Below are 111,642 nucleotides of genomic sequence, written 5' to 3' on the forward strand. Positions count from 1 at the left end.
AATTTGAGTAAAATGATTATTTAATGTTCCAACCTTCTTCTCTCAGAAACAAACATAAACTAAACAAGATAAATGCAAATAAAAATACTAACGATGAAATTGTTGATCCAAACATTTCAGTATTTAAAAATACGGCAATTATTGATATAATTTTTCATTCATCTTTGTCGGATTGTTTACTAAAAGATTAAAAACAAACTTTGACTATTTTTACAATCAGATTTTTGCAGGACTGGGTCCAGCCCAGTTTGTCAATTTTAGAATAAGAAGAAAACAACTTCCTTGGTTACTGTGTAATATATACCTTTCACAGCTTTGAATCTGGTATAAACCGAAATTAATTTTATGGAGCGTTAACATGGCTCAAAACAGTTCTTTTTATTCGCTCTCCAGATAAGGAAACCGTACACCGAGGATCTTGTTGTTGTTGTTAATTTCTTTATTTCCGGCAGCTTTAACCTTTCGGTCATTCGCTGCCCACAACCGAGGATCTTGGTATTTTATTGTTTGTTCAAGGTACCGTAAAACGGGGTGACTTTGATAGCCGGGGTGACTTTGATAGGTTTGCGATTTTTCCGCAAAATGAAGAATACAATTAAAATACGTACGGAATTGTTTAAAATCATTCTGACCGTGGTAGAAATTTTGTCAAAGAACCTCAAAAAGAACTTTTCATAAAATTTTGAAAAGTTAAAAATGTTAGTTAACTATAGTTAAGAAAATGGTGATGAAACTCATTAACTTAACTTCTTAAAGTGTCATGATTTTCTCAATGAACATGATTTCGAATCGGAAAACGGAATGCATTTTCGGATTATTTGGACAATTTTCCACTAGGAGAAGGTTAAATAAGTTTGTAAATAATAAATATTATGTGTTTTTGAAACACAATTAAAAAAAAAAGTCCATATTTATAGGCAATTTCAGTTGAACAAATTTCATGTAAAATGTGAAAACTTGCGATTAGTGCTTCGAATTCAGTATAAAATGCAATATAAATCGATAATTATGATAAAAAAACTAAATATAAACCATGATTATTTTTTTCTTAAAAAACAATATCAGCAACTTTAGTGATGGTACATTCAACGTACAAATAAAGTTTGAACATCTTAAATATGATTTTAACAAGAAAAACTATGACTATCAAAGTCACCCCGGAATTTAAACTAAGAATTTTTAACGTAACTATTTTTCTAAACACTTTTGAAAAAACTTTTTTTCCAAAATAGTGCATGGACTTTGTGTGACCTATCACAGTACATGTTTCAAATATAATAATCTTGAGTAAAACCTTACCTGTTGGAAAACATTCCAAAAATAAATTAAAATCCGATCAAAGTCACCCCGGTTTACGGTACCTCGAAAAGATACCCCAACAAAAATTATATACAATTTTGATAAAAATTGTAAAATTAAAAATAGTTATACTTTAAAATTTTAACAATTTTTCTAAATGTGTCATAATTATCTTTAAAAAAATGAATTTAAATCTGGAAATCAACTGTATTTTCGAATCTTCTGAACAATTTTCTGCTAAGAATTGAGTGTTTTTTTTAAATTAGGGATTTTATTTAATTGAAGCCAAGGTACAAAAATATCATATAATATTTTAAATAATAAACTTAATTAGCAAAATATATGATTATTTGTTAAAAAAATAATCAATCAAATTTTGCGCAAAATTTTCAACAAACTGTGACCATTTAAATTTATTTTTTTTTAAATTTTTTTCTGAACCATATAAAAACAAGTTTTTGTAAAAAAGTACGTAGAAATTGTGAGGCTTACCCAAGTCTGGGAGAGAGAGAGATCCCGATGAAATCTATGTTCACGACGAAGCTATGTTCATAAAAAAGACTGCAATTCTGAATTCTACAAGCTAAAATGACTTTTTAGTCTATGATTTTCAAATAAAAAAAAAACTATATGTTTGTTTTGTGCATATTTTATATGTAGTTGCAAGGAAATGTAACCTTTTATCAAGCTTTTATTGAAAATATTAAAACAATAATTTAACAATTCAAAATCAAGAGTGACTTAAATCTTCTAAACAAAAGCTTATTTCTCGCTAACTTTTCAAGCTTTGTTTGTTTTGAAAAAGATTAGATTTAAAAATTAAAAATATCGTCCAAAATTCTTAATTAGCAAACACACCTACCTTAAAAAGGGAAACGCCCACTCAACTCCGCCGGGGCTCTCTTGATTGGCCCATCGAGCGGACAAATCCCTGCCAAATGGGGAAAGTACGCTGCCACCGCACCAGCAGCGAACGCAAAAGCAGAGACATCAAATTATACACACAACTTGAAGTGAAGAACACAAAAATGGTGGCACTCACCTGCTCTGGTCTGTGGCCTGGGCGAAGTTAGTGGGCCACTCTAGCACAAATCAAATAAGTCTCATCCGTTATTGCATTAAAAATAGAAACTGTTTTTTTTTGTATTTGTATTGCACGAATTGGATTGATTTATGATATCAAAAAGGGTAAAGATTCAAATTTAATGTTTAATTTAAATGAAAAATTTGCAAAATAAAAAAACATTGCATTATGTAGAAAACTTCATTTCAATTATAACTATATACTAATTTTAATGGAACATTTAATTATATTTACCCTATCGTGCAAACTTAACCAAACAAAATATCGTTACCATGGTTTTAAACAACGTTCAAAAAGGACAATCCAGGAATATATCCTCGGAATTTCCCACGTTTGCCTCAGTTGTAACGTGCACGTGGTCGCGGCCGGTTCGGAAAATAAAAAAAAAAAGTTGTGCAAATCAAAGTGACCCCCGCTGGAATATTCAAAGTCTTAGTCAAAATTGAAAAACAAATCATCAAAGGTGGCGAACGAACGGCTCTCGAAACCCAAGTTGGATAAGTTGCTGTCGAAATGTGCGCCATTTTTGCAGTGGGCGCCGATCTTCATGCCGGCGGCAGCCCTCAATCACAGCCTGCTGCGAGCGGCGGCCCTCTATCCGATCATGCTGAACTCGACGCTGCCAGGGTGAGGATCTTTTTTTTGCGAAATTGTAGGAAAAAGCTAAAAAACGTGAAACCAAAAAAAAAGATCCACTCCAACAATATTTTGGTAAACTTTATTGGTTTTTATTATTCTTTTAGTTTAGAGTTATGAAATTGGTTTCAGAAAGAATAACTTTCAAAAATCTCTTCTGTCTTTTTTATGATTGAAAAAGGCTGTAAACGATTTTCTAAAATTTAAGAAAACTTAGTTTTCTGTAGAAATCATTTGAGTAATTCCATACAATATAGCCGGGACCGTGGTGTAGGGGTAAGCGTGATTGCCTCTCACCCAGTCGGCCTGGGTTCGATCCCAGACGGTCCCGGTGGCATTTTTCGAGACGAGATTTGTCTAATCACGCCTTCCGTCGGAAGGGAAGTAAATGTTGGCCCCGGTCTAACCTAGAGGTTTGGTCGTTAGCTCAGTCCAGGTGTAGGAGTCGTCTCCCTGGATCCTGTCTCGGTGGAGTCGCTGGTAGGCAGTTAGTTGGACTAACAATCCAAAGGTCGTCAGTTCGAATCCCGGGGTGGATGGAAGCTAGGGTGTAAAAAGAGGTTTGCAATTGCCTCAACAATCAAGCCTTCGAACACCTAGTTTCGAGTAGGAATCTCGCAATCGAGAACGCCAAGGCAATGCTGTAGAGCGAATAATTTGATTTTTGATTTTGATATTTTTTTAAGATTTTTGTTCTGGATTAAACTTTGTTCATGCATTTCCTTTGTCAAAAGAAGCCATTTTGCATAATTATTTAGCTCGAAGATGTATCTTGACAAAAATTCTAATCGATTTTTTGTCTTCGGCAAAGTTGTAGTTTATGATTTCTTGTTTCACTTTTTATTAGGTATAGTTTAATTCCAAAAAATACTAGTTTTGAATTTTAGAATTGTTTTCCTTCAAAAATTAGATCTTTCGCGCTTCGGTTAAGTGTAAAATCTGGAACCGATGGAATTTTTTTCTTCTTTTAATTGAAAACGAAATTGAAACTTTCATTCATTAGATGCAAAAAAAAATTATGGCAAAGACAATGTCTTGAAATCGTTTTATAGAGGGTATTGTTTTAACGTTAAAGGCATTCATATTCTTGAAAACCTGAACAAATTGCTTGTAGTTTTTCTTGAAGACTTGGTTGATATCCGATCTAGTTGCTTATATATAGCCTCTTACAATTTTAAATTTCTGTAATATAATTTGCTGGTCACCCTGTTAGACCTAACATTTAAATTTACGATGCTATTGGTTCGATTTTCAGTTCAGAGTTTCAAAAATAAAACTACAAAATTTCAGCATCAAGCCTAACATTAAAAATGGTTAATACAAGTGACAAGTGAGTGAAAATATAAATTAAAGTTGAAAAATGAGAGCTAATGAGGAAAACTAGGTTTTTAGGGTTTTACCAATTTTTTACTTTAAAAGTCTAATAAACTAAATCATAAAAGGAAAAATGTAGGAAATTTTTCCATCGAAAATATTTTTTTGAAGTTTCAAAATCTGCCCGAAAAATCTTTGGATAGAAATAATGTTTTCCAAAAACATCAAAACTTCAAATCCCATGCAATCAACTAAAAAAATGCATTTTCTGCGATGATATCGTTTCAAAATACTTTGATTTTTTGGTGAAAGTTAACTGTCCAGTATCGCGAGTATTTTTTCGTAAACAATATTGTTTCTGTCAAAGTTTTTTGATGTAAATGACATTTACCATAATTTTTCATTAAAATTGTGATTCCATGGCTTTTGCTTTTTCAATTGCAATTTTTATTATTCCAAATCACAAATTGTTATATTAAAGTTACAAAATATCTTCTTATACTATATTCTCTTTTATTCTTCAATCCACTATCAACCACTTTCGCCAATTTCATAGTGACTAATGAAAAATCTTTACAAAATTTCTTTATTCTTTTTAGTTACGTAAGATGATTTCAACCTGACATTATCTAACGAATAGAACTAATGCAAAAAATCAGAATGAAAAATTATTAAACTGATTGGCATTGCAAAACAATTTAAATCTTTTCAATGATTAATACGAAAACATAGTAAAAAATATAGTAAAAATGCTCGTTTAAAAATGAATCGCATAAAAGTTTTTTCTTATTTGTTTCTTATTAATATCTGTTGAAGTTTATTAAATTCAAAGTAAAAACAAAAATTTTCATTGATGTTCTCTCATAATTAATAATTTTCGATTAAATTTTCATAAGGTCCTACCTGCATAGGAAACCCATGAGGGATAGGTTGTTTTGAAAATTTAATCTAGAATTAATAATTTCCTCGACATTTTGTAGGACTTTCAAAGTGTAATTAAACATTTGTAAATGTTTTCGTCAAACTCCTCAAAATAATGTTCAAAAACTTAAGAAGCAAAAATAAAATCGTTAACAAAATCTTCAATTGTTAAACAAAAGTTCAAACACAAATTAGTAGACAAGTAAATAAAAGGCTTTTTAAATCATTGATTTATTGCATATTTTTGGCAAAAACATATATAAAATAATTATTCTTAGCAATTTTTCCCGATTAAATAATTTTTTGCGAGCACCATAAAAAAAATCAAACAACGTTTATTTTGTACGGGAAGAAAACATAAATATTATCAAAAGTCCTGATTTTTTAGATCAATCTGGAATACATCGTCTCCTTTTTTGTATTCTATCTTCAAAATAAAATGATAGTTTTAAATTGTTATAACATGGCATTAAAATATGATTTAATTAAATAATATCGACTCGATTCAGAAAGTTGACTGTATCTTCAGAATATTACCTTGTCAAGAATGTTTGCTATTATTCTATCATTTAATATAAATTAATGTTAGAGAAAAAAATTAAACAGTGTTGTCTCTTTTACAACCCGATATTGTTTTAAGTTCACTCCAAAAAGTTTTGAAATTAAAAAAAAACATAGAAACTATTGAAATAAAATACTCAAAACCAAAGTTTCCGGCAATTGATTTATTTATTAGTTAGTTCAATGATACTGAGCATTTATTTTGCCGAATCATCATTCTTACATAAGTTCCATAATTTTTGTAAATAACATTGTTGGAAAAATTATCCCACCATGGTCCTCCACTGTAGTTGGGTGCACTAAAATTTAATTAAAGAGACAAGATTTGAAAGAGAAATTTAGCAAAACTCGACTACGTCAGTTAATGTTTGGAAAACAAAATAAATTATAAGCAGAAAGTTGAAGAAAAGAACAAAAACCTACCTGCCACAATCGCTGTACCACCAGCCACCATTCGCAAAATTCTTTGCACAGTTTTCCTTCCAGCTATCGTTGTCACTGTCAAACGTAGTAAATCTACTATTATTCTGCCGGCTCAATCCATCGCCCAACGTTCCCAAATAACCGTCACCCAAGCAACACACTTTGTCAGATAAACGTATTTCCTAACTGGTTGTATAACCAATCCCCCTCGTTACCACAACTTGTTCTACAACTCCTGTGAACTGGAAAAAGCGCACTTTTTTCTGTTGTATAACTTGCCAAAAAAGATGCAAGTTATCAGAGTAAGTTGTACAAATGTATTTGACAACACTGTGCTATCTAACAAGAGTTTCAACGAAAAAAGGGGGCGTGGTTTACGGCTGTGCTGTCAAATCAAAGCGCACACTGGAAAGGTAAGTTAGATTGAAAACAGCTGTCTAACCGTCGTCTAACTTACATGTAAACAAACGTTTCTTATTAGAATTTCAATCAACGACGAAGCTAATAAAAAAGTACGCTTGTTTCTGCAAGATTTATTTAAAATAATTTGAAATTGAAATTAAAAAAAAAGAAAAACAATCATGGCGCGCTTGTGATTAGTGGGAAATTCCCTGCATGACGAACTTTTAGATTTTCCTTTTTTGGTAAACTTCCTCTTTCCCAAGATTCGATCCGATGACTTCGACGATTTGTTGTTATCTCCACGGCAGGTCCAGGCGCGCTTCCACATCTCTCCACGGGGCTTCATAGTAAACAAGCTGGCCCAAGCGTCAATAAGAAGGCTGCTGTCTGTTTTGATAGCCAAAGAACTTAACTCCAACGAAGGCTGTCATTGAAATTGAAGTTATATAAGTTTGTTTCAAGTCAGTTTTTATAACTCCACTATATAACTTTGTTATAACACACCGTTTCAACTGTCATTTCGATTACCGTACCACGGAGTAATATTGAAAATCAGTATGGTTTTGATTTGTTGTTTTCTCTATCATAAACTCAATAAGCTGATAATTTTTATAGCTTTTTCCAGCGATATGTTCACAAATTAATCAGTCAACAATCAAAACTATTGCAATCTTCAAAAAATAAACATTATTGAAACTCTAAATTCCTCATGTACAAATTTACACCACCTAACAACACGCAATGTCAAGTTGAATATATATGTTGAGCATCAGTCATATAATCTATTCTCCGATAACATTTGTGTAACAAAGCGAGAAAACCTAAGGTTATTTATAGAATGGTTGGCCGCGCCCATTTTTCAGCAGATGCCGTCACATGACAATGTTAGATAAGCAGTGAAACAAACAGTGCAATATTGTTTTTATTCAACAAACTGTTTTCGAGTTAACACTGCAGATGCGGGAACAGCATCTTGGCATATCAGCACTTTGACGTTCAATTACAGCTCATAAAAAGTGTTTTCAAGTAAAATAAAGTGATAAATAGCTCAATAGGAAGTGAGCAAGTAAGTTTCTATCAAAAGTGTTCCAAAATAAATTGTTTAAATAGTGGAAATAAGCAAATTGGATGTAGTTAGGAGCAAGTGCTTACCCTCCCTAACATATGAAAATATTCCCTATGTTGTGTGTTAAAGTTGGAAAAGAGTGAAGTTGACTGTGTTGTAACACTTGTGTGGCACAAATCTCAAGAGTTACATAAGACAGGTAAACAAGTAGTGAAACAAACTGTTATTTAACTAACGTTGAATTTTTTTCTCGTATGTTAATCCAAAACAGCTGTCTAACTATTATTCAACAGACGACAAGTTATTAGTGCTACTTGGGCAACCGTTAGCCTGTACTTGTCGTACGCCACCCCAACACGAAACTTCGAATACCGTGCATACCCGTACGTTCCGTTACTATCCCTAAACTCAACAGCCAGCTCGTACTCGCCACTGTGGGTGATTTGGTGCAGAGTCTCCAGGCCCAGCCAAAATTCGCCATCCCTCTCGACGGTGCCAAAGCCAGCTTGAAACTCTGTCCAGTAACGGTCAAAATTTAGCCGGAAACCGTCCTCCTTGCGCACTCGCTGCTGAATTACAAGCCAACCTCCGCCGAAGGTGTCCATTTCGCAGTAGACATTTTGATTAAATTGCTGAATTTTGAACACACCGGATGTGCGGGCCGTTTCGCAAGGATCTAGGACGTTTTCGGGAAGCTGCCTTGAGAGTAGCAAAATCTATCAGTATTTATCGATTATTTAAAAATGTGTTTTAAATTTACTTGTAATTATTGTTGTTCGAGTTGAAGCCATCGTTAATCGACTTTTGATTCTGCTGCAAGGCAGCTACATCTTTCTCCAGTTTGGTTAGTCGTTCCAGAAGCCTGTTAAATCATATGAAATTTAGAATAATAATGTTCTCATTCATGCACACTAATTCGCAGTTTAAGACGATTTATGAAGGTTTATGACTCCCAGAAAAACCTTCAATAAATTTGAAAAAAAAATAGCAATTTTCTGTTCCCGATTTTGACAGTTTTTTCATTTTCTGCCAATTTTAAACAACTTTTTGATTAAAATGAACAAATTTAAATAAAATTCGAAAAATTCAGTACATATAATTTTTTAACTAAAATTTTAATTCAACCCTTTGAGGTCGAAAATTCCATTAAACCATCTGAATTCTACTAACTTTTGAATTCATTCATATCCTCAATCCCTTTTTTGTTTCGACGACGACCAACGCTTTCAAAACTTTTTTTTCGTAAAATCGCGATAACTCGTAATGTTTATAAGCAAACCCCTTATTTATCAAACAAATTTGTAATTGTCTGCTCTACAACTTTGTACAGCATTGTTAAGCTTTAAAAAATAACCCTGCAAAGTTGAAAAAAACACGAAATTTAAAATGAAAAATTTTGTTGTCAAATTAAAACTTGAATCTCAATGTATTTACTTTTCATGAATTACTTCAGACATAAATTTGCCTGTTCCTTAAAATTTGATGATATTTTGCATTCATTCAATAAACCTAATTTTTATTCTCTTAGGTACCTATCTCATAAAATCCCTATATTTAATATTTTCTAAATAAAATTATTCGAAATTTCTCAAAACGTTCGAAATGTTTTGAAGGATATTTTTAAGTGGATATGTCACACTTGCTCAGACCCCCCTCCCCCTAGAGCGTGACATACTTTATGGATGACGCCTTATCGTGAATTTTTTACAAGTTATCACTATTTTAAGCAATAATTCATAACTCATTGTACAGAACCATGAAATCTGAAGACTTTTGAACTGACTATTTTTTCATCAATTAATTGCTTTTATGCCATTTGAAAAAAAAGTAGTTTCTGCCTGTTCTGGACCCTTTTATCCTATAGTGGACCCGGGTCCATAATCCGATTGAGCACCCAGATCCACTATAGGAAAACTCTTGTTTTTATATCAAATTTAACCGATATTTGATGTTTTGATGCATGGTTTGGGTATAATGATAGATAAAATTAATAAATAAAATGAAAATATCAATAAAACATCAATTATGATGTTTGAGTTAAGTATAATAATCAATAGTTTTGATATATTTTAAATTCTTATGATTTCAGAAACTTCGGTACTATCAACATAAATCAGTCATATTTATGTTCATTATTGAACAAAATTTGTATTTAATATGCATTTAAGTTGATTAATAAACGCTTTTACTGTATGTTTCAGAAAAGATATTGCTAAAATGCACAATTTTCTTCATTTTTGTTAGTTAAATTAACACGGGTCCACTTTTGGAAAATATAGTTTTTTCGTTGTCCTATATTAGATTTTGCTCGAAATTAAGAAGTTCCTGGTTATACTTATATAAAGTTCCTTAAATTAACATTATTTCGAATTACTAAAGCCATAAAACAGTTGAAAAAAGATTGGATAGTTAATTGAATCATAAAAAAGAAATGATATTTTGTTGTAAAAGTGCTAGTGGCAATGGTTGATTTTAGATGTCAAAACCAAAACGCTTATTTTTGCGTAAAGGACAAGTTGATGTCAGTCAACATCGTTTTGAATGATGCCGAACATGTCAAATAAAATATTTATATTAAAATACCCGCTTTAAAGTGTGATTTTATTGCATTTTTCATCAAAAAACCTTCAGAGGGTCCACTATAGGAAATGGGTCCACTAATGGATAATATACCCTATCATGCAGGTATTTTTCTAGAGTGTAAATATTTTTCCTGAATCTAATCAATACCAATGCTTCGCCAAAGACATCAAATCGATCAGATAACCCATTCTAAGAATACAATTTTCTGAATATTTTGATGGATTTTTTTACGACGGTACCGTAAACTGGGGTCAATCGGGACACATGGGGCGAATTGGGACAGCATTTTTAACCATGTTGGAGCACAATATTTTGATTTTTCTGGTTGGTTTCGGTTAGAACAGACTCAGGCCAACATAATGTGTACGTCCATTTCCAAATTTAAAAGCTTTAAGTGCTCTAAAAACTGCTGTCCCTATTCAGACTGTAGTCCCGATTCACCCCAGATTACGGTAGCCAAAATTGTGTGAAGATTTGTATGGACAAATAAATAATGCAAATCTATTCATAGTGAAAGCAGTCACAAAGCTTCAGACTAATAAAAAAAAGCTCAAAATAATCGCTGATTGATTTATTTTTTTCATAATTGCTTCCGCATGAATCGTCTTGAAGAGCAAACTTGTTTTTAGGAACCATAATTTTTCACAAATTTTGATCGTCCTTTATAAACTTACTCAGAGTTTTTAGCAGCCACGTTTGACGATGAATCGAGGTTACCATCAGCATTTTCTTCAGTTTTATTGTTGTTTAAATGAATGTTGAACGAGAGACTATTGAAGACAAAATTTTATATTTATTGCTGCAAATAATTGACAGTTATATTTTTTCAACAACTAACCTTTTAATTATGTTCCAGTAATGTTTCCCAGTTTTATTCGCTGTTTTAGTTCGATTCAAACTACGAGAATTTCCAAGGTGCTCAAGTATATTGAACAAGCTATTGAAATAAATTAGAAATAAATCTTTCCAAAATCTCTTGAAAATCTACGATGTTTTAAACTAACCTCTCTTGAACTTTTTGAAGTTGTTTTTCATTCTGGTGATTCTCAACAGTAGTTGTTTCATCGGATTGGGTTTCTTCATCGTTGAATTCACAAGTCACCGCCACCAAACTCATCACCAAAATCGTCAAAACATGCGCGTACTTCATCGTGCCCTTTACGAGATTACTCCACAACCTGCACTAGTTGGAATCACTGAACATCATCTGCTAGTTGCGGGCAAACTGCAGCGCGGTTTTATACTATGAGATAAGTTAGGGTGACCTTCACAGTAGAAAAAAAGTTGAATTTTGCTAGGATAAATATTTTGATGGTTGGATATGACCTCTTCATTAAAAAAAATTATCTAAAATAATTTGTAAACAATACTTTTAACAGTAACTGATAATAATTTAACCGGTTCTTGATGAAGAATTTCACTTTTTTAACTAACTTTTTAATGTAATATAATCATCTTTTTTTTAACGGTATATTCTCAACATTGAATTTTAAACGAAATCCGTAAAAAGTCAATTTCTGGAAATTTATTTTTCGGCCCATTGATTTTCAAACATTAAAAAAAATTGTAAATCTTCTGGAGTTGGTGATTCAATTGGTCACATCATTGGACAGTTTTATCACCATAAGATGTAAATTCATACAATCAAGTTCAAGGAATATCAGAGGAAATGTTCCTGATATACGCTGAGCAACTAGCATGATGAATTTAATCAAGTTGTTGAATTGTCACATTAGCATCGCTTTTGTTGTCCATGTGCCTCTATGGGATCGCTAGAACCTTATGAATCAGCTGGGATGAGGTCAAAAAAGCATTTTCGAAATCTTGATGATTGTAAGCAAATGTCGAAAATTGTTATTCAAAACCCCTTAAAATACTACGTGATTTGTGGATATTGGCTTAAAATAATGTTAAACTGCAGAACAAACCAAATTACCTCAAATTAGAAACAGAAACAAAAAAAATTAATACTTTTACAATATCTAGCCTGTTTCCAATTTTTGAAGATTAATCCTGATTATTTTTAATATTCTATAGGATCCTGGATAGCATGAAACTTCCTTCCGCCCAGCGATCCGGCTTCCACATCAGCGACATCCTTGAACTCAACAGTCACCACCATCACCACCAACACCAGCAGCACCAAAACTCCGTCCACAGCAAGGAATACTCGCATCTTCATCAACCGACCAGTGCCAGCAGTACTCCGTCCAACGTGGTCGATCCAACGGCTTCCAGAGTTGAGCCGGTCGAGTACGCCACAGACGCATCTCAAGATCAGCCGGACGCCCAACAACCGCATCAGTTGGGACAGTACAGCAGTGGTGGTGGTGGAGCGTCGTCCGGAAGTGGCTACATTCCGTTACAAACTGTGGTCAATCCACCGCCGGCTTATGGAGAGTTGCCTTCGTACTATCATCATCACGCGACGCATCATCTTTTTCACGGAGGAAGCGCAAGTTCTGCGGGGAGCGCAGGACCAGGTCATCCAACGACGTTGGGGTCCAGAACGTGGTACTACGACACTAATGGTACGGATTATGGTGAGTTTGAAGCAGGCATGCCAGATTTTGAAGATTTTCGGGCACATCACAAAAACGCAAATGAGTTTAACTTGATGGCAAAATAATATTTTACAAATCTGTTTTTGGCAAAAGAAGCAAAAAATTATCTTTTTCGTTAGTAATTCATTTAATTAAAAATCATCGAATAACATGGCAAAACAATTGCCGTTCAAGAGCCAAACGACATGCGACACCTAGTGTTGAGTAGCAGAACAGAGCGAAGAATGTCGATTGAAATTTCCGCCCTTTGAGGTTATGTATGCGAATTCTGTTTTGTTAAATTCCAGCGTTGAAAACAACTTTTAAGCAAAAATTTGAGCTGATACTTTGTTAACTTTTGATGCTCTATCATTTAAAACAATATTATTTTTTCAAAATTATTTTTCTTTTCAATTTTTTTTTTATTGCGTTTATTTATAGAGGGCAAAGAGTTAACAATCGTACTACTTGAATTTTTTCTCAAAAGTTGTTCTATGAGCTGTAAATTCAATTTTAAGTTTGCATTCCTATGTAACCGAACAGCGAAAATTAGAATCGTCATTCTTCGATGATTTGCGCCATCTGTCGGATTTTTTGAGCTTTTGATCGCGAATACGTTTGAGCATTGAGCCTGTGCTCGAAAATTTTCAAATGTGGCATCTCTGGTTTGAAGTAAGAGTTTCGCCTAGCATGTCATTATTGAAGTTAAACGAGGAGAAAAAGCAACTCGTGACAAATTTTTGAGGCTAGGAATTTTGACAGGTATGATTTTCATAAAGTATTCGCCTACTTTTAACTCCCACCTCAAAACTGGGGACAAGGTAGCTGTCAAACTAGGCCAAAATGTTAAAGTCACTCACAAAATGAACTTTGAGTGATTTGAGTTCATTTCTGACGTCACGATTTTCTCCACTCGTGAAATTTCGATAAAAATACTATCTAAATTTTTAAACCAAGACTGATATTTCAAAAGGGTCAAACATTCAGGGTGGCCACCCAAGTCGAGAAATCGGGAAAGTCGGGAAAAAGTCGGGAATTCGCCAAAATCCGCCAAAAATCGGGAAAAAGTCGGGAATTTATGATTTTTTTTTGTCAAAAAGTCGGGGAAAGTCGGGAATTCCAAACTTGTTTGAAAAATAATTTTAACTCTTGAATAATTTTGTAATATGTACAATTTCAAAATAAACTCACTCAATTCTGTTTTTGTAAATTACTTTAAATTTAAGGATCTTTTCACAATTTCAATATATTTGAGTATGGAAAAGCTGTTTAAGACATTCAAAATCTAAATAAATATTGGATGCAGTTGACACAGAATGTCATATTTTTTTAGATGAATCAAATGATCTCTATTCATTTTTGTTTATCAACAAGAGATAAAGTTGATGAAAAACTTATATAAAAATAGAGCCTGATGACCAGCTTAGAGTAATGATTCTATTTCATTTTGTCATTGAATATTTGAAAACTGATTCCAACTTGAGTTTGGCAATGGTATTTTTTTTGTGAATATTTTTAATTGTTTAACTGAATTCATTAAGTAATTCCAAATATATTTTTTTTCCAAATGTTGTTCTTGAACTTTTTTTTTGTAAATGATTTTAAGTAAATGATCTTCTATAGATAAAACTTCAGTTTTCGGAAAACTTAAATATCGAATAAAATCCAAAATTGAAAAACTTTTTTACGTTTTGAAAACATGAGGAAAATATTGAAATCTTCAAACATTTTGCTAAAAATAAGTAGGAGAAATAGGAATAAAATTTTAAATTCAGTTATCTTTAACTTTTTGCCATTTCCTGTTAAAACGAAGTATCAAAAACTATACGTTTGTCAATTTAAAAAAATAACATGAAATTTATAAGATTTTTTTTGAGGACTAATTGTTTGTGTTTCTACTCTGAATCATAATAATGAATTTCCATTTTTGAAGTATTTTTTTTTTCTTCAGTTTCTGTGTTTACAAAAATTGCCAATAGTTAGATGTTTTTAAATTAATTTAGATTTTTTTTCGATGGTTGATATTGACTTTTAAATCAATTTTTAGATAAGAAATGCCTACTATTTGAGCTTTCTGGAAAAATCGGAAAAAGTCTGGAAAAAAAAGTCGGGAAAAGTCGGGAATTTGAAAATGGGATTTGAGTGATCACCCTGGCCAAACATTCAATATTACGCCCTTTTAAAATGTTAGTCTTGGTTTAAAAATTTAGAAAGTATTTTTTTCGAAAAGATCGGAAAATTCCACGAATGTTTCATTTTAACATTGAAAATCGGACCATTAGTTGCTGAGACATCGACATTAGAAAATGGTGGGTTGGGTGGGTGAGACTTAGAAAACATCAATAGAGATATCCACGCGCGAGAGTGTGTTAGTTTGGAGTTTAGTTACACGCAGACACAGGAAAATCGAGTAGAATGATTCGTCTGTCAAAATCAGCTGTGTCCTTTGTTATACCACGAGCACGTGGTAAACAGCTGGTTTTTACAGGCGACTTGTCTACTCGATTTGCCTATGTCTGCGTAAAAATAGTGTAACAAAAATCAGCTGCTTGAAATTCAGCCAATCACAATCGAGCAAAACCAAAACAATACATTAAATACGAATACTAACACAGAATCATGGTGTGCGTGAGAGAAACCGTGGAGATCTCTATTTTCCTGCTTTTTTTTTTTTTTTTTTTTTTTTTTTTTTAAATTTATATTTATTCAGTTTTTCTTTTCCATGTACATTCATTCAGTTAAAATATTATTGAGTGTCCAATCACAATTGATGACTTTTCACCTCAATTTTAAATACTAGCAACTTTCATTTATTCATGAAATATTGTAGCTTTCGCTATTCAGTGATTTCAAATGTAGGAGGTCCTACATGTACAAAAGGGAAAAGGGATACCTTAAAACTAACTTATACACTATATAAAGAGCGGATCAATGCAGCTGAAGACTGCAATGATTTTTGTCGAAATGCATCAATTATCTTATTGGACATAACATCCAAAGTGTCAACTTCGGCTAATTGATGAAGTTCACTGGTACTGAACCAGGGAGGAAGTTTCAGAATCATTTTCAGAATTTTGTTCTGAATCCTCTGAAGTTTTTTCTTCCTGGTTAGGCAACAGCTTGTCCAGATCGGCACAGCATAAAGCATGGCAGGTCTGAAAATTTGTTTATAAATTAACAGTTTATTCTTGAGACAAAGTCTAGAATTCCTGTTTATAAGTGGATACAAACATTTAATATATTTGTTACATTTAACCTGGATACTTTCAATGTGATCCTTGTAAGTAAGGTTTTTGTCAAAAGCAAGTCCAAGATATTTCACTTGATCCTCCCACTTTAAATTTACCTCATTCATCTTTATAATGTGATGACTTTTTGGTTTCAGAAAATCAGCCCTTGGTTTGTGAGGGAAAATAATAAGTTGAGTTTTTGCAGCATTTGGAGTAATTTTCCATTCTTTCAAATAAGAATTGAAAATATCCAAGCTTTTTTGTAATCTTCTTGTGATGACACGAAGGCTTCTACCTTTAGCGGAGATGCTTGTATCATCAGCAAAAAGTGATTTCTGACATCCTGGGGGCAAATCAGGCAAGTCAGAAGTAAAAATATTGTATAAAATTGGACCCAAAATGCTTCCTTGAGGGACGCCGGCACGTACAGGTAGTTGATCAGATTTGCTGTTCTGATAACATACCTGTAGAGTACGATCCGTCAAATAATTTTGAATAATTTTCACGATATAAATCGGAGAATTAAACCTTTTCAATTTCGCAATCAAACCTTTATGCCAAACACTGTCAAATGCTTTTTCTATGTCTAGAAGAGCAGCGCCAGTAGAATAGCCCTCAGATTTGTTGCTTCGAATTAAATTTGAAACTCTCAACAACTGACGAGTAGTTGAATGCCCAAGGCGAAATCCAAACTGCTCATCAGCGAAAATTGAATTTTCATTAATGTGCGTCATCATTCTATTAAGAATTATTCTTTCGAATAATTTACTAATAGATGAAAGCAAACTAATGGGCCGATAGCTTGAAGCTTCAGCAGGATTTTTGTCCGGTTTCAAAATCGGAACTACTTTGGCATTTTTCCAACTACTGGGAAAATATGCCAAATCAAAACATTTGTTGCAAATTTTGACCAAGCTACTTAAAGTTGCTTCTGGTAATTTTTTAATTAAAATGTAAAAAATGCCATCCTCACCAGGGGCTTTCATATTTTTAAATTTTTTGATAATAGATTTTATTTCATTCAGATCTGTATTAAAAACTTCATCTGATGAAAATTCTTGATCAACAATATTCTGAAATTCTATTGAAATTTGATCTTCAATAGGACTCAAAACATTTAAGTTGAAATTATGAGCACTCTCAAACTGCTGAGCAAGTTTTTGAGCTTTCTCCCCATTAGTTAATAGAATATTATCACCATCTTTTAAAGAAGGGATTGGTTTTGAGGTTTCTTAAGAACCTTTGAAAGTTTCAAAAGGTTTGGAATAAGGTTTAATTTGTTCGACATCTCTTGCGAACTTTTCATTTCGCAGGAGAGTGAATCTGTGGTCAATAACCTTTTGCAAATCTTTTGAATTCGCTTCAGTGCAGGATCACGAGAACGTTGATACTGTCTTCGGCGAACATTTTTCAGACGAATCAGAAGCTGAAGATCGTCATCAATAATGGGAGAATCAAATTTGACTTGGACTTTAGGAATAGCAATATTCCTTGCATCCAAAATTGCATTAGTTAAAGATTCCAAGGCTGAATCAATATCAGCTTTGGTTTCTAAAACAAAATCATGATTTAAATTATTCTCAATATGATGCTGATACCTGTCCCAATTAGCTTTGTGGTAATTAAACACAGAACTATTGGGTCTGGTAACTGCTTCATGAGAAAGTGAAAAAGTTACTGGAAGATGATCAGAATCAAAATCAGCATGAGTCACTAAAGGACCACAATACTGACTTTGATTTGTCAAAACCAAATCAATTGTTGATGGATTTCTAACAGAAGAAAAGCAAGTTGGCCCATTCGGGTATAAAACCGAATAAAGACCAGAAGTGCAATCTCTGAATAGAATTTTACCATTGGAATTTACTTTTGAATTATTCCAAGATTGGTGTTTGGCATTAAAATCACCGATGATCAAAAATCGAGATCTATGCCGAGTAAGTTTATTCAAATCCCCTTTGAAATAATTTTTATTTTCCCCAGTGCATTGGAAAGGCAAATATGCAGCTGCAATCATAATTTTCCCAAAAGAAGTTTCAAGTTCAATGCCCAAACTTTCAATAACTTTTAACTTAAAGTCACGTAACGTGCTATAAGTCATACTACGGTGGATAACTATTGCAACTCCACCGCCATTTCGATTCATTCTGTTATTGGTTATAACTTTATAATCTGGATCACTTTTCAAATAAGTGCCAGTTTTTAAAAATGTTTCGGTTATAACAGCAACATGCACGTTATGAACTCGTAAAAGTTGAAAAATTCATTTTCTTTCGCTTTTAAAGAGCGAGCATTAAAATTCATAATATTGATGGAATTACTTAGATCCATGATTAAACTTCAGGGTAAGAACAACATCATTCGCAAATTTTAATCCAATCTGGATAGCTTCCATCATGGATGTAGCATTACTCATTGTTTGAATCAAACCAAACAGTGAGTTTTGCAAAAAAGTCATTTTTTCAAACGTAACATCGCCGAGATCAGAAGATCCCAAAGCGTTGCCAGAAGAAAAATTGCCAAATGAAATTTGAGGTACCTGCCCAATTTGAAGATTGGTAGAGGATTTAAAATTCGTGGATGAACCCGAACCCGAAACGATGTTGGCATAAGAAATACCATTGCTGTTACCTAACTTTTCCATGGTAGGGGTATTGTTCGAGTGAGACAGCACGAACGTTTGATTTAAAGATGCAGGTACAACCTGACTTTGAGAAAATTTCGGTTTGGTTTTCGGCTGATGCTTAGCACGAGAATCCAAAACCTTTTTTCTGATGGGGCAATCCCAGAAATTTGATTTGTGATTACCACCACAATTTGCACATTTAAATTGGGTGACTTCTTTCACGGGACAATTGTCCTTGTCGTGAGAAGAATCCCCGCAAACCATGCATTTTGGAATCATGGCGCAATGATCAGTACCGTGACCGAATGCCTGGCAACGCCGGCACTGGGTCAGATTCTGGCCATTACCGCCATGTTTCTTAAAATGCTCCCACTTTACCCGTACATGGAACAAAAACTGAACTTTGTCCAAAAGTTTCAAATTGTTGATTTCATTTCTGTTGAAATAAATCAGATAAAATTGTGAAGTCAAACCAAAGCGAGAAATATTCCCGTTTGATTTTTTCTTCATTGGTATCACTTGGGATGGGGCAAAGCCAAGCAACACCTTAAGTTCGTTTTTGATCTCATCCACCGACAAGTCGTTGGAGAGACCTTTCAGGACCGCCTTGAATGGACGAGCATTCTTGGTCTCATACGTGTAGAAATTGTGTTTGTGGTTTTTCAAATAACCAACAAAAGTTTGGTGATCTTGTAAAGTTTCCGTCAACAAGCGACATTCTCCTCTTCGACCAAGCTGGAACGAAACCTTCAAATTGCAAGTTTCCTTGCAATTCTTCAGTTGCGTTCGAAAGCTGGCCAAATCGGAGACGGAAGTCACTACAATTGGCGGAGCCTTTACTCGTTTCTCGACGGCAGAAGGCTCAGTACGAGGAGAAGGATCCTTGTCCACAGTTTCGGATAAAACACCGAAACCGTTTGCCAATGGAATTGGAGAATTGACCTCACTTTCAGAATCAGAATCAGACCTCGGATGAGGCTGTTTTCTTTTCTGTTTCCGTTAGCCGATTTAGCGTTCAAACGCTTCACCGACGTAACGACCAAATCTTCAGAAGATTTGCGTTTACCTTTGTTTTGACGCATTTTGCAAGCAAAGTTCTCTTTAAAAGATGGCTTCGTTTGTAAAATACAACAAAATTTCAGGTGGGGTTAGTCTTGAAAAGACTGTTTAGAATTTTGGAATGTAACTCAGGTAGTCTTTAAAAAGACTGTGAATTTTGTTTGAAATAACTCTGAGCTTAGGTAGTAAAAAATACCGCAGCCCTAGTGTCCGTTCACCACGAAGGTTCGCAAGACACTGTATTTTCCTGCTTTTTAAACCTTTGCATGGCAATATCTCAGCAACTAAGGGTCGTATCAACTAAGTTCAAAAAAACAAAATATACAGAATTTTCAAAAAAAAAAAAAATTTAAGGGTGGGCAAACATGTGCACTAATTGAAAAAAAGGAAAAACCGCGACTATTTTCAAAAAAGTTACCTTAACCTAACTGCCTCGGACACCACTTGATGAACAAGGAGTGGTCAGAAGTCGATGTATGACACTTGTTGAAGATTTATTGTTTCAACTAAGTCTGGTACAAATATTTTTAAAAGTTTTCGTCACCCCCTTCAAAATTGGCCCGAAAAATCAGGGGGCAAAAAAAATATTTTTACAATAAACTTCAAAATTTCAATGAAAATTGAAGTGCAACCAGCTGAAATCAAATTAAAATACATTCTCCTGCGTTTAAAATCATTTTTAGCATGTTTGGGTTTATAAAAAAATCTTAACATTTTTTGAAAATGTTCGATGCAAAATTTTTTTTTCGATACAAGTTTTGTTTTTGTCAGGTTTTAGATTTTTTGAAAACTAATAATTGCAAAACAACTGAACTAGTGTAAAATGCATTTTAAAACACTTTTTTTCATTTAAATGTGAAGACTATGGCTTGTTATTTAAATTTTTATATTTTTTTATTTTTTTGCCCCCCCGTTGATCTCGGCCAGGGCCGAGAGACAAAAACTTTTTTAAATATTTGCATCGGCCTAACGAACATTTGTTTTGATGGTGTGGGTTGGTAGCATTATTCTATCGATTTTGGCACTGATCCCTTAATACATTTTAAGGGAACGATTCACTCGATTTGAATTTTGAGTGAATTGGCTAGGCACTATGGCAGGGGTGCTCAAAGTTTTTGGATGTCGTGCCAATTTTGAAGCTCAAATGAGCTTGCGGGCCATGTGTATAAAATTGGTTATTTATATAATGAAATTACGATATATAAATGTAAAAAACTAAAAAACACAACTGTTACTTGAAGTTTTTCTTTACATTTCTGTTTTTTTTTACATTTTCGTTATTTAAAAGTAATAGAAAACGGAATAACAATAGTTTTCCATCATTTTTGTTGATATAATTGTTTTGGGTATTTGAAAAAAGGTATTTAGTTGAATGTACTTGTGTTTTCATTAAAATTTTAAGTATTGACTATATTTTGAAAATAAAAACATAAAATCAGAACAATTTATGTTACGGCATAATTTTATCTTTGAATTGTTACACTCATGAAAAATGGTTCAATTTTTTTTCCAACAATAAGGCCGATGCAAATATTTAAAAAAAGATTTTGTCCCTCAACTCTGGCCATGTTCGAGAGGAGGCAAAAAAAATTAAAAGAATTATGAAAATTGAAAATACAAGCCAGAATATTCAACATTTCAATGAAAAAATAGTTGGAAAATGTTAGAAAAACACACTTAGATTTGCAATAATAATTTTCAAAATATGTAAGATTTGACGAAAAAAATACATTTTTGCGAAAAACACTTTTTGTTGTTAATCGAAAGTTCACTAAAATTCAAATTATTTTTGAATAAACCCGAGCATGCCCAAAATGATTCTAAACGCAGAGGAATGCATTTTAAATGGATTTCAACTGATTGCACTTAAATAACAAAAGCTTTGAAAAATATTTGCAACCGCCTTATTCCTCCGATTTAAAAATTTTGTCTGTCTGAATCAGATGGTAGTCAATCAGTTTCGTTATCCAACTGTCATGAGTTCGAATCCCGAGGTGGAATGTTTCTAAGTGCAAAGTAAGTTTGAGGCTCAGTTTATTGAAATGGTCATAATGACTTTTAAATTAATATGTAATGCTTATATTTTTGCTATTATAACAGTTTTATAAACAAAAAAAAAAAGCAAAGCAATCAAAAAGGTTATGTGTGGTGAGTCACCCAAAACCTCTTTTACGCAACGCGCCACTAGGCCCTCCCAGTTTTATACCTTAGTCAAATTTTAACGCTACATTAACATTTCCAAAAATATTTGATGAATATTTTGACAATATTTACTAGTTTCACCACGAGTTTCACTCACATTCAAACGTGTGAAAAAAGTTTCAATTAGAAATATTTTTGAACAACATATTTGTATCGTAAAATAAGGAAAAAAAAAAGAATAAATCATGAGTTTAATACTAACAAAAAAACAAAAACAGATCAGCACTAAAAATTTGAAATAAAGTTTAATTTTGAAAAAGTTTAAAATCATTTTACAGATGGTCAACGGGCCATTTTACTTGATCATTCAAAATGGGTTCGCGGGCCACAAAATATCACCTCGCGGGCCACGTTTGGCCCGCGGGCCATACTTTGGTCACCCCTGCACTATGGGATTCCATTTTTTGTATGCGTTTCTGTCAATATAATGAAGACGCACGGTGCTTCAAACCACTATTTTCAATTAATTATCCAACTATACTCCCTCACTTCCAGTTCCCGCCGTGATCCAGCAGCACATCGAATCCGCCGGCGGTGCCCTCCACCAGCAGGTCAGCCCGGACAGCACATCCCCGGTGGCCGCCGGCACGGAACTATCCCCGTACACCACCACAACCATCGGCGGAACCAACTACAACATTCCAACGGCGGTCATCGAGCAATCGGACCGACTTGCGGCCGCCCTAGACGGTGGCCGCAGCACCGATAGCAACAACAACAACGGTCACGCCACGTGCGACGGAGAATCGCTGGACGATAGCATCGAGGTGGGGAATTCCGGGGACGATCGGCCTGGGAGCAATGGGGAAGGAGGTGTCGGCGGGGGAAGTGGCCAACCCGGACAGAAGAAGCGCAAGCGGAGGATTTTGTTCAACAAAACGCAGACTTACGAGCTGGAGCGACGGTTCAAGCAGACGCGGTACCTGTCGGCGCCGGAACGGGAACATCTGGCCAGCATGATCAATCTGTCGCCGACGCAGGTCAAAATCTGGTTCCAAAACCATCGGTACAAAACGAAGCGCGCCCAGACGGAAAAGATGCCGGGCTTTGCGGGTCATCACTTGCAGCAGCAGCAGCAGCACCAGGTTGGGACCTCCCCCAAGCGAATCAACGTTCCGGTGCTGGTCCGGGATGGGAAGCCATGTTTGGGATCGCAGACGATGGCCCAGCAGCAGCAGCAGCAGCATTTTCTTCCCGGAAGTTTGCACTCGCTGGTGGCGGCGACGGCGGCTGGAGCTGGAGGGCCGGAATCGGTTGGGATTGGGTACCATCATCAGCCGGCGGGAGGAGGGCAGGGGATTATGGGGAATGGAGCGAGGTGGTGGCCGTAGGAGGTGTGGTATAAATTTGTTTGTTTGTAGAATCACAAATAAGAGCAGAATTGGATTCTTGTCAATATTTTGTGATAAATTGTAAAGATGCAATAATAAATTATAAGTTGAAAATAAAATCTTAAAAATTTAATTGTTTCTTAGTTTTTTGACTGAAAACTGAACTGCCTGTCTTTTCCATTTTCGTCTACCAAAATATCACATTAGGGTGCACTGTTTGTAAATTGAATCACTTCCGGAATTCAAAATCTTCAAAACGCGATTTTTTTCAAATTTAAAAATGCTATTTCTATTTCTCAAATTAAATATTTGAAAATTGTACCACTTACGGAATTCAGAAAGATTTTAAACGCAATTTTTCTTTTCCATATTAAAAATTGTTATTCTGCCTTTTTGTATTTCTCTATTTCAATCTTTCTGGCTTTTTGTATTTTTTTGTTTTTTTTTATGAATATGTTTTTGTATTTTTTTTGCATTTTTTATGTATGTTTTTTGTATTTTTAGTAATTTTTGATTATTTTGTAGTTTTTACGTATTATTTTGTTGTTTTTTGTTTTTATTTGTTTTTTTTTTGTATTTAACAGTTTTTTTTGTATTGTTTGGTATTTTCATTGTATCTTTTTGTATTTTTTTTTGTTTTTTTTGTGTTTTTTTGTTTCTTTTTTTTTGTTTTTTGTGTTTTTTGTGTTTTTTTTTTTTTGAAGTTTTTTGTATGTTTTTTAATATATTTTTGTTTTTTATGTTTTTTTTGCATTTATATGCATTTTTTGAATTTTTATGATTTTTTGTTCTTTTTTTATATTTTAGATGTTTTTTATGTATTTTTTTCTCTTTTGCTTTTTTATGTATTTTTTTTTTGTATTTTTTTATTTTATTTTTTGCAGTTATTTTTTTGTATTTCTTTTTTTTTGCATTTTTTGTATTATTTTGGTTTTTTCTGTTGTTTTTTTTTGTCTTATAATTAAAAATACATGTATTTTTGTTTTTTTTGTGTTTTTGTATTTTTGTATTTTTTGTATTTTTGTATTTTTGTATTTTTGTATTTTTGTATTTTTGTATTTTTGTATTTTTGTATTTTTGTATTTTTGTATTTTTGTATTTTTGTATTTTTGTATTTTTGTATTTTTGTATTTTTGTATTTTTGTATTTTTGTATTTTTGTATTTTGTATTTTTGTATTTTTGTATTTTTGTATTTTTGTATTTTGTATTTTTGTATTTTGTATTTTTGTATTTTGTATTTTTGTATTTTTGTATTTTTGTATTTTTGTATTTTTGTATTTTTGTATTTTTGTATTTTTGTATTTTTGTATTTTTGTATTTTTGTATTTTTGTATTTTGTATTTTTGTATTTTTGTATTTTGTATTTTTGTATTTTTGTATTTTTGTATTTTGTATTTTTGTATTTTTGTATTTTTTTTTTGTATTTTGTATTTTTATTTTTGTATTTTGTATTTTTGTATTTTTGTATTTTTGTATTTTTGTATTTTGTATTTTTGTATTTTTGTATTTTTGTATTTTGTATTTTTGTATTTTTGTATTTTGTATTTTTGTATTTTTGTATTTTGTATTTTTGTATTTTGTATTTTTGTATTTTGTATTTTTGTATTTTTGTATTTTTGTATTTTGTATTTTGTATTTTTGTATTTTTGTATTTTTGTATTTTGTATTTTTGTATTTTTGTATTTTGTATTTTGTATTTTTGTATTTTTGTATTTTTGTATTTTTGTATTTTTGTATTTTTGTATTTTTGTATTTTGTATTTTTGTATTTTGTATTTTTGTATTTTGTATTTTTGTATTTTTGTATTTTTGTATTTTGTATTTTTGTATTTTTGTATTTTTGTATTTTTGTATTTTTGTATTTTTGTATTTTTGTATTTTGTATTTTGTATTTTGTATTTTGTATTTTTGTATTTTTGTATTTTGTATTTTTGTATTTTTGTATTTTGTATTTTTGTATTTTTGTATTTTTGTATTTTGTATTTTGTATTTTTATTTTTGTATTTTGTATTTTTGTATTTTGTATTTATTTTTGTATTTTTGTATTTTTGTATTTTTGTATTTTTGTATTTTGTATTTTTGTATTTTTGTATTTTTGTATTTTTGTATTTTGTATTTTTGTATTTTGTATTTTTGTATTTTGTATTTTTGTATTTTGTATTTTGTATTTTTGTATTTTGTATTTTTGTATTTTTGTATTTTTGTATTTTGTATTTTTGTATTTTGTATTTTTGTATTTTTGTATTTTTGTATTTTTGTATTTTTGTATTTTTGTATTTTTGTATTTTGTATTTTTGTATTTTTGTATTTTTGTATTTTTGTATTTTTGTATTTTGTATTTTGTATTTTTGTATTTTTGTATTTTTGTATTTTTGTATTTTTGTATTTTTGTATTTTTGTATTTTTGTATTTTTGTATTTTTGTATTTTTGTATTTTTGTATTTTGTATTTTTGTATTTTTGTATTTTGTATTTTTGTATTTTTGTATTTTTGTATTTTTGTATTTTTGTATTTTTGTATTTTTGTATTTTTGTATTTTGTATTTTTGTATTTTGTATTTTTGTATTTTTGTATTTTTGTATTTTTGTATTTTTGTATTTTTGTATTTTTGTATTTTTGTATTTTGTATTTTGTATTTTTGTATTTTTGTATTTTGTATTTTGTATTTTTGTATTTTTGTATTTTGTATTTTTGTATTTTTGTATTTTTGTATTTTTTGTATTTTTGTATTTTTGTATTTTTGTATTTTTGTATTTTTGTATTTTTGTATTTTTGTATTTTTGTATTTTTGTATTTTTGTATTTTTGTATTTTTGTATTTTTGTATTTTTGTATTTTTGTATTTTTGTATTTTTGTATTTTTGTATTTTTGTATTTTTGTATTTTTGTATTTTTATTTTTGTATTTTTGTATTTTTGTATTTTGTATTTTTGTATTTTTGTATTTTTGTATTTTTGTATTTTTGTATTTTGTATTTTTGTATTTTTGTATTTTTGTATTTTGTATTTTGTATTTTTGTATTTTTGTATTTTTATTTTTGTATTTTTGTATTTTTGTATTTTTGTATTTTGTATTTTTGTATTTTTGTATTTTTGTATTTTGTATTTTTGTATTTTGTATTTTTGTATTTTTGTATTTTTGTATTTTTGTATTTTTGTATTTTGTATTTTTGTATTTTTGTATTTTTGTATTTTTGTATTTTTGTATTTTTGTATTTTTGTATTTTTGTATTTTGTATTTTTGTATTTTTGTATTTTTGTATTTTTGTATTTTTGTATTTTTGTATTTTTGTATTTTTGTATTTTTGTATTTTTGTATTTTTGTATTTTTGTATTTTTGTATTTTTGTATTTTTGTATTTTTGTATTTTTGTATTTTGTATTTTTGTATTTTTGTATTTTTGTATTTTGTATTTTTGTATTTTTGTATTTTTGTATTTTTGTATTTTTGTATTTTTGTATTTTTGTATTTTTGTATTTTTGTATTTTTGTATTTTGTATTTTTGTATTTTTGTATTTTTGTATTTTTGTATTTTTGTATTTTTGTATTTTTGTATTTTTGTATTTTTGTATTTTTGTATTTTTGTATTTTTGTATTTTGTATTTTTGTATTTTTGTATTTTTGTATTTTTGTATTTTTGTATTTTTGTATTTTTGTATTTTTGTATTTTTGTATTTTTGTATTTTTGTATTTTTGTATTTTGTATTTTTGTATTTTTGTATTTTTGTATTTTGTATTTTTGTATTTTGTATTTTTGTATTTTTGTATTTTTGTATTTTTGTATTTTTGTATTTTGTATTTTTGTATTTTTGTATTTTTGTATTTTGTATTTTTGTATTTTTGTATTTTGTATTTTTGTATTTTTGTATTTTTGTATTTTGTATTTTTGTATTTTTGTATTTTTGTATTTTTGTATTTTTGTATTTTTGTATTTTTGTATTTTTGTATTTTTGTATTTTGTATTTTTGTATTTTTGTATTTTTGTATTTTTGTATTTTTGTATTTTTGTATTTTTGTATTTTGTATTTTTGTATTTTTGTATTTTTGTATTTTTGTATTTTTGTATTTTTGTATTTTGTATTTTTGTATTTTTGTATTTTTGTATTTTTGTATTTTTGTATTTTTGTATTTTTGTATTTTTGTATTTTTGTATTTTTGTATTTTTGTATTTTGTATTTTTGTATTTTTGTATTTTTGTATTTTTGTATTTTTGTATTTTTGTATTTTGTATTTTTGTATTTTTGTATTTTGTATTTTGTATTTTTGTATTTTTGTATTTTTGTATTTTGTATTTTTGTATTTTGTATTTTTGTATTTTTGTATTTTTGTATTTTTGTATTTTTGTATTTTGTATTTTTGTATTTTTGTATTTTTGTATTTTTGTATTTTTGTATTTTTGTATTTTTGTATTTTGTATTTTTGTATTTTTGTATTTTGTATTTTTGTATTTTTGTATTTTTGTATTTTTGTATTTTTGTATTTTTGTATTTTTGTATTTTGTATTTTTGTATTTTTGTATTTTTGTATTTTGTATTTTTGTATTTTTGTATTTTTGTATTTTGTATTTTTGTATTTTTGTATTTTTGTATTTTTGTATTTTGTATTTTTGTATTTTTGTATTTTTGTATTTTGTATTTTTGTATTTTTGTATTTTGTATTTTTGTATTTTTGTATTTTTGTATTTTTGTATTTTTGTATTTTGTATTTTTGTATTTTTGTATTTTTGTATTTTTGTATTTTTGTATTTTTGTATTTTTGTATTTTTGTATTTTTGTATTTTTGTATTTTTGTATTTTTGTATTTTTGTATTTTTGTATTTTTGTATTTTTGTATTTTTGTATTTTTGTATTTTTGTATTTTTGTATTTTGTATTTTTGTATTTTTGTATTTTTGTATTTTTGTATTTTGTATTTTTGTATTTTTGTATTTTTGTATTTTTGTATTTTTGTATTTTTGTATTTTTGTATTTTGTATTTTTGTATTTTTGTATTTTTGTATTTTTGTATTTTGTATTTTTGTATTTTTGTATTTTTGTATTTTTGTATTTTTGTATTTTTGTATTTTTGTATTTTTGTATTTTTGTATTTTTGTATTTTGTATTTTTGTATTTTTGTATTTTTGTATTTTGTATTTTTGTATTTTTGTATTTTTGTATTTTTGTATTTTTGTATTTTTGTATTTTTGTATTTTTGTATTTTGTATTTTTGTATTTTTGTATTTTGTATTTTTGTATTTTTGTATTTTTGTATTTTTGTATTTTTGTATTTTTGTATTTTTGTATTTTTGTATTTTTGTATTTTTGTATTTTTGTATTTTGTATTTTTGTATTTTTGTATTTTTGTATTTTTGTATTTTTGTATTTTTGTATTTTGTATTTTTGTATTTTGTATTTTTGTATTTTTGTATTTTTGTATTTTTGTATTTTTGTATTTTGTATTTTTGTATTTTTGTATTTTTGTATTTTTGTATTTTTGTATTTTTGTATTTTTGTATTTTTGTATTTTTGTATTTTTGTATTTTTGTATTTTTGTATTTTTGTATTTTTGTATTTTTGTATTTTTGTATTTTTGTATTTTTGTATTTTTGTATTTTTGTATTTTTGTATTTTTGTATTTTTGTATTTTTGTATTTTTGTATTTTTGTATTTTTGTATTTTTGTATTTTTGTATTTTTGTATTTTTGTATTTTTGTATTTTTGTATTTTTGTATTTTGTATTTTTGTATTTTTGTATTTTTGTATTTTTGTATTTTTGTATTTTTGTATTTTTGTATTTTTGTATTTTTGTATTTTTGTATTTTTGTATTTTTGTATTTTTGTATTTTTGTATTTTTGTATTTTTGTATTTTTGTATTTTTGTATTTTTGTATTTTTGTATTTTTGTATTTAAAAAACCCTTTTCTGGTTTCCAGATCGCAAATCAACAAAATTTAAGAAAAAAAGGTGTTAAAACAGGGAATTTTTCGGATTAATCAGCCAAGACTCTGTTTTCTTATTCCGCTTCATATCTGTTTGTTTTATTGTTCGTTAACTCGCCTCTAATCCGTGTTTTGTTACTTTTTGCATTTATTGTTTACATTTTTCTCCCGTGTGTGCGCGCGCACACACGCGCGCAATAATAGTAATAATAATTTAATAGTAAGTATTATTTTCAACGCTTCACACTACGGGTAAGTCTCGGAACATAAACATAAAACAACAACTTAAAACTTGACAAAAATATGTGATGAACGAAATTTGCATCTAGCTAACCATATTATCTACAAAAACTAAAAATTAAAATCAGCAAATTATCAACGAATATTTCACACGCGTTTGTGTGTTTTGCTGTTAACTAACCTGAGAGCTTTTTTAAACTTTTGGGCTTTCTTTTGTTGTTGTGTTGTTTGGGACTTGACTGTTTTGTTTTATTTTGCTTTTTGTTTGTTTTGCTTAAGAGGCTGTATTTGTAAATTCTGCTCGGTTTGTTCTAGAGGTCGTATCGAGGTGCTCCGATTTGGATGAAACTTTCAGCGTTTGTTTGTCTATGCATGAGATGAACTCATGTCAAATATGAGCCCTCTACGACAAAGGGAAGTGGGGTAAAACGGGCATTGAATTTTGAGGTTCAAAACACATGAAAAATCTTAAAATTGCTCGCATTTCCGTAAAACTTCATCCATTCCAACTCTCTTAGATGCATTCGAATGGTCTTTCGAAGCCCTTCAAAATGTGCTATAGACATCCAGGATTGGTTTAACTTTTTCTCATAGCTTTTGCAAATTACTGTTAAAAATGGATTTTTTTAAAACCTTAATAACTTTTTGCAACAGCCTCCAACACCCATACTCCCGTAGGTCAAAAGATAGGTAATTGCATGGTCTATAAGCTTACGGTATTAACTTTTTGGCCAATCGCAGTTTTTCTCATAGTTTTACGATTTTTCTAGAACAAACATTTTACAACGTTAGTTTTTGCCCTGTAGGCCAAGAAGACGGCACTTTTTGGTCTCAATTTTGTCATATTCGGAATCCTCGGACAATTTCACGTATGTTAGAAGTATTGGAGTTGTAATTTTGATTTGAAAAATAATTAAATAAAACATTTTTGAAAAAAGAAATAGATCTTATTAACCCTGTGATCAATACGTCAAATGCTGTATCAAGTAGGCGAAAACTTGATTTACCCCTAATCCGACAAAATTCTAAATAATATTTTAATTAATTCTAAATGGCATTTTTTCCAATCAAATTCAAAATTCCTACACCTCAATCTAATGTAAAATTTTCTGAGGATTCCGAATATGACTAAATTGAGACCAAAAAATGCCGTCTTCTTGGCCTACAGGGCAAAAACTAACGTTGTAAAATGTTTGTTCTAGAAAAATCGTAAAACTATGAGAAAAACTGCGATTGGCCAAAAAGTTAATACCGTAGGCTTATAGTCCATGAAATTCCCTAACTTTTGACCTATGGGAGTATGGGTGTTGGAGGCTGTTGGCAAAAGTTATTAAGGTTTTAAAAAAATCAATTTTTAACAGTAATTTGCAAAAACTATGAGAAAAAGTCAAACCAATCCTGGATGTCTATAGCACATTTTGAAGGGCTCCAAAAAACCTTTCGAATGCATCTAAGAGAGTTGGAATTGATGAAGTTTTACGGAAATGCGAGCAATTTTAAGATTTTTCATGTTTTTTGGACCTCAAACTTCAATGCCCGTTTTACCCCACTTCCCTTTGTCGTAGAGGGCTCATATTTGGCATGAGTTCATCTCATGTATAGACAAACAAACGCTGAAAGTTTCATCCAAATCGGAGCACCTCGATACGACCTGTTTCACATCGGTGAAAAACTCGCTCTTAAATAGGACCCTAGTTGCTTTCCGGCAGCACTGACTTAGGAGGGTGGTTACTTTCAATTGTTGGGACGAGGACTAGGGTGGTTGTTTTTTTTTTCTCTCTCTTTTTATTTGCGCAAAACAAATACAGCTCGCGGTTTCGCGCAATACAGGTTATTGTTTTGGTTAATAACTATTTTTATTATTTAACCTTTTTGTTAATAATAATATTCTCTCCCGCCACACTGCCCTTGTGTATAATATAAATGTACATATTTCTCTAGGCATAACGATGACCAATGTCTTTTGTTATTATACTTTTTGTGTTGTTCTTTTATATAATTTACAGATTATTACATCATAATAGTTTGGATCACTGTTTGCTTCCTGTCTTCCTCGGCTTTTGTTTCTTATTTTTGTTTTTTTTTTCTCCGAATCACACGCAACTTTGTGGTGACTTTCACCTTAATGCCATGCTTTGATATGGGTGTGTGAAGGTGATATTCCATTGCGGGAAACTTTGAAAAGCGTCAACAAAATTTTCCATAATGGAATACCACCTTGAGAGTGAGATAGAACGCGCGCGCGTTGTTTTTTTAAGGGAAGGAACAGGACGAAGAGGGAGTATGCACTTTAAATGTAATTTGCAGTATAAATTGCATGAAAGCGATGTATATTTTGTGGATGTTTTTTTCGTTATGTTTTGGTTGAGGTTAGAAATGCGTCAAAAGCCCACACTGGATAAAATGTGCACGTGTTGTTTTTGGCAAAACTGTATACGATGAATAACGCGTGATTATTTTTTGGTTTGGTTCTTCTGGTAAAAAGCACACATTCTTCTTCTTTTTTTTCTCTAGCACTGAGGACAGGTCCTTGTCGGGGCAGAGGGTATCGATTTTGAGGAAGGGGAGCAAGGACTATTTGTTGGTGGGTAGATTTTTATGAGTGTGTATTTGGTTAGAATATATATTTTTTTATTTGTTCCAGTCATAAGTCTAATTTAGGATTGCCTAACAACTCAGGAGACTTTTAAGGGAGTATAATTTGAGGATACGGATAAATTGCTTAACAATATTAGTTGTTTGTTTGGTTTTTGGCTAGTTGTAATTTGCTGTGCAGACGCCCAGTTAGTATAACAATGTAGGGCAACCTTTTTCAAATAAACTCTACTACCTTGAATGCTGTCAATGATTTGAGGGAGGTATTATATTGCTAGACGTTAATTTAATGTTGATTGGATATTAAACCTAACTGAAATCTATTATTATAAATAACATAAACTATTAAGAAACTTAAGGCAAACTAAAAAAAAAAGAACATAAAATTTATCTGTTGGAATCGCACTTTCAGTGCAAAAACTTTGACATTTATAATTTTCCGAGTAATTGCATCAGCGCAATAAAAAAAATCAGTTTAGCCTGTAGCCATAATGGAAAAAATAGCGTTTTCACTCGGTCCGTTCCCGGAAGAAAAATCAGAAATAACGCGATGTAGCCCATTCGATTCTTTCGAAAACATTTTCTTAGATTTGCTTTTATGGTCAAAATCGGTTAATTTGTGAACGCTTTTCAAAACATTGACAAAGTGAAAAAACTTTGACTAACCAGCAAATCCATCATTTTCCCAAATTCTAAAATTTAAAATTCTCGAATTCATTTTTTTATTCATACAATTGTTAAAAAAATTAAAATTCTAACGAGATTTAAAAATTCCTGAAATTCTTAAAATTCCCAAAAAAAATATTTCTATAAAAAATTTTAAATTCCTGAAATTTTTAAATTTCTTAAAATTCTTCAAATATTTTGAAATTCTTGAATTTCTAAAATTTTTGAAATTCCTGAAAATTTTTTAAAATTTTTAAAAATTTAAAAATTTTAAATTTTTGAAATTTTTAAAATTCTTGAAATTTTTTAAATTTTTTGAAACTCTTGAAGTTCTTAAAATTCTTAAAATTCTTGAAATTTTTGAAATTCTTAAAATTCTTCAAATTCTTGACATTCTTGAAATTCTTGAAATTCTTGAAATTCTTGAAATTCTTGAAATTCTTGAAATTCTTGAAATTCTTGAAATTCTTGAAATTCTTGAAATTCTTAAAATTCTTGAAATTCTTAAAATTCTTGAAATTCTTGAAATTTTTGAAATTCTTGAAATTCATGAAATTCTTGAAATTCATGAAATTCTTGAAATTCTTGAAATTCTTAGAATTTGGATATTTTTGAAATTTATTAAGCTCTTAAAATTCTTGAAATTTCCAAAACTTTAAAAATTCAAACACTTGAAATTCTCCAAATACTAAAAAAAAACTTCATTTTCTTATTTTTTTTATTTTTTCAGTAATTAATACAATTTTTCAAATGCTTGAAATTTTTGAATTTTTTAAACCTCTAAAAATTCTTAGGATTTTTATTTCTTTTAAATTCTTCAAATTAAAATAAATAAGTTCTAGAAATTTTAAAAATTCTTAAACTTTTTTAATTCCTTAAAAGTACCAAAAATTTAAAAATTCTTGAAATTCTTAATAAAAATCAAAATTTCTATAAAAAATCTTAAATTTTTTAAAATTATTTCTTTTAAATTCATAAAATTCCAGTAATTTATAAAATTCTTAAAATTATTGAAACTCTTAGAAATTTTTCAAATTCTCAAGATTCTTGAAATTTTTAAAATTCTTGAAATTTTTAAAATGATTGAGATTCTGAAATTAAAAATTTTAAACTTCTTGAATTCCTTAAAATTCCCAAAAAAAATTAAATTCTTGAAATTCTTAAAATTTCCAAAAGATCTTTAAAAGCTTAAAATCCTGAAATTTTCAAATTCCAGAATTCAAACATTCTTAAAGTTTTTGACATTCTTAAAATTCTTATAACATTTAAAATTCCTGAAATTCTTGAAATTCTTAAAGTTCTTAAGCTCTTAAAATGTTTGAAACCCAAAATTTTTTAAATTCTAAAATTTCTGAATTCGAAAATCCTTAAAAAATGATATTCTTCAAATTTTTCAAACACAAAGTTCTTGAAATTTATAAAATTCTTAAAATTGTAAAAAAAATCTTAAAATTCTTATTTTTTTAAATTCTCAAAATTCTTCAAGTTTTTAAAGCTCCAAAGCTTTGAAATTTTTTAATACTCTGAAATTCTAAAATTTCAGAATTCAACTTTTTTATTTTTTATTTCAAAATTTTAAAATTTCAAAACATTTATAAGTTTAAAAAAAATAAAATTCCTAAAATTTTCAAGTTCCCGAAATTTCAAAATTTAACAATTCTTTTGTCAAAATCTGGGAAAAAAAACAAATATCAGTTTTTTTCTAAATTAAAAAAAAAAAGGAACTGAAAATATTATTTGAAAATTCCAGAAAGAAAAAGAGAAAGAGCAGGAGAGTGAAAGAGTACTCAGTTGCGATTGGTAAACGTCAAGATTTATTTTTATCAGAGCAGGTTTGCATCGCAGCCGATTTTTGCTCGCAAGTGAAGAAGTCGATTTGCAGAAACCTGACCGTATGAATTAAAAAACTTTATTTTATTATATTTAAAACAAATGATTTTTTGAAAAGATTTAAACTTACACATGATTTTGAATTATTAGCAATTTTTTTATTGAACTTAAGACAATGGAATATCTTGAAATTTATCATAAGTTATGAGACACCTGATTTTTAAATTTTAATGTGCTTTTGAAATATTTTTTTATGTTGAAATTTTTGAAATGTTCGAGATTTGTTTTCTGATAAATATGTTCATGTTTTTTTTCACAGGAATGCAATATTTTTAGAGCAATTAAAATATTGATCGGCGCTATAAAAAATCGATCTCAGAAATTTTTGAAATTGCGATCCAGATATTACGATTGAAATCAAACAATCCCTTGCAGGGTGTGTAAATCCTGGTGCACAGCTTGCATGGGAAAGGTCTCAGTTGAAACTTGAACCGGAACAAATGCATGCAAATCAAAACCTAAGAACCAAATTAGTGGCGCCACCTACATGTGAAACTAAGACGAGTAGAAATTTTTGGTTAGGTTTAATTTTTAATATTTTTGGGTAATTTTCGATTTTTCATGGGTTTTATGATTTGAGTTAAATTTCCCGAGTCTCGAACAAGATTTTCATAAACGAATTCAGTAACAAATCTAGAATTATTTTGTTTTCTAAAAGTCCAATAAACAAAATTTTGATCTTTATACTTTTTGGGTGTTTTGAAATTTGACACAAGGCTCTTTTAAAAACTCCAGAAAAGTATAAATAATCTAAGAAACAAATTTACCAAGTTACCAACTAAACTAAAATTATTGTGTAAATAAAACAATTATATTTTGGACAATTACAAAATTGAGTCCGTTTTGCGATGCTTGTCCGTCGGGTCGCATGTTTTTTCGCGTCGTTCGTCGTCGGTGAGTTTGTCGGGTGAGTGCGCGCGTGTGTGTGTGAAAGTGCGGCTGGCTCTGGTTCAAAAAATGACAGTTGAGCCAGTCCGTTTTGCGATGCCTGTCCGTCGGGTCACATGTTTTTTCGCGTCGTTCGTCGTCGGTGAGTTTGTCGGGTGAGTGCGCGCGTGTGTGTGTAAAAGTGCGGCTGGCTCTGGTTCAAAAAATGACAGTTGAGCCAGTCCGTTTTGCGATGCCTGTCCGTCGGGTCGCATGTTTTTTCGCGTCGTTCGTCGTCGGTGAGTTTGTCGGGTGCGCGTGTGTGTGTGAAGGTTCGTCGACGGGGAGTGTGTAAAAGTGCGGCTGGCTCTGGTTCAAAAAATGACAGTTGAGCCAGTCCGTTTTGCGATGCCTGTCCGTCGGGTCGCATGTTTTTTCGCGTCGTTCGTCGTCGGTGAGTTTGTCGGGTGCGCGTGTGTGTGTGAAGGTGCGGCTGGCTCTGGTTCAAAAAATGACAGTTGAGCCAGTCCGTTTTGCGATGCCTGTCCGTCGGGTCGCATTTGTTTTTCGCGTCGTTCGTCGTCGGTGATTTTGTCGGGTGAGTGCGTGCGTGTGTGTGTGTGTGAATGTGCGGCTTGCTCTGGTTGTCACGATGACAGTTGAGGCAGTCCGTTTTGTGGTTACCTGTATGTTTGTCTATTCCTTTCTATTGACGTGGCTTTTTTTCTTCTTAGTTAGATTGTAAAGTTCAAATATCGCGATCGTCTTTTTCGTTAGTCAGTCGGGTTTCTTTGTTCTATGATTCGCGATTGTTTCATGGGAAGATTCGTTCTTAATTGCGTTAGCATAATATAAATTATATTTGACCTTTCGTTTCCCGCGAAATCACCTTTTAGCATTATAGCTCGTAAAGCACGGTGACAAATATTGTTTCAACGCGATTGTTCAAGTCCTTCAGATAACTCATAACTCATCAGTAATTAATTGGTCGCTCATCTTATAAAAACTTAAAAGTATAAATAGTCTCAGGTCAACTCTACGTAAATGTGTTACGCTGAGTATAATATTTCACCTTTTAATTACACACAATTATGATTCTATCTTTCCACAGCCGGCTGTCTAAGATTAAATCATTTGTTCTAAACTCAACACCAAATAACCGGGAATGGTCTCATCCGCATCATCCGATTGTTTGCCTTGAGAATACATAATACATCACCCTATCACTCAACGAAATTCATTGATTATTGGGCCACATCATCATCCTCTATGATGAATCCTGGCCATTACCCTTTCCCACTAACAAAATCCCAAGTAGAAGTAGTTTTCCGGCACACGCGGGGTGTGGATATCGTATAGAACCCACCCTTGGTAGCAGCCTGTGCTAACTAACATTCCCGTCCCGTTCCCTCGAGATCTACAAACTGACATGGCGGGCGCCGTTGGTGGCCAATGACTGTTTCCTATTAGCAACGGCTCTAGTTTTGATGATCGTGATGTTTTATCTTGTCAGCGCATTCATGCATGCTGTTGATAAGGGAAACATTATTTGATCGTTGAAGCGTATGACCGGTTGTGTTGATAGGATATTACGGTTCTGTTCAGCAACGGAGAAGGACAACCATGGGTGGTCTCTCATGCTCATGCTCATGCTCATGCTATATTTTGGACAATTACAAAATTATAGAGAAACATAATGATACAAAAAATATATATAAAAGTAATAAAGTAAGACAAAAAAGTGTGTAGATGTGGGATTATTTTTGTATGTTTCATTGAGGTTATGGTAATAAATATGGTGACCTTAACAAAAAAAGGGGGATTATTTCTTGCAGCTAATCTAGGTAAAAAATAAGAAAACTAAAAGATACATTGATAAATATGTTTAGAACGCTTTATTGCTACCATTTCTCAGAGGATTTTTTTTTTCTTCTTTTGTTTAATTCGTTGGTAAGATTTCTTCCAATTATGGCAAACAAGAACTGAAAAAGGGGATCAGAGATTTAAGTACTAACAAGTTTTGACATTTTTTTTCGATTCGTTAAAAGAAGACAAAGGAGCAATCATTGACAACATTGTTTTTCGCCCTCTCTTGAAAAAAAACTTTTTGCCCAAATAATCAATATTTTGGTGGTTTGCAAACTGTGCAGCTATATAACTCTTCGATTTTGTGTTTTTTTGTTTTCTGTTCCGCCATCCTATCCATATAGATATATGTTAATAGTGAGCAACGTATCGATATCGACTTGACTAATCTGTGGTTTTGCTTATTCTTCTCTCTGTCTTTGTAGTAATTTCCATTTTTAAAACGACTAAAAAGAAAAACAAAAATCTTTTTTTTCTGCTCTAAATAAAAACCGCGAAACCAACAACCAACAACAACGGCGCAACAGATGAAGTGAAGTGAACACACGTGTGTGTTGTTCGTGTCCCGAAAGGAACAACCTGCTTCGAATCGCTCGATTTGGTAAACGATAATCTTGGGGGAAGGAAGGGTGAAGTGTTGTTCTATCTTACCGGCAGGGCAGAAGCAACGACGACGGCGGCAACCTCGTGTCATCCTCCTCCGCCGTGGCCATTCCTCAAACCTTCCGGTGATGCTTCGTGGTCCGGCTCGGCTTCGGAATGGCACCCGTCTCCTTCCGCTTGACGTTCTTTTCCGGCTTGGCGGTGCCACCCTTGTTCGATTCCGTCGATTCTTCTTCTCGCTGTTCTTCCGGCTGAGCTTCCGCCAGTTTCGGCACCAGATCGTCCTCGTTGATGAAGAGGACGGTGCCGTCGTGGTCACCGTTCGTGGTGGCCGCCGACAGGTCCCCGTTCGGCAACGAGTTCCGCAAAAACGCCGACTTGGACTCGTAGCTGTCCAGCACTTGCGGCTTCTCCGGTTGTTTCGTGGCCGCACTCGCTGCTGGCTTCTTCCCTCCCGCGGGTTTCTTCTGACCCGCACCGCTGGCCGGTCCCTTTGGCCGCTTGACGTCGCCGAGCAGCGTAAAGAACAGGTCCCGCTCCTCATGCGCACCCGTCTGGCGCAGGTTCTTCTCGACGGTGCGCAGCGAGCTTTCGACCTTCATCAGCTTGAAGTAACTTTCGTCGTTGTACAGGAAGTGCCCGTCCAGGATGGTGAACGCGTGCCGGATCATGGACCGGGCCAGGTCGGTCGTGCGGTGCACCTGGCGCATGTCGCCGCCGAGGAACCTGTACGAGAGAATGCTGTCAACCCATCAATAGCTTCGTGCGGAATGTGATATCTTGCGAGCTTGTTTCCGTAAATTATTATACAGTAGGTACATGTTTGATAAGTGGACGTTGCTTCATTAGACGCTTGATTTTGTAAAACCACCTGAATCAGATTCTCAACACCATAAAACCCGTCCATTATTGGCTTCTCCCATCTCCACCACACACCAGAAAACTATACTTGGGATTTGGAAGACGGAAATTGTTGATGCACTTTTTAAGAGGATAAGGGAAATTCTCCACGATTAAGTAAGTTTCGCTCGCTTGCTTGACGGTTTTTGGAAAGATGAATGGTCTGAGGAGCCACCCTAGGCTATTCGGTTACTAAACAAACTTCGTAACCGCTCCTCAATTTATAGACAATTTTCTAAACTTTTCGAAAGAAACATTTGCAGACATGGACACTATTGAAAAAATTATAACCATTTGGCTATTTTAGAAAAAATCTAAACTGTACATGAAAAAATAACAATTTTCAGTATAGCGGTATGGCCACGCAAAAAAAAAAAATTTGCAATTAAAGTTAAAAAAAAAACAAATTAGTTTTTTAAAATACAGTCCAGACTTGATTATCCAAAGGTAATTTGGATAATCGAATCACGAAAAAAATATATTTTTTTTTGTTTTATTTTTGTATGACCTCTAAAATACTCTAAAATGATTTATAATTTTAAAATCTAAGATGGCGGCTACAATGGCGCCGATCAACTATTGAAAAAATATATATACATTTTGTAATTTAATAGGCAATCAACTATTCAAATTTTACTAAAATAGGGGGTTTTTTTAAATAGGGTCGCAGAACTCGATTTTTATGTTAAAATAAGAAAATAAAATAACACGAAACAGATTTTTTTTATTCGTGATTTGATAATCCAAAGTCCCATACAAACCTTCGGATAATCGAGTCTGGGCTATACTTAAAAATTGAACGACAAATATTTTTATTTAGAACAAAAATTTAAACAATCAGTCGGCAAAAAGAAACTTAATTTTCATGTTTAATTTGCTAAATTGCTTAGCAAAAAATAGCTTTACTTTATATTTTATTTTAATTATTTATTAAAAAAAGTTTTTATCAAGATTACAGTTATTATTCATTACAAAAAAAAAAGTAATATCCAAGTCATCAATGAGACACTTTTGGTTTTTAACTTTCAACGATTTGTGAGCTTTTTGTTGCATTTACTTTGTTTTAATGTGTGCTAACATTGACCAAAATATGAGATCGATCTGATGTCTACATCCAGAGTTATTCAACTGTCTCATTGTAGACGCACTTGGCAGAAACAATGAGACAGCTTGGGAACAATGAGACACTCTACAAAAATGAATACTTTTCTAGTAAAACATCATATTTTTGTATTGTTCCATTGCAGGTGACTTGCCTTGAACATTTTAAAGCAATTTTGCCAACTTGAAACTTTAATTAACAAAAGTTATACTAAAAAGTATTTAAATTTAGTAAAATCTATTTATTCAATTCAATTCAATTGTGTTTTTATTAGAATTTAACAGTTCTGCTCCAGGATGTTACATTTGCAATTCAGAGCTTTGCCCTTTTGAAATGACGAAAGAAATTTGCAGAAATATTAGTTTTTGTATTAATGGCAGCCTATGAGCGAAAATGTAATTTTCAGGCATAATACACTTTTACACCCCGAAGTCAGACATTTATGAATAACTTGGCAAGGGAGCGTCCATAACCAAAGCCACTATAATGGCAGATGTGTATCCAGTAGACACACCTTTCCCCAAAATATGAGCCTAATTGGTTTAAACTACGACTTGTGAGAGCCATTTTATCATTGTTCCCCGTGTCTAATTGATGACTACTCTGCCCACCATTGAAAAAACGGCTAATATCCACTTTTGGCAAAAACGAGATATTAGCACCAGGATGTAGAGGATGTTCCAACGCATCTCCTGGAACTTGAATTTCACTGAAATAGTGTTTAGACTTGGCTGCCGATGCGAAAAACCAAACGGCTAATATGCCACTCTTATGGGAAATTGCCTTGACGGAGATTTTGTGACAAACACTAAAACGCGTTTTTCTCGGAATACTTGATTTGGCATAATAGCCAAATTTTCAATTATGGGCAGTAACTCTACCCTACATAATATGATGATGATTTGACAATAAAGATTTTTCAAGTTGTCGATATTATGTTTTAATTTTTATTACAAAAGCCACTTTAATAAGAATGCATGTTTTACCTCTCATTTCATGAGACATTAATGATTAGTCTCTTCATTAATGTATCATGAAACATTTCATGAATTTATTTTGATTTTTTTTCCTAGAAATGGAAATCAAGCTTTATCTATTTTGTTACATACTCATGAAAATTTGGTAAAAAAAATAGTTTAACAAATTTAAATCGAATCCCAAATATGAGCTTGAATGGACGTACCAAGAGCTGGCTCTCCGTTCTTGATTTTGAAATGGGACTTAACCCATAATAAGAGGTCAATTTTGTTACATGTATATAAAATATCTTATTTAAAATTTTGTAAGCCACCCAGAGTCTCGGCCCGAAACTTCAAACACGAACAAAAGCAGCGAACCGAAGATTGGCAATGACGTTTTGGAATTTTGACAGTTTGGAACGCATGAATTACCCCATTATCGGTTTCCCGCATGGGTGATGTGGAAATTGATGCACATGGCTGAAGTTGGGAATTTTGCAACTTATTCTAATTTATGCTAAATTTCAAAATTTAAACACGAATCTACAGCGAATCGATGTGAAAACTAAAGATACACTAAAACAACGATGATTTGATGTGCAATCTTGATCAGAATCGCAATAAAAGAGGTTTAAATTGAAAAATAATAATAAAGCAAATTTTGGTCTAGAATTTAACGAAACTTTGTCTGTTTTGTAAGACTTAATGCTATTTCACAATTGTTATAGAATTTTTTACAAAAAAGTAATTTTTTCGGTCCGTCCACAAACAATCTCATGTTTGTAAACAAACGACGCCATATTGCCAATGTTGTTCGGTAGCTCATATCAGGCCATCGCCGGGGCCCTGAAGCCACCCCTCCAAAGTATCTTAAAAAGCATTACCAGTATAGTCAGACGTTTGATGATATTTTTGAATTAAAAAAAAAGGATTGGCAAATACACAAAAAAAATTGTTTTTAATCATTATACAATATTATGAACGTTTTTTTTTTAATTATATAATTTCTTAACATTTTATAGCAAAAGTGATAAATATTATCGATATCGAAGGTATGCTAAATTCAATAATCAAGTTTTGAGAAAAGAAAAGTCGAAGAGAGTTAAATAATTTATATTTACTAGAATTTTTTTCTGTTATAAACTTTGTGTAATTGTTAATCCATAGCCAATATTTTTCAAAGTTTATGTTTTTTTTAATTAACCCTTTCAGGCCTGGTGGGTCATATATGACCAAAAAATTAAAATTTTGAAGAGTAGCTTATAACTATTTTCGTATAATGCTTTCTAGTCAAAAATTTACCAACACATTCAAAGTATGTTTACATGGCATTTGGGTGTTTGTTTGCATCAGATTTGCTATCTCTTTCTAGCAACAGTTTTTTGTCAGGCGAATTTTAGCTGGTTTTTTTGACTGACCGCCCGATATGTCAGCCAACATATTTCGCAGGGATGTGACAGCACAAGCTCGGTCATTGTTTACATAAGGACACTGTGACGAGAATTCGTCATTTTTGGGTAAAATTTTATATTTTTTCACTGCCCGGAATATGAGACTTTTTTTCAAAACCTCGCTCCACAAGCTGAATATTATTCCTTGAGCTATTTTTGGATCTGGGTCAAATATGAGCAAAATCGGTCAATATTTCCATTGATACTCGAGGGTGAAGTTTGTATGGGAAATATCGAAAAAATGTATGATAAACTCAATTTTCTTACGTTTTTGTATGCAGGGCGCGCTGCTTCCATCCAAATATTCTCAAAAGTGAGATTCCCATTGGAAATTTAATGTTCTACAACTTTGTCGAACATGCCAAAGCTGTAAAACTCGATCCTGAAAAGTTATTAGCGATTTAAAAATGTCGTTTTTGTATGAAAAACATTGTTTCACAAACTTTGGGCTCGAGTATCAATTAGAGATCCTTAATAGGGAGACTGGTCGAAGTGAATTTGACGTACCCAAACAGACACGAGTTTGACGTATCCAAACGAGCATTTGCCTTTATGCCCAGCAAAACTTATCAGTGTTGCCAAGCTCAAAACATACGTTGCCAGATCGATTTAGCTAGCTTAGACCAGTCTCCCTATTTAGGGTCTCTAGTATCAATGGGTTAATCTTAACCAATTTTGCTCAAAATGCTCAGATGCTTAAAATAACCCAATAAACCGTTTTTCGATTGTGGAACAGGGGGTCATTTTTTCTGGAATAATTTTAAATCTTCAAATGGAAATATATTGAAAAATTTCGATCAGAAAAGGTTAAAGAATTTCAGTGACGACACAGCTTTTGGTACCCAAACTTGTAGGAGGTCATCGCCAGAATTTTTAAGTTATCGCAGTTTTAGTGAAAAAAGTTGTTTTTGCCGATTTCGTCATTTTTCGTTTTTGCGCGCGGCGCGTCGAAAAACAAGGTTTTTGTTTCAAACATGTTAATAAACTCCTCCCATTTTTGAGTATGCTACGTGAAATTTCACAAGTTCCCGAGGAATCCGACGAAAATATTTTCAGCAGAGGCGACGCGTGGCCAAAATGTTTACCTGTTCAAATAATCTTTTAAGTAATTTTCAAGTTTTTAGCTCAATTATATTTAAAAAATATCTTTTATTCATAATAAAGAGAAATTAGATGATGTTTGCAATATTGTTGTGAGGGAGAGAGCAAAGTTCAAAGAGAGAGAGAAAGCTCCATATTTTGCTCTCTCCCTGCTCGTGTCTCGGCTCGCGCGCTTTTATGTCGACTGTGCAAAAGCTTTCATGCACAAACTGAACTACCACATTCATACCGTCCAGCGTGTACAAATAGAGGGGCTTTCTGTGTATTTTTGGAAGCGTTGTATGGGAACTCGTGCATGGAGAAATCCGAACAGGTTGGCGGCGTGCGCGTTAGATTTTCATTGACGCTCTATGATACGAATGCGCTTGGCTATTTCATTATTCCAAGAAGAGTTGGCATGTTCGTTCAATTATTTTGATGAACATATTTTAATTCTTTCTTCAAAAAGAAATCAAAATGATCACCTGTCCTATGAACAGGTTGAACAGGTGGACGCGACGCCTCTGATTTTCAGACATATGCCCTTTGGTTCAGACACCGTCAAATCGGCATTTTAATGTTTCATACGACCTTTTCTAATGTTGGGCTAGTTTTTTATTGGTTTTTTTTTATAAATATTACTATTTTTCTTTGAAAGGCCAACTGCCGTTCTACGCATAATTGTCCCATGTTCAAAAAAGTGCAACTGAGAAAAACGCGATTGAAATTTTTCGACCGATTTCTGTGTTTCTACGCATAATTGTCCCGTGGGTTCCTATTCGCCCTATGTGTTTCTAATCGCCCCAGTTAGCAGTTGATCACACTTATTTGTGATTATCTTGCTATACAACTGGTAAACAAGACATGATGCTTAGTAAAACTGATAATTCCGTGTAAGAAAATACTTGGTGGGATAATTATGCGTAGAAGTTTAACGATGGGACAAACAGACTTGGTGTTGTTTTTAATGAGTTTGCAAACAAAGTACCAGAATTTAAGTGTTTTTCTTAAAGTACACATCAAACTAAACTTTAAAATGGCATAAAGTCAAAATCGTCAAAAACTGACATGGGACAATTATGTGTAGAACGGCAGCCAACTAATCAAATCGGTTGAAATGACGCGGTTTTGTGATTTTTTTTTAAATGTGGCTTTTGCGAAAATCAACGAAAATTGGAATTTTTTGGACCACCCTAACGGCTAAAATAATCCGATCCGAACACTTTTGTTTTCGTCCGTGTTGTTTTCGTGGGATAGCAATGTTATAGCAACCTTGAAACCCTGCAAAAGAGAAATTTTTAAACTGTTACTTACTTGGCCGGCAACATGTACTTGACGGTTCGGCGGACCACCAGCTCGTACTCGTTGGCCACCTGGACGCTCATATAGGGGAAGAGCGTGTCGATAATTTTTTTACAGCGCAGCAGCAGCTCGTACACGTCGTCGATGGCGTCTCGGATCGCTAAAATTATTAATCAGAGCGTCAAACTTGCTTCCTTCCGACCAACCCAACACAACTCACCCTCATTCGCGAAGCAGTCCAACTGTTCCTTCAGATTGTTAAACAGTGGCACGTTGTGCTGCGCATCCACAAACATCATCTGCCACAGCCGCTCGAAGAACTTGAGCATCTCCATCTTCCGCTTGCCGGTCGCCGTCGACATTTGCAGCCCGCCCGCGGTCCGGCCAATCGCCGCCAACGGAACCAGCTGCGGGATGTGCGCGCTCTTGCACATTTGCAGCTCAATGTCCTGCAGCTGGTGCATCAGCACGTCCATCTCCCACGGCAGTTCCTTGCTCTGCAAACACTCCGGACAGATGCCCGGCGCCGTCGGATTGAACAGACACTTTTCGCACCGGACGCGCTTGTGACGGATCTGTTGGATGTTGAGCAAAAATTAAGAACAATTGCTTCACTACAATCCCTTCTTCAACTCACCCAATGATCCTCGATCTGGCCGCACTCGATGCAATCACAGCTGATGTAGATCTTGCGCAGGTACTCGCGCCGGTCTTCCCGCGGGGCCTCCTTGTAGTGCGGGCCGTGGTTCAGCGTGAGCTCGTCGCCCTCGTGGATGTCGCAGCGGGCACGCGCCACGAACAGGCCGTTCGAGATCATGCTGAAGATTGGAAACAACAAAGATTATAGATTTTTAAATTTGAAGAATTTTAAAACTGATTAGAATTAAAAAAGGGATAGAATTTTTTAGTTTAAAAATTCTATCTCAAATTTGCTAAAAGGTCATAGGAAACCCATGGTGGATGTGGTGGATGGCAGATAGGACCTTCTGAAAAAGTGCTCCAGGATATTAGAATCTTAGAATTATATTTTTTTAGAATTGAGCAATTTTAAAAAAATTAGAAATCACCAGAATAATCAAATTACTTTTAAAAAAAAATCTAGTTAAAAAAGTTTTGGATTTCACAAGATAAGAATTTCTGAATTTTAGATTTTAAGAATGTAAGAAGATTAGAATTTAACTTTCTGAATCTCAGATTTTAAGATTTTTTTAAATTGTTTGATTCTTAGAATTTCCGATTTTTTGAAATTTAAGTAGTTTAACCAAAACCTTAAACTTCTTGAATTTCAAAAAATCGGAAATTCTAAGATTAAAATTTTAGAAGATAAGAGTTTTATAATTAGGATTTTTAGAAGTTTAGAACATTAGAATTTCCGAATTCTAGATTTTAAGAAAATGTTTAATCTGAAATTTTTTTAGTCCTGGAATTTAATAATTTTAGAATTATAGATTTTTGGATTTAAGATTTAAGAATTTTAGAATTCCTAAATTGAAAAAAATAAAATTATTTTTTTAACGGAATTTCAGATTTATTTGAATTTCTGAACTTTGTGATTTAGGCATTGTTTAATTTCTTTTTTTTATTTTAGAGGAATAGACTATTTTAAATTTTTGAATTTAAAATTTAAAAATTTTAGTTTTTTGATTTTTATTAATTTAGAAAATTTTAATTTTTAAATTTCAAATTTTTGATTTTTAAAAATCAAGAATTTTAGATTTTTTGAATTTTAAAAATTTAAAATTTTAGAAGCTTAGAATTTTAGATTTTCTGAATTATTAATCCTTAGACTTTGAGAATTCTATAATTTTGGCTTAAGAATTTTTGAATTTAAAAAAAAATTAACATAAGAAATTTAGAATTTCAGGAGACGAGAATTTCTTGATTTTAATTTTTTCAATAAGATATTTTTAAATTAAATGTTTTTTATGTTGAATGATAGAAGTTTAAAATATAGGAGCTTAGAATTTTAGAAGACTGGAATTATAGAATTAAGGATTTTTAGAAGCTTAAACAATAGAATTTCGGAATGTAAGATTATTAAATTTTTGAACTTTTAAACTTAAGAGGTATAGAATATAAGGATTAAATATTATCTGAATTTTTTAATTTTAAAATCGTTATTTTATTTAAAAAATTTGAATTCTATATTTTTTTAATCAGATTTCAGATTTTTTTTAAATTAGTATTTTAGAAAATTAATTTTATAATGTCTGAATCTAAGATTTTAGAAATTTAAAATTTTAGAAGATTAGAATTTGAGAAAATAAGATTTCCGGAAGTGAATTCTAGAACTTAAGAAATAGGAATTTTATGATTTAATATTTTCTAAATGTTTCAATTTAAACTTTTTAGATTTTTTGTCAATCTAGAAATTTTAATTCTTAAAATAATTCCCTATTCAGAATTTCTTGAACGTAGAATTTTGGAAATTAAAATTTTAGAATTTGTGATTTATAAATTTTTTAATGCAAAAATTGTTGCAAATTTTTCAGCTTTATAATATAAGAATTTCAAAACATTACAACTGAAGAATATTTGAACTTAATAATTTAAGAATTTAAGTTTTTCAGAAAAATTAAAAAAATTCAGATTTTAGAAACATAGAATTTTAAAAATTTTAAATTGTAGAAATTAGGAAGTCTGGAATCATAGAATTTTCGAATTTCCATATTTTTAAATTTTAGAATTTTAAAATATTATATTTTTTTAAATTCAATATTTTCAGAATTTTTGTATTATAAAATTTAAGAATTTCAGGTTTTTAGAATGTCAAAGTCTTAAAATTTTAGAAACATATAATTTTAGAAGTTTACAAGATTACAATTTAAGAATTTGAAAATTTTAGAAGTTGAGAATTTTAAATTTTCTAAAATTTAGATGTTTTAAATTTTTGAAATCAAGATTTTCTGAATTATAGATTTTGAGAATGTTTTGAAATCAAGAATTTCAGAATCTAAATTATTTTGAAACTCATTTCAAAAAAATGTTAGAATGTTAAAATTTTAGAAGGCTAGAGTTTTAGAATTTATGTTCTTTATAAGTTCCGAATATTTTTTTTTTTTTTTTTTTTTTTTTTTGGGAGGGTGGTCCAGCCGCACATCGTTGATGTTGAAACCTCTAAACTGGGCCCTCGTCCTGTCACGTCCGTCAGTAGTCTTGTCGTACATTACAACTAGAATCAGATCTGCCAATGAATTAGTACACTTCGACCAAATAAACACTGACGCTGTATGGATCTGACTCTAGAAGAAATGTACAGTTGTGTGTTATTCATAAGTCCAACTTATTCAATTATTCAATTAAGTCCAAATATTCATTTGCTAACTACTTTTAATCTAAAATCCTCTAAACTTAATGTTCAAAAGTAAACGTTCCTTTAACTGTTGTAGTACTACTTCTATCAAAAACAATACAAAATTATGAACTGATATACAAATAGGATAGAAATCGCGATTTGAAAAAGACATGACCATTTACGTCAAAAGATCCGTAGTTCCTCGATTCGCAACAATGGTCAATACAACCATAATCCGAAAACCGTTAGTTCAACAGATCAACGAAATTTTGTCCGATATCATTACATTATTGATTGATCGAGACTCTATGAACAATTTGACATAAACGAATGCCTAGTATTCTACATCAATCAAAGTTTAATGACAGCATTACTCTAACTTAACAATTGCAACTAAATTTATCATCAAATAGATTTGGAAAGCATACAGATTTATTTTAAATGCTAATGCTAAGCAACAAATCAATTGTACTATCCTAAAATCCCACCTAAATCCCACATTGTGATAGTGAAAAAGTCACAGAAGCAGCGGTGTCTTGTGCAATTGTGATATTTTCACTATCGGAGAACTACCTAGTTCACGAAGACAGCTTATCGGTCAACGCTTAAGCCCTGGGGCTGCGACAAAGCGAGTTCTCGTAGCATGAAGTGGTGTCCATAGTGCTTATAAAAAAAAAATGTATACCCAAATTTTAACTAATGCACTAGGATCAAATCATGCCCCTTGACTTTACAAGGCCCAGGGATGTTCTTTATAAGTTCCGAATATTTAAAGGAGATATTTTTAGAATTATAGAATTTTAGAATTATAGAGTTTTAGATTTTCAGAATCTTTAAATTCAAATCTTAATTTATTTTTTTTTTTAATTTTTGATATTTGAAATTTTTTTGAAATTTAAAATTTTATTTTTGAGTTTCAGATTTTAAGAATATTAGATTTAAAAAAATACAATTTTAGAAGTTAAATTTTATTTTTTTAGCTTCACTTTTTTTAATTACATATTTTTAAAATTTTGGAAAACTAGGGTTCAGAATTTGACGATCTTAGAATATTAGAAATTAGGAATTTAAGAAATTAAGAATTTTAGAAATTCAAAAGATTGAAATTTTAGAATTTCGAATTTCAATATTGAAAGAAATAAAGAATCTAGAATTTTAGAATCCTAGAATTTCAGATATTAAGAATTAAGAATTTCTAGAATTTCTGAATACAAGATTTTAGAAGTTTTTAAATTTAAAATTTTATGAATTAAAAATTTTAAATTTTGGTGAATTTTCTAATTTTAAAATGGTGGAATTATTTATTTTAAGCATTTTTGAATTTTATAATTTGAGAATTTTAGATTTTTAGAATGTTAGAAATCGACAATTTTATAAATTAAGAATGTTAGCAATCTATCTAGATATAGCCATAATAAAAAAAATAGATTTAGAATTTTAGAAGTTTTGAATTTATGTGAATTTCAGATTTTGAAAATTTCAGAATCTTTGGACACTATAGTTTTTCCGAATTTTAGAATTCGTAAATTTTTGAATTTAGGAATTCTAAAGTTTTTGATAATCAGAAATTAAGAAATTTTTAATTTGAATTCAAGAGTTTGGGAATTTGCAAATTTCAAAATTTTATATTTTCAAATTTTTTAATTTTATTTTTTTAAACTTGAAACTTTAAGTTTTAGAAAGAATATTAGAATTTTCTAAGTTTAGAATTTTTAACCCCAGAAGTGTGAGAGCCCTTTTCAAATTTTTACTCACGCAAAGAACAGATTCGGCCCGCACGAGTGCTTCAGCTTCATCGCCGTCGGGTAGAACGCCCGCATCGTGTTCGGGAAGGTGCGCGTCTTGCTGCACATCGGAATCTCGCCAAAGTGGTCAAAGTACCCGTCGAAGAAGTTGAGCAGCGCACTCGACACCATGTCTTCCGCCCGCTGACGCTGGTGATGGTTCATGATGACCGAGTCGTAGCTGGACATGCTGCGTGCCTCGGCGCACTCCAGCTGCTTCTGCCAGAGTCGCTTTACGTTGTCCCGCGTCCAAACCTGGTGGCTGAGGTCGTTTGCGTGGGAATCTGTGTTGCGGGTGTCTTCGTAGTCGGTTCGTAGCATTTCGAGGTGGCGCTGGACGCCCTCCCGCAGCCGGTCCGTGTCTATCACTCCGCGGCGACCTTTGGCATAGTTTTGACCGTACTGTTCGAGCGTCTCGAGGAGCGTTTGGCGAAGTGGTTGCTCTTCGTGGTTGCCGCCGAGTGTGATAAAGTCCTGGACACGCCCCAGGAAGTCGTCGGTGGCGGGGATTTGGTACGTCAGTCGGTTCACTTTGGTCATGGTTAAGGTACAAAAGTGCAGCAGCAGCCCGCCGAGAAACACGTCCAGCTGGCCCTCGTCCAGGTGTTTCCACTGGGAGAAGTAGTCCGACTTGATGCGTCCGTCCAGCTTGACGTAGCTGAGCAGCTTCTCCGTTTTGATCATCAACGCGTCAAAGTCCTCCGGCCGAAATCCTCCGTAGTCTAGCTTGATGAGCAGCGCGTTGTACAGTTCGGGGAAACGCTCCCGGCCCACGCCTCCATCTAGGAGGACCCGGTACAGATCTTCGGCCGTGCGGTGTGCTTTGAGCGCGAACACCGGCTTATCGACGGTGATCAAGCGCAGCGTGTCCAACGTACGCACCAACATCCGCAGCTCAAGATTTCCGTTAACGAGCGGGAAGAACAGCAGCTGATAGCCCCGGCACTCGAATCGGTGCAGACTGGCGTCCTTCCCTTGGCACTGGTAGGAACAGTAGAACACACCCTGGCAGTTGAAGCACGGAATCAGGTGCGGCTGAACGTCGTGGCAGGTGTAGCATTGCACTTTGGAGAACTCCACGTGGTTCACCAGCGGACGCTCGACCAGCACGATCGAACCTTCCGGGATGAACACGTCGGCGACCAGTTTGGGCGATTGACCTTCCACGTCCAGCCGGCAAGCGGCGGACGCACCGAGGATCTTACTGTCCCGAGTGTAACCCAGGTACGGCTCGAAGTCGATCTCCTCCTCGTAATCGTCCTGGGCGGCCGGCTCGTTGCGGAAGCTTTTGTCGATCACCATCTCCATCGGGATGCAGTTCGCGTGGATATCGAACTCCTTCTTCATCTCCTCCATGTGCGCGTCCGGTTGGTTCTTGAGCTGGGAGTCGTACCGCTGGAACTCGTCCTTCCACCGGTTGAAGAACGTCGCACACCGGGCCAGCGTCGTGCGCACCTTCCGCACATTCCCCATCGACTTGTAGCACCGCAGCAGACACAGGTACGTCCCGAACGAGAACCGTTCGCCCTCAATCCGGAGGCAGTGCTCCAGGTGCCGTATCGCGTCCTGGTAGCGTTCCTTCCGCCGCAGCAGCTCGCCCTTCTGGCACAGGATGGACTTCTCGAGCACCGGGTTCGGCGGACACCGGTACAGGGCCTGCGTGATGTTCATCATGGCCCGGTCCGGTTCGTCGTTTTCCGCCAACTGCACGGACAAATGCTGCAACCGGTCCGCCTCGCGCAGGTTAAATTTTCGCCGGATTTCCGCCTTGTCCTGCAGCAGCCGCAACCACTCCGTCGTCGGAATCGACGCAAACTTCGGCAGGTTCTGGTCGACGATCGTAAACTCCTGGAAGACGGACTCGCTGCTGCTGCTGGAGGGCGCGGCCTTGACTTCGCTGCTGCTGCTCCCGGTGGTCGTTCCGCTGCCGTCGATGCTCGTATCGCTGTGGTCCTCGTCGGGACAATCCGGCCGGATGAACGCCACCGGAGGAAAGTTGAAATTCTCCATTTTGAACCGTCGTCGCCGGAACCGAAACGAAATTACGAAACCCCCCGACTTCTTTTCTTGCTCGCCAAAAAAAAAGGGAAGGAGGAACCGTCCCCTACCTGCTGCTCATTACGGACGAATCAAAACATCGGCCGATCCCCGACACTTCCGGCGGAACCAAAAAAAAAACCCGTCGCAAACGAAAAACTGCGATTATTAGTATCTTTTTTCGCCACCGAGAGAAATAGATTGATGGTGACACACACGCGTTTTATGATGATTACGATATTTTCGATATGAACGGGGGGAAACAAAGCGATTTGCAGGATGAAACGCAATCGCGCAGGGAAAGAAGGAGGGAACTGAGCAGGCAAAAACTGACTGACAGCTTGACAGTGGTTTTTCTCGCAGAAACGAAAATAGCAACTTTGACAGATCGATGCAGTGTTGTCGCTTTGTCATAGAAGGTCTGCAATAACCTAACGACCTATTTAATAAATTCTTGAGTTTTTTTTGAATAGGTCCTATAAACATATGGAAGACAATAGTTTATAGGACCTTTTCAAAAAAAACTCTAGAATTGTAGGATTATTTGGGGAATGGAAAATGTACGGTTGCACCCTATTTGGTGTATTATCAAGATCATTTAGGAAAAATCATTCGACAAATGGTGACTGTATGGTTGTTGACTATGCGGGAAATGCTTATAAAAAAGACTGCATTCAGTTTTATGAACTTTTTTGCACTGTTAAGCATAAAATAATTTTAATGTTGAATGATTGCTCAGCTGATTTTTTTTTAACAATAAACATTCAAGAAAAATCTTTAATATAGATTGTTGGCATTTTTCCTCCTAAAAAGTCTGTTAAATATAGACATTTCAGGTATCTGGCATCACTGGATGGGCGCCAAGTTAGCCCCAGCACTAGTTCTGTGTTTTACAGACTTTTCATCCTCTTAAATCCCAAATATCTGTAATACAAACTTCATGCAGATTTGCTTTTATCTGCTTTTGCAAAGTTCTGACTGCACTGAGTTCAGAAACGCGCGCGAAAAAATCAACGGCGTGCGCGTCAAAAAGTTGCGTTTTTTTTTGTCCGGTCGATGTTGATCAAGTGTATCACAATCACGTGCGAATTCGCGCACAAACGACCGGAGTCAAAAATGGAGCAAGTTTGTGTTAATCTCGTGCTTGACTTCTTCCGAAATCATTGCCCTTGAAATTTTGAGTGTTTACAGTTTGCTTCTACGAAAGTAGCCAGGTTCCGCGAATAATCGAAGAGTTGATAAACAAAATTTTTAAGTCTTTCTTTGTAGAAAGAAGTGAGGTTAAAATGTATCCAAAAAGGTAACGTTTTGCAACATCATTAAAACACATGAAGAAATCGAGTGTGTTATGTGTTTGAAGTTCCCACCGGTTCCAACCTATGGTAAGTAACTCCCTCCCTCCTTGACTTGATACATAGTTTAACTAACAAGTTATCGTACCCAATAAAACAACAAATTACAAATTAAATTAAAAAAAAAACATTAAGGACTCTATCGTTGCAAACAGAGTGGGTTCTCTACGATTTCGCAAATAGAGTTATCTACGTGCGCATGTATTGCGTGTTTGTACACGAAGGATTTTTAGGTAAAAATTTGTACCCGCCAGCAAAAACAAATGGTAAGTTAGTGTGCGTGAGATCGGGCTTAGATAGCTCTATCGAGAAATTAAAAGTGAGAGTGTGTGCAACATGGAGTTAAACTTTCTATGCAGTTGCTGTGAAGGTTCCCATGGTACTTCGAAAAGTTTAACTCCATGTTGCACGCACACACTCTCACTTTTAATTTCTCGATAGAGCTTTATAACGTTTCGCGTACGCACACTAGCGCTCCATTTGATTTTGCTGGCTGACAAAATTTAACCTCACTTTATTTTCGTGTACGTACACGCAATACATACGCATGTAGAATGCTCTATGGACTCATCTTTGTATGTTTTGATTTCGATAAAACTTTGTCGAAAGAATTGGGTCCTAAAATAAAGCTTAGATTGCTGATATCATTGTTTACAGCGATAAAGCTAATTTTTGTGAGTACAATGACCCTTTGTACGACAACAAAGAGTTTAAAATGGATTTTTAAATCAATTTTAAAAAATAAAATCGCGGTCCTTCTTGACAGAAAAGCTCCTACTTGACAGCTCGTTCCAAGGGGACCATAGTTGATCCATCGAAAAAATGTTGTCTTGCCAATTTTTTTTTTTTGCATTGAAATGAAAAAAGTGATCAGAAAAGGTTTTTAATGGTGTTTTTTACCGTTGTACATAAAAAATTAGGGCTTTAGTACACTCAACCCCCGGTGGTTGGTCACTTTTTCGTTTGGCACTTTTTTAGTTTGTACCCCGTTGGTTGGTCAAAGTCAAACTAAAAAGTGACGAACTGTCACTTTTTACACAGTGCTCACGCACACTATCACAACAATCGTTTGGTAGTGTGTGTGAACTCCGTGTAAAAGGGGTGTCAAACTAAAAAGTGACCCCGTTCGTTTGACAACAGATGGTGTCAAACCATCGGGGTTTGAGTGTACCCAATTGGCAATTTTGCATTATTAGTTTTTCCAAACAAGGCTATAACATCTCGTGGACTTCGATCCTCAAAAAAGGCCATCACCATACCTTACAGGTTGTTCAAATATTACGTCCAAGGATTTTTGGGATTTCCGATCATTTTGGTCATTTTGATAATTTAGGTCATTTGGGTAATTTTGGACATTTTTGTCGATTTGATCGTTTGGGCATTTTTAGTCATTTTGACAATTTTGATCGTTTTGGTCGTTTTAGTCATTTTGATCATTTTGAACGTTCTGTTCATTTTGGTTTTTTGATCATTTTGGTAATTTTGATCGTTTTGATCATTAGGTCATTTTGATTATTTTGGTCTTTTTGATAATTTTGATCATTTTGGTCGTTTTGGTCATTTTGATCATTTTGGTAATTTGGGTTATTTTGGACTTTTTGATCATTTTGCTCATTTTGGACGTTTGGTTAATTTTGGTCGTTTTAGTCATTTTGATCATTTTGGTCGTTTTGGTATTTTGTTCATTTTGATCATTTTGGAGATTTTGATAATTTTAATCACTTTGGTCGTTTTGACCATTTTGGTCGTTTTGATCATTTTGGTCATTTTGATCATTTTGATAATTTTGATCATTTTGGTTATTTTGATCATTTTGGTCGTTTTCGTCATTTTGCTCGTTTTGGTCATTTTAGTCGTATTGTTCATTTTGATCTTTTTGGTCTTATTGGTCATTTTGGTCGTATTGGTCGTTTCGGTCATTTTGTTCTTTTTTATCATTTTGATAATTTTGAACATTTTGATCATTTTGATTATTTTGATCATTTTTATCATTTTGATCATTTTGGTCGTTTTGGTTATTTTGATCATTTTGATCATTTTGGTCGTATTGGTAGTTTCGGTCATTTTGATCATTTTTATCATTTTGATCTTTTTGATCATTTTGCTCATTTTGGACGTTTGGGTAATTGCAGGCCAAGGATTGATACCTAAGAGCATGCAATGGCACTGACCTTGTTGCGTGCTCGTCGGTTGACGTCCACGTAAGGAACATCCTGGAAGGAGCGTAACTAACTACATCCGTAGTTCTGTTAGATCATCCGAATTATCTTGATCAGAACAGTATAGCTCTGGTTCCTTGCGAGTGTCCTATTTTCTTACCTCCACGTTGGCTTGGTTTTCATGATGACCTAGCTGGTGGCCTGTGGAAACGGATCGTAAACCTTTGACCACCGCGGGTCAGAGTCGAGACGGCTAAAAGAAAGGGGCGCAACAATGTGGGAAAGGGAAGTAATTTGTGATTGTAGACGGTATTGTTTCGATTCGCAGTATGTTGAGTCAACTGCTGTGGATGTACCTGAAGCATCGCACAACGGGGTTTCTCTTCTTTTCATTCTCAGCTACCACCTATCTCCTATTTTTATTTTGCTCTACTGATTCTCACTTCTTCATTCATTCTTCTATATTAATCATTTGATTTTGATTTTACTAACTTTTGATTCTCTTATCTCTCAAAGCTTTTCCACTCTTTTTTACCAATTGATACTGCTGTAACAAACTTTGTTTTTTTTTTCCTTAAAAATATACTTTTCCTTAATGTACTAGTAATATCAAGTCTATTTATCATTCGCCTAATCTTTTTTGATTTTATTGCGAATTTATTTATTTGAATAATTCTTTATCTGTCCTTTAAATTATCATTACTATAATCTTAGCTTGTTTTGTATCTCTTTTTATTAACTATTGTCTAATTTTACATCTAATACATCTAGCTTCTAATTTTTATTCTTTAAAATACGATCATCATTCTCTTATAATTGATTCTTGATTTTTATAAAATAAATTCTATTTTACTGTCTATTGTTTTCAATCTTCACCTTTTTTTCAAACAAGTAAGGTTTGAGCCCTTACTCAATTTATGGAATGGTTAAAGGATTAACACAAATATTACTATTGTATTTTTGGTAAACTTTTATAACATGCTTAGGACCAAAAATTGTAACAAAACACCGCGACAAAAGAAATAGCAACATATAAACACGACTTAACACTAGGAAAGATTTCAGGAGAAAACAATACACAGTAAAATAACAAATAGTTTTTCAATTCAAACTAAAAATTAAACAGTTTTTGCTTTAATGAAAGTTGATAGGCACACAATGAATGGTTAGGCGCTTATACTTACATCAAACCCTACGTAATGTACCACCCCCGGCCGAGTTAAAATGCGTAACCGGAAAGAAGGTGTGCATGCCTGGCACGAACACTCAAAGCGTGTTCTAGCGTGCTGCTCGTACTGACTCAGAGCAAGGGTAAGATGTAGGTGTAAGGGCAGTGCGTGTTCGTCGGGAACCTGGTGCATAAGATCGGTCAAGGCCCGTTCTTACACTGAAAATTGCGAATTGCGAATTGCGAATTTGGACGTTTGGGTAATTTTGGTTGTTTTAGTCATTTTGATCATTTTGATATTTTGTTCATTTTGGAGATTTTGATAATTTTGATCACTTTGGTCATTTTGTCGTTTTTACCATATTGACCATTTTGGTCGTTTTGATCATTTTGGTCGTTTGGTCGTTTTGGTAATTTTGGTCGTTTTAGTCATTTTGATAATTTTGGTCGTTTTTGTATTTTGTTCATTTTAATCATTTTGGAGATTTTGATCACTTTGGACGATTTGATCATATTGATCATTCTGATAATTTTGATCGTTTTGATAATTTTGATCATTTTGGTTATTTTGATCATTTTGGTTATTTTGATCATTTTGGTTATTTTGATCATTTTGGTCGTTTTCGTCATTTTGCTCGTTTTGGTCATTTTGTCGTTTTGACCATTTTGACCATTTTGGTCGTTTTGATCATTTTGGTCGTATTGGTCGTTTCGGTCATTTGGATCATTTTTATCATTTTGATCATTTTGGTTATTTTGATCATTTTGGCCGTTTTCAATATTTTGCTCATTTTGGTGATTTTTATCATTTTGATCATTTTGGTCGTTTTGATCATTTTTTTATTTTGATCATTCTGGTTATTTTGATCATTTTGGTCGTTTTCGTCATTTTGCTCGTTTTGGTCATTTTGTCGTTTTGACCATTTTGACCATGTTGGTCGTTTTGAGCATTTTGGTCGTTTTGATAATTTTGATCATTTTAGTCGTATTGTTCATTTTGATCTTTTTGGTCTTATTGGTCATTTTGGTCGTATTGGTCGTTTCGGTCATTTTGTTCTTTTTTATCGTTTTGATAATTTTTATCATTTTTATCATTTTGACCATTTTGATCATTTTGGTTATTTTGATCATTTTGGTTATTTTGATAATTTTGGTCGAATTCGTCATTTTGCTCGTTTTGGTCATTTTGGTCATTTTGATCATTTTGATCATTTTGATCATTTTGATTATTTTGATTATTTTGATCATTTTGATCATTTTGGTCATTTTGATCGTTTGGTTGTTTTGGTAATTTTTATCATTTTGGCCGTTTTGATCAATTTGGTCATTTTGATATTTTTAGTTATTTCGACCTTTTTTGTTATTTTGATCATTTTGGTAATTTTGATTATTTGGTGGTTTTGGTCATTTTATTCTTTTTGTCTTTTCGATCATTTTGATCATTTTGGTCATTTTAATCCTTTTGATCGTTTTGACCATTTGGGTCATATTGGTTATTAGGTAACTTTGGTTATTCTGGTAATTGGGTACTAAAGCCCTATGTCAATTTTTATGTACAACGGTAAAAAACACGATTAAAAACCATTTCTGATCACTTTTTTTTAATTTTAATGCAAAAATTTTCTTTGACAAGACAACATTTTTTCGATGGATCCACTATGGTCCCTTTGGAACGAACTGTCAAGTAGGAGCTTTTCTGTCAAGAAGGATCGCGAGGGTAATTTTTCAAAATTGATTTAAAAATCCATTTTAAACTCTTTGTGGTCGTACAAAGGGTTATTGTCCTCAGAAAAATAAGCTTTATCGCTGTAAACAATAATATCAGCAATCTAAGCTTCATTTTAGGACCCAATTTGGAAGATGTGGGGATATTTTGATCATCTTGATCAACCATATCCAAACGCTTGCTTAGAGCGTATCCTAGACCTTATTCCTTCCCAAAAACTGTCCAACTTCAAGCGTGACTTGCTTGGGGATACCGTGGAGATTTTCCCTTATCCCCTTAAAAAAAAGTGGAGCAACAAACACTTCCCGCCTTCCAAATCCCTTTCCTAATCCTTGGTGCACGGTTGAGATGGGAGAATATTATGGGAAAGTCATGGGATAAGCAAATATAAATAAAAAGTCAACGATCATTTTTTTCTTAAATTAATTCATTTTATTCACAACAAAACGTTCGTTACATTTTAACATGTACACAATTGTTCTATACAATTAAATAAGTCTAAACAAAACATAGGCACTACTATTTTAACTAGCTAGAAGGTGTTTGTTTTGTAAGAGTTCTTCTATCATTCTTTAATAAATTTTGCTTCTGTTTACATCGGGGGAATGCGCATCCAACTTACTGAAGATGTCTTCACTAGAGGATGGCTTTTTCAATGCCTCGTGCGGGGGTAACTATTTTTTTCATTTCTGATGTGATGTGGTGTGGGTAATTGTATTTTTTTTGTGATTCGTTGTCTTTTAAATAGGTTACAAATTGCACTCACAGCTTTATGGCAAACGATGTTTCTTCTTCTTTTTTTTCTGTAGGGTTCGTTTTGTTTGATGGTTGATTTTTTGAGGTTATATAGTGGATATATTGAGCAGATATTTTTTTGGATAAGGGGATATCTTTTAAGCACACACACAATTTACTTAAGGAGCTATTACACTACCGCAAACAAACAAACAAACTCGCACTTTTTCGTGTTTGACAGTTTGCCAAACTCGCAAACAAGGCAAAATACAAAGAGTTATCTAAGCCCGATCTCACGCACACTAGCACGCCATTTGTTTTGCTGGAGGGTACAAAATTTAACCTCAATCTTTTTCGTGTACGTGCACGCAATACATGCGCACGTAGATAACTCTATGCAGGCTGACGTTTGTACAAACAAATCCAGGTAAACAAACAAAGCAGGCAAACTGTCAAAAAGTGCAAGTTTGTTTGTTTGCCGTAATGTAATAGCTCTTTTAGACAAAACAAAACTCGATAAGGATAATTTCAGGCAAGAGTATGTCTGGTGACTTGAAGGGGGTCAAAGAATACTTCAAACATCTGGGAGGGGGTTAGAACTAGGTGTGGCAGTTGGGGCCTTAAACTCGCTATAGCTTCAGTTCGGAGGGAGCTTATTTCTTAAAGTTGTGGAAGTAGTGGAACGAGTTGAGGCTGTTGTCGTACGACAGATCCTTCCACATGCTCAGATCGACTTCGGGGAGCTGCGTGCACGGCACGACCTGGTTGCGCGAGGACGGTCTCCAGAAGGCCTTGGGCTGCATGGACGTGACGTGGTTACCGTTGTCGCAGAACAGACGCGCGATGCTGGCCTTGCGGATTTCGGCGAGCTGTTCGCGGGTGAAGGCCACGTCCTTGTCGCCACGCTCGTAGAAGAACCGATCGGCCACTCGGGTGCGGTAGAACTGCTCGGTCAGGATGCACAGGAAGGTCGGTCCGGCCAGGGCACCGTTGACGTGGGCTTCCAGACCGGCTCCCACCGTGAGGTCCACATCGTCGATGCTCTGGTACAGCGACTGCAGCTTGGCAACGTCCTCGGCGGAGATCAGGTCCAGGAAGTCCTCCCAGGTGTTGGCGCGCTTGAAGCCGCAGAACTCGCGGTAGTCGTTGTAGCCGGCCAGACCGTGGTCACGGTTACGCTGGATGTCGAAGGCGCGCAGGTCCGATCCGAACGGACGTCCACGGCGGAACAGGAAGTGCTTGATCTCGGCGTCGAAGTTGCGGTCGGTCAGCTCCTCGGGCTGGGTGGCGAGACCACGGGTCAGGAAGTCGTAGTTGTCGCCGGCTTCGATGATCGAGGGACGGTTGAACCAGTCGCTCAGACGCAGCGATCCAGTGGGCTTGCGGACTTCCGACACGAGGCTAAATGGGGGAGAGAATGAGTTGGGGTTAGAGTGGGTCTATAGGGATCTTTGGTTGGGTTGACTTACTCCAGACGTCCTTCGATCTGCGAGTGGAAGTAACGGAAGGCGGAGGTAGCGTGGGCGTTCAGCACTGAGGGATCCTGCGATGGGTCGTAGTCGTTGATGTAGTCTCCTCCCTTGACGTTGTAGATCAGTCGGTTCTTGAGCATGTTCTCCTTGCCGAGGAAGATCGGCAGCCATTCCCAGTAGTTGATGTGCTGGTACTGGGCGGTGTTGATGCGGCGGGCTTCCTGGAACAGCAGCTCATCGTCCCAGTGGGGGTTGTACTTCTGCAGCTGGTCGGCGATGCGGTTGTGCTCACGCAGCAGGATGATCTGCATGATGGTCAGACCGGGGTTCTGGTTGACGCGGGAATCTCCGGCCAGGTAGCAGACTTCGTCGCGGGAGACCACGTCGCACTCGGTGGTGGCGTTGGGGTTATTCGGGGGCCACTCGTAGCCGTCACGCTCGACGGTAGCCATGCGACCTCCGGTGAAGGAACGAAGTCCGGCGTTCTGTTGATCCGAGTTGCCGTACACGAGCGAAAGGTCCAGCCACGAGGTGACGGTGGTGAGCTGCTCAGCGGGCGCCGACGGGTGGGTGGCACTGCACGGGTCTTCGCGGGTCGTAAGCGTACGGACAAAGTTGACGCACTCGGTTCCGGTCTGGCTGTGGGCGGGATCGTTCTCCGGCACGATGATCGGGTAGCAGGTGGAGTGCGCGCGCTCCTTTCCGATGAGCTTGCCATCGTCGGTACAACAACGGGTAGCGTGTTTCTCTGTTGAAATTGTGTAATTGTTAGTTTAAGAAGTGTGGAAATTCCCATAAATGCTTATCATTCGTTAAACGTGCAACTTTGACAGCCTTTAAATTAACAGCAAAACAATTTCAAATTAGTGTGTGATGATGACAGCTACCCATCAATAATTTGTCAGTTGCATTGGCATTGGCATTGGCCGATGCACGAAGTGATTTGTTTACATTTTTTTTTGTACACTCCGCAAACGTCAAACCATACAAAATTGCTGCCGGATCTTTTCCGGGAGAGATCCGGAAAAAAGATCCGGCAGCAATTTGTATTGATTTGACGTTTGCTGAGTGTGCCAAAAAGTTTGGTTATGTTAAATACTCACTGGACTGGGTACCGCCGGCCTGCAGACTCATGTCGTGCGTCATGATCTGTCCCCACTGCATGTTTCCGAGGGTGAACTGCGGATCGGGGACGTCCTCCTCGCCGAACACGACGAGCGACAGCAGACGCGAGTTGGGCAGGTCCTGGCCGGTGACGGAGGTGGTCGGGCTGGAGATGCCATCGCCGTACTTGGGCGTGAGCAGACGGCCGTACGGACGGTTCGGGGTTCCCCAGGCCGGGTTCTGCAGGTTGTTACAGGAGCCGTCAAAGGTGCGGTAGCGCGTCTTGGTGCAAACCGGCGGGGCCGGGCACTGGGTGGCGGCGTTGTACGCGCTCAGAAAGGGCACGGTGTACTTGGGCTTGGCCTGGATCAGAGGGCTGTGGGAAGGAACGTTTGAGAACTGGGTTCGGGGGGCGAAGTTTTTGAGGTTATGCTTACGCAAAGTGGGGGGCATTCGAGTGGACAATGTGCGAGGACGGGTGGTAGACCGTGGCCGAAGGTTTGTGCAGGACACGGGCCGACGGCGTCTCGTGATGGATCACACTGTACGAGGTGGCCACGTTGACGGCGTTGGACTGGCCCAGCGCCAGCAGTGCTGTTGCTACGACGAACAGCATCATCTGAGGGGGGAAGAAACGAAAGGGTGGGAAAGTGAGGTTAGTTTCATGTTCGAACTTGGGAAGTGATCGTGTAGTTGGTATGCATTATTCAATTTGCGCGATCGCAGCAATAAATTGCGCAAAGTTTACTTTTCCGCGAGCTACGCCATCAACTACCGTGAAATTAGTTGCTTTATTTGTTTTGCTACAAGGTACCTCAATTGTTGCCAGGCGCTGGCAAAATTTCAAGACCCTTGGTGACCCTTTCGCGGTTCGCTGAAGATCATCGAAGATCATCAAACAATGGGGAGCTTGCATGCTCACGTTGTGACCACCCCGCGCAGTTCCGTGAAGTGCGCTACTCGAACGGAGGCTGTCTGCATATTTATTGTAGATCATTGAATAGCGTGTAGCATTAGTACACCCAACGACACGGCAAGGGCGCGGGTCGTCGCGGCAAAGTCACACGATTTGCTCTTTTGCCTGGTTCTGCGGCGCTGAGAGCGACTATTTATGCACTTTTGCTACCGCGGCGAAGCCGCCGTGGAGTTTGTTTTGATTCATAACTCACTCGTGGGGACACGCGACTCAACAGGTCGGCGTTCATGTTTAATTCAAGTGGTGTTCTTGGTGGCAAGAATCGATTGGGGGACCCTTTTTGTTTCTTGCGGATTGAATTGCATTGAATTTCGATTGGATTTGCTGAATAGTTACAGTTTTCAGGTTGACTTTCAGCGCCTGAAATGCCGTGGTCATAAATCAGCGAAAAGGTCTGACAGATCTTCCGACTTAAGATCATTGGAATGCCCATTTTGCTGTGGATCACATTCCAACCCTGCAGCTTGAATGTTTGTGGATCAAATTCCAACCCTGCGTTTGACAGTTCGACAGGGCTGCGCTGCGATCCACAGCGTGTGGAGCGTTGCGAAACCACTGAAATGGCGTGGGTTTGCAAAAGGTCTTAGAACACGGCTCGCCGTCATCGTCCATAAAAGTAAACGCGACACCACGACCTCCTGGAATCTGCGCCGCTCCACGGTTTGATCTGATCCAAGAATGGCACCACGGAGCACGACTCCAATACCCGGAATTATGTAACGTGATCAGGCTTAGCTGTGTAAACACTCCACATTGAAACAAAAGAAGTCCATTACATTCTGAGCTGTAAAATTGCTTTATTATTGGAGGATCACGAATGGCCGATGAATGGTGGAGGTACAAATACGTGACCATAAATCTGCATAACACCTCTCGGCAGCTGCTGGTAGCACACGGACCCTTCACCACTCCGCGCGCGATCTACATGTTCTACCTCTGCACTTATTTTAATATATTTAAATTAATCTGCTTTTCCACCGGTTTTGCGGCAATCGATGCAAAATGAGTACGTGTGATCGCCGGATTACAATACTCGAGACCAACTACCGCTTATGATTTGTTTGAACAATGAGGTTGGAATTCCAAGTGCACTACACTGAAATGATCTAGTTCTAGGGTAATTAGATCAAACATCGCGTTGCGATTGTTCTCGGTGCGGTTTGACAGGTCCTGGGAACGCGCAAGCGCGTCGGTAATGAGATCACAATCTATGGACGAAACTCGTGATCTATCGGTTGATCGGGTGACCTCTCAAAGCGATCTTGAAGTGCTGTCATGTCGAGGGGCAGTAAAGTATTTTATTCCGGCTGGATCGCGGACAGCTGTGAAGTATGACGTCGTGTTTGTTTTTATCGAGTTGAGGTTATGGCTGATGAGAAAGTTGATCATGGCTGAACACTCCCAGTTGCAACCAATTTGTACCAGGTGGAGTCACTCATGTCAATCAAAGTCGACCACGTGGTCTCCACACATTCCTACGCGTCAATCAGTTTACAAACGGTTCCGATCCCGATCTGATCGCTGCTACCGTTGCTAATCTCTGAACCTAACCTCACTCATTAGTCATCGGCACGAGAGATCACCCCCGCCGAGATCCACACCTTCTGCCAGACGACGAATTGTAACCTTAAACCGATCGGCGATCGCGACTCGAAGATTTGCTCAGCTCAACTGTTCAGCAAGATCCGGGCGGGTAGCCGCCCCAGCGTGGATTCAAGATTACAATCTCAAATTGCTGTTTAATAGCGCCCATTTCGCACCACACGCGGGTTGGATTTCACGTGGTTACGGGCCGGGAATCGGCCGCCCAGATCGATCCCCGTGGTACCACAAACGGGCTAATTGGGCCCAAGGTTGGTGTACAATACGCGGCGCGGTCAGTTGATTGGTTTAGGTTCTGATTGAAAGTGAAAGATTAGTGTGTTTTAGGGGACGAGAGAACATGGGGGCTGGCGATCGTAACTAATATGACCGCAAGAAGTCACGGAATGTGTTGAAATGGTAGCTATTTAGTGGTTAATTCTTGAAGACCACAGGCTACACTGTCAGCACTGCCGTGGTATTGTTTGTAAGCAATGATTGGAGGCTTGTTGTTGCTCTCACAATTTGTTGAAATGTTTCAGCAATTTCGTAGGGATCAACTTCAAGTAGTTTTCCTTCCTGCAGCGGTTAGTGGATCACGTTTGAAATATTTCACTCGTTATTTCTGACAAGTCGACTAATGTTATGACAAAGTCATAAGGCTTTCTAGTCAGAAATTTATCAAAGTATGTTTACATGGCAGCTGCGGGTTTGTTTGCATCAGATTTGCTATCTCTTTCTAGGAAAAGTTTTTTGTCAGGCGGCTTCTAGCCGGTTTTATTTTACTGACCGCCCGATATGTCAGCCAACATATTTCCCAGGACTTTGACAGCTCAAGCTCGATCATTGTTTGCATCAGGACACTGTGACGAAAAGTTCGTCATTTTTGAGTTATATTACATTTTTTCACTGGGCTGGTAAAACATTCAATGCTTCAATGCCGAAATCCTTTCCGGAAGATAGGAAAAAATACATTGTTATTTTCATATCTTCAAGTGATGAGCTGTATTGTTGAAGTGATTTTGATTTACCACGGTGCATTTTCTTGAAATATTTCATTGGCGTCGAACTGTCAAAAATTGATTGCGGTAAATAACGGTAAATACTTTTCTACCACCGTTTTTGTGTGATCAATTTGATTGACAGTTCGATGCTAACGAATTATTTATAAATCTGTTTCTGACTGATATTGCTGATGATAGGAAAACAACTTTTCAATTGGGTACTAAAGCCCTATATAAATTTTTATGTACAACGGTAAAAACACGATTAAAAACCATTTCTGATCACTTTTTTTTCATTTTATTGCAGAAAAAAATTGACAAGACAACATTTTATCGATGGATCAACTCTGGTCCCCTTGGAACGAGCTGTCAAGTAGGAGCTTTTCTGTCAAGAAGGACCGCGAGGTTAATTTTTCAAAATTGATTTAAAAATCCATTTTAAACTCTTTGTGGTCGTACAAAGGGTCATTGTACTCAGAAAAATAAGCTTTATCGCTGTAAACAATAATATCAGCAATCTAAGCTTCATTTTAGGACCCAATTGCCAGAAATATTTCCAATGTCAAATCAGCAACATTTTTGTTTTAATTTTCTAGCTCAACAATCCATACAATTGGAAACAACTCCAGTCCGCCAGTGTCATGATCGCGATTTCGTGTAACCAAACAAACAAACAACGCTCAAGATCGATCGCTGCAGGCCACCATCCCAGAACTTGGAAGACGCGGTGACGACAGCCTCAAATCAATGCGTCACTCAAATTGAAAAGCTCCGTGCAGAGGTCTTCTCGTCCAAGACCTCCAACGATGCGCCACAGTTGACGAAACAGAACCTTGCGCAACCGCGCAACGGGGGCCTTCGACGATCATTCCCCCATTGACGGTCTACCGGATGATCGCCACCTCCACCGGTGGTGGTCGGTGTCGCAAGTCCCAAGTCGGCGATCCAAATCTGGCCACTGGTACACTTTTACGATCACGACACGACTGCGATCGCGCTGGAAGACCCGCGGTTCTTCTGGAAGCGTTACGACCTTGACCGGCGATCGGTATCACGATCCGATCAATGCCGCGCGCGTACCTTTCTCGCGTGAAAGTCGCGGTGCGACTGCCCAGCCAGTTTGGCGACTTCCCTTTTTTGCTCCAACTCCAACGATTATTGAATTTATTATTATTACCTCACTTGGCCAGCCGTTGAAGTCACTGTACTTTGCGCGCGCTGTTGACGTTCGTCGTGGTGCAGACGGAGGGAAAGCGCGCACACACTTGGAGGAGGGAAAACTCGTTTTTTGAAGTTCGTGTCGTGAACCGAACTGCATAAATCAGAGCACTAATGCGGACTACTGGTAAAGTGTGAGATTTATCCGGTTTATATCAAGGAGTTACGGCGAGCTGCACGTGAGTTGAGAGCTGAACGGTTCAGCGGGTATAGTGGGTTGATCTTGGGATAACAGTGCAAAGCACTTGCAAGCCTGAACGGGTTTTGCGGATCGAAAAAATCGACCCGAAACCTTGGATAACCGGAGGAACAATGTGCCGTTGGATCATTAAGGCATACTGAGCCGAGAGAACTGGTTAGGTTACAATCTGTTACAAGTTCGGTAATAAGCCTATTGCTGAACCAGTAGCAGTGCGTTCAGATCTTTAGTTCTTGTGCATCCTTCCATGACTGTACGCATTATTGCGTTACGCTACATTAGTATTTGACCAAACCAAAAAAGTGCGTAAAGCTTGTATCGTCTAACAAAGCTTTGCACATTATGATCATGATCAGTTGATCGCGTTCGCGCTTCTTGACCAATCTTAAAGTCTGATTTAAATTCTAAGCGAGCTGCCAGCTGCTAAACAAACAATTTGGATGAAATTCTGTGAATTGTTTCTTAATTTGACAAAAAATAGTCGTTTTTCTGTTTCAATCGCATAATGTTTGAAATATTTCATCAGTAAATTTTGACAGCAAATATAAGTTTTATTGTTGATTTGATTTTGGTTAACCGCGGGGGATTTTCTTGAAATAATTTGAACTGTCAAAAATCCACCAAAGCATCTACCACATTGTTCGAATTATTTCAAGAAAATCCACAGCGGTTAACCAAATTCAAATTAACAATACAACTATCGACCTCGACATCTGTCACAATTTCATCCATCACTAAATAATCTGAGTTGTATTACACAATTTTGGTGGATTTTCTGGAAACATTTCATCGCACAAATTTAATGGCACATATCAGACTGACGTTTGGCGAAAAAGTGTCGATCGCCGCCAAACTATTCACCGACATGACATGAGAAAACTTACCGATGAAACATTGCAAAGAAATCCACCAAGATTGTAGGTTTAACAATATAACTCTTAAGAAAGGAATACGAATAATGCCAATTGAAAGTTTGACGTTGATCTAAAGTAGCTGTCAAAATTACACGTTTCAATAAAATCAACCGAAATAGTCAGAAAAGTGACCTGTATGAAATATTTCAAGTGATCTGTGAAAAAGCGGATTATGTGCTTCATCACTCTCATGATTGATGTTCTACTAAGATCACCTAATCATTTTAAACGTCTTGTAACGATCTAAAACCACTCTTCACCGCCTCAACAACCAATATGCCACGCTCTCAGCCATCTTAATTGCCCGATCAAAACCGTCGGAGATGACATTTTATCGCGATCGCAACTACCATAAATAATACCCCATTGAATTGGTATTACCGATGATCATCCACCTGACAGCTTCAGGTGTCGACCCAAAGTCCGATCGTGCCACGGATATCACCGGAGCGATTATCGCGAGATCTCTAGAATCCTCATAAATCTGTCCACAAATCGATCGTCGGCCGGGTGTAATGAGCTCAGCTGCTACCGTTGCCTTGTCGTCACTTAATGAAGACATTAAGTCGCGTCTCCGTTACGGCTAGTTAATGACCGAGGATCGCGCGCGCGAAGTGCATCCATCGCAGCATCGTTTATGGTTTGTTAAACGGTGTAGCTAAACCTGTTTTTGTTGTGCGGCGCTACCTTTTAAATACTTCGTTTTTTTGTGACGACCTTTTTGGCAAACCTTTCAACTTCTTTGAATCGACGGCATCCGGTGATCGCTGCACACGACTCTTTCCAATAGCTGCTGTAGCGGCGAATAATTAGGTTAGTTGAATCTTTTTTGTTGAGTCAACATGTGGGTTAGCCGAACTGGAACGTGCAATATTTCGCGATCTGCATGTGGCCAAAAAGGAAAGGCGGTTTAGGGTCCATCAATCAGCGGCGCGACCATATGGAACACGTGACCGGTTGATGGACGTGGGAATCGATGGTGGTCCATGACCTACACTCGCGGTGAGAGTCGTGTGTTGGGTAATCGCGTTGAGTCATAAAACCCAGGACCGGTTCGATGTCCTCGCTGGTTCAAAACCTCGCAGGGACCTCTACAAATCTCTTGAACACCGAGTTATGTCACGTTCTTTAACCGTTTTCCCCGTTGATCCAGTTCATGAAGATATACGATCGGTCGAAATTATGAAATCGAAAAATAACCACCTTCAAACGGAACTCCAAAACGAACCTTTATATTTTTCCGTATGGAAATGAATCACTCGTAACGACCAGAACTTGCGGGGCTGGGTGTGAATCAAACGAGGCGCGAACGGCTACTACCGACAGCCGCCGCTGGAAAACCGGTGCCAAGCTGATTAGGGCCCCCCTAAGTCGGAGTCGGCCCGTTCGCTTTGGTGTAAAACACTGGCTTAATTATGCCGCAGGCATGCACGGAAAGCTGAAGGTGAATCGTTTGGAAAAGTAAAGGAAAATTCCAAAAAAATCATTCAAAAACGGTTTACGAACTGTCAATTTTGAAATATTTCAAATGTTGTTGCAAGACAGAAAATCAATGGGTCGTGAGTTCGAATCCTCAGATGTGAAATAAGTTGGATTTTCGGATGTTTTAAGAGTCGTGAAAAATCTGGCAACACTGCCGAAGACTGACATTTGAGTTGAATGTCACCTGAAACATTTCATTAATGTCACATGCCTTCAAATGTTTTTTGCAGTTGTTTTGTCACATTTTGATCTTTCCGTGTTCCCATAATTTTCCCATTTTTCATATTATATTTTCCGTGCCGGACACTAGGCCGCGACTTGACTATGCTGTTTTGTTGTAAACACAAGGCATGTGCTTTACTGGTACTTCTGGGGGCGCATTTTGTTGCACATGCAAACGTGAACACCTTTCAGCAGCAGTACTGCGGTGTTGATATGGGCTTATGAAGCCGATTTTCAATTGATTAAGCCGCCGCGGGGATGGTGAGAAGACACCGGCGCTCGAACTAACCCAATGATTATAGGGTGTTCACGTGGGGCTGATCCGCACAACATTATCAATCATTAAAATTAGATTTAACATAAGCGTCTTGGGGCTATTTTGACCCGATCAGACACGGTAGTTACATGGTTCAGTGAGCGACCTAATGAGCGGCTTCGAGGCGTTATTTGCTCACTCACCAGGGAAAAAGTGATTAATTGAGAACAAATAGAGAGGTTATGTCTTGGAGAGGTGCCGGAGGCGAAAGTTTGACGTTTGACGTTTGAAAAATAAGTTGATTTGACACTTTGAGGAATCTGCTAATTACAATCGCATAGACACTTAAAATGAAGTCATTCTAGTGATCGATGAAAAAGTATTGAAATGTTTCATCAACCTGCTATGACAAATCGTAATCGCTTTCGCCTTTTTTTTTGCTGAGCTGTTTACACGCACGTTTAAAACCACTCAGTTTTCGTCAAAACCGAACTTACTCAAAAATGAGTAAATGGGGCATCTGTCAGATTTGAGTGAAACCGGAATCCGGAATCAGTTTAACAATACGGCTCAGATTCCGAACCGATATAAAATGTCAAAATTGACTGTTGAAATATTTCATCCACTTTTAACCAAATAGTGAAGAAAGGAAAACGACTCGTGATTAAGCTGTCAAATGAAATGTTTCAAGCAATCGTTGAAACAATGGTGGCATTACATTCCAAAACTATGAATAAGTCCTAATTGGCGTGTATGCACTGACGTTGCATCTAATGTCAGCTGTACACGATTAGCTGCAGTTACACAATTTGATCTAATTGTACCTCACCGCTTGTATTGTTTACTTTTGTCACAACCTTTTCCACGACTCTCCTGCGTTATTTTGAAGGGCTATACGAACCTGTAAAGAAAGTAAGAGAAAAACAAACAACAATTAGTAAAATTAGTCCACAATGCTGAATCCAATCTGGGCACTAATTGCCGCTTTCAACTTGAAAAAAAAAGCTATACGTCTCAATCATAGAAAGTCTTTTGTTTTCCGCGATCATTACGAAGGGATTATGAGGGCCCAACCAGCATCTTAATTTCTTATTAAAAAAGCAAGTGCTGTCGTAAATTTTAACTACCGTGGGTGGGCGCAACGCGCGGTCTTAATTGCCGTAGCAATTTAGATGCCATCCGATTAGAATCACTACTGTTACGTTCGTTTGAGCATAAATCAAATCCATTTTGATCAGCTGTTGAAACGGCGAAGAGGTGGGCGTTCCCTAGGTGACGACCTGCGCAGATCAATCTGCTCACCCCTCGAGGGGTCCACCAACTGCGCAGACTCCCGCCTGATGGGAAGCCATTGTGGCGTCTTGAATCACGTGGAAAAGCGATTTTACCCGGTCGCTGATTGGTTTGTATGGCGCGAAGAAAGATTCAATGGAACAAACGATACCTGTGTGATCGATCAAAACCGTGGCGCCAAGATTACGTGAGGTGGTTCCGTAAATTTGCCATCGGTTAATAGTTTAAACTACTGTGGGATAGTGTGTTACTAGGTGGAATTTCTTGGAGAAAATTCGTGCAATCAGCTATTTTAGGTGTGTTTCTAACCCAAAAAATACAAATTTAATTTAGAGTGTTAGATTTTGACAGCTATCCGTTAATCACAACACTGTTACACTCTAAAGGAAAAACTGATCAGATTGCGAAAAAATCTCGCTGCCAGAGTGAGAGTGCAATGCAAAATTGTACCACGCTTGATTGAAGATTTTGATCGCGGGAGTGTTATGTCGCACACGATCCAGTTCAGCAAGAGGTAGGGTAATGTGGGACGCAAACAAATCAATTTTTCATCCGCCTGTCAAACCAGCGCGCGCGCGCTCTCGTGAAAGCAAAACAAAAACGTGACAGTTAACGCTGGCAGCGTTAGTAATTCGCTAAACCTATGACGTAACGCAAAGTTCAGGGTGTTCATTAACGGCGGTTTATTGCCCCAATCGCGCTTACACGCTGCAGGAAGTAATTTGCAGAAATTTGTATCACCGCGGATCACGCGTCAGTTGTGGGAATCATGGCCTCCTCCGCAGACGGTGGATTAGCTGAAAATCTCTCACACGTCAAATTGATTACGCTCACATGCGCGCGCGCCCCCTTGTTTACATTTGTACACTGTTAACATATTCCGTCTGAGTGTGTACTGTCACGGCATGCGAAACAATCAAGTTCAAATTACGGGTTTTCGCACAAACATAAAATACACACTTCACTTTTTTATGATCTGAGGCCTCTTTTGTGCACCACCTAAACCAAACGAAACAATTTCTCACCGCACCCGCGTACCCTTTCACCTTAAGACCTACCCAAAGTTGGGTCGCACCGTTTACAAACAATGATTGCGCGCGCGGAGGACCTCACCGGTGACGGAACGAGTTGTTTGCAAACAAATCCGTGCCGCACGCGAGAGAGGTGTTGTTTTGTGTGCGGAATTATGACATGTGGCATTGTTGTTAAATGAGCCATGTGGGTTGTCGTTAGGTGGTGGCCCAACCGGTGGTCAAATCAGCGGGGGGTTCCGGGTCAGCAAGCGGCATGATCAAGGCAGTGCCGTGGAATTAATCGCGAGTTGGTTTAATTGAATGTGGAAATTAAAAGCGTTTAATTTCATGGTTAGAAAATTACCAGGAATTTAGTTGAGAACTGGGTGGGTTTTCATAAGCGTGCACGGCTTTGTTTTGCTAATTTGACAGCTTGCCGTTTAACCAAAATTGTTGAATGCTCAGAACTTTATGTTGGTATCTTTGCGTAACCGTGTATAACTGAGCTGTCAAAGTTCAAAACTGGGTTGCCAAAAACCTTTAAAACAAGTTTGACCAACTAAAGTCATCATTAAAATGCAACAAAAAGCAGGTGATTTTAATTTATCACCACCACTCGTTAATCAGTGAGCTGATTGGTCGTAAAACTTGACCCTTGGCAACACTGTGGTGTAACAACTCGACCTTGCCCGGTTTAACTGCGGTATTTTTCGAGATCGTTAAGCCTAATGAAATGGTCGTAAAATCGGTGACATTTAATCAATCGGTTGTTTTTTTTGAAGATTTGTGCAACGAGTTAACCCAAATTTGAGTGCTAATGGCAATCTGTCAAAATAATTAAAAAGTACACGCTAACAGAAAAGAGGCCACTTTGAATTTTCATTAAATTGCTGTAAAAGCTCAGCAGATTTCCTAAGCGGGCCAATTCAAACCACATCTAATCATACGGCAGCACTTCATTAGACAACTCAACTCGGTTGACCTGCAAAACAGAGCTTTGGCGACACTAGGGGGGAGACAATTATCCAAACTGTACACCATACTAAAAGGGTTACAAATTCTGAGCGTCGCGACGATTGGCGCAATAACCATAATAGGATAGTCAACCTGCTACTTAGAACATAATTACTACACTGCGGCCAAGCTGTTCACCATCGGGTAATTGTTCCACACTTTGTTGATCAACGGTAGCCGGCTGCTGACTGATGATGGTTTCGTGCTAATGACCAAGAATTCTTGAGCAACGGTATGGATTACTCTACGTCGCCGTCAAAGTTTGACAGCGCAAGCGCAAGGTAGCGCAGAGCAAAGGTGGCGATCGTGACGTTCTGGGCTGACATTTTGAGGGGCTTTTGATCGACTGCCAACTTCTTCGGTATTTCGCAATCCTTTGAGGCCCCCAAGTTCAAGGTTGCTTCGCTAGAGGCGCAACCAGTAATTCACCAACCAACGATAACGATCTGGCCGCCGTTGGCGGTGTAGAATTAACGACCGGTTGACGAGTGAACAAGTGTCACCTGACAGTTGCGGCGGCAAAGGCGATCGACACCTGCCGTTAATGGTTTCCGGAAATCAACGCGGGATTTTATCGCACTTTCAAAAAACGATACTATATTTAGGTTCTCCATTAAGAGGCAAGGTGTGTCCAAGATTCGCTTTCGAATGGCTGATTTATGGTTCGCCGGATAGAAGCCATTAATCAGTGGCTCACCTTCTAATTCGGTGCACAAACAGACAGGCAAACAGGCAGCCGCGGTAATTGAGGGTACTCTCTTAATAGACTCACGAAAAAAGCGGTCAGCACGCTGTAATTATGAATTTTAGTCGTTCTTATAACCAGTCTTGCTATTAATTGACGCGATTTTTTCACGACCAACGCACAAAATTAATCCGGTTTCAGCACGATCCGTTCTGACAGGTGAGGAATTTCAGCGTTCTCAGGAGCCGATATTGTTCCGAACGCTGGTCACATTCGAGCTAATTGACCTCGCTGATCCGGCTCTGGCCGGTACCTTCTACGGAATGTCGCAAGCGACCCATGGGACAGCGCTTAGAGACGCTAAACGCCTCAATTCTCGGCGAGTTATGCCGACGCCGAGGAGGCTTGTCGCATACAGAAGCTGATGTTGCTACAAAGTTGCATTCTAATTGATTGGAGTCGTGGCTTGCAAGCGCTTCGAGTTTAATCGACTTTAGGGTTGAAACTGGAGCGGATTCAAGCATCGCGGAGACGACGGAGGTTGATGATTTACTGCGCTGTCTGGGCGATGTCTGTGCGAAGTTATTGACTTGTAGCCTCTACAAACTCTACGTGTTCTACGAAGTATTACGATATGTAGATTGGGAACAGAATCTGTACTTTTGTAACAAGGATTCTGTCAATTTGATCTTCGCTAGATCACGCTCAGGAATAATCCTCAAGCTAAAAATAAAATTCTTGTTAGTTTGTAAACAAGCTACTTCGAGTGCTCAGCTGTCAAACCAAACTCAGGAATAATCCTCAAGCTAAAAATAAAATTCTTGTTAGTTTGTAAACAAGCTACTTCGAGTGCTCAGCTGTCAAACCAAACTGGTGAATTTTACTCATTTTCGTTGAATTATGAGTGAAATTCACTCAAATCTGACAGATACCTCATTTACTCATTTCCGAGTAAGTTCGGTTTTGGCGAAAACTGAGTGATTTTGAACGTGCGTGTAGAAACTGACAGCGCACCTCGTGCTTCTCATTTTGACAGCTTCCGTTAGCAACCGAGGGGTATGACACTACAAATGATTCTATCCGTTTTGGAAAAAAACATTTTCCAATCATGGAACCGCTTTTTTTTCGCAAAATTGCAATGCCTCCACCGCCATAGTGTCGGAATTTCAACCAATTTTCTGCGGATAAAGCGCGAACCGATTTTGGTGTAAAAATGTTCAAGCTCACAATGCTCTGAAAATCAGCTAATAGGCTGATCAATTAAGTCACTTATCAAATGCCGGCGATGCATTCCGACGCGGAGGTGACGGCCTTGCATTACGCAACGCTGTCGGAGCATTTCAACCAAGATGAAAGAGAAGAACTTGGAAAATGGAACTTTAATTAGCGCTGGGAAATGACAGTCGAGTCTACTTCTTTTTGCCCTTCTTTTCGCCCTTCTTGTCACCCTTCTTGCCGCCCTTTTTGCCCTTCTTTCCCTTTTCCTCCGCCGGCGGCGCCGGCTTCTTCAGATCTTCAAACTCCTCCTCGATGACCTGCACGCCGCGCGTCTCCTTGGGGCGCTTCTCGACCATCGGTCCTTTCGGCGTCCTCAGCTCCAGCTCGATCTGATTGGTAGCGTCCGCATCGCGGGAGGTCTTGTTCTTGCCCAGCTTCAGCACGAACACGTCCACGTTCGGATCGTGGTAGCCCTTGCGGCAGATCTCGATACCGCACGGGGTCGAGGTGACGGGAAGTTCCGGGTCGCGGGTTTGCATGCAAACCGAGCGGGTGGGGTCGGGGCGTTTGCGCAGGTCTTCCGCTCGGATCGGTTGCTTGCGCTTGCACATCATAAAGTCGGACTGCCACTGCTCGGCGGGGTACTTGAGGTTACCGCGGATCACCGGAAGACGGCAGGCGTTTTCCTGCCGCTGGACGTAGCGCTCCTCGAGGGCGTAGACGCCCTCCGGAAGGGTGAGGGAGGTCTACGTGGGGGAAGGGAGGGTCGTGAATTGGTTGACGTCTAATGGGAAGTGACTTACCCAACACCCTTGGGTGCAACCTCCATTCTGCTCTCCGTCCAACCTAACCTTGATGTCGGAGTTCTTCTCAACGCGCACGCAGATCGCGTTCCCGTTCAGCTCCGCCGTGTACTCGTCGTACGGCGAGCACGGGATCTTCTCCAGGCTGCAGACCGACGCCGGCGGGTTCGGAGGTAGCTTGTCCTCGCAGGGTCCACAAATGACCGGATGTGGATGGTTGACGGCGTCGTACGCGACGCACTTCATGAAGCGCTCCTCTTGGTCATCCTGGACGACCGACTTGAAGCAGGTGATGGCCGTTTGGGACTCCTTCGCGCCGAACATGACCTTCTGGGTTATGCGTGGTCCCAAGCACGCTATTCGCAGCGTCAACACGACACATCCGATCGTGACTTCCTGTTCCGTTTGCAGCGGAAACAACGACTTGATCATATCCGACACCGGTTTGCTGTGCCGGGCGCACGAGTCGGTGGACAGGACAGAAGTCTCGGACTTTTGCTCCTTCTTCGCGTTGGCATCGTCGTAGCTCTTGGCCAGCTTCTGGAACAGCTCCGTCGCGGGCTCCTCCCAAGTTCCGAGCACTTTGCTTGGACCCTTGGGTTGCTTCTCGACCGCGGAGATGCGGAACGTCAGCGGATCTCCGGCGAGGTCCGCATCGGACAGGGTGAACATGCAGTTTTCGCCCATTTTGGACCGTTCTATGTCCAGCTTGGAGCCAAAGTCCTTCTCGCAGACCTCACAGCGGGCCAGGTGGTTCAGCTGGAGTCGGATGCACCGTTCCGGACAGGTTTCGCATGGGGGATCCTCGGTTGATTTGAGAGTGGGAGTTTCCGAGGGTTTGTCCGATGACGCTGGTTTATCCAAGGGAGTCGGCTTGTCCAAAGAAGCTCGTTTGGACCCAGGTTTATCCGTTAAAGCGGATTTGTCCAGCGAAGCTCGCTTATCCGAAGAAGCCGGTTTATCCAGCGAAGCTCGCTTCTCCGACAAAGTCGGTTTTGCCGGGTCCTCGACAACTTGTGGTCGGGAGAACATTTGCAGTTCATCGACGAGGAGTTCCAGGTGGAAGATTCGGTTTGGGGCCATTTTTGAAAATGTGGAAATTTGGAATTTTGGAAAAGGAAGAAATTTTGACACAGTCCTTTCGGGAAATTTTGATAAATGACAGAAATTTTGCTGGCCTACTTTGTTGTTGAAATTTGATGATTAAATTGTCCTAGAATGATCCAAATTTGGATGAGCTCCGAAATCTTGGTTTAGGTTGGAGATTTATGATCCGTTGCAGCCATATTGGTTTGACTTCAAAAATAGTTCTTAGACCGGCTAAAAGCAATGATGTTTAATGGCCCAACATTTCCAAACAAAGACTTTCAAACAAGTCTTTCGAATCCAATAATAAAATCCAAATAGTGCCCGACTTAAGTTCGTGGATGGCCTTCACGACTCATCAAGCGCGGCTACTATTTGGCCCAAACAAGACTTTCGAATTTGCGCCCCTTTCCCAGCACCGGCCAGCTCTCTCAAGAAGGACCCCAAAACAACTCTGCGCTCAAGTGAAGGCCATCCGAAAAAAGAAAATAATTCATAAATCATCGTGACCCCTCGCAGTATTCGTAATTAGACCCTCTAGCGGACAATTATCCCATTCATCGCTACTAAGCTGGATTCCCATAGTCGCGTTAGTTGCGTAATCGGCTTAACTTCCATCGCACCCCCACACGACCATCGTCAAGATCTAAGAAACGGCAGCAATTACTGCGTCAAAACGGTCCAATTCGAGCGATCTCGCGCCACTGATTGATGAAAGTTAGTTAGGGTCTTAAGCCCTGCGTAACTAGATTAATTTATGCACGATTTGCGCTGTGAGCTGTGGGGTCCCCGCACAGAAAAATGAGGGGGTTCGACCCCTCGCTTGCCAGAAGGGTTGGGGGAGGTTCCCACGTGCTAGGGATCGACTTGGTGGGGTATAGTTGGGTCACATCAAGGGTCTTGCCTAACCATTAAGTTGTTGCATATTATATTGCGATGCGAGCACATGCGTCAGAGGTGAGGTGAAATTATGCACATTTGCTGACTGACTGGGGAACGAATAGTTTAGATTCCAATTAGTGAGAAGCTTTTCAAGTAGCTACTGACATGGAGAAATTGTTGTTGAGGTGTGGCAAGTTGCCACCCTCTGACATTTATTTAAGTTCTTCAGATAAATTTATCAAAATTTCAAAGTTATCGTCAAGCAAAAATTACAAAACTAACGGCCTTTTGAAGCAGCCTAATCCAGCCCTGCATTACATTTTGACAGATGCTGTTTCAAAATAAACGTTACCTCTAGCATTGTACTATTTTGATCCGTAGAACACAATCAAGGCAAATAATGCTTTGGTGTTACACAAATTAGCTTACAAAATACCCTAATTTTACGTCTCACCCACCCTAATTAGACGACGAACCTTGGACCATACAGAATTTGCTCCTAATCTTGGGATCTACATTCTGACAAGGCAGGCGCCGTTATTGGTCAAATTAAGAAACGGTTGTATTTACGCTTCTGTTGATCTGGGTCAACTCACTTCCCCGATCAAATCTAGTCCGTTCTCGGTCGGAAAAAAAGTTTACCAAGCAAACTTTCGCAACATTTTGAGGTTAGGCACTTCTGGCAACCACTCCTCAACGCTACTCAAAATTCCCACGTCACCGTGTAGTTGCACAAAACCTTCATTCACCGCTATCAGAGTGTTAAACACACTCTCGCCTTATTATCGTTTCATTGATAAAACTCGCGCTGAGATTAACTAGACAGCAAAAACAAACCCTACATCAGCATTCCAACGAAACCTTGTCCATGTGACCCCCCAGCTTCTCTTGAGTTTTCCAGCGTGCGCTTTACGAGAAGAATGTTAAAAGCTACAAGCGCAGCAAAAAACGCGTCCAAAGGCATTTAATTACACCTGGCTACCAACCCGCTTAGAGTGTTGACTTAGGGGCTGCACCCCCCTGTCCGACGATCTGGCAACGATTCTGACGGTTCTGATCTGGATCCGCTGAGCAAATGTAGGCTCATGAGAATCGCAAAATGGTTTTTCCTTCCCCGATTTGTGAATTCTTGCGGGTCGCCACTTCTTGGTACAGTTTGAGCTGTTTCAACATAATTCACTCAACCAACCGGCCACAACGACTCTGCGGATGGATGTGAAACAAGAGCGCGACGGGGTCATAAGTCGACGACGTTGCATGCGTTGCACATGCGATGCAATTTCCCAAATTGGCACTTTGTGGTTCTGCTTTTTGAAGAGGACGACAAGAAAATGACGGTGATCGATTCAGTTTGACGAAATCGGATGAGGTTGTTGATTTGTAAATTTCAATTTAAAAATGAGTTGGAAAATGTTCAACACTGAAGGTGGTATTCCATTAAAAGAAACATTGTTTGCAAAAAGACAACACTCATGCATTTGTCACTTTGACAGTTTTCAAGTTTGTCAAATTATTGCGATGTTTTCGCGCAACCTTTAAAACTGTATATTTTGTATTTATTGTTTAGGTACATTAAAATTATTAAAAGTTGGCCGTTTCACAAAACGAAATCTCAGTTTTTTTTGCAAGCTACAACATAACCAAAATTTTGGACTTCTCCAGCAAACATCAAAACAGTGCAAACATTCTCCAAACCTTTTCCCGGAAAACCATCTAGTAATCTTATCATAATATTTACCTTTTTGACAGTTGTTGTGGTGTAGCTTTGCAGAAGGCAAATGAATGGCAACACCGCCACTACTGTCAAAAATGGTAAATACTATGATCGACTTCTCCAGCAAACGTCAAAACAGTGCAAATTTGCTCCAAATCTTTTCCCGGAACTCTTCCGGAAAAGATCCGCCAAATCATCTATCTCGTCATCTAATCCGGTCATAATATTTACTTTTTTGACAGTTGTCGTGGTGTGGCTTTGCCGTAGGCAAATGATTGGCAACACCGCCACTACGGTTAAAAATGCTAAATATTATGATCGGATTACTAGACGAATAATTTTGTTTGGTTTGACGTTTTCTGGTGGATTTCTAGAGGATTTTGATGATTCTTGTTGCATTTGATCCGGAAGGATCTCAAGAATTATCTCCAAAAAAATTATATAAACAATTGGGTCCTAAAATTAAGCTTAAATTTGTGATATTATTGTTCACAACGATAAAGCTTATTTTTCTGATTACAATGACCTTTTGAACGACCTCAAAGGATTTACAATAGATTTTTAATTCAATTTTTGAAAATAAACTTCACGGCCCTTCTTGACACAAAAGGTCCTACTTGACAGCTCGTTCCAAGGGGACCATAGTTGATCTATCGAAAAAATGTTGTCTTGTGAATTTTTTTTTTGCATTAAAATGAAAAAAAGTGATCAGAAATTGTTTTTAATCGTGTTTTTTACCGTTGTACAAAAAAAATGACATAGGGCTTTAGTACCCAATTGATATAGGGGAAATTGATTCTTTTTAGATTATTTTTGTTCTGTATTTTAGCCAAAGACTTAATAAATGTCGCAAAAATGTATCTTTTTAACATTTAATGTTTAATTTTTTTTTGAAAATTCTCGAGGTTAAAGTAAGGAATTCTAGTCAGAAATTTAAACGCAAATTCAAAGTATATTTACATGCCAGCTGTGCCAGACTGCCAGCTGGGGGTTTGTTTGCATCAAATTTGCTATCTCTGTCTAGCAAAAGTTTTCTGTCAGGGGACTTTTAGCTGGTTTTTTTTGACTGACCGCCCGATATGTCAGCCAACATATTTTGCAGGACTGTGACAATTCGAGCTTGATCATTGTTTACATCAAAACACTGCGAAGAGAAGTTCGTCACTTTTGTGTTAAATCATAATATTTTTTTCATAGGCTCTAGAAAGCCTTGTCCAAATCTGTTCAAAAATGTTTGTTAGATTCTTTGATGGTCTCGAAATTGACAAGACAAAGACCAAATAAGGTGGAAGGTCAACTCGATTAAAATCATCTAATTAAGGCAAAGCATCTCCAATGAATCGATCGCACTGCGTTGCACTGCAAGTATATCAACAATTGATACAGGGGAAATGGATTCTTTTTTGAATATTTTTGTTCTGTATTGTAATCAAAGATTTAATAAATGTCGTAAAAAATGTATCTTTTTAACATTTATCGTTGCATGAAAAAAAAAATTGCTAGGCAATATTTTTTTGAAAAGTCTCGAGGTTAAAATAAGGCTTTCTAGTCAGAAATTTACCAACACATTTAAAGTATGTTCACATGGCAGCTGGACGTTTGCTTGCATCAGATTTGCTATCTCTGTCTACCAAAGTTTTTTGTCAGGCGACTTCTAGCTGGTTTTTTGACTGACCGCCCGATATGTCAGCTAACATATTTTGCAGGACTGTGACAGTTCGAGCTCGATCATTGTTTACCTCAGAACACTGTGACGAGAAGTTCGTCACTTTTGGGTTAAATTATTATAATTTTGTTTACAAGGTCTAGAAAACCTTATTTATATTAGATTCTTTAATGGTCTCAAAATTGACAAGACAAAGCCCAAATAAGGTGGAAGGTCAACTCGATTAAAATCACCTAATTAAGGCATAGCATCTCCAAATTACCCAACATCACCTTTGAAATTGTGCCGAAATTGAGCGATCCAATCCCATCAATCGATCGAGCACTGTGTTGCACTGCAAACATCCGGCGATCGGTCAGCAGCCGATTCTGCCAAGGCGTTTAGTGATCATTATGAACTGCTCAAATGATCACGATCGACCAAGGTTCGTCTCATTATGCAATCGACAGATGTTGGGCTTTTCTTTGAAATTTGCGGAAAGTTGCGGCACGCGTTGAAGATCTTCAAAAGAAAGAAAAAACGCTTGGACCGTGTTATTAGGTTTGTTTAACACGTGATCATCAGCAAATTACAGGTGTTTATTGAGTTTGCTTCGGGGTGATTTGAGTTGGGCAAGATTTTAGCGTGTAAAATTTATTGGCAATATTTTCCTTTAGAGCGATTTTATTAAATTGATCATTAAATTCAATTTACCTCAAAGCTAATATGAATTACAAGCAACTTTGAATACGATCGCAGCTTGGACAAGTTGGTTATGTCACCCTTCGCTGCAAACCCTTCGTCATCCAATTATCCTAATCCTCAATCGATCACCACCTCATTAACTCCCGTAATCGTGCCTTGGTTAATACCCCTCGCAAAACAATTTCGCCCTGCTCGAAAGTGCCCTCTCACGCGGTCTAACTGCGCGCGCCCAAACAAAGTATTCGCGATCGATCCCTTCACACCTGTTCCTCCACAACAAAGTGCAAATTTCACACCATCATCGTCGGTAAAACTGACCAAATGGGCTTATTTCGCCACTCTCTCGTGATGCAGTAGCAGATCAAACCACCCACGTGTCAATCAATCATGTCGCGGCGATGTTTTTCGAGGGGGAGGATCGATGATAAACACTGGTCCCGCGTCGACACCAGAAGAAAGAAGTGGAAAGATCTTCGATAGGCCTCCAAATCGATTGGGTTTGACGTGCGCGACAGGTGAGTTGAGTCGTGTGCCCACCTTAACGGTACACTGGCGAACTGGGGCAGTACTGCTCAGAGCCGATCAAGATCGGACTAAGTAGCTAAGTAGCGAGGAATGTTTGCGGTTTGAGTGGTTTGACGCGATAGCGAAGGGGTTTTTTGAAGTGTTTTGATTGTTTCTTTCGTTGGGGAATGCATTTAGATCAATTTAAATATCGATTAAATATGATTGTCGGACTTGAATCATGCTTGATCACTCACTCAGTGACGATCAAATCATTTATGATCCGAAGCGAATCGTGAGCGAATTTGATTTCAACTCAGCTAGCGATTGATTGCTCACTGCTCACTTTCGATCCAAAGCCTTCTTTCATTTGCTAAGCCTACTTTGCTTGTTGCTCTGCAGAGAAGAGAGCGATTGCTTCCGCTCACTCGTGAGTGAGTGATTAAAAACTTAAGATGCGTCAAAAATATACTTGCTGAGAGAAACTCCTTGGTTGGTTTCAAATTACCTGAAAAAAAAGAAAAAAAAAAGTTTGATTAGAAGAGTATGTCAATCAGTAACCAGATGTCAAAATGTAGTTCAACTTTTTCTATGCCAATGTCGCCCGGTAGGCTCAAGAGAAATCCAATTTGCACCTAAAACGTTCCAAATTTGGAATGTTAAATTCGAAACTAGGTTTCGTTCGCAGCAATTTCCAACCCACGGCCCCAAGAGGCGGAAAATGCTCATTAAAAGAAGCAAATTTAATAAAACCAATTAAACCGTTGCCAGTACCACGACTAAATTCCATAAAAATAATCCCCGCATATCAATCGCTGCCCACGGAGTGGGCAGTACATAAACGTTATATTAATTATTGACCACCTTTCCGACGACCAGCCCCGGTCGTCCCCACGGGTTGAGCAATTCATCAGGCTTTAATATTTTTTTTCTATATAAATTATTTCACTCCACTATCAATTAAGCTGCCCAACCACTCACTCAGCGAGATTTCTTCGCCCTCGCGATGACAGCTCGAATTCTTGGGATCGTTTCCAATTTAGTGCGCTTTTCCGCGATTAAACGCGCGCTACCCAATCAGCTAGGTGTTCTGACCAACTGTCAACCGCCGTGCGATCATTGAGGAATGTCTTCGTTTGAAACCTCATTTTCATCGAAATTAGGGCTGCGAGTAAGAGTCGATCGCCGATAGCGTGGTCGTGTACACACCTGTCCAAAGTAGATCGCCGCCGATAGTGCGGGCATTTGAGGGTTATGTTTGGAAAAGCGTTGAGGCGGTGTGACTGAGGCAATCACGGTGTCGTGATGGATCGAACTGGTAATTAGTGGCGATTGATGGCGATTGATTGGGCTTTTTGGGTGGTCTGAGGAATTCTGGGTGGTCGAGGTACTTCAGTTTTGGTAAAACTATTGGGAATTGCTCAAATTTTTAATTTTTAGGTGAGGTGACTTCAACAAACAAAATTGGTTAAGCTTCGCATGAAGAACAAACAAAAACAACATCAAAACACGCAGTTGACTGATGCACGAAGCGATTTGTTTTAATTTTTTCGACTCGCTCAGTAAACGTCAAACCGCACAAAATTGCTGCCAGATCTTTTCTTAGTTTGTACTTATTTGACGTCTGTTGGTGGAGTCGACAAGTTTGCAAAATGCAACATTGTAGCTCAAAGTTGATTTGCCGCGTGTATCTTTTGGTAAAACCAGCAATATCTTTGTTTATAAACAAACCTTTAGGGGAAGTTGGTACACAATTGCATTTTTCAAAGAGGATTTTTTTGTTTTTTTAAATGCTTAATGCAGACAAGTTTTTAAATCAAGCAAAACAACGTAAATGGGCCAAATATGATGATTGTTTACATTTGGAACGAACAGGATACAATGTTTGTTTACACTTGTCTTCGTTTCAGATTAACATTGTTTTACTAGAAATAAGGAGTCACAATGATTAATCTGGCAACACTGCCATAAATCGAGCAAGCTTCAGCAAAATTTGAATAAAACTCCTCTAACCAGAGCTGAAAATGTCAGGGGTCCTGACGCGAAAATCGGCGACGCATACACGATTTTTTCAGATCCATTCACTGAACCGCAAAACCGTGACATAAACAAACCCGACTCAGTCGTGAGTGCCCTAGCTCACTGAGCAGCTGCAATGCGAGGCAGTAGTCGACCAACTCTCATTCGACGTTGCACGCACACACATAAAGAAATAAGTTTTTACACAAAAAGGTGGTATTTATGCGTGGAAATGTAATTTTGAATATAAGTTATGGTTGTTTTAAGTGTTTTGCACAGTCTACAACCATTCAATTGTTTAAAAATAGTAAAAATAGTGTTTAGAGAGGATTTTACGAGTCAGTCATACGACACGAATTGAGTGAGTGTAGCTCATTTTTTCACGTCTCTCATTCTCCAGCAGCCGACCGGCACGAGTCAGGCGGCAGTGGTTGAACGGACACAGTAGGCTTACAGTCAGATGCTAGCAGTGAACTGACATTTTGGTTTACTTCATGTGTACGCTGGGTTGGAAACAATTTGCAGGCCTGCCTCTAACCATAAACTAAACCACTCTTATGTCACACACATGACACCGACAATTGATCAATCAAATTGTTCCACTCAAAACATATAAAAAGAGGCCGGCAAAAGCTCAGCGGAAGTGCAATTTGTCTGCACAAGCAACTCCCTGCCCTGCCCCAAGGTGCATTGAACGGCCGATGATCGTCCAAGTCTCCAGACCAAGACCGACTGTATAAAAACAGAGAAAATCCAACCGAAAAGATAACTGCAGATAATGGCACCCCCTAAGCTGCTGCTCAGCAGCAGCAGCTCTAACTCTGCATAATGGATTAGGCTAGTGACTTTGGTTAAGGTGCGATACCCCTTGGAGCAGAAAAAATGTTAAGGGGAAGTTAGTTAGGATTCACCTGATTCGGGGTGGTGCCGTGGAAGGGATACCTGATCTTCGTAACGAAGAGTATACGCCGATCTTGATCAACCTGATCCAGCTGTAATTGAGTCGTTTGTTCAACGAGTTGATTGGAGTTGACTTTACGGAGTTCCTTCAACCAACCAGAGTTGGCAACAATGTCAAACGCTGATTTCCCGAACAATTTGACGACGCCATAAGGAAGTGGAGACTCCAAGTGGCAATTGCCCCTCACGCCACCAACATTCCCGAACTGGTTCGGCAGCTGAGAGCTGTCGAAATTCTTAAACTTCCGCGAAAAAGCAATTTCGCGTTCCGCGGCGGCCAAGTTCAGCCGTCAAGTGCGCGCCGCCGGTTTCACTTTCAAATTTGTGATAATGGCACTCCCCTCGAGTTGAAGTGCTCGCCGAGAGGTGTTGAGAATTGCGCGCCGGTTGATGGATGGCCTCGTGCGGATCTTCACAAAGAAGTGAAGTTTGGCGAACTCCGCGGTGAACAAATGTAGTTCAGAAGATCTTTTCGATACGTGAAGCGATTTCCAGAACATCTGCGCAAAGAAGATCGATGGGAAATTGGCGGACCACGTCACCGAGATGAGAAACCCGGGGGAGGTCGGAATGTTTAACTTTATAATGTCAAACTCGTGAGATGCGAGGGATGTTCCGATTGCGAAGCAAGAGGGAGGTTCGCCCCGGTTTGCACGGTATTGGGTAGCGCCACTGGAATACTCCATGCATGTCGGAGGGGTAACTTCAGCAAATGTCACTGTTGGGACTGAGATGATACATTTGAGCAGAAGATCTGTTTGCATTCGATTGCCAAAGGGGTGTGATCAGACCAGTTATGTTTGCATCACGTGCTGGAACGAGTTCCAGAACTGTCATAAAACGTGTTGTCCTTGAAACGAGAAAAAACACGCAAATGGAGCATGAACATGAACTAGCGATCGCGTCGCGACTTGGAGACTGACGTGCTGTCGTTGACCGTGCAATAAAACCTTAATCAGTCAGTACGCACAAGCATCCAGAGTTCCGCAGACAACACTAGGTTCTGTAAACACATCAAAGTGACCTGGATTAGGTGCAACCGGTTAGCTCACGCACAGAGCGATCGCGACGCTTTTTTTCAGTCGAAAAGCTATCCACTAAACTCAAATCTGCAATAACATGTATTAGAAAAACTACCTGCTCCACAACTTCAAGTACAACAAAGTTGTTCTTGTTGAATAACATCCGTCCGTGTGAACCGCGAAGGACACAGCTCGCAAACCTCGAACCGACTTGCTCTTAAGGTTTCCCAGCTCCATTACGAGTGTAATTGGAGCAAATCTACAGACCGACTCAGGTGAAGTCCGCCGAGGACCAAGAAATAGACAAGAAGACTTTAGAAGTTGTTAAAACTCAAAATTGAGTTAACAAAATTCAGCGTGTAGCGAAACGTCAAACGCGTCCAAGTTGTCACTCAAGTGGCGCCATCAGCGTCGAATGTGGTACGTCGTTGAACTACAAATTTGTCTTGACTGCGGACAAGGTATGTAGATTAGTAAGGTAAGGCGTGTTTTTCTAGCTGTCAAAATAGTTAGCACGAAACTTGGATTTTATATGGAGATTTTCAGAAAAGTGAAAATTTGACCATTTTCGGGGGAAATTTCACCGGATTTTTTTTCTGTATGGTTTAAAAAAAATGTCAAACTGAACCGAAATACGCTTTGAAAACAAAAATATTTTAAAAAAAAAATCAACTAAACGCGTTCTTTGGTACTGTTTGGCATGCTTAACAACCCTACAGAAAAAAAAAACTTTTTTGACAGCTGGAAAACCCGCCTTACCTAGTATCTATTAACATTGGACTGCGGAATAGAATAAACAAAAACAAACGCACTTTGTTTATATGATCATATTATTGGTAAACAATGTGAAAACAAAAAAAAAAAACAAATCAGTTAATGTTTACTCAGGGGGTAGTGAAGAAGACGGAGTTCAGAAAACAAACACTGAGAATCAGTATTATACATATTACTATGGTTACACGAAGTGTGTTATCCTGGTTGAACTCAAAAGTCCCATGAAAATGTGTAAAAGCAAACTGGAAAATGTGTAATGCCGATTCTCAGTGTACGAGCGCACTGTTTTGTCGATCAAAAGAAAAAAGCAAAGAAAAGGTAAACAGAAAAATCCCTTTTTTCGATATGAATTTTCAGCCAATATTGGGATGGAATCTACAAGAATATGCTAGAATTTGCCATCAGCAACACAATTCACTTGTTTTTTCAGGAATTTATCGTTTAGATTGCGGAAAATTCGAAAATCAAAAACCCAAACAATGATTTGTTATGGGCTACCATTTGACAGCTGGTGCTTTTGTTGTGGGCTCTCATTTGACAACCGTGCTAATGTCGACTGTTGTCAGTTTGCTTTGGTCGGACGAGGGTTGCCATCCCCCCGTGTTTACATTAGGAACAAATTCCATTGTTGTTTTTTAAGGCTAGTATGCTGATTGGAAGGAAAGGGGTCAAGAAACAGCTTTACGAACAGCAGAACAAAGGAGAGGGAGCGATTTCTTGGGGCTTTTCTTCACCCTCTCTGACTTGCTTGCGCTGCCGCTGCTGCCCATTTGATTTTTTTCTTGACCGGTTCCTTCCGAAGTGCGTATACCGCTTCAAATTTGAAGAGAGTAACAACAAGCGTGCAGAAACGTCAAACACTTTCAAGCGATGGTGGCGCCATCAGTTCTGCAAGTGGTGCATCATAGAACCAAGCCTCTTGGTGATGAAACTGAATCTACTTTCACGTCTGCCTGTCTGTGCCGCCCTCAGCTGTTCGCGACCTCGTCGCGAAGAAATGGCAACACGTGCGTTTCAAGAAAAAAAAAATGCACCAATATTAAATTGTAGATTTAACACGAGTCAATAAATCATACACCGTTGAGGGATTTCTGCAATCGATCAGAAGAACAAGTCGTTAGGCGTGGACAGCCGAGTTGCTGCACCAGATACGGTCTCGTTTGACAGGAATTCACTCCTCGTACTCGCGCCGCCGTGAGTAACATGTCAATCATCGGGTAATTATTGTTATATCGAGAAATTAAAAGTGAGAGTGTGTGCGTGCAACATGGAGTTAAACTTTTCAAAGAGTCATGGTAACCTTCACAGCATCTTCATAGAAAGTTTAACTCCATGTTGCACACACTCTCATTTTTAATTTCTCGATAATCGGCATTGCTGCCGGTGGAGTTCTGCGCGAGGCCGGTTGGGCACCCTCGGGGCGGACCACTTGCCAGGATCAGGGTCTTTCGACTCTCTGCCAAGAGTGCGGTGCGTGTTAAAATGTTGTTTTGCTTGAGATTCGGAGATCTTAAGAGCTCCCCATTTGTCAAGCTTGGAGGGTGAGGTCTGAGTTGGACTTTCACGACCTGGGAAATTTGCGGTTTATTAATTGGTTGAGGGCTAGAAATGGCGCGGGTTGCGACACCTTGGGCAGAGAAAAAAATGTTGATCGAATCGATTAGGCTGACGAGGGCACGCCGTAGAACCAGCAGCTATGATTGATTATTGTGGAAATTAGAGAAAAATTGCAGCGTTGGAGATTGTGATCAACCAGTGTTGATCGCAATCGTTTTGACAAATCGTAACAGTTTTGCCAACTCAACCAGCTTGTAGGTCGAAGACCTACAAGATCTAATAGCATATTTTCCCATCACTTCCAATCCAACTCAACATGTCAAAACCATCATAAAAATCACACGTTCTCAACCACCTCACATCTCAAGCCACGTGATTGGAATCCACTCTGACCCGCGGTGTTCATTTAATTAACGATCTCTTAATTGAAGAGACCACCATAGCTTTCAACTCTGCGCGCAACAGCCCACCTGGGGCCGCCGCACGAAGTGCAACAATTTGCCACGGAATTAACCCTTTTTCGGAGTTGCCACCTCGAATCGCTGAAGAAAGGCACAAACAGCATTTTCAAAGTGAAGCCACGTGAGTCCTTGAACATTGGCTGCTGCGCAGCAACGGTCGTTCTCTTCGTCGATTCTTCTGAAGAGTGCGGCCGGTTCTGGAAGAGTTCTAGAGTTCTGCGCCGAAAATGGAAATTTGGAGGTCGTTTTTACCCCTCAACTGGAACAAAGTGACAAGTATCAAGTTGAATTGGGGGACTTTCGAAACTTCAATGTCGACCGGTTTGACTCCAGAAAGAAGCACTTTTTTTGATTTAAGATAATGGGATTAAAAGTGGTTCTTTCAGGACTATTTTTGTAAACCTTGAGGAGGTGTGGGAAAGATTCAATAAAATTGAGTAAGTTATGGGAACCCAACCTGGTGAGACAGGTGGGACGAAAGTGATTTTCTCTGTTTTGCACTGAAGGAGCTGGTAATTTATCGTGAAACAGACCAGTTAATTAAAGTGCTTGTCAATTAAGGAGGTCGTTGATTTGTTGTTCCTTGGAGTCAGTGGTTCTCGAACAATTTTAATGCAATTTTTATTCTTGACGTTCTTTAAATTTCAAGAAAGCTTGAAACAAATTTTAAACACGGGATAGAAAAATAGCTAAATTTGGCATGATTTTTAAATCTTAAATAAAAATGATAAACTAAACAAAAAAAACCAAAAATGCATGAACTCTTCTAGTCTGAGTGTTAGTTTTTAAACCACGGAAACGAGATTTGTTTGTTTCGTTTTGTATTTTTTGAATTGTTTGTCATTATTATTTTAGAATTTTCAATGTATTTTATACATAGGGTTTTTTTGTGTGGATTTTATCTGTTTTTTTTTCTTACATGGGGAGGCTGTACATTGCAAAAACTAACAATCCATTGGTTCTTTTATTGACTTAAAAGAAAAAGTAGAGGGAACATTCTAACAATAATATGACAATATAATATTTAACTTAATTATCTGACTGACTTATCTTAATTAATTGACTGAGTAACATAAAAAAATGATTGTTAGATTTGATCTCAGTTTCCCACGTAAGTAAAAAATTACGTAAAAAAGCCCTTTTTACAAAATCTTATGAAAAAAATAAGAGATCATGATTTTTTTTTTTCAAGAATTGAATTTGCATTTGCTTTGCAAATAAGAATTGCTTAGAATTGAGTTGAGTTTTTTTTGAAATATTTCAAATATAAAATTAAAAACTTTTTTATTTTTCTAATCCCACATAAAAACTCAAATTTGATACCTTTTTGAGTAACCAATTTAGCACAGACAAACAGCCCTAAATATTTTAAATTGTTTTGTTCAAAAATCTATAGATCACTTCTCACAAGAGCCATTTTGTTGAAGTGTTTGATACTGTGAGTGAACAAGGTGTGTAGATTAGATAAGGTAATGCGAATTTTTCAGCTGTCAAAAATAGTTATCATAAAAAACGGATTTTATATGAAAAATTTCAGAAAAGTTTATTCTTATTTCAACGTATTTTATTCTGCAGGGCAGAATTCAACGTATTTTATTCTGCAGGGCATTTGTACAAAAAAAAAACAAAAAATATTGTCAAATTTTCACTTTTCTGAAAAACTCCGCTAAAATTTGGTTTTTGAGCTATTTTTTTTAGACAGCTGGAAAACCCACATTACCTTATCTAATCTAGGGTATTTTAACCATTAGTGGACCCCCTAGTAGAGCCGAAGCACATTTTTCACAAATTTTCAATATTTTAAGCACTTTTTCATAACCCTTTGTACAAAACGATGAAATCTGAAGTCTTTTGAACAATTTTGACTATTTTTTTCATCAGTTATTTGTTTTTGAGCAGAAAAATTGCTATTTGAAAAAAATGTTTTTTTTGCCTGTTATGGATCCCCTTTTCCTATAGTGGACCCGGGTCCATAATCCGATTGTGGACCCGATCCACTATAGGCGAACTGTTATTTTTATACTAAATTTAAACGATATTTGATGTTTTGATACATGGTGTAGGTCTAATGATAGATATAATGAATAAAAGATGGATTTTGCTCACTTTTCTTCATAAACAAATATGTTTTGTTAACAAATTTGGCTTCAAACAACAAAAAACCTAACAGATTTTTAAACACATTTATTTCCGAAAAAGATCAGAGAAAACGTTTCAAAAACCACTGTAAACATAAAAATAATTAAAAAAAAGTAATCTTGATGCAAATTTTTCCATATTAATTACATAAATGGTTGACCGAAACTAAACAATAGATTTGCTTACAGTTGCTGATAAAACCACGCATGTTTATTTTTAAAAAATGTTTTTTATTGATTTATTATTATAAAATATCATTTAAAACTGCAATTATGCTGCTTCAGTTAAGTACAATTAACTATAGTTTTGATTAACTATAAATTCTTACGGCTTCAGCTTTTTTTGGTACATTTAACATGAAAACAGCTATATTTATACTCATAATTGAAAAAATATGCGTTTAGGTTGATAACAACAAGCATTTATTGTATGTTTTAGAGAAACTTTTGCTTGAATATACAGTTTTCTTCATTTTTTAAGGTTAAATTAACAGGGGTCCACTTTTGGAAAAGTTTGGATTTTAGTTGTCCTATATTGGACCCCCCTAATTTTTGCTCGAAAATGGCAGTTCTTCGCTATATTTTAGTAAAGATCCTTAAACTTACATTATTTCGACTTGCTGAAGTTAAATAATCAGTCAAAAAATGATTGGATGGATAATTCAATCATAAAATATAAATGCAGTTTTGTTGTGAAAATGCTAGTGGCCATGTCTGATTTCAGATGTCGAACTCAAAACACTTATTTTGGTGAAAAGGACAATTCAATGTCAGTCAACATTGTTTTACATGATGCTGAACATGCCAAATAAAAGATTTGTAGACAACAACACGCTTGAAATTGTGATTTTATTGAATTTTTCATCAAAAACCCTTCAGAGGGTCCACTATAGGAAAGGGGTCCACTAATGGATAACGTACCCTATATGCTTTGGTGAGTGCATACAGTTTCATGCAAATGTCAAACGCGTGTAAAGGAGGGGTGGTGAATTTAATGTAGCCGTGGTGCGTTTCCGTGCATTCAAATTGACCGTTAAACTGCTGATTGATGGAATTTAAAAATAGTTGCGGCTGTTTGTCTTGTAAATAAATTCGGATTTCATTTTTCCAAGAATCGAGTCAAATTCTTTCTGTTAAGGAGCCCTCCAAATATTTTTAATTTTAAATTAAAAATAAATTAAAATTACTGCAATGAAATTTTTTTTTTCAGATTTCCAAACACAACATTATACGTGGTTTATGGATGATCCCTAACTTATATTTGCCTCTAAACAAGAGATGGTTTTGCGCAATCGTTTCGAGTTGAAATTGACAGAACTTAGCAAAAAGTGTTCAAAAGATAAAATTCAGCTTACTCATGACATGACAGCTCAGAAAATTTACACTTTTTTTTCTATAGGTTTATAAAAAAAGCATTCCAATGCAATGTGCATAAAATTTGATTATTTTTTTTTTAAGAATACAAAAACATAATATTTTTTATGGTATTTGAAAAATAACACAAGGTAGATGGTTCAGTACGAGTCCAACGAGACTTGCTGAGTTTGATGCATGTGACAAGTGCTGAAGAAATCGAGTTTTACAAAGCGTTGCTACTTTTTCAATCGAGTAAAGTTTATTTATTTTCATCTGACTCTTGAAGACAAAATTGTGAATTAAAATTAATTAAGGTCATTTTGAAATTATTGAAAAAAACTGATTCTTTTCAAAACCCAAGTATTTCTTTGTACACACTTAGATTTTTTACCAAATTCGGTATAGTTTACCGAATTCGGTAAAGTTCACCGAAATTTCAAGTGCTGAACAGTTCGGTAAACTGAAAATTACCGAATTCGGTAAAATCTTACCGAAATTCGGTAATGAAGTTCATTATTGTTCATCGTACAATCGAAATTCAGTAAAATTTTGTTCATTTTGACAGATGGTTTACCGATCTAAACTTTACCGATTTTTCAACTACCGAATCCGGTTAAAAAAATCTAAGTGTGCATTATTTAGAATTTGTTATGAAATTATTATTTTTTAATCAATTGTAAAAATTAATCAAAACAAATTGAATGCATAGTTTTACTGGATTGGCAAGATTTATTTAAATAGAAAGGTAAAAAAACTTAAAACTATTTTTTTTAAATAAGATTAAAAATATTGGATAAAGTTTCAATCAAAAACGTTCTTGAACTCAAGTTTGAGAACCCCATTCGGCACCTGCCATCATGCTTCTCGTGCACCGGCTAAATAAATATCGGACCTCAAGGACGGAAGGCTGGACTTTCACACGACTTTCAACTTTTGGAGCGATCGCAAACATGCTCAAGGGAAGTCGAGGAGAGCTATTTCATAACATTTTGACACATGCAATCATGAGTCAACAAAATTATAGCAAATCTCTACCCTAAATTGGGGGCGACTACGCTAAACTGACATTGACCAAAACATAAACATTTCGAAAACTGAACATGAAAAAAACTAGAGCACTCAACTCAAGAGACCACTTAATCGTGTCGATAAGAAAATTAAAAGACATCATGTTTTAAGTCACGTCCACAAAGCGTGTAAAAACGTGTGTAACGAGTCCAAATAAGAGCTTTTCTTTAATTTCAGAGATACGAGTGAACGTGTTCAAAATTGAATTACAAATTTGTCGGGGGTGGAGGGCGGCTTTCACGTGCCCATAAACTGATCTCGTATCAAAACTTCAAAGTAAAAGTTATATCACGCGTTGACCACCACCACTTGCTGGTGTGCCGATTTCGGAAATCTATGGACCAGAAATGAGCTCGTTTGTTCGTGACTTTCAAACTTTTTTGTTTTTTGGTCGGATGTCAAGCGAAAAAAAAAACAAGTAAATTTAATTTATCGTTCGATGTGTGATTAGATTGCATCACCTGTTTCAAATGTTTGTCTCATTTTTTTAGCAAAGATGCTACACAAGCTTTGCTAAATTTGGTCTATCTTATCGCAGAAATGGTTTGTCTGCCAAATACAATGGTTTCGTGGCCAATTAAATCAGACCAACCGTTATTCGTGCAACCTGGCGCGATTTGATTAGATGCATTCAATCAATCTTGCTCGGAAGCTGTTCCAGTTTGAATGGCAGTCTGGACCATTTTTTAATTCGTTATCTTTGAATGGAGAGCGAGACAATTATGCAATTTTCGGGGCAACCACATTTGGCACGTACTTTAAAGTCGTTGCTTCATCTCTGGCTCAAATTGTCATTTGAAAGCATTCGTTTCAAGTTTGTTTGAAAAATGGCAAATTAGATTTGAATCTCTAGAAACGCGGTTTGGTCAATGTCAGAGTGGACATTAGAGGAAATTGTTTGTTTTTTTTTCGCCTCTGTTTTGTCTGCTGTGATGAATTGGTTTGCAGCTTAGCCGGGGGCTGTGGCAAACTCATTATTGGTGTTTTGAGCCACCTTGATGCTTGAATGGGTGTTTGATAATGGGTGGGTCATATTTTTATTTTTTATTTGTTCAGAAATAATTAAGAAAAAAGTTCGCGAATAAATTAAGCAAAACGATTCCTGGTCAGGATTCACAAATCTCTCGCAACATAAAAAGATTTATGTTCGAACTACGATATATTTTTTAAATTCTAATTTTTTACCTTAGTAATCTTATTTATATGTTTGTAATCCCTTTTAATTTCACAAGATCCAATGCCAAATAACATTTTAAATTTACATTGATCTATTTCATTGGAAAAAATATGTGCGATGATTTTGAATATCGTACTTCACTACCTTGAATTTAAAATTGAAATCCCTTTTCAAATAAAAGTCTGATAATTCAAATATTTGGTATATTTTCAACGGTACCATCAGAATTTTTTTCGTTAATTTCATATATCAACATTAAAAATCGAACATTGGAGTTTTTAAGCGTTTGGAAATTTGTTCTGTCTCAACAACAAAATTTCTAAGTTTTTAAGAAGAATGCGTTAAAAAAATGACTAACCTTTTTGAGGTAAAAATCATGCTTGAAAATAATCAAAACAAAACTATTAGTTTGTTCAATAAATTTTTTGGCCAAATTTTCAAAATTTGATGTATTATTATTTTAAAATTTCTGTAAGGTACACAGTAAAAAAATATGTAATTTTTTTAAGTTGTAATTTTGGAAGGTTAAATATAATCTCTTTTAACGATGTAATTTTACCTCAATTTATACTGAAAAAGTGTTAAAATTAAAAAATGTCAGAGGTAAAATTACATATTTTTCTGACATAAAAGACGTACCCCTTCCCAGTTGTAATATTACCATGGTTTTTGCTGTGTTTTAAAAACAGGTAGAACAGTTAAATATTTCTTTCATACGAATATTTTTTCGTACTCTAAAAACAACGATTTAAGTTAACGAATATTGTTTTTTTTACAGTTTTTAAGATGCTTTTTATCTGATTTTTACTCATAAATAACTACAACTTTGCCGAAGATACCAAATCAATCTTATGATACAAATTTTCGAATACTTAGTTACTATTTGGAACGCCTTATGTAAAATAAATTTGTTTGTTTGAAAATTTGAACATTAAATTTAAAAAAAATGTCATAATGAGAAAGATAACTTTTTAAATAATTTTTTGTTTGTTATTCAAATTTAATTCTTGTTTGTTATTCAAATTTGAAAATGGTTTTATATTATTGCTCGAAGAATGCAATTTTAAAAGTTACCAATTTACAAAATCTTAATTATAAGTTAGCAAAAATGTTTCAATTAAAAAATAATTTATAGAACCGGCAGAATTAGGCCAAAATTCGTTAAAAAATATAATTAAACTGATTAAAAAAATCTTTTTTTTTTTCAGGGAAAAAACATAATGTTTAAATGGTTAGACTTTTCTTTCTGAGATATTTTGTTCCAAAGAATGTTGTAGTAATATATTTTTATAAAAAACGAAATATTTAATTGTTAAAACATATTGTTACAATAAAAATAAATTTGAGTCTTGGTTTTTTTAAACATGGTTTTGGTTTGGTTTGCTTCTCATCATAGTATAGTTTTGAACTTTCGAAGATTGTTAAGTATACTTAACACACAACACTCAGAAATTATTAAAAAAAATCCTCCAAAATTATTAAAAAAATTCCTCCAACTAGAATGCTTTTGCTGTTTTTCACCAATTTTGTATGTTCTTATAGCAACTTTTACTGAGTATTTTTTTCATGTTTTAAATACATCCATGTTTCCACTGTTTTTTTTTATTCAATCTGGTTAAAACAGTTTTCCTTGCGAGATTTTTTTTTTCGCCGATTTTTTAATCAGTCTTTTCACTTTTAATCCAATCGTCCTTCCAGGCTGGCAAACTGTCACATCACTAATGTCCAAATCCACTTTTTTTTTTTCAAAAATCAGGATTCGCTTTAATGTCTTTTCAGCTTATTTTTTCTTAATCCATCTGCTCACCTTGATCACCTCGATCTCACGATCCGAAATAATCCTCGAAAATGCTCGAACACGCACTATTTCAAAATCACTAACCACACTGATTCAAAAGACACTTATAGGAAAAAAAGGACCCCCTTGAAAGAAGTAAAATTATCCTTAAACACAAGAAAAACGAGAGAGAGTCGAACTACCCGACCCGGATGATGCCCCAGAATGGACTGTGACCGAGAGCACTTAGTTGAATCGGTTTTATACGCGCGGCATGGTTTATGGTGCAGAGCGCCACCCCCGAAGTCCGACTCGAGCTTTTTTTTCGGGCCAACTCTCGAGCTTTTGCCGAGCGGCGACCCGACGAAAAGTAGACACAGCAGAAGAAACATAAACAATACGAATTTGACCGACGATGCATTATGCATTTGGAGCAGCCGCTCGGCGAACGAAAGGAAAATTTGAGAGAGAGCGAGCGCAAATATTGCTCTTTTGCTATAAAGTTGCACGCGGTCGAGCGCGCTCGGGTGCCATAAAGTGGCACGCGAGAGCGAACGAAGAAAACGTGCTTCGGCGGAGGGCAAATGGGCAGAAATCAATATTCTGTTTGAGGTCCGGAGCGGGTTCGTCACTTGGCGAGTAATTTAAAGCTGATTAGTAGTTGAGACGGAGAGCTGAACTCGCGAGTCGAGTCGGAAAAGCTTTGGTATTGCAGTGTTGGAAGAATTAATTAGGAAAATAAATTAAAAATCAATCTTTATTTTAAATGTTTTACCCAAAGAAAAACAATATCAAATTTTTAAAAATCACAATTGATTAAAATTTTATTTTTAAGGTAATAAAAAACAAAAAAAATGCAACACTTCTAAGCGAAAATCCCGATACCCGACACCAGATTTCCGTCAATTCAGCATGATCAAGCTCAATAGATTCAATAGATCTGTTTTTTAGTCGCATTGTCCTCCCCTCAACCACTTTGCGTATTAGAAACAACAAAAAAGAAAATTAAGCTCAGTTGACGTACTGCCGGGGCATTCTCGGACCCGCGGTAAATTGTATGGCGTCTTCCTAAACAGGTGATATGCATGGGGTGGCAGGTGCAAGCTGCTGGTGGTTGGTAATTAAATTGATTAACTTTTTGCGCTGTGGCACGCACGCGTGTCCTGTCAAGTTCTATGACTCTGGTGACAAGAGAAATGAAACATGAAAAAGTTTATGTTGTTAAGGGGTTGCATATGAATAGATTTCATTTGAAGTTTTGAAGTTTAGAAGCAGAATACATGTGAATTAGAGTCTAAGTTTTCGGAACGTAAATGTATTTGAAACATAAAGAGAAGTTAGAACAAAAATGTGATTTTAGAACACTGATTAAAACAACACAAAAAGTTATAAAAATTAAAAAAAAAAGCAAAATAAAGAGAAATGAAGAAAATTCTAAACACTTATGAAAAACACAAATAAAAAATAAAAAATGTAATAAAAAAAATAAAAAAAAACAATTAAAGTCAAATTAAATTTCAAAGTCAAATTTGAATAATGATACTAAAAATTACCCAAAAAAAAAATCAAATTATTCGCTCTACAGTATTGCCTTGGCGTTCTCGATTTCGAGATTCCTACTCGAAACTAGGTGTTCGAAGGCTTGATTGTTGAGGCAATTGCAAACCTCTTTTTACACCTTAGCTTCCATCCACCCCGGGATTCGAAAAGACGACTTTTGGATAGTTAGTCCAACTGCCTACCAGCGACTCCACCGAGGCAGGACCCAGGGAGACGACTCCTACACCTGGACTGACCTAACGACCTAACCTTTAGATTAGTCCGGGGCCAACATTTACTTCCCGTCCGACGGAAGGCGTGATCAGACAAATCTCGTCTCGAAAAATGCCACCGGGACCGTCTGGGATCGAACCCAGGCCGACTGGGTGAGAGGCAATCACGCTTACCCCTACACCACGGTTCCGGCTAAATTACCCAACACTATTTTAATCAGCTTTTTACAACGTTGCAACAAATAAATACATGATTAATACATTTTCATCAAGTTTTTAGTCTGCACACGGTGGTGCCCAGTAGAAATTACCCAATTCTTTTTTTTTTTGGCTATTTTAAGCTTCTGAGTTGATACTTGTTAGTATTGGTAAAAAATAAAGTTTTCCATATATGACCTTTTATACCGTTAAACAAAATTAATTATCAAGTCGTATCACTTTCCACTCTTCAACAAAGTTGAGAATACCAATAGGCAATAGACTCACGTAGCGAGATTTTCCATATTCTTGGTACTGTAGCAAGATTTTCCATATTCATATCTGTTCTAATACAGTCTAAACATTTAAACATAAACATATATATAAAAAAATCGCAAAGAAAAATTAACTGCAAAGAAATTTTTGAATTATGCACTTCTTTTCCCTCGGTAATTTCGAAGTTATTTTTAAACGTTATGAACTTCATTAAAAGAGCAAACTGTGAAAATAATGGCAAATATTCTATTTTTAAATAATACAAGTTTGGTGAAAAAATACATTGTTTAGCCAAAAATATCAAAGAATTTTGAAATGAACATTTTCAATAAAATAGTTTGTTCATCCTCTGTTTTAAGAAGAAAAAAAATCTTGCAACTTTTTTGTAATGTTATGGTTGATTGGATACTACAAATTGTCAATTTCCCTTTTAATCAAGTCAAGAAGGGGTCTTTAGAAAGTTTGAAAAAAAGTAACAAAGGATTTAAAGGTTTTTTTTTAAATTGTTGATTAAATTAATATCCTCTCATTATTTAGCAATTCAAAATCCCTAAAATTAAAATAATGACTTTTTTATTTCAAAATTTAAATGCAAACTGAATTTGAAATCTACTGTCAGAAAAAAACCTAACTTAATGAAGCTTTGGATGGTTCGAGCCGTATGTCATCACACACACACAGTACCACATAGTACCTTTATTAAAAATAACAACTAGCCTTAAAATGTTCCATATAGCTTCATTTCTCAATAATTTGATGGGGTTTTCTAATCTCTTAGATTTTCTTTAAAAATATTCAAAATCAAGACTAATTTTCCACAAAATAATATTGAATTTGTGTCCCTTCAAAAATGTTAGTTCTCATCTTTAAAAAAAATCACAATTATGTCACAAACGGTACATTTTATGACATCGAAAATTGAAACATTAAACATTGACATTCGAAAATGGGGGGCTGTTTGAGTGAGAATGAGCTAACTTTTAAATTCTCCTGTTTCTTGTTCAACCAGAGGTCTAATCTTAAATGTTCCTTAGACGAACTTTTCGAAAAAAATCAAACTTGAAGTGACTTTATCTCGAAACGGCGCACTTTATCAAAATTTCTGTAAGGTACGTTTCGATTGTAATTTAAAATCAAAAATCAAATACCGTTAACCGGGGTGACTTTGATAGGATTTCAATTTGATTTTGGAATATTTTCCTACAGGTAAGATTTATCTCAAAATTATTATTTTTTAAACATGTACCGTAAACCGGGGTGACTTTGATAGGATTTCAATTTATTTTTGGAATATTTCCCAACTGGAAAGGTTTTTCTCAAGATTATTATTTTTAAACATATACTGGGGTAGGCCACACAAAGTTCATGCACTATTTCTGGAATAAGTTATTTTTTATAATGCTCAGAAAAAAAGTTACGTTCGAAATTCTCATTTAAAATTCCGGGGTGACTTTGATAGTCATAGTTTTTCTTGTTAAAATCAGATTATAGGTGTTCAAACTTAATTTTTACGTTAAATGAACCATCACTAAGGTTGATGATATAGTTTTCAAGAAAAAAAAATCAATGTTTATATTAAGTTAACTAAGTTTTAAGGCTTTTTAACAAAATAGATATAAATTTTAGGTAAAGTTGTTAAAAAGTCGGAATTTTGCCTGAAATTCGTTAAATCTAGTATTGTTCATAAAATTATCGATTTATATTACATTTTAAACTGAATTTGAAGCACGAATCACAAGTTTTCACATTTCATATGCCATTTGTTCAACTGAAATTGCCTATAAATTTGGAGATTTTTTTTAATTATGTTTCAAAAACACATATTATTTAATATTTACAAAATTAGTTTACCTTCTCCTAGTGGAAAATTGTCCAAAGAATCCGAAAATGTATTCCATTTTCCGATTCAAAATCATGTTCATTGAGAAAATCATGACACTTTGAGAATTAAAAAAAAAAGACTTTCATCAACATTTTCTTTACTATAGTCAACTAACTTTTCAATTTTTCAAAATTTTATGAAAAGTACTTTTTGAGATACTTTGAACACTTCTCTACCACGGTCAGTATGATTCTGATCAATTCCGTACGTATTTTAAATGTATTCTTCATTTTGCGGAAAAATCGCAAATTTATCAAAGTCACCCCGTTTTACGGTAGTAAAACATCTTAGTGTGTATGGTTCAAAAGTTGGGGATTTGGTCAAAAAATAAAAAAATATTTTGTTTTTGAAGGTTAATTGAAAAAACGGCATTTTTAAAGTGTAGCCCTCATCAATACCTTATACTTTGCCGAAGATACCAATTCGATCAGAAAATTCCTCCAAAAGATACTGATTTGCGAGTTTACCATTTTTGTTTGGACACCATTGGACAGTAGGGTGAAAACGCAAAAAAGAATCCTTCGTTTCTTTAGGCAAACCGCAAAATTAAATAGCTGTGCCAATTTTGAGCCAAATCGGTTTAAGGGTCGCTCTTGAGCGTTGAAGTCTGTTTTGAAATAAAAAACAAATGTATGGAGAAATGTAAAAAAATCGAAGATGGTGTTATTAGTGTTGAAATTGAGTTGAATTGTTGACAGATTAAATTTAATGCTCTACATTTTTGTCGAAGAGTGCAATTCTATCCGAGTTGATCTTGAAAAGTTATTAGCCAATGGAAAAATACGTTTTTGTATGAAAATATTTTTCTTCATCATCTTTAACGCTCAAGTGTGAACCCTAAACCATAACCGATTTTTCTCAAATTGGCACAGATGCTTAATTTTGCCTAAGGAATCGAACCAGGGAGTACTCCTGAATTCGGGAATACCCCCACAAAGTATGAGCTTAATAAAAAAATACAAATAAAATCCATTTCCGGAGTTCGGGAAGGATTGCTCTCGTAACTATTAAATGGTTTGTAAGCACAATTTTTTTTTCTCATTGGAAATAATAGAAAAGGCAGATAGAAGTTGATTTAGTTTTTTGTAAATTTGATTAAAAAAACAAAAAAAACAAGAAATTTGCTGTGAAAATCAACAGAATTATCAAAAGGTAAAATCATTTATAAAGCAAATCAGATTTCTGGTACCAGTCAAAATAGATTTTAGATTGGCAATTCAATCAGAGAATGGAAAGGAATCATAAACAATTCGAAATAAAACTTTGAAATAAAAGCTTAGAAAAATCTAACGCAAAAAATGTTGCAAACATAAAACCTGTGACCTTGGCAAATGCGAATTCTATTGAAACCATCAACCAGATAATAATACTGCCAACTCCTTAAGCTGAAACCAGATGACAGTGGCTCCAACTCAATTGGCTATTTTAACGTGAATAGTAGTTTAACCACACGCCGTCTAAAAGCCGACAACCAAGTGTACCAAACATGGTCCCCAGTTATCTGCGTCGAATTAATTGTTATATCACATGTTTGCAGTTTTTGCTTGGTTTTTGCTCTCGTATTTTCTGTATTATTCTCCAAGTTAAGGTGCAAGGTTTCGGTTTAATCTAGCGTTAAAACAGGCAGCCTGCCAGCAACGCGAAGGCGGCATAGTTGGAATGTTTTTTTTCTGGTTGCGCATAGAACTACTGAACTGAGCTCTTGACACGCAGAGTTCAGGAAATTCAGCCCATGACTAAAGGGGCGCGCACGCAAATCTCGGAACTGAGCTTCGCGCAGGCCCAAGTTAGCGTGTGCGGCCGTACCGGTTCTAATGGCACGTGGTAGGTTCCACTAGGCTGTGAATTGAGTGGATAAATTTTTACGATTTCCGTCCATTTGATTTAAGATGGTGTGTGATTGTGGCTATACAGTATGTAAAAAAAGTATTTACACCCCTTGGGCACTATGCACATTTTGTGATGAAACATGTAAAAAATTTAAAGTTTGACAGGAACCTAGTACTACGTTTTGTTCAGAAACTCATGCCAAACATTTTGCTACAAAAAGCTCATGAAAAGATGATTTCTATAAAAAGTTATATAACAAATACTATTACGAAAATAAAAAAGGTGCAAAAAAAGTTTGTACACCTTTCGAAAAATTAACATAAATAATGTGATTTGTTGACAAATCACCATAAATCCAGTCTCCCAACTCCAAATAGGCGTCCTTGACTGATTAAAAAAAGAATTTGGATTGAATATAAAGTTTACTAACTACTTAGTATAAAAGTTTATATAACTCTGGAAATTCTATATAAAACTTATCTAAACTTAATTTTGCAAACTTTTAATTGAACTAAATGTCAATATATTACCATATAATTGCTAAATAAACATTTTGGAGTGGGTATAACACCGTTTTGGGGGTATTTGTATCGATAGAATAGATTTTTCGTTGGAATTTCGTACCAACCCGGAATTACGTCGTAGGAAAATCCGCCGGCATCCGAACCGGTCCACGATTCACAAGTCAACCTATGTGGAATCGGAAAGGGCATAAAATTTCCGATCTTTTGATACCCAAACATCTAGGTTTTCTTTAAAACCTACGTTTTTAAATACCTAAGCAAAAACGTTGTTATGGTTTTGTTTGAGCAACCTGCCGAAAATGTATGGAATTTCGTAATTTTGTTCTCGTGGATCAAACTTACTTTTGCCCAGGTATTTAAAAACGTAGGTTTTAAAGAAAACCTAGATGTTTGGGTATCAAAAGATCGGAAATTTTATGCCCTTTCCGATTCCACATAGGTTGACTTGTAAATCGTGGACCGGTTCGATGCCGGCGGATTTTCCTACGACGTAATTCCGGGTTGGTACGAAATTCCAACGAAAAATCTATTCTATCGATACAAATACCCCCAAAACGGTGTTATACCCACTCCAAAATGTTTATTTAGCAATTATATGGTAATATATTGACATTTAGTTCAATTAAAAGTTTGCAAAATTAAGTTTAGATAAGTTTTATATAGAATTTCCAGAGTTATATATACTTTTATACTAAGTAGTTAGTAAACTTTATATTCAATCCAAATTCTTTTTTTAATCTGTCAAGGATGCCTATTTGGAGTTGGGAGACTGGATTTATGGTGATTTGTCAACAAATCACATTATTTATGTTAATTTTTCGAAAGGTGTACATACTTTTTTGGCACCTTTTTTATTTTCGTAATAGTATTTGTTATATAACTTTTTATAGAAATCATCTTTTCATGAGCTTTTTGTAGCAAAATGTTTGGCATGAGTTTTTGAACAAAACGTAGTACTAGGTTCCTGTCAAACTTTAAATTTTTTACATGTTTCATCACAAAATGTGCATAGTGCCCAAGGGGTGTAAATACTTTTTTTACATACTGTATCTTTTGCTAACGGGATCTAATCGGCTGGAAGTTAATTGCTATTGTTGAATTTAAAATTGAGTCAGAGTTGATACTGATTGTTTTGCATTTAAAATTCGCTGTGAATCATGCGATTTTATTCATATTTATCTGAGAAGAGAGTGAAAGGTTCTATATTTGTCAAACTTTACAAAGGTTCCAATGGCCAAAATCGCAGTCAAATTAGTTCGACCGATCTTAAATTAACTTTTATTACAAACAACAAACTGCAGTGTTTCTAGTCCAAGGTCAGGGTTGCCAGGTCTCATGGTCAAAAATCTTGTTTTAACTGCATTTGCGGCGTTGCACAAAAAAGCAACAACTCTAACCGAACTTGTTAGCACTGCAGCAACTTTGAGGTAGGTTCAAAGTGCTCTTAAGGCTTCACAAACGACTTCCACGTGAAGGAATCGGCGATAATTTTCGCCCCGAAACCGCTACCGCGTCTCAAATCAGGTAGCAACCGTCCGATGAAGATCTGTACGAGCCCAACCGCCAAAGTGAATTAATTAATTAAAAGAAAAATGTGCGATTGTGAAAGAGTCCGAACGGCGGCGGCGCGGCCGGCACTTTGAGCTTAGAGTTGTTTGGTACAAATCTCTCGACAGTGCGCCACCTTAAGCGGTACAACTAGAGTACCTGCTTGCACCTTACGTTTTTTTTTAAATAGGTGATAGGGGGTCGTCCATAAACAAAGTTTTTTGTTAAATTGATTCGGAATCGTCTTCATTATTTTTTGTCCCTTGTCCCCTAGATTTGCATTTTTCAAATTCACGTCGATCAAGCATGACCCCTGCTTCAGGTGAGAGTGCAAAGTCATTGAGGCGTTGAACGTGGTGGCCTGGTTGGACAGTTGGTTCCACACTGCTGGGAGATCCCTCATGTAACCACTCTTGGTTTGCGGGGGCCGTCGACCGAATGTGGGAGATTGTCATGATCGGAGATGAATTTTCCACCTTTTACTGGGCCATTTGATTGATGTTGTATAAGATCGAAAGTGGAGTTTAATTGGAAGGGGGACGGTGCCGCCCATGGATGACGAATGACAAGCGGGGTTTGTCAAAGGATGTTCGTAATAAAATTATGTATCATAGTGGAACTGATGATTGATTTGTGGAGAAATTGAATATTAAACTTTTCTTCAAAACTGTCGAAAATAGAATAGTTAAACAAAATACCAAATATTTATTTCAAAATTAATTAGTAGATGATCCCTAAAATAAAAAAAAACAAAAATACAAAAATACAAAAATACAAAAATACAAAAATACAAAAATACAAAAATACAAAAATACAAAAATACAAAAATACAAAAATACAAAAATACAAAAATACAAAAATACAAAAATACAAAAATACAAAAATACAAAAATACAAAAATACAAAAATACAAAAATACAAAAATACAAAAATACAAAAATACAAAAATACAAAAATACAAAAATACAAAAATACAAAAATACAAAAATACAAAAATACAAAAATACAAAATACAAAAATACAAAAATACAAAAATACAAAAATACAAAAATACAAAATACAAAAATACAAAAATACAAAAATACAAAAATACAAAAATACAAAAATACAAAAATACAAAATACAAAAATACAAAAATACAAAAATAAAAAATACAAAAATACAAAAATACAAAAATACAAAAATACAAAAATACAAAAATACAAAAATACAAAAATACAAAAATACAAAAATACAAAAATACAAAAATACAAAATACAAAAATACAAAATACAAAATACAAAAATACAAAAATACAAAAATACAAAAATACAAAAATACAAAAATACAAAAATACAAAAATACAAAAATACAAAAATACAAAAATACAAAAATACAAAAATACAAAAATACAAAATACAAAAATACAAAAATACAAAATACAAAAATACAAAAATACAAAATACAAAAATACAAAAATACAAAAATACAAAAATACAAAAATACAAAATACAAAATACAAAAATACAAAAATACAAAAATACAAAATACAAAAATACAAAAATACAAAAATACAAAAATACAAAAATACAAAAATACAAAAATACAAAATACAAAAATACAAAAATACAAAAATACAAAAATACAAAATACAAAAATACAAAAATACAAAAATACAAAAATACAAAAATACAAAAATACAAAAATACAAAAATACAAAAATACAAAAATACAAAAATACAAAATACAAAAATACAAAAATACAAAAATACAAAAATACAAAAATACAAAAATACAAAAATACAAAAATACAAAAATACAAAAATACAAAAATACAAAAATACAAAAATACAAAAATACAAAAATACAAAAATACAAAAATACAAAAATATAAAAATACAAAAATAAGTTTGGGGCTCACAAAAATAGTTGGAAAATTAGTATTCGATTGATCGAACCTGTTCTCAACTCGATTCTACACCGCAATTCCGCGACAAGCTTCTCAATACCAACTGCCACCGCCAAACCCCTCTTGAATTGAACGAGGACTGCCCTACTTCCAAGTTCCCAACTCATGGTCTTTTTGTCTCATACAAGTCCAAGAGTCCAATTAGGTGATTGTAACTACAGCAGCTTCTGGTAGTCATATGATTAGTCTACTCGCCGGCAACGGAATTAATTGGAAGTACCCTCTCCAGCTTCGAACGAGAGAGAACACCCAGGGATTGTGGTTGGTGACAGCTGTGTCCGAGGCCCACAGCGGACGTGGAGATCTGTCATTAGAATGCTCTTTGGAGATTTGAATTGCGCTCGGGCGCGCTCACGGAAATTATGGACCACATGTGGAAGTTCACGGCTCGCGCAAAGGTGTGCCCCGCCAAAGGTCGAATCAACAATGTGTCGCCCGCTTGCTAATTATATCAATTTAGAAGCTTTTAAAAGCTACTTTCAATTAGCTCCAAATGACGTCCCCCCCATTATAGTTATAAAATTGTCATTTTTTATTGACCCTCGTAAGAAATCGTTTCCGCCGTCCACGTTGGAATGCTCGTTGATTCGGCGTTCACCTGATTTGCCAAGTCAACGGAGCTGAACTGAACTGAGTCCGAGTTCGGAAATCTCTTCGATCTCGAAGGTCACTGAAGAGTTGAAAAGTGGTTGGTTTGTCTGAACGAGTTCTCAAATTTTGGCAAACTACTTTCTTCTGCCAAATTTGGCGCAAAATGATGAGGGGCTTGCAAAAGCTGCACCATGACTGGCCACTTATTGGCCCTGGAGGCTATAACTCCTTTACCGGCATCGGATTTTGGGAGTTTGAACCTAATGATGCAGATTATGGTGCAAATTTAAAACATTTCTTAAATATGAAAAAAAAAACTCAACTTTAGAAAACCATCATTGCACAACTCCATAAAACAACCAAAATATTGCCAAAGTCGAGCAGGTTACGCCTCTCTATCAAATTGGCCAATACCCGGCCACGACAACGGGGTAAACTAAACACATATGGGACATAGAGGTATCTCACGGTGCCACCACCAAACTCTTAAAGTCGTAATTCAACAATAAAAACTAAAATAAACTTTCCGCATTGTTGAACTCTTTCGCGCACTTTGCTTTGCGGCACACGCCATCTGGTGATTTCTTTTGCTGTTTTATTTCAAGTTTATAGAATTTCAAGTATTTTGTTTTGGACCCATTTGAGTTGCGTTTTTCTATTTTTCTTTTTCAAATAAATTCAATGTTATTTTCTAATTTTTCAAATATAATCGACAAAAGGTCCATTTTCATGTGATTTATTCAAAAGTTTTCGTTTTTTAATGTAAAAAATCAACAAAACTTGCCTCACCAGGGTCACCGCGCACGGAGAGTGAAATGATTGCGTCGCTTCGTAGTTGTTTTACTACCCTGAATTCGGCAGAAGGTACCGTATTGGAAAACGCTTTATCCTAAAACTTACTTACACAAGCAGCAACCAGCCCAGATTAAACCACATTTTACGACCCTCGCCTCTTCGCGCCTCGTTCCGAGGTCGAAGCCTAGCCTTGGCAACTAAACTTGCCAAAAGTGACTTTTGGAAAATCGCAAGAAAATCGTTACATGTGTGCAATTGATAATTAACGCCAAGGTGGTACCAAACTTTTCGAGGACTTTCATCTGGCTACTAATTACGACCACGACCACGCGAAACATTGAGTCACAAAGTTGAATAACGATACATAACGATTCGGTCCGCTTGAACCTGGCGATTATCTTGTTGTACTGGACGGTGGTGGACACCACTTTGAACTCACTTACAAACTCTTTGCAGGAGTTCCGATGAAAGGGAACGGAAGCGTTTTCATGCTTATATTAGTGAAAGCTCGTGCACGACCGCTGGCATAAAAGCCTATGATTGATGTGGGCTGCAAAGTGTCCCATTTGTCATTTGGGAGCGTAAATCTTTTGAAGAATTTGTTTGCTGCTGGGTTATGACTTTATGGGTAAAACAGATAAACAGACTTAAGCTATCGAACACCTTCAAAATACTAATTTTTCAAAACTTTTCAATTTCTTGTGTCTTTAAGTCATCAAGTATTCAGGGTTTAAAGTTAAATGTTTTCGAGTTTTTGTTTCCAAATTTTTGAAACATTAGTCGTTTTTCGGTCTGCATTTCTTAATGTTGTTGTTTGTTGTTGTTCTTAGGGTGATTAAAAATTTTGTCCGGATGTTGTTCACTCGGCCCAATTTCAGGTCCTACAGCTTGGTATTGTAAATTGTAAAGTTTCATCTAGTCGTTTAAAATTTATGATAAACTAAACAATTTAAACGATTGCCAAAAAGGGTGATTTTCAACATAACCTTAAATGTCCGCTTCGAAAGAGCCGCGTAGACGGATAATTTTTTTTCAAAGGTGGCGTCTGTATTTTCTTCACAAAAAGTCTGCAGTTTTTTTTTAAATCGAAAATTAGACGAAATTGCCATATAAATCAGAGAAACCACCTCAAGGTGGATTGAGTAACGTTCTGTCTTCCTCACTGAGGAAAAGCTATAAAATCACTCGGAAAATGAACTTTTTTATTCGGCCCTCCTTTATTTATACTTAACGACTCAGAATCAAATTCTGAACAATTTCCTGTGCGTGTGGTGGAATGTTGATTAAAAATATGCACTTGATTTTTTCGGCTTTGGCTGAACTAATTTTGTCCGGATGTGGTTCACTCGGCCCAGTTTCAGGTTTTGCAGCTTGGTATTTTAAAATGTGAAGATTCATCTAGTCGTTTAACAATTTAAACGACTGCAAAAAGGATGATTTTCAACATATCCTCAAATGTCCGCCACGAAAGAGCTGTGTAGAGGGATGCCATTTTCTTCAAATTACCCTATAAATCCGAGGAAGCCGTTTTTACTAACTATTCACAAATAAAACAACTTCTCTAAATCAGATCTTTTTTAATTGAAATTTTTTATAGGTTTTAGGGGTACAACCTGCAGCTAATGTCTTAGTGAACAAGCTATGATTCTTTGAAAAAAAGTTTTTTTTTTCGACTTTGCAATCAAATTATTTTACATTATTTTAATGAAATGCATAGTTTGTAGCTATTACAAGCCAAATTTGTGGTAAAAACATGAATATTTTAGGTTTTTATAAAAAAAAGTGTTTATCATTGTAAATTTTCAAGAATATATTTTTTCGACTGGCTGAGAAATTCTTTTTTTTTGTTTTTGATTTCAAGATCGGACAATTAGTTTCTGAGATGCATTGCAAAGAATAAAGATTGATACCGTCATTCGGGGTGAGATTGGGTCATACAATTTGCAGCATTTTTTATGACTCAATCTAACCCCCAGATCCAATGTCACTCCTGATGACGGTTACATTATTGTTTCTTAAATGTCATCCAATTAGACTTTATTTTTTCAAAAAAGATGAGCTATCTTCGAAAGACATAAGGTCGTATGGCAAAAGGTTGAATGGCAAAAGGTCGAATGGCTAACGTTCAAATTGACAAAAGGTCGAAAGTGGAAAAAGTGAAACAAAATTCTGTAATATTTTTGAGAATTTATTAACAAATAATACATGACAGCCCTCGCGCTGCTTTCAATGACCCATTTCAGAATGGCAGAGATCCTAGCGGCCCAGTTCCGAGGTCAAAAAATCAAAATCAAATTATTCGCTCTACAGCATTGCCTTGGCGTTCTCGATTGCGAGATTCCTACTCGAAACTAGGTGTTCGAAGGCTTGATTGTTGAGGCAATTGCAAACCTCTTTTTACACTTTAGCTTCCATCCACCCCGGGATTTGAACTGACGACCTTTGGATTGTGAGTCCAACTGCCTACCAGCGACTCCACCGAGGCAGGACCCAGGGAGACGACTCCTACACCTGGATTGAGCTAACGACCTAACCTTTTTAGGTTATTCCGGGGCCAACATTTACTTCCCGTCCGACGGAAGGCGTGATCAGACAAATCTCGCCTCGAAAAATGCCACCGGGACCGTCTGGGATCGAACCCAGGCCGACTGGGTGAGAGGCAATCACGCTTACCCCTACACCACGGTTACCGGCTAAATTCCGAGATCATTGGGCATTATCCGGCCCCGCCAAAACATAGTACAAGAACCAGACGGGTCCTGGACCTATCCTTAAACTTCCAATCCCATCAGGCAAAACAAGGATCAGCGCGTATTTAATAATTTCTGAAAAGTAGATAAAATGTGAAAATTTCAGTTTGGATTGATCTCACCAAATTTCTGGCTTCTGGTAGTCCTAAGCACCCGAGAAATGTCCCTATTTTGGTCGTATACGTCCGGAATTTCAGCTGCGCTCTATCACGAGCAGCTTGATCTTATTGCTGCCGATACGACTCACATCCTGGCGTACAAATATGCTGGCAATTCTTGGTCAGCTGCTGCTTCAGCACGATATCCACGTTCTCCAACCAACCTCAACCGATCGCAGACCGCCCACTAAGCTTTGCTGATCTCCCAAGTACTTCTTCTCCATCTGCAACACCTTCTCCAGTAGCAGATGAAATTGCTTGAGCGCTGCTTGATGACACTTCCAAAAATGTTCCTTGGTAGATTGCTTTTATTTCTTTCGCACTATTTGATTTTTCTAACGAGTTGAATACCACCCTTAGAACGAGCTAGCCCACATCACACTAATACAAATGCAAGAGCGAAGCCCCCGCGATGAACTGTCAAACCCTTGACCAAGCGATGAGAAAACAAAAATCGCGAAAAAACTGTCCGAATTCCCAAAACTACAGGAAATCTTCACTTTCCACATGCAAATCTACACATTGTATAATATTTTCACTGCTTTTCACGCGATTTACAATAAAAACAACCGACTAAACAATTCAAATTCCACGGACCGCACACCACCAGCCTCTGCGCTCGATGACAGGGCTGCCAACTCCAACCTTTTCAAATATTAGACACGATTTCAAAATTAAAAAAAAAATGTAGAAGGAAAGTTTTACAAATGTTTTGTTTTTAAACATCTGAAAATCTACCGATTGTTTGTCAACTTAAAAAATAGGACTAATCTTAGAAAAGCCTAATTTTATCCATTTTAATTCTTTGCATGGTTGTATCTCAGCAACTAATTATCCAATTTTGAATTCTTTACATTGTTGTATCTCAGCAACTAATTATCCAATTTTGAATGTCAAAAAAAATTAATGGAGATTATTTTCAGCAATTTGTAACCAAAATCAGGGATGGACAAAGATGGACTAAAAATTAAATAACCAATAAAATCTTATTTTACCATAAAATAATAGATTTTAAGTTTTTCCAAAATAATAAATACATTTTTTGTCCGTAATTCTCTATTTAGAATTAGCGGCTTTTTTCCATTAAAACAAAAAGAAAA

The 111,642-nt window shown here is 36.1% G+C and overlaps 4 protein-coding genes across 7 annotated transcripts; 1 reads left to right on the forward strand and 3 right to left on the reverse strand.

Annotated features, from left to right (window-relative positions):
- The first annotated feature begins 2,915 nt into the window (after positions 1–2,915).
- Positions 2,916–23,283, forward strand: LOC6040361 (homeobox protein vnd). Its single transcript, XM_038258134.1, has 3 exons — positions 2,916–3,010; positions 12,327–12,832; positions 22,445–23,283. The coding sequence occupies exons 1-3, from the start codon at positions 2,931–2,933 to the stop codon at positions 23,278–23,280; spliced, it is 1,422 nt and encodes a 473-aa protein (XP_038114062.1). The 5' UTR covers positions 2,916–2,930; the 3' UTR covers positions 23,281–23,283.
- Positions 23,284–37,618: 14,335 nt separating this feature from the next.
- Positions 37,619–52,155, reverse strand: LOC6040356. 2 transcript variants are annotated; one of them, XM_038255181.1, is made up of 5 exons: positions 49,766–52,155; positions 45,353–45,533; positions 44,936–45,290; positions 44,728–44,875; positions 37,619–38,662 (listed from the first exon to the last, which is right to left on the reverse strand). In XM_038255181.1, the coding sequence occupies exons 1-5, from the start codon at positions 51,802–51,804 to the stop codon at positions 38,035–38,037; spliced, it is 3,351 nt and encodes a 1,116-aa protein (XP_038111109.1). In that variant the 5' UTR covers positions 51,805–52,155; the 3' UTR covers positions 37,619–38,034. The 2 variants fall into 2 exon arrangements, with proteins under 2 accessions (XP_038111109.1, XP_038111110.1); XM_038255182.1 differs by having other exon boundaries at positions 37,619–38,647; positions 49,766–52,154.
- Positions 52,156–59,471: 7,316 nt separating this feature from the next.
- LOC6040362 (peroxidase) lies at positions 59,472–96,508 on the reverse strand. Of its 3 annotated transcripts, none has more exons than XM_038256267.1 (5): positions 96,301–96,508; positions 61,985–62,166; positions 61,547–61,923; positions 60,441–61,191; positions 59,472–60,372 (listed from the first exon to the last, which is right to left on the reverse strand). In XM_038256267.1, exons 2-5 carry the CDS (start codon positions 62,164–62,166, stop codon positions 59,625–59,627), a joined length of 2,058 nt encoding a protein of 685 aa, XP_038112195.1. In that variant the 5' UTR covers positions 96,301–96,508; the 3' UTR covers positions 59,472–59,624. The 3 variants fall into 3 exon arrangements, with proteins under 3 accessions (XP_038112195.1, XP_038112196.1, XP_038112194.1); XM_038256268.1 differs by lacking the exon at positions 96,301–96,508 and adding an exon at positions 68,668–68,686; XM_038256266.1 differs by lacking the exon at positions 96,301–96,508 and adding an exon at positions 66,286–66,429.
- Positions 74,798–76,565, reverse strand: LOC6040363. Its single transcript, XM_001849711.2, has 2 exons — positions 75,426–76,565; positions 74,798–75,368 (listed from the first exon to the last, which is right to left on the reverse strand). The coding sequence occupies exons 1-2, from the start codon at positions 76,506–76,508 to the stop codon at positions 74,814–74,816; spliced, it is 1,638 nt and encodes a 545-aa protein (XP_001849763.2). The 5' UTR covers positions 76,509–76,565; the 3' UTR covers positions 74,798–74,813.
- Positions 96,509–111,642: the final 15,134 nt, after the last annotated feature.

Source organism: Culex quinquefasciatus, chromosome 2 (genome assembly GCF_015732765.1).
Source record: "Culex quinquefasciatus strain JHB chromosome 2, VPISU_Cqui_1.0_pri_paternal, whole genome shotgun sequence".
In the NCBI taxonomy this organism is placed as follows: Eukaryota; Metazoa; Arthropoda; class Insecta; order Diptera; family Culicidae; genus Culex; species Culex quinquefasciatus.

Coding starts and splice junctions, on each gene's coding strand:
- LOC6040356 (XM_038255181.1), bottom strand. CDS start 51,804: ATGGAGAATTTCAACTTTCCTCCGGTGGCGTTCATCCGGCCGGATTGT. Junction 45,291..45,352: donor GCCAGATCGAGGATCATTGG/GTGAGTTGAAGA, acceptor AACATCCAACAG/ATCCGTCACAAGCGCGTCCG. Junction 38,663..44,727: donor AAGTACATGTTGCCGGCCAA/GTAAGTAACAGT, acceptor ATGGGTTGACAG/CATTCTCTCGTACAGGTTCC.
- LOC6040362 (XM_038256266.1), bottom strand. CDS start 66,426: ATGCAGTTCGGTTCACGACACGAACTTCAAAAAACGAGTTTTCCCTCC. Junction 62,167..66,285: donor TCAACGGCTGGCCAAGTGAG/GTAATAATAATA, acceptor TTCCCCCCTCAG/ATGATGCTGTTCGTCGTAGC. Junction 61,192..61,546: donor GGCCGGCGGTACCCAGTCCA/GTGAGTATTTAA, acceptor CAATTTCAACAG/AGAAACACGCTACCCGTTGT.
- LOC6040363 (XM_001849711.2), bottom strand. CDS start 76,508: ATGGCCCCAAACCGAATCTTCCACCTGGAACTCCTCGTCGATGAACTG. Junction 75,369..75,425: donor GTTGCACCCAAGGGTGTTGG/GTAAGTCACTTC, acceptor TCCCCCACGTAG/ACCTCCCTCACCCTTCCGGA.
- LOC6040361 (XM_038258134.1), top strand. CDS start 2,931: ATGCCGGCGGCAGCCCTCAATCACAGCCTGCTGCGAGCGGCGGCCCTC. Junction 3,011..12,326: donor CTGAACTCGACGCTGCCAGG/GTGAGGATCTTT, acceptor AATATTCTATAG/GATCCTGGATAGCATGAAAC. Junction 12,833..22,444: donor CACTAATGGTACGGATTATG/GTGAGTTTGAAG, acceptor CCTCACTTCCAG/TTCCCGCCGTGATCCAGCAG.